Source organism: Lissotriton helveticus, chromosome 5_1, assembly GCF_964261635.1.
Source record: "Lissotriton helveticus chromosome 5_1, aLisHel1.1, whole genome shotgun sequence".
NCBI classification, from domain to species: domain Eukaryota; kingdom Metazoa; phylum Chordata; class Amphibia; order Caudata; family Salamandridae; genus Lissotriton; species Lissotriton helveticus.
The window spans coordinates 1,633,996,224-1,634,128,626 of NC_136065.1; the positions used below are offsets into that span (position 1 = coordinate 1,633,996,224).

General features: G+C 44.6%; 1 protein-coding gene across 1 annotated transcript; it reads right to left on the reverse strand.

The window, feature by feature from the left end:
• Positions 1–40,683: 40,683 nt before the first annotated feature.
• Positions 40,684–118,467, reverse strand: LOC144755668 (leukotriene B4 receptor 1-like). The gene is made up of 2 exons (XM_078644837.1): positions 118,355–118,467; positions 40,684–46,107 (listed from the first exon to the last, which is right to left on the reverse strand). Exon 2 carries the CDS (start codon positions 46,088–46,090, stop codon positions 44,990–44,992), a length of 1,101 nt encoding a protein of 366 aa, XP_078500963.1. The 5' UTR covers positions 46,091–46,107; positions 118,355–118,467; the 3' UTR covers positions 40,684–44,989.
• Positions 118,468–132,403: the final 13,936 nt, after the last annotated feature.

Sequence of the window (132,403 nt, forward strand, 5' to 3'; positions counted from 1 at the left end):
GTCTTTTTCAGCCAGAAGGATGTCATAACCCTTAGATAGTTTTTCCCAAAAGAGTGCTTTTATTTTTCTAATTATGTCCCCCTCTATCCGGAGTGTTACTTCATATAACTTATGGGGTACACTAACCCTGGTATCAGCAGTTTCAACTTGAATGTATTCATTCAGGTCCACTGTTTCCAGATGATCCTTCAGGATCTTGCGAGGTATGGTAATTTCTGCTGCGCTGTCCAGCATTGTCTGGGCCCACTTCCCGTTCTTGAGTTGTGTCCTCAAGATCCTCGGCATGTCTGATTTTTAGACTTGCTACCTTCTTCTTGGTGAATTGAGTTTTTTTATTTTTTGAAACGTGTTGATTGTCTTTGGACTTCACGCGTTCTTCCTTGTGTTCTGATCGTCCTCTCCTTTCTGAAAGGTACGAGAGGAACGTGTATCAGTATCTTGATATCTATCAGGTTTTCTCAAATTATCCCTGTTCCTGAGGTTATACCTCTTTTCAGAGGGCTTCTTTTGAGGAGACCTACCTCTGGATTGAGAATGCTTCTCCTTAGGAAGTGTCTGTCTAGTATTTTCCCACTTCTTTTTAGGAGTAGTGAGAGTGTTTTTAATAAACACTTTTTCAGGATTTTCTGTTAGTTTGGGTGGGAATCCTAGTTCTTCATAGGATTTTTCTATTATTCTGGCCAGTTCATATGGTTGCTCAGTTACATCAAGTTCTTTTAGTTTTTGGCAGATTGCCACGGATGCTGCTTCACCTTTAATATTAGCTAATGTTATAGCTGAGATCTGTTTGAAATCCTTCAGTAACTCCATACCAAGATTTAAAGCAGGCTCTGCCCGTATTCATTTTTAATTTGTTTCAGGATGTCTGGTATTACCGCCAAGGATGGAACACCATGTGTTTTTATGTAGATTGCAGCAAATACTGTACCCCAAGTGTCACAGTCCTCCAGGTGTGGTGCGATCCCCATGAGTAAACTGATTGTTAGATTCCTGTGTTTCTCATGAGGTGTACTATCGGGAAATACTGAGACATTTTTGAGCTAACCAGAATGGAATTTGTTCCCTTTTTGTTGGAAATTTACCAATGACTGATTGTATAGTCTGTGGTATAATTTTGTTTGTGTTCCCTTGATGAGGGGTTTGCTGTGAAATTCCTATAGCAGGTTGGACTGTTAGAGTCTGCATGACATATTGTACCAATTGTCTATGTATTTTAATTAATTGTTTTAGCTGAGCTAATATTTCTACATCTGTCATTCTTTTAATGTCAGGATGTGGTGTATAGCTGGCTAGTACCAGCCATGTTGCTCCTGATCTACCTAGTGGACCGAGCCTGGTAATGTGATTTTGATGTTGTAGGATGCCTTTAAACCAGAGCTGATGCTCTTGGTAAGTTAGTGGAATTTCAATGTCCTTGAAAGGAACGTATTCCGCTGGAGGTTCCTCTATCTTGTAGAAGTGGAACACATGTGTTCTTGGATTTGCTTTAGGGAAGATAATCAATTAATAGAATACCTCGATCTACAGATATTCGTGTGCCTCTATGACAAATATAACCCTACCACCTCTTGGTGATAGGCCATTTTCTATAAGCTTTATAGCTATTGTTTTCTGTGCATTTTCTGGGATGATTATAGCATCTGCATCGTCTTGTTGGAAACCTGTAATGTCTAAACCCGGTTGGGTTGCATTTACTGCAGCTCCACCGGTTGCGTTGTTGTCGTTATTCGACATTTTGTTGAAAGTATTGCAGAGCAAGTTTCAAGGAAACAAAGATAAGGTGCACAATATTTTGTGGAACACTGTATCCTTCAACGTTGAATAAAACCAAAAACTAATACATAGGATTTTAGTCCTACTCAGTTATTGCGGATTGTATCCTTTAACCCACTCCAGACGTCTATTGGAGTATTTTACGGGAAAAAGGGGTCTCTGTGAAAAGCATGACTGAGGTTCTCTAGTATCTAGCATTAAATTAGTGCCTTACCAAACGTTGGGTGCGATGTAGTGTAGTTCCTATATTCCCAATAGGCCCTGCGCATTGGAATAATATATCCTATAGATGTGACGTAGGACTTATGTCTACTAGGTCTCTATCGAATATATTAAACTTAATTGTGAGTGCCAGCTAGCTCAGAGGTCACTAGAAACTTTCTCGGAATTCACAAGAAGGGATTAGTTTCTGACAACCGCATAACCATGACAACTTTGTTTCCCCAAGATGAAACTGATCTTCAGAGTCGTGGAAACAAAAGATAGATATTTTACTCAGTCATTCGTGCATGCTTCGTTTCACCAGAGGTGCAGAGAAATAGAGAGACGGGCATTTTCAATAAAAGTATTTATTGCACAGTCTTCTTTCTCATGTAGAAGAAATGAACTGCTACAATCGTAATACTGGCTGTAAAGTATAATGCGTACAGCAAGAAGAGTATTATAAAATAATACTGTAAAAGCATGGTATGGTTTCTGAGCCATAAAATACATACCTAAATAAATAAAGACTAAAAGTACTTAACTGGTGCTTCTAAAATACACCTACCCCGATGTACCTAACCTAAGTCTAGCACGAGGGAAGAAGTAAGTATGGTGTAGCATAAGTTTAGTATTCTTTTGCCAAGAATCTATCCAAGATTTCTCATAGGGTCTAATCAGCTCTGTACCTTGGTTTAGAATGAAGGAGGTCTGGTATCTCTCTGTCTCAGGACTCAATTCCCCAACACCCCGCAAGGGGAGCTTGGAATCACTGAAGCTGGATTTCACGGCAAGAGAAAAGACAGCGTCTCTCTCAGTGCGTCTGCTGGAGGGTAGGCTTCCTTCGGCACTTGCTGTAGCGAGATGCGTTGGGCAAGTACATAGTCGAACTGCTCCAAACCACTGTGTGTTTGCTATGGCAAGTGTGGGCTTATTTATACCTCGAAGGTGCCGAGTTTGACGTAAAGGTGGACATAATAAAGTCATCAAAAAATCTCAGTTCTTTGAAAACTCCATTAGTTCTTGGACACATCAATATTCAAGCAAGGGGAAGTCACTAACTGCTGAAGCCGAGTTTTCCAAGAAATCCTTGTGGATTTTTGGAACTAGTGGAAGTAGCCATGCCGTATTTGGACTGCATGAGCTATGTCTAAATATGGTTATGATTTCTATGTCTATATAGGGACATGGTGATTTATACCTAAATTGATGTAAGGGCATGAATCAGGAACATTATACTAGGGTCCTAAAATGCTATACAACACTCCCTTCAAGATGCTTAGAGTATGGATTGTGGGACACAGCTATATTTTCTGGAGCCAAAGGTATGCAGAAAACAAACTAATTCACAAAGACCTAAGTTTACCAAATGTAGACATTAAATGGATTGGACAAAGAGGGTTAAAGTGGCACCAATTGATGCCATGGGTTAAATCCTTTTTGCATCTCCAACACCCTGACCTTATAATTGTGCACTGTGGTGGCAATGACCTAGGCACTTTGACTGGGGTAGATCTGGAAATGCTTATGAAGGACACCTTTGGAGAACTGATGACATTTTTCCCCCAAACTGCCTTTGTCTATTCTAACTTATGCCAAAGGCAGAAATGGAACTGGTCCAATCAATTTTGTCCACAGATTGAGGTAGCTAGTAAATAGGTGAATAAATCTGTTTCTGCTTTTCTCCAAGACTATACAATGGGGACCGTTTACCACAACAATCTGCGTTTCAATATGCATGGCATCTATAGGAGAGATGGTGTACATTTTACAGATGAGGGTAACAGAGTCTTCCTCTTGAACTTTAGACTCTGCATAGGTACTTACTTGTAGGTACCAAAATCTCCTAATTTTACAGTAAAAAAAGTAGCCCCTATCAGTAATTTCTAATATCCCCGGGGACCCCATCCCTCGGGGCTTATATAAAATGTTGGGGACCGTCAGGGGAGCCCCAATGCCTCCACGGTCCCAGCCAGCTCCCTGCGTCCTTCGGGAGCCGGCATTGCTTTTCCACATGGGGAACTGCTATCATGCAGCTCCCCATTTGGAAAAAAGTGTTTATGTGGTGCCTGCAGGGGGAATGTGGAGGGACAATGGGAGGACGAGCACAACTGCACTCAGCCCTAATACTGGTTCGTGCCTCAGGTGTATTTCTGGGCACAAACTGGATGGACATGATCAAAGCCAAGTAATTGCCTGCAGTTGGGATGAATTCAAGCATGATCCCCATCTTTTCCTTTTAGATCTATGCTTTACTGATGTTCTAAGTATAAATACTACGCACTGCAATCTTCCTCTTTATTTTGTCACTGGAATGTATTTACACACCAAGGACTTGCTGGAATGTGGGCTGGTTCCAGCTACGACTGGAAGTTGGACTAAGCTGCAATGACTACTAGTGGATACTGAACATCCATGTCTAGATGATGTGCAAGCAGTGTTTGATGCACTGGATGTCTTAAGCAGTGAAGACTTTCAGGTAAAGTTGTGTATTATCAGCACTTTGGTGAATCTTGATGCTGTTAACTATAATAAGTAATTGTAAATATAACAATAAAGCACTGGAGTAGATATCCAAAGAAATCCAAAGATATCCAAATAAATTAATGTTGAAGGAAAACATTAATTAGTCCCTCTCTTGTATTATAAATATTATACGATAACTTTTTATGAATTCATGCCACCAACACCAAATAGTAGTTACCACGTTGGAACAACATGCGTGGTAATGGTATGCGGGGAAAAAGAGGCATATTTGTTCTAAATAGGCCAGACAATACAGCCTATAAAAAGTTGAATCTTCCAGCATAAATCGAGAGCGAAATTTAAAATTCAAGGAGCACCACTTGTTCAACATTTTCAAGATAAGAATCACGCTGACAATGATAAAAATTGGTCTGTATTGATCGTGTTACAAAATGTTAATAGAGATGACACACAAGCAAAACGAAATAGACTAGAGGCAAGGCTGACCACTAGAGGTCTCAATGACCGAGATGAAATGTGGTCGCTTTACAATAAGCATGTTAAAGATTTTTGATGCATTAGGTTTTCAGAGTGTGTACTGTTATTTCTGGATATCCATCATTTGCACTATACTGTAAATTGTGCTCCTAAGTAGATATCCTGTGATGAGGTCGGGCTATTCTTTACAAATATCTTATATTGGTTGTCCATGTTGTTTTACTCATCCAGGTGGGATATTTTATCTTTCTTCAATATATCACATCCGGATAGAATGTGAGGAGCAGCAGAAAGTAATTAATCACGTGGTGTTTGTCTTATTGGGAATAAGTATAGTTTTCTTTTTACTGTCTCTCTACCTTCCTTTTTTATTTATTTTAAATTATTTTCATTTTTGTTAATTATTTTTGGGGTTTCATTTTTCAATACATTTGTGTTTTCCATACTATGAAATATTTGTCGATCGGAGTCTCCATGTATTGAAATCCTTTTTCTCCCTGGCTGGTCTACGTTGAGTCTTTTCTTAGACAGTGATAGTCTGTTTTCACTGTCCACCATGAAACACATAAAAACATTGAGACGTTACATCCCAGTCACGTGATTCGAGTGACTGAGCAGACAGAGGAGAGTTCCTGGTAGCCTGCGTCGTGTTACATTGGCTGCCTCTACTTTGAAATTAAGCGGTAAGGAGGATTCGTAATTATGCCCTAATAAGGATTTAGTATGTATAGTCTATGGAGGCATTTATATGATTTTTGTTGGGGGTTAAGTGACCTTTTCATTCTTTACCTATAGAATACTTTGGGTGAATCTTGGGAGGAGTCTTGTTGACCCCGGGACAGCAATCACACATTTAATTAGTTTTGCTGCCGTTTTCAGTCAACCGGTAAGGAGTCCTCTTCTTCTTTTTAAATTTTTTTGAATTCCGGTAATCACTAAGGAGGGACACGGTGTTTGTGTATCGTGAGGCAGCAACTACGTATTGAATTAATTTTGCTATCTTATTTGATCAACCGACGAGGAGGTTTTTGTAATTCCAGTTAGTGTTTTTAAGGGGGATCACAATGTTTGTGTCTCATGTGTTTGCTTGGTCAGAATGGTTACCTACCCGTCTTCGCCCTTAGAACTCGCTATGTAGGGGTCCAGGAAGCATAATTGCTGACCCGGATACCACAGCCACGTTACCGATGTAATTGGACCGATAAGACTATATTCCTATAAGCCCTTTAACGCTTTGTAATTGAGAATGTAAAGGTGATAGTTTTTAAGATCTTACTTGTAATGTATGTTTTTTTAGAATCATCGGTGCAGACCAAAAAGGGTTTTTGGATTTTACGCATCACGGATACTTGTAGTGTCTGGATTTATAAGAGGTTGGTCTTGAGGCTTAGCATGCGCCAATAATATTTTATGCATGCTTATAAAATCCACGGATATACTATCAATTACAGAAGTACTATACATTTTAGTGCCATATACATATATATGGAATACATGTCACAATACATGTCACTATCAGAAACATCTTGGAAATATGAATTGAGTATTAGAAATTCCTCTTTAGTTATTCTATGGAGATCTCAGGGGCTATTTTCGATTCACAAAACTTGACAAACTCTTTAGACACTGTTTCCATTTTTCTTTTTGCATACTTGTATTTCTTCTGAATCTATGTTTGGCATTAGTGACTGCGCCTTCAAGAGAGCACTCATTTGTGTGTATATATATATATATATATATGTGTACATACGTTTTTTTGTACATATGTATTTATATTCAAGGACTTTCTCCTCCTTGCTGGAAAGACATGAGCTGCATGTATTTATATATATATGTATGTTCTGTGTAAATAATCCCTATTTATGTTGTATATTTAAGATGTTGTTTTTATGTGTTGTAGGTTTCCTTGTTTGCCCCAGTCCTGATGAGGCCCAAGACATTCAGGCTGAACGCGTCGACTCCACAAACTGGTGAAGCCCTATACAAATCAAAATTATTAAAAGAAATTAATATGTAGAGTAATGGTAATTAAAGAGGGCATCGACTTCCCTTCAACTTATATTTTTCTGTTATTTAGGGCTATCTCTATCAGATGGAATGCTTGCGATAAAAACACTTTGGCATCTGCTAAAATCAATAGGGTCAAGAGGAAAGTATTTCTATAGATCCACTATTATTATTTTTGTTCTTTGTATATATTTATGTATATTTGTATATATGTGTGCATCTATTGTCTCATATAGAACTTACATATGAATATATATATATATATATATATATATATAAAAATTTGAACTAGTATTTGGTGTTGGTGGCATGAATTCATAAAAAGTTACCGGATAATATTTATAATCCAAGAGAGGGACTAAATTATGTTTTCCGTCAACATTCATTTATTTGGATATCTATTCCAGCACATAATTGTTCTATGTCTGTCCAATTATTTGTATGCCCAGATGCGTTTGGAGTAATAGGGCTTAACTCCTTTGTAAAAGTGGTTATCTATAAGAAGAGCACCAAGCAGCTACACATGAAGATGGAAAATGGCATAGGACATTATGGAACCACAATTGATTAGGATTTTGTTAGACCGGGAGTTGCCCATGTTGACAAACTGGAAAGACAGGAGGAGAACCAGTGAAGGGCTTTGTCAATGAATCCCAATTGAGATTCTGGTGTGTATGAGGGTGGGGTGGTTGACTATGTCGAAAGTAGATGAAATGTCAAGCAATATCAGAAGGCAGGTGTTATCTTTTTCTGTGTTTTGGAGGTCATCATCTGCAATGCATAATGTAGCAGTGTCCATGCTGCAGTGTGATCTCAAGCCATACTGGTAGTCATGGAGATGATGGTTAGCATTAATGTGATCTTGAAGTGTATATAGACTGCTTTTTGAATGATCCTGCTAATGAATTGAAGGTGAGAAATTGGCCAGTAGTTGGCGAGGTCATCAGGGTCTAGTGCAGGTTTCTTTAGGAGTGAGATGATCTGGCTTGTGTTTAGAGCTTCTGGAAAGATTCCTTGAGTGGGGGGAGGCATTGACAATAGTGAGGAGATGTGGGAGATCATCTCCAGAGAAAGCGTTGAGGGAGGACAAGGGTAGGGCACCATCTTTATGAGACGTGGCTTTGAGGGAGTTGAATATATCAGTGAAATCTGTAAGAGATAGGGCTTTGAAGATTGACTATTGTAGGATTCTACAGAAACAGATGAATGTAAGAGATGAATCTGGCTCAGTGCTGTTGATGTGCTGTTGGATCTTCTTCATTAATTCACTGAAGAAGAGGTTGATTTGATTGCACTGTTCTATGGCGTAAGGACTAGGTGGATCTGGAAGGAGGTTGATGCAGTGCTTGACTGCCTTGAAATGCATTTGGCTTCTTTTGGTGGCTTCATTGATGGTGCTGGTATAGTACTTTGCTTTATCTGATGTCATGGACTGTCTGTATGTTGCACAGAGGGATTTTAGTATCATGAAGCCCTCAAGTACTCTTTTTTTCTTCCATTTTCATTCCTGTAGGTCGATGGATTGTTTGTTGTCAGTAAGGTCTTTAGAGTGGCAGGATACTTAAAGCTTTGGTTTACATTTACGTGTTTTATTTGAGTGTTTTAAGTGGGGGATGGATGTTCACATAGTGTTCCCAAAAGGTTTTGCTGTTTAGAAAGGTACTGAAGTATTAGATTGTCTTTGGAGACATCTTTAAAAGATCTGAAGGTTTGATCTTCTCTTTTAGTTTGTCCTTAGTTTGTTGATAGGACTGTGAGTAGGGAGATGGGAATGGCGAAGTGGTCAGTCCAGTCCGGGATATTGTTGATTTGCATGATATTGTTAGTGATTTTGGAAAGACAAAGTTGAGGACTTGGCTTTTGAAGGTCGTTGGTTCTTAGACACTGATTGTGTTAATGAGGTTGAGGATAGTGTCTATTGTTTTTGTTGGAGTTTGTATAGCTTCTGTGGTTGAAGTCACCCAAGAGTGTGGTGGTACATGTCAGATAGGCGAGATCTAAGAATTCATCAATGAAATCCTTGTTATGCCCAGGAGACTTGTAGATGAGATCAAAAGTAGTGGTATGAGCCTCAAAGAGTGGAAAATGTCATATCAGCAGTTGTATGGAGTTGAGTGTTACTCACCTGTCTAGGGTGCAGGATCATGAGGACTTATGGACAACAGTGAAGCCTGATCTCTTCTTTTGTGAGTAGTCAGTAGGGAGGATGTTTTTTCTGTGGCCAGAATAACATCTAGCATGGGCAAGGATGTTAGGTTGAGCCATGTGTCTGTGATGAAGAAGGCTTCATGCTTGTGATAGGTGATGAGGCCTGCAATGTCTGATGCATGAAGTGCAGCTGAGTGAGTCTTAATGAGCATGAGTTTGTAGATTTGAGGGTGTTTGGTAGCTAGTGGGATGTGTACTAGGTCGGGTCTTTGTGTTGTACAATTGCTCTGGGTGGAGGTCTGGGTGTGATTGTGAGGACTGGTATCCTAGGGTGCTAGGCGAGACACATAATTATATTTTAATTTCTAACTTTCAGATGAACAGAAGTTCTGGCTCATGGTCCTTCAGGCCATTCAGATGCCCGAATAGGCAGTGTCTTTGTATCCACCCTGTAATGTGGATGCCTGGCAATGGGATGCACTACAGAGTTGATAAAAGTAGGGTGAATGCAGGAAATGATGTCACTTCCTGTGCGGATGGATGATGGAAAATAAAGTCTGTTTGTCTTGCTTATTCTTTTAAAGGCGGTTTTATAAGAAAATGCAGTGATGTCACCTCCTGGCAGATGTATGAAAGGAAATCCAGTGATGCCAGTGGGAGAGGTGTGGAGCAGCAGCCAGAGCAACTGACTCCGGAGTGCAGGGCACACAGTTCGATCGCTGGAGGCAGCTCAGCATCATGTGACTATAAGCAATATCTCACTTAATCTCCTCCTTGGCCCCCCAGCGCCTGGATAGTCTTAGTGGTGATACGTTTGCACTTTACAAATGTGGAATTATTATTGTGCAGATGGATGGTAGGAAATGAAGCCCTCTCGTCTGGCGTTTTCTTGTAAAGATTGTTGTGGCTGGAAACCAGAAATGTAGTTCACTTGAAAACCAATCATCTCACTTTCTGTGCAGGTGGACAATGGAAAATTGTAACTGTGATTGTAAATTGTATTTATAGAGTGCTTACTACCAATCATAAGGCGTTGAAGCGCTTGCTACTCTGAAACACAAGTCCTCTTATCTGGCTTCCTCTTTCAGACAGGCCCAGTTCCAAAGGGAGGGAAAGGTAGGCCAGGCCCTCGCAGGGAATCCCTCTGGCCCACACAGAGCCCATCCACAATTGAAAACGCCTTAATGTGTTGGTTTTTTAATGCTTTAAGTGAGTCTATTAGTCTCACTCAGCCTAATGACTCCGAAAGCATACTAAGCAGTAATAAGCTGTTTGAAATGTCCATGGGATAGGCCTGAAGTCAGAAAAGGAAGGAAGATGATTATTTCACATCCCTCCCCATCCACAAATGAACATTGGAGCATCCTAGGACACACCCAATGCTATAAAAGACAAGAAGTACAATGTCCTATGACAAGGCAATTACAAGAAAAAGACTAAGACATGAAGGTAGCAATCTGAAAAAAATACGTTTTCCTTTTACCAAACAACAACAAATAAATAGATTTGCTTTATTTTACTTCATGTATGAAGTCGTTCCCAAATTGAATAATAGTAATGAAGCAAAAGAGAATAGGAATATTGCGTCTTGACATTGGTTTCATATCAAGGCGGGAGGCTAACTAGTCATCTAGTACTCTCCATACTCTAGAAAATGCTATAGATACCCTCCAACAGGTTTATAAGGTGATTGCCTCTGGCAACTTAAATGTTACTTTTGTGCCCCTAGGTTCTAGACTCTTCAATCTAACAGAAGAAGAAGATGCTCTCTGGGGTGTTCCCCAGTTAAGAGTTGCTCCTCGATTGCTACTCAGTTGCTGAGTTTGTCTTTTCGCTTTGTCCTCAGGGCCTGTAATGGCAGATCCACTTCGGATCATACGGGTGCTCATACATTTAAGGGTTTGTCACAAAAGTGCTGCATTGATTATCTTTTTTGTCTTTACCACTGTGGCCCTCTCTTGTGGATATGATGGTTGTTGAGAGCTTTGACAGTGACCATAACGCTCTACATTTGTCTCTCAATAGGTTTGAGTCTGGAACCCACAAGGGTTGTGTCTCTAAATCTAGGGCTGAACTATTACTCACTAACAGCAAGCGAGCCTTTAAATAGGAGACAGTCTGCAAAGACCCAGATAGACTGGCCCAGATTTAAGAACTGGTGGCTGATACCAAGGAGGCTATTGGTGTCTGTTGATTGGGAACTATTGACCCTTTGTTTATCAATAAGTCTCATGAAAAACAGTTCAGGTCACTTGAAGGCCCACTTTGCAAGGTTGGTTTTAGGGCTCCCAAGGAACATTCGCATTGTGCATGGTTCAGCAGACAATGTAGGAAACTAAGACATACCTTTATCTAAAGTTCGAAAGCTGGAAACAAGCTAGCTATCTCTAGTGCCAGGTAGGAGTACATGGACGTTCTTCCCCAGCCTAAACGAGATTGGGAACCTGAGCTGTGGGAGGACCTGGTTGCTGGCGTTAGGATAGATGATACTAAGTCATTCTGGGGAATAGTGGCTCATACTAACTGAAATGCAGTCACCAGTGTTGGGTACAATCTACAACCGAAGATCTGGGTGGATCATTTCGGAAGCACTTATGCAACCTAGTTTATCTGTGGAACCAGTGATTTAGTAAATTTTATTCTCAGACCTGGTGGCGAAAGTACTGCTCTGTCCACTGAGTTCAAGGACATTGTGGTGACAATTATGGCTCTCCGCACTCACAAAGCCTCGTATCCCCAGGAACTATAGGCCCATCAGCCTTACCTACACCTCGCAGAAACTTAAATTTTGACTCATCCTGGGGCAGGTATCATACCGGGTCATGGATAATTCCATTCTCTCTGAGTTCCAGGTGGGCTTCCGAAACAGGCTTAGTACAATGGTTCACATTCTCCATTTCTGTTGCCTCTATTGATAGACTAACGCTTGACCAAGGCCACTTATAGGAAGCTAACTCTGTATATAAAATACCAAAGTAAGGTATAGTGTTCACAGAGTCCATTGGAACCCCAAAGTAAGCAGAGGTAAAAGTAGATAATACCTTACTCTCTTTTTGTGGTAGTGTGGGAGAGCAGTAAGGCGTCATCAGATGGTAGTGTTAAGCATTTATTGTACACACTCAGGCTAGAAATGATGTCACACACTCAAAGACTGAACTGAAATTTGTTTGTATAAAAATATTATTTAGTTGTATTTTTATTTTTAGAACCAAACCAGGCCTGGTATATGTAAGGCAATAATATTTTACAAAAATAATGCAGTTGAAAACAGTTGAAAGGAAGTAGAATGGAATTGGTTTGTTTACAGGTAAGTCAACAGTCAAAATTACTTTACAGTTACTTTTAAGATTACTTTGTACGTTACTTTTCAGATTGCTTTTTAAGTTATTTTTTCTACTCATTGTGATATGCCTAAATATCACTCTGGGACATTTCCTAGAGAAAAAGTAAGTAATTCAGTTTTTGTACATTTGCAGTTTGTTAGGATTTCCTACAAACCAACTCCACACTTCGAAGATTTTTCACAGAAAAGCAGTCAATGCAATCCTATGGGAGAAAATGAAGTTATCAGTTTACAGGTAAGTACGTGGTTGTGGAGTTGGGTTTCTGGGGCTAGAACCAGTGTTCCCTCAGGATCAAAGCACCCTCAGCGGCACAATGGGCAGACGGGTGCAAAGTGATGAGGTCCAATGTTATCCAAAGGGGGCCTCTGGTTGGTGGCTGCTCACACGCAGGCCACAATGTTGTGTGAGCAAAGCACCTGGTGTTAGGCTAAGGGCGAAGGGGGTTTCGATTTAGCACACAATGTGCACCCACTGCGGCATATGGGCGGCCGGGTGCAGGGTGCTGTTTTGGCGCTGGGTGCCCTGTTGATTTCAATAGGGATTCTCCGGTTGCAACAAACACTACAGGCTCGGGGACGAAGATCTTCTGGAGGCGAACACCAGTTGGAGAGGTAAGTTGGGGTATCTGGGGATGCTGGGAAACCATCATTTGTACCACCTAAGGCTGTAGGATGTTGGGTGCATGGGTGTCTTTAGGCATCGAGTTTTCTTACCGGCCCGGTCGATGTCAAGGGGATCCTCCAGAAAGGGGCTGCAGGAGTTGGTTGGAGACTTGAGGCAGAGATCACTAGGTGCCAGGTCAGGATTGCTGGGGAGATTTCCTCATGGTGTTGGGCCACTCAAACTCAGGCAGTGGGCGTCGGAAGCACAGTGTTGTAGACTCGCGGATTTGGGTGGAGCCAGAATCTGTGGGTGAGTAAATCCGCTGCTCACATGAGACGAAGCCTGGTTTGTGTAGGCAGGGCAGGTCTTCCGGGTTCTAGGGGGCTGCTGGCTTCAATACACACCGGGATTTTGTTGTAGCAGGTCGAGGTCGGGACAGGCCGGTAGGGCTGGGGCCAAGTCAGTTGGTCTCCTCCTCCTCTTCTTCAGCACGGCTCTTCGGTCCTTCTTCTTCTTGTTTCTTGTTGTCTGAGGAGGCAAGCTTCAAGGTTGCCAATAAATACTCAATTTAGGTGTGTTACAGGTAGGTACAGGTCAGGCCCAATACGTCCCTTCCATGGGGTGGGTACAACCCCTATTATGTCACTCTCCTGTAGGAGGGGGTCATAAGCCTCACTCTGTTTGGCTGGGTCCCCCATCTGAAAGATGGCAGGAGTGAGTGTTGTGCTTCACCTCGCCTCCCCCACCTGAGGGGTGGGGTTGGCAAAGGTAGGCACAGCTCTCCCCTTAACTTGGTTTTCCCACCGATTCTCCCACCCAAAATGGGGGTCAGAACCAGTGGGGGTCAGTTGCTGGGAACAGCAAATGGCTGGGGTAGCTCACAAAGGCAGCAAGCCTTTGAAGCTTCCCCTTCGAGGACCCTGCCTATCCTGTGGGAGGAGGCTTGGCACCTCATCCCAGGATGTGCTTTGTTTCCGGACCCAAATAGCAGTAGGCTTTCGACCCAGGAGTCCAAAAACATGTCTGGTGGTGGCAGCTGGCAAGCATCCACTCAGCCAGGACACTAGAATTAGGTCATTTTTCAGGGGGCATCGCTAAAATGACCTCTGAGTACACTTTCATTCAATCCCACACTGGCATCAGTGAGGGTTTAATGTGCTGAGAAGTTTGATACCAAACCTCCCAGTTTTCAGTAAAGCCATTATAGTGCTGTGGAGTTATTAATGACAAACTCCCAGCACCATATACTTTTTAGAGCATTAACACACTTACAATGTCTAAGAATTGACTTAGACACTGTAGGGGACAGGGCTCATGCACCTGTACCCTCACCACTGGTATAGTGCACCCAGCTAGAGGGTGGCTTACCTATGCCAGGTCAGTGGGTTGTAGGCATGGCACTCAGGGATGTGTGCTATGTCGACCCTTCACTTTGTTCTGCACCAAAACACTCAGCCTGCAATGGCAGTTTGCGGTATTAAAGGTACAGGGCCTCTAAGGGTAGCACAATAAGTACTGCAGCCTTATAAGTCTTCCCTGGTCACAGTGCCCTTAGTACCTATGGTACCTTTTGAAGCGCCTTACATGTGGCCAGAGAGTTGCCAATTGGGTTTCTCAAAAGAACAGTTTCGGGTGAGAACATAGGCTCTGGGTACCGGGTTGGCAGGAACCCAGGGCACATTCAGTCAGTACATCAATCATTAGGCAAAAGTTGTTGGGCAACAATGCAAAAAGGGGCACTTTCCTAAACCACTTATATGAGGTCTTTATTGATTTAAAAACAGCTTTTGATTCCATTCGTAGAAGCAAGTTGTGGGAGGTTCTGAAGGAGATGGGGGTCCCTGACCACCTTCTGCCCGTATTAAATACACTCCATGCACATAACTTGGCACATAACTTGGCCAGGGTTAGATATTGCCCCAATGGTGGACTCTGATTCCTTTAGCATTAGCTTCAGTATTCACCAAGGGAGTGTGCTGCCCTCTATATTCTTTGCGCTCTAAATTAATGACCTCGTGTATGAACTCAACTACCCTGGTAATGATGCACCTAATTTGATTACCCACAAAATCGCAACATTGCTCTTTGCAGCTTGAACGCTATTAATATCTAAAACTCTGAATGGTCTGCAACAATCGTGGATTATTTTGTACATATCTGCAGCACACGAGGCCTCAAGCTTAACATTAATAAAAAACAAAATTTATAGTGCTTGATCCATATAATTCAGCCAGGGCCATAATAGTGGCGCAGGGTGTTTCCCTTGAGCAAGTCCGGAGTTTGTGTATTTGGGGGTTTGTTTAAATCAAACAATGAGCTGGTACACACACATAAGATAAAACACACTGGAACTCAAACAGGATGCTGGGGTTGTGCCTAAACTGGGCAACAAGGCCCACACACATTCTCTTGCCCCAGTGGTGAAGATCTAAAATCATAAGGTGAAAGGTTCAGTTATGTATGGTGTAGAATGTAGATTCTAGGGACATGCTGGGTCAGATGTAAAATAGAAAATAGGTTTGTGAGGAGTGTTCTGAACCTTCTGCAGAGTGCCCTTTGTCTTCCCCTTGTCCTTCGATTGGGTCTTTACCAATAGACTATGTTCTACAGAGGAGCCGGAATCCTACAGAACTTTGATTAAAACATTGCTAAATTCTCTGGGCTGGGAAAATATCACCTGGCTTGTTCACATTAAGTCCTTGCTTCAGGCACTTGATATGTCCTCTATTTGTGACTCACCGGGTACAGCCAAATCTTGCACCGTGATTAGAAATCGCTTAAAGGAGCACTTGTGGCTGAGGGAACTGAAAAGTGTCAAAGCTGGGAGCATGACTGATTTATTTTTGGATATTAGGATTAAATCTGCACATGACCTGATTTTTTTACATGCGCCCTGTCTCTCTCTGTTACAACTCTACCTAAAATGGAGGTATGGGATCCTCCCGGTAAACAGTGTTTGTGTGAAGTGGGGTGCAGAAAATTGCAGCTAGGGAATGTGCCCCTCCATTAACCAGATGGAAGAAACCCTCCATCACTTTGCTTTCTTTTTTGTCCTGCTTATGCCAAAACCCATAAGCAATGGTTAAAACCTTTGTGCAGACTCCTGGGCTACTGGTAATATGCACCTGCACTATGCATTTTGTATTTCGATGCGGCTGAGGTGATTGTACTTGCGATGATTAAGGGGCATATTTACAATAAACTGGCGGAGGAAGGTGTAGCTCCTAAATTTCTAACGCTGTGCTCCATCAGTTAAAAAACCCAGGAATGTGCTATATCTGCAAGAATGCGGTGCACCCCTGCGTTTCCACTAGCGCTGGTGCTAAATCTAGCTGCCTAGCGCCAACAAAGGCACCTTTGCACACAGTGCAAGGGTGTCTGCATTGCAGGGAATGATTGTTCATGTGCTGTGATGGAGCGCAATGGTGCTCTTCCATTTGTAGGGGTGCATCATAATCACGAGTAGCCTGCACCCGCATATATTCCTTTGTTGTGTTAACATTTGGTTGTTAGGATGTATTCAGTAATAACATGTGAAAGTGTAGTGATAGAAAAGTATTGTGCCATGTAAAGAAACAACATGGCATTTGTATTCTGAATTATGCAATCCTTAGAAGTTGTTTGCAATTGCTTAACAAAGCTGCTCACATGTAATGTAATAATGCATTTTGATTTAAACGTGCACCAAATTAAAGTCTGCATGTGGAAGTGACTAATTGTGCTTAACGTGTAGGATTTCATAGACTGCTTGCAATGAAATATGCCTTTGACGCGCTTAGTTAACATGATTATCTAGAAAGTCCTAAATGAAATGTTCACTTATGTGTGTATTCGGAGGGCCTATGTGCTTCACTCTTATGTTGGCCGATTACTTTAGGCCTGAAATGCATTTTCCCTAGAAGCTCTCAGGCAAGGCCTGTTAGTGAAATTCATGTGCATGTTGAATCTGTTCGGTTCTCACATTTCTGTTGCAGGTGGAGAAAGTCGTCCTTGTTAGTTAGAATAGCACCTTTTGTTTTAGGAGTTAAGCTCGGGATGAGATGATACTATGTGTAAGGAACGCTGATAATTGGGAGACAGTGTTCTTTCTCACTGAGGGAGGCCTGGGAATCAAGGTAATGGAGGTAGGAGTTGGAAATCACCCAAATGAAAAATCACCTATGAGAAGTGTTCAGCAAAGTGAGGTGATCTGTGGGCGTGTACTACATTCTTGTGTTTTGTTTTAGGGATAGTGCCCCGGGGTGAAATCGGGAGAGGAGGTGAGGAGATCGAAGGAGAGAGAAGGAGCGTCTTAGAACGAGCTCTGTAAATGTAAATGTAAACGTGTTTGTATTTATATAGCGCCTTCTACCCTGAGGTCTCGTAGCGCTGTATTCATACCGCTGTGGAACCCTTCCTGGCTTTCCTGTGAAATGTCCACTCCTGGGCACCCCCAAGGTTAAGCCAGGCATCCAAGCACTGCTGGGGCCGTTGTGGAGATTAAAGAAGCTATTGCCCAGAGTGGGACCCATGATTAGACTAGGCACCGAGGTGAGAATTATCAGGTCCGGGGAAATTGTGTCCAAGAGCCCCCGAGGCGGGAATTGAACACTGGTCCCGGGCCAGACCTCTGCATCAGGGTCTGCCGCTCCAACCATTGAGCCACGCTTCTCCGGTAGCTTTGGCTACTTGACCCATACAACGTGTGTGTAATTCTTAGGATGTCTTCACGTGCTGACACCTTTTCCTGATCTTGCCTGGGGAATGCTAAGTAGGGATGTCACGGTAGTGGAGGGACAGATTAATGCTTTTCATTCATTCGCCACAGATGAAGACGGATCTTGACTTGGGTGAAATCATTGCCTGCATTCTGTTTCTGGAGATTGTTATACAATTTATGATTTATCTCATAAAATTAACTTGTAGGTTTGGCTTTGTATTAGTTCCCATGTACTTGTATAACCTTGTCATGAAGTGCTTGTAAATTCAGTTGTTCTTGGCTTTGTAATATACCCACTAACTTGGAATTTGGAGTCTGTGATTCTTCAGAGTTATGGTTCTTAAAAGGGAAAGTTTAGTCATGGAGCCCCAAAGTGCCCAACGCAATACAGCCCAGAGGATTGAAAGTGGAGAACGACAAACTTTGGCAGAGACCGACAGAAAATGCCAGTGTGGTGGGAATAGCAGTTCATGGTGGAATGAGAGTGCGTGTGGGAAGCTAGTGCACAACGGCGGACCCTAGCGATTCGAGTGACCAATGCAGGTCGTGGGTCACTGTGTGTGAGCGGATTTGAGTGAGTGGATCCTATTAGTTATTTGTATGACTGTCCAGACCTCTGTGGGCAGACGGTTTGAGGTGGCTGTCCGGTCATTTCGCGGACAGATAATTGCCAGAGGTGAGCCAGACAATTACTTGTGAGACAGTCCAGTCGTTACGTGACACTCGGCTATGTGACTGTCCGGTTGTTTTGTGGACTGACAGTTACTTGTTTCTATGAATGAGGTGCCTGAATGTGTAGGGAAGAGATTGTAAAGGAGTGTGAACTGATGGGTAAGGAGGAAAAGTGACATTGGAGTGTGCCGAGCTGCAATAGGTCGGTTGATGTAAAGCAGCGCTCGTATTGGTGGATTGTCATCAGAAAGTAAAAAACAAAAACATCTTATGTGTAAAAGAGTTGATTCAATCACGCAATGCTTTATGGTGTTACGTGACCTTTGTAGGGGAGATAGAGGAATAATGACTCGAGTGGGTGAGGAAGCACCACCCGAGGACACATTAGCACACTATATGGCCATACATGTAGGACTCCATACCACAGTTCGGCTTCAAAATTGGCATAAAGTTACTGAGAAGGATGGAGATTTGGCTTTTTCACATTACAGTTCATTTAGATTAGATGTGTTGTATCAGGTAAGGGCAGAGATAGCTTCATTGCGATCTTCACCCAGACTTACACAGTTTGAGGCTGGATGCATGGATAAGAGCAGCACATGCTAGGAAAAGGAAGCAAAGTCAGGAAAGAGTGAAAAAGTTGATAAGGGAGTTTCAAGATGCACAATGGGAGGCACTGGCGAAGAAATGGAGAGTAGATACCATTGATGGAGAGAAGCTATACCCACTGTTAGTTAAGGTAGGAGAAGCCCAGAAGAGGAAGGAAGTAAAAGATGATAGCGACACTGATGATAGTTTGCTGGGTAGGTTGCTAGCAGAGCGTCCGCCCCCATATAATCCAACTTCGGAGGAGGGAAGACGAGTGCTTGCGGAAGGGACAGGAGAATTGCAGAGGAGTCCTAGTGTGAAAGTAGTGTGGAGCTAATGCTGTCACATGGTTACTGGATGCCCTTACTGTACCGGTCACTATTGGTACCATATTGTCAGTGTACGATCCAGGTCAAACAGAAAACAGTGGTCAAGCACAGTCACCAATGGTAGGAGAAGATATCAGTACTGGAGGAAATGGTACAGTGAATGGAACAGGTCCTCTTGTGAGACCTATAGAGGCTAGCACTCCATTGCTAGCCACTGTAGACTCTTCTAGAGGGCACACTGAGTCTAGAGCGATAAGGTTGGTGTCATTAGCAGACTCATGTTCTGATTTAAGGATGTAGGAAACCCCCAGTTAGAGGTCCCATGGGGAGAATAACAGGAGAAGGCAATGATCAGGGAATTTCTGGGAGTTAAAGTGTCCCACGGACCATTGTGGAAGGGAGTCACAGAGGATATCAGAGCAGTGAAAGTGGAGAGCTAAGTAGTGCATCGAGTCAGTGAACAATTAAGGCTGCTATAAGGGCCATAGTGCTAGATGTGGTGAGGTTGAAGGTAGAAGCAGATGAAATAGTAAGTGGAAATTTATCTTTGGAAAGGATGGAACTTTATGAACAAGATGAGATGTTGTTTGTAGCAAAGGATGTGACTCGTAAGGCAAGGAAAGCTCATGAAAAACTGACAGAATTAGCGCAAAGGTAGGATGTAGACTTGTCCAAGACGAAGATGTTACAGGAAAGTCATAGGCTAAATTACTATGATCAAGAATTGGAAGAGAAAAGAGTCATGGGATTAAAACCACACATTCGAGAACTGATTGTAGGAATACGTGAATGGAGCATGCTTGACAAGTGGGAAGAGAGGTGGTCCAAGAAAAAGAGTGTCAAAAATGGCAAAGGTGCTACACCGCCTCCAGGAGGAGTAACAGCAGGTGTAGAGGCTTACCCATTGCGAGAGGTACCAAGTGGATGGTATGTGCATGTGCCTTAGAGTAGGGGTGATTTGGCAGCGTTCACAAATAATTTTCCTCGACTGAGGGAAAAACCTGTTGTGTGTGATACAAGCAAGTCGATTGCTTTGTCAAGATTTTGAAAGTATTATGTATTGATTTGAATACATTGTTTGACATTGTAGTACTAAGTGATCTGTGGTCAGCTTGTAAAATTGCTGTTGAATGGCCAACATCAGAACCAGAGCGAAATACTGTTATGCATGGTCCTTCACCTGTGGTTATGAAAATGTTTGAACAGGTAATCACATGGTTACAGTCTAAAACTTTGCCACAAGATTTTGATTGGGTTAAGATACATCAAACTACCCAAGAGCCAAGGAATCGGTCCACTCTTACAAGCCTTTAAGCAGTACAGTGGATTGAACGCTCTAGATCCCAAAGACATGGGACAGTTCATCTCGAAATTCATCCTAGTTTTAAGACCAGAGATTAGCTTCATTATCCAACAGCATTTGCTGTGTTAGTAGAACAAATCTGTGGATAAGATCTACGGTATGCAGGTACTGTAGTGATGAAGTAGACTCAAGCATAAGAAGCTCAAGGATAAGCTGATGCTGGTCCAGATGAGTAATGCAGAAAGGGTGGACCAAGCACAGCCAAGCGGAGGAACATTGGGATGAAGGCAGGAAAAGAATCAGGGAGGGGCCCAAAACGCACCAGGCCAAGGCAGGGTAAAACCTGTAGACCCCGAGACAGGAATGGATGTTGGTACTCTGAAGAAGACTACTGCATGCCATTATTGTCAACAAATCGGGCATTAGAAGAGCGAGTGCAGGTTAAATCCCGCTAATCAGGTCCAAGATGAGGAAATAGTGCAGGTACTTGGGACGGTAAATGCAGCGGTTCGACCCAGGTCTATACAGGGGGGTGGAGGGTGTTGAGTCCACAAGTGCAAGTTCCCCAACCACCAAGAATTCCACAAGGCAACTGTACCAGCAGATGCCAATCATCGAGACATTTGATGAGTTCGATTCAGACCCGTTAAAATGACGGTGCCTGGCGGGAGGGGGAGACAGTATTCTTGGAGCAGTCTTGGAGGTAGACCAGAGAGGACCGTATGTAGAGGGAGATGTTGACGGTCATCCTATCACCTTTTTTATTGATACTAGTGCTACCTGTTCTACTGTAAGATCCGTAGTAGTCCCAAATCTACTCCTCGCAGGACAATCGATCCAAGGTGTAGGAGTTGCAAATAAGAAAATTACCAATCCACTGACAGATGAGATGCCCATGAGAATAGGAACCTTTCACGATCTACACCAGTTTGTGTGCGATTCGAGTCCACTCTGCTTTTTGGGTCATGATCTCTTGTGTAACCAGACTAATGATGATGACATTGCATTTAAACTGGCGTACTAGAATCTCTGCATTGAGATGCTCCCTGTGTTGACAGTAGAGGACTTACCACTCAATGTGAGGGATTCCATCTCTTTGAAAGTATGGGATTTCACAGGGGAAGAGATAGGGTTGATCAAAGGTGTTGAGGAGGTTAAGATCCATGTCAAGCCAAAAGCTGAATTCCGAAGAACGCCTCAGTGCAATTTGATGCCAAAAACGGTGGCAGGAATCAACCCATGATTGAGCAGGGAGTTTTGAAAGAGATAATGGGGAGCCCATGTAATTCCCCTATAATGGAACTGCGGAAACCAGGGGGGGGAGTTTAGTATCGTGCAGGACCTGCGAAGGGTCAACACGATTGTAGTTCCATGTTGTCAGGTGGTACCAAATCTATCAGTGATCTTATTTCAGATACCCCGTGAAGCTGAGTGGTTCACAGTGATTGACCTATGCCAGGCATTTTTTTCAATACACCTATACAAGGAAAGCCAGTTTTTGTTCGCTTTCCGTCTGGAAAATCGTGTGTTAACGTGGTGTCATATCCCACAAGGATATATAGAGAATCCAATCGATTTTCAATCCGATTTTGAAGAAGAATCTTGAGAGTCTCGTACTGCCACAGAATTCGGTTCTCGTGCAGTATATTGATGATCTCTTGATTGCATCCAAAACAGAAGATGCTTGCAGAATTGATACTGTTGCCTTGTTAAATCATCTAGCAGAGAACGGACACAAGGTGTCCCCGAGCAAGCTACAGTACTGTCTGGCTAAGATTCAGTATTCTATACCCGAATTGAAAAAGGCAAGAGGAAGGTGTCACCAGACCGCATTGAGGCGATCATGAACATGACTGCGCCTATCATACAAAAGGAAGTCAGGATGTTTCTGGGAAAGGTTGAGTATTGTTGTCAGTGGATTCCCAACTTTTCATTGAAGGTGAAGCCTTTACAGAGATTAACGCGCAAGGATGTGAGTGATCAGTTACCATAGGATAACGACTTTTTGATTGCCTGAGAGAAGGAAAAGTTGTCAGGATTAAGAAGTCTTGCAGACAACGAGTGCACCATAGATAAAAGGTTGAATGTTTGGAGCATGGGGAAAGGGAAACTAAGTGTTCATTACAACTAGACCTCATGCTTTATTTCAGTTTTACAACCTCACTTCCCGGTTACAGTTAGTATGAGCAAGATTACCACTATTTAAAACCCATTTTACAGAAAGAAGGTGTCTGGCAAGATGTTGCTGAGGTTCTCCCACGTTCACTTAATTTCACTCCTGTATTAAATTCCACACCTTTGTTGTCTTACTTCCTTCCAGGTTCCCATCAGTTTAGGCTTTCAATCCACTCTACCTTTTGAACTTGTTTCTTGCTCTATATTTGTGCTTCTAATTGTGCTTCTTTCTCAGCTGATACCTTCAATTGCTCTGGCGTCCAGGGGCCTTTGCCTGGCGTTCAGGGGTCTTTGCCTGGTACAAGGTCAGTCAAACACATTTCATTTGACCATCCTCGAGAGAAATTGTTGTTTTCCCTATTTATCTTCCTATATGAGGAATCCTGAGAAGGAGGGCTTGCTTGCAGTAGCTAGACAATTACAATCTGGGGAAGTTCAGTTCTGGTCTTCGCACCCCATTTTTCCGACTTCTCTTTCCCTGAGGTCTTTCGATTTCTCTGTTGGCATTCTTGTATCCCACATCGTGCTGCTGAGAGGTTAAGGGAGGATTCTCATTGGGTCTGCCTACTCAAAGACCTGACACAGTGCCTTTATGGGCTTTGCACAAACCCTCCAGTGACTGAAGAGGGCTGACTAAAAAGGAGAACCAAAAGCAGACCACGCACAGTTTCATCCTATAGATCCAATTTTTACGGCGTAGGCAAGGAGCAAAAGCCACACTTGATCATTAGAGGTTCAGAAAGGCCCAAAACCATTTGAATTTCACCTTCGATGATGGAGATCTTATTCTATAAAACTGCAAAAAATGTGTCCAACCAGCAAATTTGAAAAAGAGGGCGGGGTCAGCTGTATCTGTTTCTCGGCAGAACATTGGGGCATATTACCAAGGGCCTTATCACCGCTTTAGCGGGAATTTTTCCCGCTAAAGAGGCGATAATGTTATCGCCCTATTACCTAGCTGTCGCTAACACCAGTTAGCGACAGCTAGTAGGAGATAGCGATCATCTTGGGGCCCACTTTGCATGTCAGCGATATTTATCGCTAATGACATGCAAAGTGGGCGTGCCAAGATGTTAGCGACTGGAAACAGTCGCTAACATCGCTATCTCCTATTACCTACTTTTGGAAATAATCGCGCTAAGCGCGATTATCTCCAAAAGCTAACGCCTGCCCAGAGCAGTTCTTAGCCATGTTATCCAATGGTAGGTGGATAACATGGCTAAGAGCATTAGCTCGGTAATGCATGAAGATCGCTGATTTTTCAGCGATATTCATGCATTTCGGCCGATTTTTACCGCTTTTGAGCTAAACCTTGATAATATCAAGGTATCTCAGCGGTAAAAATCTTCGGAGCGCGGCGATATAATTTTAGCCGCTAACCATGCATAGCGATAATTATCGCTATTGCTTGGTAATATGCCCCATTGTTTGCTAAATTATCCTCAGAAAAAAAACTTCAATATATTTGTGTTTGCTGGTTTTCATATATAAATAAGATGCTGTGATGCATAAAATAAGAGATGACGCAAATGGTTCTAGGCATGCTTGTCTGACTCTCATTCATTGATAGTAGGAAGTGCCACCGCACACCTCTCTTCCTTTGTAGTTCCCTTTACATGTCTCCGTAGGAACAATAGTAATATCCGTAGTAGGTTTTAATAACAGACCAGTAATGGAAGTGGGTTGTAGTATAAATGCGTAAAGGGCTGCATGTTCTTGACTTTTGATGTGACTATATTTGTTTTCTTTTTTTAAATCATACGTTAATAACATTTTAACACCATAAATAAAAGGTGCGGAAAATGGTTTTGTAAATATGGTTATTTTATGCCTAAAAGCCATGCAAAAGTTGTAAAAGGAAAATGTATGAAAAGTTTGAAAGTTACATAGTGGGAGTCACATCGAGATGTCAGTTTCTTATTTAGTCTATGTAACCCAGATAAGATGAAACTGAGATTGTTGTTAAAATGAGTGCCTTTATTTTCTGAATCTCCTCAGAAACCGCGTCCCGTAAAATTACAGGACGAGTTTGCTTTGACTGTTTCTACTGTACTAACTGACTCATGTAACACCTCCTTTCCATTTGAACACTTATACTTGTATGAAAGATAGTTCTGGTGATTTCGCGTTTAAAAGAGATCTATGCTAATTCTGGAGTTTTTGACAATTAATAGCCAATCTTTTGTGGAGAGGGTTGTAAGTTTTCAACTGTCAATTTTTTAGAATAAAAGTCTGCTTAGATGATCAACGATCAGTTCCTGTCCCTCTTTTGGCACGGTGATCGTTCTGGTTGGTAAATGAGATCAAAATGTCTCAACTTCATGTTGAAGTCACTTTGATTTTGTTTCATCTCTTTGCAGCCTCTGACACGGTATCCCGTACCATCCTTCGGAACACACTGATAGAGGTAGACAGACAGCACTTTTTTGCGAAATATTCAGCGGCGTCGCCCAAAGCTCAGCTCACTAGTGCGCAGCCAGCGCCATTACATCTCAGTGCGCCATATAGCAGGGCTGCACATTCTGGCATCCACCTCTTAGCTCTTTAACCCACCACCGGACCCTTCCTGCCCCTTCAGCTCACTCTTGCAGGATCCTGCTTTCTTCCTTTGTGACGGGTTTTCTGTCTCTCTTTCTCCTTTGTGTGTTGTTCCCTCTCTTGGTCTCAGTAAATGCCAATCATGAAAAATGTCTGCCAGTCTTCAAAAGTTGTGTGTGTGGGCCCCACCGGCAAACAGTGGCTCAAATTAAGCACTTGAGGTGGTTGTAGTAGATTTAGCCTTTGAGAGGCTTACATGTTTTGCTAAGGATCATACTCTGTCTTATTGGCCCTCTTCCAATCAAGCTATAATTCATTGATTGAGGGGTACCCCAGGGCTCTGCTCTGAGCCCCACTCTGTTCAATCCCCATGTTGCACTGCTGGCTGTCTTCTGTCCTTCTTTTGATGTACAAGTTATTTTGCATCTTGCTAGTGATCGAGCCACTTTTCAGAAACAATTCAGAGACTGCAATGTGCAGTTTCAGAATGTTTAGAGAGCATTTTTTCTGCACTTGCAATATCGAACTGTTTGTTTTTTCTCAGTGCTCTTTTTTGGATCTTTGTTGTTGGTCTACTGACTTGGCAACCACCCCTTCATCTGTATTTTTATACACAAGATTGATGTCATCTGTAATTCTCAACTGAGTTTTACAGAACATACTTCTAAACTTCACTGAACATGCTTCCTTTTTCTAAGAATGCTTATAAAGATTCTACCTTGTATTCCTTGTAATTTTCACAACAGGCTCTGATTATCTCTATCAATACACATAATATCCACGGCAGGGGACCAGAGTCAAAGGGTCCTAAAACGGTGAGCTAGCCTCCAGCCACAAACTATTATACTCAAGCAAGTCACCCGAAACTTTTGATATTTATATCTAATCTAACACATTATGCAATATGCTCATGTTACATCATTCTGCTCCTAGTCATATACAAAAATGTGACAGTATGTCCTTACATACCACTAGGTGTCATGCTTCATCATAGTACTCCCCATGTTCTTCAAAAAGCCAGTTTGATGAAGAGCGGGCCTACACCCTGAACTCAGGGAGCAAACTTCTAACTCAGTACTGACCCGTGACAATCTTAAAATTAAAAACCAATTTAGGACACCAATCTGACCTTTATACTAAGCGGGGTACCACTTGGTATTAAAAATACAGTATGGAGAAGAGGGGAACTAGTACCACATCACCATTCAAACCGTCAACATGTTTCTGCCTGTTGGCTCAAAAGATTCCATGACATTAATCAGGACGGATCCTCTTGTGGCACATAAATAATGTACCTTCCATTGTTTTAGTGGTCTGACCTTTGTCGCCACCCTACGCTCTTAGGTCCCTAGGTACCTGAAAGACATTAATGATGTAATTATTTTAACTAATTTCATAGGCTGAACATTTGGGACACAATGTCCCTCTCTTACATGCAAGCATTAAATGCATGGTTCACTTGGATGCGGTGTGGGTGGATCACACTTCTCAAAAATGTGTCATGCTGTGAAACCAGCTCACATCCTTTAACTCTAATTACGGATCATCTGGGCCCCATGGAGGAAGGGCTCGGGAACCCCTGTAATCACACATTATAAAGGAGAAAATGGGATTGTAAAACTTACTCTATTGAAAATATTAAAATGGGGCTTCAGGTTGAAAGTCTTGACTCACACCACTACCCACTTACTACACCAAGGTGCATTCCTCATTGGTCACCTACTGGTACTGGCCCCTTCCTCTCAATGATCCTGGGAGTCACTGTGAAGCCGGTTTAAATACAAATGTGAACATCCATACGAGTGGTTGGCTGTATCCCCCCTAATTGTATTCAGCTGTATGGAATAATGGCTCTGACAAATTGTAAAAGCAAAAATGCAGTATACTTCATCACCCGTCGATGTGGTCTGTTCTATGATGACTAGAAAAAAAGTGAAGATAAATGAGCAAACACCAAACTAATACTTCTCTATCTGGTGGCTAACCACAATGACAGAGAAATACCTTGGGTGATGCTTGAAAAAGTGTCAACAAATGTCCCTGTTGGACTTGCCCCTTTTTGGCTAAAGTTCCCTAAACTTTTTGCTTTCCCCCTAGACCTTTTTTCTGAAATAGTTTTCCCAACTTAGATGCTTTGGGCACTTTGCCACTGCTGATCAGTGTCAAAGTGCAAGTGCTCCCTGTATAAAGTTTAATGGTAATTGGTTGTCCATGATTGGTATGTCTGCCATACTGGTAAAGTCCCTAGTAACGTGCACTATGTGTGCAAGGGCTGGTAATGCAAATGCTACTAGTGGGCCTGCAGCACTAATTGTGCCAGCCACACAGGTGGCCTTAAAGAGAGACCTCAGGCCTGCCACTGCAGTGCCTGTGAGCAGTTTGTTAAACTGCCATGTTGTCTTGACAAGTGCATCCACTTGCCAAGCCTTCCCCATCCCTTTCTATGCACATCAGACACCCCTATGGTAGGTCCAAGGTACCCCCTGGGCCGGGTGCAGTGCATGTGAAAGGTAGGACATGCACTAAGGTGTGTACCATGTCCTGGCAGTGAAATACTCTCCATTCCATATTTCACTGTTGAAAGGCCATCTTATCCATAGGACAGAATGGGGAGGCTGTGTAATATGTTTTCCAGCCTATCTTTCCAAAGGTTTAAGATGGAGAGGTGAAGTTTAGTATGCCTGAACTCACTATGTTATAACACATCTTTTTATGAAGATGGTTTTTGCATTGTGTGTTTAGAAACCACTCTTTTAGAAGTGGCTGGGTTGTTGTGCACTAACATTTCTGTTGTGGATTGACTGTCTGGATTTGAAAGTGATAGGATCTGGGCAATGTCTTGAGGGGAGGAGGTGAGACAGCAACAGGCTGATCTGCATCGGGAGTGTAGAGGGAGGAGTAGCCCCTGGAGGTGAAGAGGCCTGGGTTGCTGATATAAAACAATGGTCCCATCTCCTGCTGAGTGATTGAGAATCCAGACCCCCACTAATCAAAGGAAGAAGGTATCACTGGCAGGGAGGCACCAAGAACTGGTTTGAACAGAGGTCAGTTCCCCCCTGAACACAAAGAATTCAATGACATTTAGGGGTATAACTTTGAGAGCTGCAGCCCCTGAACGTTGGATTGGAGAAATGGAGTGATCAAGACTGTAAAGGATTGAACCACTTCATGGTCAAGAGGAACATCTGTCAAGTAAGAAACAGCTGAAGAGACTGAAGTAAAGAACTGACCCTTGCTGTGTGTTCTGGGGCTGGCCTGCAGTTTGCTGCTTTAAATAAGGAGAGGCTAAAGAGACTTTGCTGTGTGCTGTGTCCCCCTGCTTGAAAAACCTTTGCTGTGTGCTGTGTCCGGAAGTAACTTACCCGCAAGGGCCTGAGGTGAGCTGGTCCCTGTTCTGGAAACTCAGGAACATTAAAGTTTCCAGGAGAGTCTCAGCGACGCTGTGTGTGTGTGCTTTTTGCAGCCTGAGACCCTCGTACGAATTGCCCTGTGATCGTGGGCATCTGGAGTACAGCAAGTCTCAGCGACGCTGTGTGCGTGTGCTTTTTGCAGCCTGAGCCCTTTTTGAGGATTGTCCTGTGATCGTGTGCACTTGAGTCCAAGTGAGTCTCAGCGACGCTGTGTGCGTGTGCTTTGTGCAGCCTGAGACCTTCGTGAGGATTTCCCTGTTATTGTGCACACCCGGAGTCCAAGTGAGTCTCAGCACTGCTGTGTGCGTGTGCTTTGTGCAGCCTGAGACCTACATGAGGATTGCCCTGTTATCGTGCACACCCGGAGTCCAAGTGAGTCTCAGCGACGCTGTGTATGTGTGCTTTGTGCAGCCTGAGACCTTCATGAGGATTGCCCTGTTATTGTGCACCCGGAGTCCAAGTGAGTCTCAGCGACACTGTGTGCATGTGCTTTGTGCAGCCTGAGACCTTCGTGAAGAGGGCCCTGTTATCATATACCCGGAGTTCTAGTGAGTCTCAGCGACGCTGTGTGCGTGTGCTTCCTGCAGCCTGAGACCTTCGGGAGGAGTGCCCTGTGATCATGCACACCCGAAGCACAAGTGAATCTCAGCGATGCTGTGTCCGTGTGCCCTGTTGCAGCCTGAGCCCTTCATATCGCCAGCAGCCTGGACCAGCAGCCCCATTGGAGCTGAGCCGGCGGCCTGAGCCTGCCGTTGCCAGAGCGGGACCTTGAACCTACCCTGTCGAGGGAGGGCCTGAGTTTCACTACCCGGAATCCACAAGTTGCATCGGAGGTCCAAGTCGCAGGAGGAGGGAGTAGAGCGAGGTCGCACCCCCCACTCTCGTCCTCTCCCATTCCTGCAGCACGAGCCTCTGCTTTGGCTCGTATCGCGGCCCATACTTGCCAAGGAGTGGCAGTACTGGGGCCGGAGTGCGGAGCTGCTCTTTGGTTTACATCACTCCCGTGTGGGGGCATCCGTTGACGGAAGCTGACTGCGAGTGGTGGAGAGACCACCTAAGGCTCCGTGATCAGTGCTGGAGTGTATTACGCTTTGCATTATTTCTGCATTACGAACTACCTGATTGTTGTAATACGCATTGCATGTTTTCTGCATTACGAAGTACCTGAAGTGAATTACACATTGCATTATTTCTGAATTACGAACTACCTGATTGTTGTATTACGCATTGCATTATTTCTGCATTACAAACTGCCTGATTGTTGTAATACACATTGCGTTAGTTTACATACCGAACTGCATGATTGTTGCGTTACGCATTGTACTATTTTGGAATTACGAACTGCTTGATTGTTGCGTAACGAACTGCATTATTTTTACATTACAAAGTGCCTGATTCTAGAATTACGAACTGCATAGCATTGTGTTAGGACTGCAGTGGATCATTTAGAATTGCTCAATAATAACGCCAGAACTTACAAGGGCTGGCTGACCTATTAACCGGCAAGGAGAAATATTACAAATACGCATATGTTAGATTTATATTGTGTGGTCTCAATGTATATCTTTTTATATAAATTTATACTTCATTTTATGAAACTCGTGTGGAGTCCATTCGTTGCGTCTTCATTGGGTTACTGAGAGCGTGGTTGCAAATACTTAACACACTTACCTTGATGATAAGCCTGGCTGCTCATGCCAAGCTACCAAGGGGGGTGAGCGGGGTCTATCTGAGAAGGTTTCCTTCCTTTCCCTGACATGGAAACAAGGGTCCCTATTTGGCCACAGGTACTTATCTCAGCCAACTAGCGACCCCCAGATCTAACAGTCCCTGACTAAAAAACCTTTTACAAGTAAACGGAGATGGGCAGTAATGGCTGCCTCAGAACGGAGTCATGGGGCGGTGGTGAGATGGATTAATATTGTTTTTTAAATAAACTTAACTTCTCCCCTGTGCTGCTGCACGCCTCTCCTCCCTCCTTGGTGTCCTGGAAGCACCAGAAGCAACCAGGCTTCTGGACTCTCCCAGCTAATCATGACGCTGCAGGAGCAGCATCGTGATTGGTCTGAGTGTCCTGTTTGGACGCTCAGGGAATGCCTGGGAGCCTGGGCATGTCCTCCCCAGGGCTGTGCAAAACAGCCCAATGGAGTACATTCAAAGTGTGCATAATGGTTTGCCCAGCCCTAGAGGGCCGGTATGTGCACTTTGCACTCCTCCCCTGCTCTGGTGTCACAGAGCCCAGCTCGCCCGACTCCCACATAGAAAAATCAAATGATAATAACGTCATGTTTTTAGCATTTTCTTTTTCTTTTTTGCACTTCTGAAATAGCAGTGGGGCAGCCGCCACTGGAGATGGGTGTACCATCTGAAAACAGGTAGCTTGTTTGTGTGATTATCTCTAGTCTGGACTATAATAACAATTTCTTGGAGTTCCCACATACCTGTTGCACCTCCTACAACCTATTCAAAACTCAGCAGCTCGCCTTATTCTGGAACCGAGGAATCGCCCCAGCGTCTCCTCTCACTTCAAGTCAGTTCATTGACTGCCTATCACAAAATGCAGTATGTTCACATTGTTAAGCCTTCGTCATCACACTTTTGATCCACTTACCCCACTTTATATCCAGACTGTAGTCTCTCTATACTGCCCATGTCATATTCTGTGCCCCACTTCATCCCTAAAATTCATCATGTGGGTAAGGTTTCTGATCCTTTGTTTACCTTACAGATAAAGACTCTGATTTAGACTTTGGCGGATGGGATACTGCATCACATTTGTGACGGATACCCTGTCCGCCGTATTACAATCACATTATATCCTATGGCACTCGTAATACTGTTAATGGGATATCCGTCACATTTGCAATGGAGTACCTCATCCACCAAATCTAAATCAGGCCTAAAGCCTGGGGAGCACTGCCCTTGATACTGTCCTTTACTGCCTCTTTCTCCTAAAAGTTAGGAAAGTGCTAGAAACTAATTTCTTCTCCCCTAAATAAAACATTTAGTATTTTAAGGGAGGAAATATGTCCTAGTGGCTAGAGCTGAAGACTTTTGAACAAGAGAAACCTGGTTCCATGCAATCTTAGAGTCTGATTTATATATTGGGGGTATGGATACTCCGTTGCAAGACTGTGGTCTGCTCTCCCAATTTAAATGCAGACAGATCTGTGGTTTAATCACGACAGAGACTACTCCATCTCTGCCGTGATTAAACACCTCCGATGGTACGACGGAGTAAGGGCCATCGGAGTTTGATCTCTAGCTCTACCCACCTAATGTAGATGGGCAGAATTAAAGGTCAGTTTTTACTGCCCATCACCACCAGGAAAACCCTGGCAGTACGGTACAGTGAAAACTATTAAATGCTTAACTCAGCAGGGGAGAAGACTGCCATGGCAAGGGGAACATTGTCTGTTCATTTTTCCCAAAAAGAAAATCCCACTTCTGGATTTTCTTTTTGAAAATAAAAAGAAAGCAGTTTGCCATATGGCTCTGTCATTCTCGATGGTGCTATGCCTCAAACTCCAATAAGCATGTGCAATGCATTAAGATATGAAAATCGTCTTGGTGAACAATTCATAATTTGAAGGGCGGAAGTGCAGTCATAGTGATGGAGTAAATTACTCCATCGCCCTGACTGCCAAACCTCTGTCCGCCAAATTATAAATTGGCCCCTTTAAACTCTCTGTGCCTAGGGAAGAACACAAATGTGTAAATAGTCTCGTTCTGTTGTAAAGTGTTCTAATACCGTTAGGCCAAGTACTGCAAAAACTGTATGAGGTCAGTACTAGAACATCCTGTTACCTGATAACAGTGTGTTTTCGAAGCATATTCATTCATTAAAGTATGCAGGGAATACAACAACAGTTAGTCCCCTAAAAGTGACAGGGACCATATTGTACATTCTGCCTTGGGGAACAAACCATGTGTGCACCTTCATTGGGTGCCCCCTGGGCACAATGGTATTACGAAAGGGGCCGTAGACACTAGTGTATCCCCTCCTGTGATACTAGCAGAGCTGGCACACATGCAGCACCAGCGCTATCACGAGAGGGCATTCCCCTATCTGCCTGGGGGATGTGGCCCCATGCCAATGAGGGGTTCACTTTGCCTCTGCGCCCACACCATACTATGGCAACAGACACAAAGGCAAACATGCTCTTAGGAGGCGCACTGAAAGTGCACCACAAAAAGGTGGCACACTTTCAGTGAATCTCCCAAAGGCAGTCCTCTGGAAGGGGACATAGGGGGTCTCAGGGACCATCGCCCCAGACATCCCCCAACGGGCGGGTGCAGTTACTAACTGTACCCGCTTACAAGGGGATCTCTCTCCCCTTCTGAAAGTGCAGGTAGGTGCCGCCTTCACTGTGAAACACAGAGCAGCTTTGAAGTAACCGCTCCATATTTCACTTGAAAGAGCTGCCCCTAGGGCAGCGCAAGTTTGCGTGTGCCATGAGTGGCAGAACATTCCTTGCAATAGGGCACACAGTTCCTGTTTGCACCTGCTGTACCTTTTCAAAGGTGCGCCATGGCACAGTCTTATACATAATATGGTCCCTGTGCGTTAACTTTTTATATGGTGCGTTTGGAGCTCTTAAATGAGCTGCCCACCTCTTTTAACTACACCTTGAAACCACCCTAAACTCGTGAGTTGGTGATTGTGATTGAAATTATATTGCATATTTCTAAGATGGCTTTCTGCAGTCTCCCTAAATGAGCATCAGGCTTCTCCCCTCTCTGAATTACAGATTAGACGAACAAAATAGTCTCTTGTCCTTGGAGGGGTAATAAGGGGCTCAGGTAACAGCGGTGAGGTGGGACAGGCTGGAGGGTGGGAGTCGACAAATGACGGGAGAGGTAAAATGAATAATAAATTAAACCACTTACCTTGCGCTCGCCACATCGCTGAGTCAAGCGAGGCAGCGAGCGCAAGGTAAGTGTTTTTTTTTAATTGAATTGAACCTATCCCATCGTCTGTGGACTCGCTTCCCACCCTGCGTTGCGCCTGCTCTGCCCCACCACTCTTCCCTGTGCTGGCCACGCCTGATAATAATCCCCCAGTAACTGAACCTGGAGATCCCTAATGAGTGTAGATCAGATTTTTTCTTTTCCACTGCCCTCACTTCCGGAGCAGACGGGCAGAGCCTCCATTTTGCCCCACCTAGGGGATATATATGTTTGTCCATTCCGAGCCAGGTTCTGATTGCTTTGCCTGAGTCGAGAATTTCCCATTACACATTGAAATCTGTTCTCAGAAAAGCCACTTTTTATGTGAATTGTATCTGCCATTCTTAGAAACATTTCAAACTTGAGCGTTCTACTGTCGGTGAATTTAGTAAACAAGCATCATCCCATATTCAGACCTGCAGAGACAAAGGACCAGAGGCCTTCATGGTGTGCAGCCATTACTGTCATGGTCATACTTTTGCCGTAATACCGGTGAACATAGGAAATCCCAAGCTTGGTTTGGTCCCTCAGCTAAGGGCAAAAAGGGAGCAGAGCTGCAGATGGAATCCCTACAACTGTGGGCCTGGAGCTGAGGGTGGGTCAGTGTGTGAAGATAGGAATGAAGCTCAGGATGAAACTGGGGTCTGCGGCTGTGGAGGCCAGGTCAGAGGTTTGGACTAAGGCTGAGGATGGATTGAGGCAGACGACGGACTGGTGCTGATAATGATAGTGGGCATTGGGAGGGGGTTAAGCACAGGGCTGGGAGTGGGATTACGCCGGGACGAAGGGGTGAAGATGACAATGGGAGGTGACAAACGAGGCTGAGAGCAGCTTTGGTGTTAGGGCTGCAGCCAATCAATGAGTATAAAATGGGGCTAAGTGTCAAAGTCTGGGGATGGGAGGGGTGAGTATGGAAATGTGAGTGGGTGATAGGTTATGTTATGTTATGTTATGGGAATTTATATAGCGCTCAGCTGCCCCAGCGAAGGGGCGTCCCGGTTCTTGTAGCAGAAAGGAGATCCAACAATGGAGGCGCAGTAAGACAGATATCTGGAGAGGAGGTGTTATTTTTTGGTAGGAAAAAGATGAGTCTGAGGCTACAGGTACACTGAGAGTGGGGCATGAGTGGGTGATGGGTGGGTCTGAGCCTACAGGTGGCACTGAGAGTGGGGCATGAGTGAGTGATAGATGAGTCTGAGACTACAGGTGGTACTGAGAGTGAGATGCGAGTGGGTGATAGGTGAGTCTGAGGCTACAGGTGGTACTGGGAGTGAGACGCGAGTGGGTGGTAGATGAGTCTGAGGCTACAGCTGGTACTGGGAGTGAGATGCGAGTGAGTGATAGGTGAGTCTGAGGCTACAGGTGGTACTGGGATGATACGCGAGTGGGCGATAGGTGAGTCTGAGGCTACAGGTGGTACTGGGAGTGAGATGCGAGTGAGTGATAGGTGAGTCTGAGGCTACAGGTGGTACTGGGAGTGATACACGAGTGGGCGATAGGTGAGTCTGAGGCTACAGGTGGTACTGGGAGTGAGATACGAGTGGGTGATAGATGAGTCTGAGGCTACAGGTGGTACTGGGATGATACGCGAGTGGGCGATAGGTGAGTCTGAGGCTACAGGTGGTACTGGGAGTGAGACGCGAGTGGGCGATAGATGAGTCTGAGGCTACAGCTGGTACTGGGAGTGAAATGCGAGTGGGTGATAGGTGAGTCTGAGGCTACAGGTGGTACTGGGAGTGAGATGTGAGTGGGTGATAGGTGAGTCTGAGGCTACAGGTGGTACTGGGAGTGAGATGCGAGTGGGGGATAGGTGAGTCTGAGGCTACAGGTGGTACTGGGAGTGGGGCGTGATTTGGTGATAGGTGAGTCTGAGGCTACAGGTGGTACTGGGAGTGAGACGCGAGTGGGTGATAGGTGAGTCTGAGGCTACAGGTGGTACTGGGAGTGATACGCCATGTGGGCGATAGGTGAGTCTGAGGCTACAGGTGGTACTGGGAGTGAGACGCAAGTGGGTGATAGATGAGTCTGAGGCTACAGCTGGTACTGGGAGTGAGATGCGATTGGGTGATAGGTGAGTCTGAGGCTACAGGTGGTACTGGGAGTGAGACGCGAGTGGGTGGTAGATGAGTCTGAGGCTACAGCTGGTACTGGGAGTGAGATGCGAGTGAGTGATAGGTGAGTCTGAGGCTACAGGTGGTACTGGGAGTGAGATGCGAGTGGGGGATAGGTGAGTCTGAGGCTACAGGTGGTACTGGGATGATACGCGAGTGGGCGATAGGTGAGTCTGAGGCTACAGGTGGTAGTGGGAGTGAGATGCGAGTGGGTGATAGATGAGTCTGAGGCTACAGCTGGTACTGGGAGTGATACGCGAGTGGGTGATAGGTGAGTCTGAGGCTACAGGTGGTAGTGGGAGTGATACGCGAGTGGGTGATAGGTGAGTCTGAGGCTACAGGTGGTACTGGGAGTGAGATGTGAGTGGGTGATAGGTGAGTCTGAGGCTACAGGTGGTACTGGGAGTGAGATGCGAGTGGGGGATAGGTGAGTCTGAGGCTACAGGTGGTACTGGGAGTGGGGCGTGATTTGGTGATAGGTGAGTCTGAGGCTACAGGTGGTACTGGGAGTGAGACGCGAGTGGGTGATAGGTGAGTCTGAGGCTACAGGTGGTACTGGGAGTGATACGCCATGTGGGCGATAGGTGAGTCTGAGGCTACAGGTGGTACTGGGAGTGATACGCCATGTGGGCGATAGGTGAGTCTGAGGCTACAGGTGGTACTGGGAGTGAGACGCGAGTGGGTGATAGATGAGTCTGAGGCTACAGCTGGTACTGGGAGTGAGATGCGATTGGGTGATAGGTGAGTCTGAGGCTACAGGTGGTACTGGGAGTGAGACGCGAGTGGGTGATAGATGAGTCTGAGGCTACAGCTGGTACTGGGAGTGAGACGCGAGTGGGTGGTAGATGAGTCTGAGGCTACAGCTGGTACTGGGAGTGAGATGCGAGTGAGTGATAGGTGAGTCTGAGGCTACAGGTGGTACTGGGAGTGATACGCGAGTGGGCGATAGGTGAGTCTGAGGCTACAGCTGGTACTGAGAGTGAGATGCGAGTTGTTGATAGGTGAGTCTGAGGCTACAGGTGGTACTGGGAGTGAGACGCGAGTGGGTGGTAGATGAGTCTGAGGCTACAGCTGGTACTGGGAGTGAGATGCGAGTGAGTGATAGGTGAGTCTGAGGCTACAGGTGGTACTGGGATGATACGCGAGTGGGCGATAGGTGAGTCTGAGGCTACAGGTGGTACTGGGAGTGAGACGCGAGTGGGTGATAGGTGAGTCTGAGGCTACAGGTGGTACTGGGAGTGAGACGCGAGTGGGTGATAGGTGAGTCTGAGGCTACAGGTGGTACTGGGAGTGAGATGCGAGTGAGTGATAGGTGAGTCTGAGGCTACAGGTGGTACTGGGAGTGAGACGCGAGTGGGTGATAGGTGAGTCTGAGGCTACAGGTGGTACTGGGAGTGAGATGCGATTGGGTGATAGGTGAGTCTGAGGCTACAGGTGGTACTGGGAGTGATACACGAGTGGGCGATAGGTGAGTCTGAGGCTACAGGTGGTACTGGGAGTGAGATGTGAGTGGGTGATAGGTGAGTCTGAGGCTACAGGTGGTACTGGGAGTGAGATGCGAGTGGGGGATAGGTGAGTCTGAGGCTACAGGTGGTACTGGGAGTGGGGCGTGATTTGGTGATAGGTGAGTCTGAGGCTACAGGTGGTACTGGGAGTGAGACGCGAGTGGGTGATAGGTGAGTCTGAGGCTACAGGTGGTACTGGGAGTGATACGCCATGTGGGCGATAGGTGAGTCTGAGGCTACAGGTGGTACTGGGAGTGAGACGCGAGTGGGTGATAGATGAGTCTGAGGCTACAGCTGGTACTGGGAGTGAGATGCGATTGGGTGATAGGTGAGTCTGAGGCTACAGGTGGTACTGGGAGTGAGATGCAAGTGGGTGATAGGTGAGTCTGAGGCTACAGGTGGTACTGGGAGTGAGATGCGAGTGGGTGATAGGTGAGTCTGAGGCTACAGGTGGTACTGGGAGTGAGATGCGAGTGGGTGATAGGTGAGTCTGAGGCTACAGGTGGTACTGGGAGTGATACACGAGTGGGCGATAGGTGAGTCTGAGGCTACAGGTGGTACTGGAAGTGAGATGCGAGTGGGTGATAGATGAGTCTGAGGCTACAGGTGGTACTGGGAGTGAGATGCGAGTGGGTGATAGATGAGTCTGAGGCTACAGGTGGTACTGGGAGTGAGATGCGAGTGGGTGATAGGTGAGTCTGAGGCTACAGGTGGTACTGGGAGTGATACGCGAGTGGGCGATAGGTGAGTCTGAGGCTACAGCTGGTACTGAGAGTGAGATGCGAGTGGGTGATAGGTGAGTCTGAGGCTACAGGTGGTACTGGGAGTGATACGCGAGTGGGCGATAGGTGAGTCTGAGGCTACAGGTGGTACTGGAAGTGAGATGCAAGTGGGTGATAGGTGAGTCTGAGGCTACAGGTGGTAGTGGGAGTGATACGCGAGTGGGCGATAGGTGAGTCTGAGGCTACAGGTGGTACTGGGAGTGAGACACGAGTGGGTGATAGATGAGTCTGAGGCTACAGCTGGTACTGGGAGTGAGATGCGAGTGGGTGATAGGTGAGTCTGAGGCTACAGGTGGTACTGGGAGTGATACGCGAGTGGGCGATAGGTGAGTCTGAGGCTACAGGTGGTACTGGGAGTGAGACACGAGTGGGTGACAGGTGGGTCTGAGGCTACAGGTGGTACTGGGATTGGGCATTACTGGGACTAAGTGTGAAGCATGATCTGAGAATAAAACTGGTACTAAGGCTGGGAGAAGAGCTTTTGTTACAGATGTCACTTAGGCTGAGGATGGACTAGGGTTGGGTATGCAACTAAGATTGAGTGAGGCTGGAACTTTTGGGAAGGTCAAACCTTCCAAGTCCAGGCTTCATGAGCTCTTGAACTCCTTTCAGTCAGTTTAGGGAGCAGGACCTAACACTTGAGATCCACCAGTCCTAAACTTGCTGGGAAACAGCCATTACAACGCACTATATTTACAATGCAGTCCTTACAACGCAACTGCCTTTACATCGCATGCCATTACAATGCAGCTATTACAATGCATATCACTACAACACATGCCTTACAACGCATGTCACTACAACGCATGCCATTACAATGCATTATAAGGTAAGTAATGGGAAATAGTAATTTTTATCCCTACACTATCCAACACTTACCCTACTGTTGCATTCACTGGAGTGGGAATAGTCATTTTTACCCCTACACTATCCAATACTTACCCTACTGTTGCACTCACTGGAGTGGGAATAGTAATTTTGACCCCTACACTAAGCAACACTTACCTTACTGTTGCCCTAAAAGTATTATGCGTTGTAATGGTATGCGTTGTAATGGTATGTGTTGTAATGGAATGCGTTGTAAATGTAGTTTTTAAAAATGCATTGTGATGGCATGCGTTGTAAAATCATGCGCTGTAATGGATGATGCGAAGTAAAAACCGTGTTGTAAAGGCATGCATTGTAAATGCTTGCGTTGTAACGTGTCCTATTCAAACTTGCTTCACGCAGATCACGCGCCACTGCATGTGGGTGGTGAGCGCCCTCCACTAGATGCATAACGTAATAATATTCAAGTTGATTGCTCAGAGAAAAACCTTACAATATATCAATGTAAAATACAGTCATCTGATGTAAAGTTCAGATTGAACAACCAGATTGTAGATTACCTAACACATGGCTCCATTACCATTATCTGTCTGATTTCATTGAGAATATTGGCACGCGCTCTAAGATTATTATCAGTATAATGTTTACAGTTTCCTTCTTTTTCATGAATTAATAGGCAGTACGCCCAATATCGCCTTTAACAAGTTACAATATTTTGTATGTAGTTAGTAATGCTTGCACTCTCTGATCTATCGTTTTTAACAAAGTGAGCTTTATTTTTCACCAATTGGAAAGTTCAAACAATATTTAGCAAAATCGTTCCTTCATACTAGCACATTGTGCGTGATCGGTCCGATGTCTAGAGCTGAGGAATGGACTGAGGCCAAGTATGGGGACATGGATGAGGGTTGGACCGGGCCTTGTGTTCTGAAAGAGACTGATGGTGGGAGGTGACCATGGACCACATGAGCTAGTACTGAAGAGGGGCTGGGCTAATGATGAGTCTGAGAGGGGGTGCGGCTAGGACCAGACACGTGACTAAGGATATTTGGAGTAGGGCTAGGCTAGGGCACAGAGCATTGAAAATAGGATTGAGAATTGGACTGAGGCTTACATTTGGCCTGGGACTGATAATGAGACTGCTTTAAGAGGGGCATTGTTTAGAAAGGGATTGGAACTGAGAATTAAACTTGGTGTAAAGATGATGCAAGAGACTGTGCCTCAGGAGAAGCTGGACTCACGACTGAGGATGCAACCTGCGGCTGAAGATGGGATGAGCAATGGACTGGAGCGGAAGAGCTCGGGGACTGGAAGGAGAGAGTGTAGGATGAGACTGGCGATGAGTATGCAATCCGGCTGAGGGTGGGTCTGGGGTTACAGGTAGCATTAGGCCTAAGGACTAGACTAGGGTGGTAATAATAGTTCAAACTGGCTGGGTTTTAACTATGGGATGTGGCTAAGGATGGGGCCATAGTGTGAGCATTGGACTTGGAGCTAAAGTTGGGGTTGGGTGTTAAGGTTCTGATTGTGATTGTGATTGAGAATGGGTCTGGGGTATGAAGATGGGACTGAGAAATAAGATAAACTGTCAATAGAAAATGGACTCAGAGTATCGACTTGGGGGTCAGAAGAGGGGCTCTGGCTATTAATAAGCCTATTCCGAAGTATAGGACTGGAGATGTGGTGAACATCAGGTTTGTAAATGTCACATAAAAGAGAGGACAAGTCAAAGAATGGGATTAAAGCTTTGCTATTTTTAATTTATTGAATTTATTTGTAAAGCACCTAGTGCTCACGTGGAAACAAAAAGACATTACAGGGAAAATGTGTGAATAATATTTCATATTAGGATGACAAAAGGGAGATGGGAAGGGTGTAACAGACTACAGGAGCACAGCATGTGTACAAAGTAATATGAAAACAACAGTCTATGAGGCCCTGTAGCTAGGTAAGAGACAAAGTCTATGAGGGTCTCCTTTCATTGTGGGGCACCAAGGATCCTGGTTCTTCAGGTTCCACTGTGATTTTGGGTTTGCCCTTTGAAAAGATGCAGTTAGGGAGATTGAGTGTGCTGCATGAGCCGTAGGAGGTCTTAAAGAACATGCAAACAACCACGGGGTGACAGTGACGAAGAAATAGGAAGAGGGGATTCATGTGGTAACATGTCTTTTCACCAAGGATAAGGTGAGCTGCAGAGTGTGGGTGTAAAAGATGAAGAAGTTTCGGGCAGCCCGCCAGCAAAGTGTTAACACAGTTCACGAAAAAAAGGACAATCAAATGAATTGCAGCTTACACAGTCAGGACAGCTTAGCTCTGAAGAGCATGTGATGGTAATAGGGTGCAGTTTAGCCACGTCTTGCAGCATGGTCACTTGAGCTTCCGATACTAAACCTAAGGATTTGGAAGAGGCTGAGATCTTTGAAACAAAGTCATTCGGCGACACTTGGGAGATCCAGTCTTGGATAGGAAAGAGAGCTTTCCTTGTCTAAAGTTCAATAAGAATTCTGACTTTTTTGTTTGAGTTGTGAGAATGCTGGAATCCTGCAGAGGCCAATAATTGGTCCTGACACTCAGAAAATAGGCTGAAAATGTATACATAAATGCATTTATTACTTGGCCTGGGAATGACAAGAATTGTTATTAGAGATTTTTTTTCTATATGAAGTGACCCTTGGGTTAAGCTAGATATCACCTGCATATTGTTGGATAGGATGCTGTGCACTGATAACACGATGCTGAATTGCTCCATATAGAGGTGAAAGAGGATCTGAAGTAAAATCAATAAGATTATCCCAATCGAGATGAAAATTATTTTGACAACGAGCTTGATGCTGAACCTGAAGATTACAAGAGTTCGATGGAAAATGAAACTGAGTAGGATATAAATTAGGATATATATTGAATTTGCGTGCGATACAGGTTGAGAGTAAAATGGGACTTGAGATAGAGATTGAGACTGAAATGTAGGGCTGAGAGTGAGATATGGTTGAAAGCAGCAATGAGATGTTGAGAAATACAGAGGTTGAGAGTGAACTAGTAGCTGGAAGTTAGATAGAGAGAGAGAAAGATGGTCGGCAGTGATGTAAATGTTAACAACGAGATTGTAGTTAAAAATTAGATAGAGAATTCAATCATGAGGCTCAGATTAGAGTGAAATGAGGGTGCTGGAGGATGACTTTGAGATTAAGACTGAGATTGAAATGGGGATATGTGAAATGTAGGTTTGAAATGCAATTAGAATTTAGAGTGAAATTGAGTTTGAAAATTATATGAAAGTTCAGAGTGAGTTGGAAGTTTTCTGAATTGTGAAGTTTAAGAGTGAGAAGGAAAAGGTTAGTGCCATGAATGTTCAGAGCTGTAGGATGGTTAAAATGATGGTTGATGGTATCATAGTTTACTCCACAGTAGTGTTGTAAATGAGAAATGGGCTATGTTCCATTATGGAAGGAATGATTGCCTAATGCTGAGGCAGAGCTTGGCCCGGATAAAGCATTTACAGTTCAGAACCCTCACTGATAGGTTTATAGATTTTGATGGTGGTATATAAAGTGGTTGTCACCACGGACATTCTTTGGAATTTAGTATTTTAATTATCTAAGATATGTCAAAACTCCCTCCCTGCTGTCAGGCTTTAGGCTTCCATTTCATGTGTTAATAAATTGCCAGCTGAGGTTTTAAAGCAGATTTTCCCTTTCCCCTTGTGGTTTCGTATAAACAAATTTATCATCCTTGTTTGGTGGGATTTAGGATACTTGTTTTTTCAAGGTATACCATGGTAAGCATTATATGGAAGATATACTGTTTTCTTTTCTTTTTCTGCACTTTTGTGAAACATGCTAATAAAGCTATTGAAACTTAAAAAGAGATGTTTCTTACTAGAGATATTGTTTTACTGAACAAGGTGCAAGTAGAAGAGAGAAGATTTAACTTAAATTTGATTTAGGATTGGGTAATATTGATGAGATTGTATGGGATCTTGGTTGAGATAAGGAATGAGATTTTCGTTAGGGCATTACTTACAAGGAAAGTATAAAAGGGGACAAAAGGATTGCTTTGAGGTTGGCATCTAGGATGGTACTTATGTGGAGTATTTAATGAAAAAACGAGAATGGGATTGGAGATAAAATGAGATTGGAGAAGAGGTTAATTTACTGTGAATATCAGATTATAGCTTACATAGAGGGCTAGGATGGGGGTAAACCTGATACTCAGGTTGACACTGAGGATACATAATGATATTAAAGATATGACAAACAGTATTTTACTGAGTATTACATTTTAAAGTGTAAAAAGTGGGAAGTGTGAAAAGAGATAAAAATGATAGAGAAATTAGTGAGTAAAATAGAAAATGGAAAGCAGATATGTATGGTATTGAAATGGAGCGTAGATCGAAAGGTAACATGCATAAGAAATGTGCAAATCAGGATAAGACCGAGGATTTGGTTAAGGACGAGATAGAGTCGGACTATAGGGTGGTGTATAAGAAAGAAGTTGCTATGGAAGAAATCGAGGTTAGAGCAAGGACAAGGGGGAAGTGAACCCTCTGGATGAGAGGAGGTTAGAGCAAGGACTAGGGGGAAGTGGCCCGTTGGATGAGAGGAACGCTGACACTAAAATTGAGGCTAAAGTGGATTGCAGATCTGGCTGAGTTACTAAAGCAGGGATGGGTTAAATTATGGAAAAGTCTGAGTTGGGAGTAATGGCAAAGAATGGGAATACAAATTAATAATGAGGTTGGGCTGAACCTTGCTAATGAAATGAATGATTAAAGTGCCCATTGTATATTGTAGAAGGGTACATTTGCGAGAGTGCTAGCTAATATCATAGGCTAAGATTGATAGTTGTAGCTCACAATATGTCCGGTAAGTTGTGTGTGAAAAAGCACAACCAAAAGAAGTGTGTCGTCCTTGCCTCATATATAAATATAATACTTGCATTGGTGAGGGGAGTCCAGGGAGTGCATTTTATAGAGAATGCACTCCCAACCCCCTAGCTGTAACCTTTATATATTTATCCTATGCCCATGCCCTCTGTAGTGGCAGTATAGGCACTTCTGAAGTGAGTCACAGGCAGTGCATTTTATAAACATTTCATGCCTGTTTTTCTGCTCAGTGTTTGTACAGGTGTTGATGTGAGTCCCAAGGCACATTGTGTATAAATCTCATACTCCATTGTTTATTAAAGTGTTTATAGGCACCAGTGGAGTAAGTGCCAGGAGTGCATAGAATATAGATCTAACGCTTCATTTTCTATATAAATGTTGTACAGATACCGATGCAGTGTGTCTGTTTGGTGCACAGTGTATAATTCCCATGTCCCATTCCCTCTTAAAATGTGATGCAGAGACTAATGAGAACTAGGATGTAATCTAAGTTGATCTCTGCTCCTGTATCCTCTATACATGTTGTATCAGTTGCATCCTTCCTTTGTTGCTCACAGCGGAGATAAAGGTCTATGAATGAAGGCACCAGATTTTTGGAAGACATTCCTTTCCTCACAGTCCACTATGCAAAGCTTTCTTTGCTTAGGTCTCACTAGGATGGGACCCTCTAGAATATTTCTGGGAATGAAGGATCCAATGAAGGCAGTGGTAGACAATGAAATGTGCAAGAAGTCCTTGAAGTTCACCAGGAGGCTTCTGATACTGAGTCTGTGATTGGGTTTTCTCCATTCTCACTAAATATAATCCGCCATCTTAGGCTGTGCATTATACATGATTTCCGACAAATGGCTCAGCAGAGCTGTAAGTTGCAGTCCCAGGTTCATGGTGTGATGAAAGGTTTGCATCATTCTACAAAGTTCAGTCAGACATGTATGTGGCTGGCACTGCAGCAATGGAACAGAAAACACAAATTGGTAGGGTGCCTGAAAAACGTTTTTTTACCACTGACAGTGTATTATGGTGGTGCAAACAAACATGGTACTGAAATTCCCTCTGTTAACTCTTCTCTTAAATGTACTGTGCTTAGAGGTGTAGTAACCCTTTAGCTTTACTCAGCTTGAGAAGGGTGAGGCATCTGTATTGTTAGCAGAATCCAGAAAGTACCTTCTCCCATAGTTCATCGTGACATTGTTGTAGAAGTGCTTTTGCTTCCTGGATTGACTTCAATTTTCTCCATCTCCACAGAATCATTCCTGCTGCGCTGCCGCTGGAAAGCCAGGGATGCCTTCCGGATACTGGAGCCCTCAGAGGCCGTGCCTTCGAAGAGCTTGGCCATGAATCCCAGGCCAGCAGACTTGATGAAGGAGCTGCCGGCGAAGGCATAGAGGATGGGGTTGACACTGCTGCTAAGGAAGGCCAGTGCTGTAACATTGGGACGAAACGCCTTGGCCGCCTTCTTCAGACTGTCACCGGATGTGCCTGATGCCATGTTTCCAAGGACTTGGATAACGTTGATAGCATGGTAGGGGAGCCAGAAAACGGCAAAGGTCACCATAATAATAGTGATGAGGCGCCCAGTCTTACGTTTGCGCTGGAACTGAGCACTTTTTAACCGTAAGTATATATAGATGTAACTGGTAAGAATGGCTGCATAGGGAATAATGAAGCCAAATATCGTCTCAAAGAGGTACTGGAATATGATGTGTTTGTAACTGCTATGGAATGGAATGCAGACTAGCAGACCATTGGCTGGGTTGGGGAAAATCACCCTATAAAAGGGCATTGGTATGGCTAACACGAACGACAGAGCCCAGATGCCCAGTATAATCGCCATGACCATCACTTTGGTGCGTACCTTCTGCGACACATAGGGCTTGGCCACAGCAAGAAAACGGTCCAGGCTCATAGAGGCAATGAGAAAGATGCTAGCATACATACTCAGACAGCCGATGTAGTGGCAGATCTTGCAGATGGCAACCCCGAAGGCCCAGTAGCCCGTGGTCAGAAGATGGATAAAGAATGGAGCTGTGAGTAGCACGACCGTGTCGGCCACAGCCAGGTGCAGAATCAGGAGGCAGGTGACAGTGCGCTTCTTCATGATGGCCAGGATGGTCCATATGATGAACAAATTGCCAGGAAGGCCGATGATCAGTGCCACAGAAAGGATGGCAATTCCCACCGTTGGTGAGGCACCTGGTCCCTTTGGAGGCGCCAGCACCGGGGTGCTGTTGAAGAAGGAGGAGTTGAGGTAGGTGGAGTTGGTGGGAAAGCTCGCCATCGTCTTAGTTCTTCCTCCTGGGGGAAAATGTGATACAGTTAGTCGTGAGAAGTCAATAGAGTTAGTTAAACATATCACACTTCCAATTAAACACCAAACTGTTAGCCCATCACCTGCTGAGCATCCCAAGGGCTAGTGAGAGGCATCTGTGCCTTGCCCATTCAAACTACCGGATGTTCAGTACTGTGCTGCATTCCCATGAACTCGCCCAACCACGGAAAGGGACTCTCTCACTCTTTTCAACAAAGTAATGTTAGCTAGGACCCTTCATGCCTCAGTTCCAATGTGCCCTGTTAATCATCATACCCAGAATTTCTGAATTCCTTGAACACTGATAATCGTCCCACCTACCTAATCCACTGCCAGTAGTGCCTATGTGCCTTTAAGTTTAAGTAGCTACTCTTTTCAAGTTCCCCTTAAACATTCAAATGTTCCATAAATGTGAATCTGCTCCACTAATCCCTTGTGGACCTACAAGTGCAGCAAAGCATCACAACCTCAGCAGCCAGACACAGAGCGATGGGTGCCTGGCTCCTGTGGCTCGTGCCAATGTGTTTATAGAGTAGTTCTACACTTAGGGGCAATCGGGAATGCTCTGCCAGCACGCAGACTACATTGTTTGGGCATTGCCTGCCTGAGTTTGGCTCCGTACAGATAGATTTCTTTCTTCTTTCACGGAAGTGCTTAGGATGACAACAGTGAGCACAGATCATAAGGGAAGGGGGTCGTCCAATCGGCATGCAAGGTGCCTTACCCTAATTAGAACTAGGCGTTTCCTATTGATCAAATAAACTGTACAGAAGCAATTCACTGCAAACCATGTTCATAAGCTGTGTTACTCACAGGTGTAATGTTTATGTAACAACCTTCTAGAGGTTGGCGATCCCTTGCAAGCTCAAGCCTGGGTCGAGCTGTGTGCCTGGCTTTGGCTCAGCTCGGGGTCCTTTTGGATCCTCGAGCCCAAAGCAAAGTGAGTTTGGCTTCTTCCACAGTGACCTCCAACTATGCCTTCTGCAAATGAGGAAGTGCATTGGGTTGTTGCATTAGACCAGCAGCACCATTTTACCTTTTGTCAGAATTGTATCTCACATCTGTTTGCTGCCAACAGTTACAAGATGCATTTCAGACAGAGGGGAAAAATAGTGTGCATCTTCAGTTGCTTCCACCACGTTTTTTGTAGTCAAAATAGTTTATTACATTTTATAATAAACAAATGACAATACAAAAAATAGTACCGTAAAAATACCCAATTACAATAGAAAAATATTAAGAACAGCAATCAAATTTCAACGGGTAAACACAATATAATATAATATTCCTAGAAAAACAAAAGGAAAGGAGAAGAAGCATGTATAAATATCTTATTAAACATGATTAAAGCAGAGCTACTATAAAGTAAAGACTGGACTATTATAATGGCAATAAATATCTAAAAACAGTTACATATTTTTAGAAGATAAATAATAATCAACAGGTTTTGAAAATGAATGATAACAATAAATATTTTGGCATAAAGTTTACAATCTTGGTTTATTAAGGAGATAGGACGGTAATTTAACACAAGTGTAGGGTCATTGTTAGGTTTGGGTAGTACAATATTTAAAGCCTCAGTAAAAGAACCTATAGTAACTCCCGTAGAACCAAAAAAGGTAAAAAGTTTAAATAAATGAGGAATAAACTGTAACTGAAATTCTTTATAAAATTCTGCGGGAATACCATCGGCTCCTGGGGATTTTTTTTTAAGAGGCATTATGGATAATAAAATTTCATCTTGAGTAATAGGCAAATCTAATTCGGTTTTATTTTATTGGCAAATCTTGGGCAATCCACATTTACATAAAAAAGAATCAATTAACAAAGAATCATCAAAGTTAGGTTTGTTATATAAAGTAGTATAAAAATCCAGAAATTCATTAACAATATAATTTTGAGATAAAGCAACTTTACCATTAGAGCCATGAATTGAAGTTATTTGTGTATTATCCTATTTAATGCGTAAATAATTGGCTAAAAGTCTTCCTGATCTATTAGCATTAGAACAAAATTTGGCTTTAGGGTTTGAAAGTTGAGTACCAGCTCTTCTGCTAAGGATTGAATTAAACTCATATCTAAGTTTTTGCAATTTCAATCTATATTGAGGATTATTAGATGTAATAAAAAGTCTCTGATATTTTGTGATTTGTTTGTTCAAATCTTTAATTTTTGCATTAAAAGTTTTATTTTCATGTGCCATGAGAGAAATAGAGGCTCCTCTAATGTAGGCTTTAAAAGCATCCCATCTATTCACATAGAGCCTTCTAGGTTGTGAAGAGAGGAATCATGCAGAGCATTTAATAGTTTTGGTTTATTTTGTTCATTAAGAACAATACTAGTATTCATTCGCCATCTGGATTGTGTTGTAAAATTTGAATTCAATTTCAAAATAAAAGAAATTGAGGCATGATCCGAAATATCAATATTACCAATAGTAGGAGTGACCACAGAGGTAATTAATTGTCTAGAAATTAATAAATAATCAAGCCTAAAGTGAGAGTTATGAGGATTAGAAAAATATGTAATAAAAATTTCTATAGAAAAGTGTAATCGCCAAATATCTACCAACCTTGTGGTTTGAAGAAAGGATTTGAAAGCAAAAAATGCTTTAGGGGGTCAAAATTTAGTGAGAGAGAATCTATCTAATAAAGGATCAGATATAATGTTGAAATCTCCTCAAACTATAAGAGGAATGTTACCCAACATGAGTACTTCAGTAGTTAAAGTAGACCAAAATATAGGATCATCCGCAGTTGGACCATATACATTTAGTAAAAACATGACTGAATCATGAACTTTAATTTTAGCTATTACATATCTATCTTCTGTATCTGAAGATTTACTCAAAATTTGGCAATGTAGTCTTTTTGCAAAAAGAATAGCAACACTATTTTTTTGCCATTTGCAGGAGAAGTTATTATGCTATCAACCCACCTTTTTTTCATATAATCTAAGATTTTGTCATCAATAGGTGTTTCATGTATAAAACAAATATCTGCTTTACAACTACCTAAATAATCTAAAATGTTGTACCTTTAACAGGATGACGTAACCCCTTGGCATTAAAGAGATTATCTTGACATTATGAACATTAGCCGTAGTAAACAATGATAGAAGGAAAAAATCAAGAATAGGACAACAAAGTGGAGAAAGAATATGAAGAATAGTAGCTCCAGAACAGGGTAAAAGGAGAGAGTAGGAAAAAGAAAATACAAACCAACATGAAAAATACGACATCAGTTAAACATTAATAACAGGAATGAAACGCACACCTGCTTTACAAGCATGACTGAAACCGTTGGACCCCCATGTGAAAATAAACAGTAAATTTGTCAGAAATATACGTAACAATAATATTCAAGTAACAGAATTATGTGTATCTATTGAATGCTGTGAATGTTGATCCAGGAACAATCTTAAGTCTTCAGGTCGATAGAAGGACTTTGAAAAGCTATGTTTCCAAATGCGCATTATTGAAGGGTCAAAAAGACCATATTTATATCCAAGACTTCTTAGCCGAAGGCAAAAAGCTGTGAATTCCCTGCAAATCTTAACAGTATCTTTAGCAAAGTGTTGGTGAATAAAGATTTTATTACCATTGACCATTAAGGAAGGAATTTATTGTGCTGCTTTCCTTATCAAGATCAAATGATGGTGACGTAAACTTTAAATATCATTTGTCGTGGGTTTGTGTGATAAGGATTACGATGAGATGGAATTCTACATGCTTTATCAATTTCTAATTTCTCCAGAAATTTGATGTTTAGAAGGCCAGGAATCAGATTCTCTAAATATAATCTGCAATTCAACATCCTCTGGTAAGTTAAAAATGCGTAAGTTATATTGCCAAAACGTTCATTGACATACTAGCCATGTATTTGAGCTATTTTTCTATCTCTCACCCAACTGTATCAGTGCTTGAATTTCATCAAGAATGAATGTCAAAGAAGGTTCACTCCACCACCTTATATTTAACTGGAGGTGGAGAAACCTGTTGCTTCCTTTTATTATGAGGTGTTTGCATATTTTTATTTTCCATTTTCCTTTTTTAAGAATTAAGGATGTAGAGAAATGTAAAATTAAGGAAAAGGTGATTATTGCAGACAAAATGCTTGAAAAAATAATTGGTGCAGCAGCTAAAACAGACTGTGGGAGTGGTTAGGCCAAAGCCAGGCCCTCTCTTCAACAGTTACTCCACCCCCCTGACAGACAAGCTGGGCAATACCTCGAGGCAGAGCTGGGAGCAGTAGGGAAGAAAACACCACTTCCAACAACAGAAATTCCTGGAAAAGCCTTACAGCAGTAGGTAAGGGCTTCGGAGCACAGCAACTTCATTAAGGAGGATATTCTGCCAAAAATATCGTAGTACTTGGTCTAAAAACGGGCTGTGAAAAGCAAAACTTACCAGGAGGCGGACATTTTGTTTCGCAAGCTCGCGCGTCTCTACTTCCACCACGTTTAAGTCAAAGCCAACATGTACTGCCCCTAGTAGACCTGTGAGGTCAGACTTCAGACACTGCAATCCTGCTGTCTCTGTGCTCCCTGGGATGTGCCTCCAGGTGGCCCCTGAGTGCATGGAGAGTATATGAAAGGCTGTCATAGGTCCCTAGGTAGAATTAGAATAGTCTAACTTTGGGAGGATGGTGGCCACTATAACAGATTTAAGAGTTTCTTGTGGTAGAAGGCAATGCAAGTTATGTGATGGATTTCAAAAGGAAGGCGCAGCTCAATGTAACAGCACCTACCACCTGTTTGATTGGCAAATTGGATGTTTGCAACACTAGTCTAGAGCCTCTCATCGTACCATAATTTGATCCCTAAACACGTTGGATCCAGTTTAAGCATCTTAAGCAGTTTAAGTGCATTAATTTAAGATACCAGTCTCGATTTAGTAGTCTATTTATTCAACATAGAGCTAGAGGGGTTCAATACGGACCAGGTCAAGCCCCCACTCACTGAATACTACACTATATATTTGACCTGACCCTTATGTATGGAGCAGATGGCTTATGACCACATGTGTATATGTATTCACTACGTCTTTGCGTAATACACTGGCAATTGTCAAAGTCCAAAGTTTGCCAACATTGGTCCCTGCTCTCTAATGCGTTGTGTGCCCTATCTGTACTCATCTCAATGTATAGTGTAACATAGATCATTCTACACTATTGTGAAAAAAATCAACACATGTATTATACAAGAAAAAAGACAAGAAAAAGTGTACAAAGGTATAGAGTGCCTCACGGAAGTAACATCATGGGAGTCCACTGATAGGTTCTCACCAGTGGGCTCTGGTTCTCATCATTAGCACCTTCCATACCAAACAAAAAGTGTGAAGACAATTTTTTTTAATATATATGCAGTGTGCAAGTGCGGTGAGCAAATACTATCCCCAATCAGTGAGTTGTAATTAACTGATAAAATAAGCAATAGGACATGTCTACCTGTTGCTTAATTCCTGACCCCAAACAATGTGAGACCTACTGCTATTAGGACCACCTTGTTATGTTAAAAATTAGGTAAACCATCACTAGCTACCATTCTTTATTCTATGCCATGGGTTTGTTCGATTAAAAGACACTCAGTTGCCTTCTAATTTTAGAGGGCCAACATGTTTCATTGTCTTTAATGGATTTTTGCAATTTCTTCAGGGCAAGGGTCAGTTCTCACCTTTCTGCTTTGATTCAGCGGCCAATGAGTACCTAGAGGACACAATTTAAAAACACAGACAACAAATAGCCAGTACAACCCGGGATAATGGATCCCCCTCACAGACACTGGTTCACATGATTAGCCATTGTTTAATTACCGCTATGGTGCCCAGTATGGGCATACCTGTGACCCTTTGTTCGTGATCTTTATCGTGGTCTTTATCCCCTTCTACCATCGGTTAGTCGGTGGAGATAACATTTCTATAGTTAAAATCCATGCTCCTGGTAGTTGTTAAATGAGTCCATATCATGACTGTCTATCGGTGCCACCAACTGTAGATGTATTCATGTAGGCGGCTCCGCCTCTAACTGGCATCCTGGCGTGATTATCTACGGGTGGTTAATAAAGCTTTTATACCATTTCTGCCCATTATTAGCTCACATGCCAACATTTGTGATAATCGGTGATCATCCGCCTGCCAGTATTGCAGTATCCTGGTCTAGTAGATGGACATACTCAGGGACTAAAGACTCCAACAGGAACCCTCAGGGCCTGTGCCTCGGGGGTCCCGCCCATGCATCACTCAAATAACGCCTGCCCGTCAATATAGAACTGATTAAGAACTGCAGAGCCCATTCCTGCTACTCCTTACCGGGTGAGTAGGAGGACAGCGTGTTTCCTCAACCGTTCCCGTGCATCTTGTGTCAGCGGCCATTAAGAAGGTGGCAGGGACGCTGGCTGGCGTGTTTGGTCCCTTCATACATCCGGATGTGATGTACACCCGTCATCCGGTGTCACTACGCCGAGGCTGGTGCAGTGAGCATGGGCGCCATCTTGATATGCCTAAAGATTGTGTTCCCCTCATTTCGATATGGATTTGAGGCTGATAGTGAACATCTCCATTCTGATTTATGAAACGCTTTACAATGATCCATCTTCCTTATGTGATGTTATTTGTAGCGATTTAGTAGTCCTCAAGATTAAGAATTTATGGGAATACAAAATAAGATTCTAGCAATTTATAATATTACTGCAGTGCTTTGCCCATGCTTTAACTCTTGTGAATGTGCCCCTTGTATACTAGAATGTTCTGAACCATGGAACCGGAACTGTGAGTAGATAATGGCATAATCCATTGATTTACTAACATTGATGGGTAATGATTCGCAATGCGTAGTACATCAAGATTTCCTTTTTGCAGTGGATGTTTTTGCCACTACAAGAATAGCCACTATGTCACTTGACTATTCCACATGCTATGCAGCATGGTTCATCTAAACTGTAGCATTATCTGTGCTGTTCTGCTCGAAGAGATCCAGTGAATGTAATGCTTTTTGTGTATATAATTGTTCTGAATTGGTAGCAGTCTTCTTGACTGTTGATGGTATGTTCTGCCTCATTTTGGATTTCTGTACTACAGATTCTATCCCGGACACCTAGTTACTGTCCAGTAAACTGAATATGACCACCTAAAAGCGGGAACCTTTGGTCTTTAGTCTCGTTACAGACATTGACATGTTTTCATTGAGTAAAACTATTTTTATTTAGGTCAAGCTGGGCAGTGCCATGCAGTAGTGGAGTATGGCTTTGAAGCCCCACCCACTCTCTGCCCATATTTTTAATTAGCTTTTGTCATTGTCCTTCATAAACACCGGCTTCCGAGTCATTATTAGCCTTGTTAGTACCTCCTTGGTACCACCTTACAAGTTGGTGAGCACTATTTTATTTAATGCTCTACCCCTATTCCACCTACTAACTCACGGCACGTCGCACGCTTTTATTGACATTTTTACTAATGGAGGTCCACGTTAACTATAGCAGCTGTGTTTTTTGATTTATTTTAGCAGCGTGGTCCTCATTTAGCGGCTGCGCTCATTTATTTTGTTTACTATCTCTGATGCAGCGCTTCCACAATCATAGATGCTGTGCCACTTTCTTTACACAAACTGCATCTAAAGAAAGGTTTGCGGCTGACATTAAAGTGAAAGCACTGCATGGACGCTTTTACCAAAAAAAGCAAACATCTGTTTGTCAACTTAACAAACAGATGCTTTTTTTTGCAAAGCCCCAATGCTGCGATTTAATTTTATTGTCAGACATGCCCCTTTCTTTAGACGCGGATTGGCTAAAGAAAAGGGCGTAGCCTTCATGAAGGTGAAAGCACTGCATGGGTACTAGTAAAAAAACAAATATGTGCTACGCAATTGGTCTCGCATTTGCGAGTGTTTAAGCTATTGCATTGCCAATAAACTTAAACTCTCATTAATGCGAGACCTATTGCATTGCAAATGCTGTTTTTATTTCTGTAGTATATACATTACCATGAGAAATTCTCAGGTTGAGTGCATTTGCTGAGGACAGCAGAGCTCGGAAACACAAAGAGCCAATTACTGTGCTGTACAGTGTCATAACATAAGCCACCATAGGCTCTAGTGCCATCTTAGCTCATGGGCACGCTGGGCAGTTGCCCAAGGGCCCCACAAGCGTAGGGGCTCCATGCAGAGCAAAATGTAACACAAATTTCCTGTTAAAATGTTTAATTCCTGTGAGCGGTTGTGTAAACAGGGCCCAGTGCACTACTTCGCCGTGGGGCCTATAATGCTGTTAATGCGGCCCGGCCCACGATGCAGGGGGGCCCGAGCTCCAGAGGGCCCCCTCAGCAAAAGTGATAGGTGGTGAGCTGGGGAGGGCGGCTCCTCTGTGTACATTGCAGGGGGCTCCCCTCAAGTTTCCAAACGCCACTGGTGCTGTGTTTCCGAGCCTTGCTGTCAGCAGCAAATGTGCTAACTCAGACATTTCTAGAGTTAATATACATGTTATAGATGGAAAGAAGAAACGTTCCAGCCCCTTTTACATGGGTGCAGCGCAGAGAACTGCATCATGGTACGACCCCAGGTCTCTGATTCCCAATGTAGCGTGCATTTCCTGTATGCCCATAAGTGCACCCTGATGAACTGGACAAAAGCTAGGTCTGTGCTCAGGTGTACACATTTTTTAGGTAGAAGCCTTCTAGACAGTGCAGCTGTTTGGTTGCAAACAACGTCTTGGGGACATTCTGAAAGCTTACCTGGAAATGCATCCATCCCATTGCTTACCATTGGCTTTGTGTTTTCAAACTCATTTTTGCTTGCTTTATTTATTTTAGGTTGTCCAGCTTGAGTTCATTCTTCCCGTGGAGCATAGCCTGTTAACTGTATTCTTCCACGAGATCTTGTTTTCTCTAAACAGGCCTTTAAACCTTGTTCTTATATTGTCACATTTGCTGTGCATTCTAAGACAGAGGTCAAATGTCAGGCTCTGTTTTCCCAGGGAGCTTGTGTCTACGTTTCTTTCTCTGACTTCAGGTGAGAGGATTTATGTGACAATAATGCTCTGAAAGGACAGACTTTTTCTAGCACACAACAAAATGTAAATGTTTGTAAATTAACTGTGCAGATATTTTAGAATACAACAGAATCAGGAAAGCACAAAGTAAGCATTTTTTTTAAATATTATGAAGTGTAGTTGAAATAAATATTTTAATATGATCAAAACAAATCAGTACACTAGGTGATGACATTTCCACACATTATTGTTTGTGCGCTGCCTGTATAGTCTTCAGTAAAACTGTATATCTGTGCAAATGTAATGGTCATTTCAATTGAGAATATTTTGTCTGTAATGGCAGTGTGCTATCACACCATGCATACTCCACCCAATGCCGCTCCACTCTACAACACTACTCTCTACAACACTCTACTCCACTCTGTGAGCTGCCACGCTATACTGCTCTGCAACATGCCACTCTACTCTATGACACTCCCCTCCACTCTATGACACGTCACGTCACTGCACTCTACTCTAGGACATAACACTCCACTCTATGGCACTCTACTCTATGCCCCTCCACTCAAAGTCACTCTACGACACACCACTCTGCAATACGCCACTCTACTCTACGACACGCCCCTCTACATCAACGCCACTCCACTCTATGACATTGCACTCTATGCTGCTCCACTCTATGCCTCTCCTCTCTAAGCCACACTACAACACACCAGTCTACTCTATGACTTGCCGCTCCATTCTATGCACCTCCACTGTACTCTCCTCCATTCTACGCCACAACACTCTACAACACGACACTTGATAATACAACACTCCACTCTGACACTCTACCCCACTGTACACCACTCCACTCTATGACACTTACTCCACTCAATGCTATACCACTCCACTCTACAACACTTTACTCTACTCTACGCCACTCCACTCTACGCCACTCCACCCTATGTCATGCCACTCCACTCTAGTCCAGTCTACTCTACTCTCTGACTCTACACCCTCCACAACCCTCTATGCCACTCCATACTACAACAATCTACTCTATACCACAAAACTCAACTTTACTGTATGCAACTCTCTCTATGCCACTTCATGCCACTCAATTCCACTGTACTCCACTCTGCTGTATGACACTGAACTCCACTCTATGCTACTTCACTCTATGACACTCCCACCTAAAACACTCTATGCACCCCACTTTATGACACTCTATTCTACTCCATGACACTCTACTCCACTCTATGTTACTCCATTGTATGTCTCTCTATTCCACTTTACGCCCCACCACTTTACGCTCTTCCACTCTACGTCAGTCTTATCTACCCCTTCCACGAAACTCCAGGACACTCTACATCATTCTACATCACTCCACTCTACGCCACTCCATGACACTCCACTCTACACCACTCCACGAAACTCTACGCCACTTCAGAACACTTCACTCAACTCTACTCCAATCTCTGCTTCTCCATAATACTCTCCGCCACTCCATGCCACTGTACAGCACTCCACCGTATGCCTTTCAACACTATGACACTCTACTCCACTTCATGACACTCTCCTATACGCCACTAACTTTTAGCCATGCTGAACAGCAGCCACACTGGTGTTCAACATGGCTACAACATATTGAAAAAGCCAATAGTTCTTGCATCGGCTAAACATATTGGCTTTTCCAATGCTTAGTTCTCTTACAAACGTCACAAAATTCTTGCAAACAATGCCGGTAGGTTGCAGAGTTCTCCCTATAGGGATTTTCACATGGAACACTGGTCTTTCACACCCTTTTGTCATGAGAATAAAAAAAAAAAAATAAACCTACTATTTTCAACACCATCTCGTACTCACGCTCAATAGGGCATATTTGTGAGGGAAACTACGCCGGACACAAGTCTTAAGAACAGAAGGTTACTGCGCCAACTATGTATATAAATGTATCAATGCGAGCTTCACTCTGTCATAACAATTGTGCACGACCCATTAAGAAACAAAATACTGAATTCTGATGCTCCTGTGATTAAGAATCAGTTAACATGCACAGATGTGTGAAAGGCACATTGACAATAGTTATTACAATTGGAGGAGACATTAGAATATTTTCTGACAATATTATATTCTGGTTCTGCCCTATGGGAATCCCTTGGTGCTCTCTACTAGGTAATGGAAATAATGATATGGGAAATGAAATGTACAATAGCGTTGAATAGGGATGGCTGATAAATGGCATTGTATAGGTATTGGGGTTTTCCGCAGATGCTGGGGCAACAAGTGTCTACTGGGAAGTGTCTGGGCAGCCCATCCACCTCACCCCTCCTCTGTCATCACATAGGCTCCCACCACCTGATCCAGGGCCACAAGCAGAGTCATATTCAGGGTTTATGAGGCCGTGGGCAAGAGATGGACCGGGCTCCCTGTTGGGGACCACTTTGAATGTATTCATCGGCCCATGCCACTCCACACTGTCAGGCACGTCTGATGGAGTCACACTGCCAGCATGTCTCACCTTGGACAGACAGTTGTGATACTCACATTTGGTGTTTATTAACTGCTCTATAGAGGTAATAAAAGTGCTTTCTTTAAGATTTTAGGGGCAGGAAAAAAGGAGGGGTACAAGAATCAGAGGGCGGCACAGTAGAGAAAGTGAGATAAGAGAAGACATGAGGAACTGAAGCTTGAAGGAGGGGACATTAGAGCCAAATATGGAGGGAGATTTGAGGAGAAGAAAGATTGAAATGGATAAAGGAGAGCGAAAGAGGAGAGAGCAGTTATCTCTCGAGAAATGATTGCTGAACTAGCTAAACACTCGTTTCAGAGATCTAGCATTAAATCACAGGTCTGAATTCCAGTTCAAATAGCTGACGTCATTGCAAGGTGGATTAAAACTACAATTTTTATGGGTAATAATTAGCCACATCATTTGAGCCTCAGTGGATATTTAAGTGTGTGCAGTATGATGTTCATTAGTAACATTATAAATTAGGGGGTTTATTCACAAGAAGGTGTGATAACTACCGCAAGAGTAGCATAACACAAATTTCAACATCGCAGCCCATTGCGGAAACATAACCCCGTGGGAACGTGGAATTCACAACACGGCGGTAGCATGCGATAGTCTGCTGAAACCGTGGACAATGTCCGTGATACAACCACCTCGATGGAGACAAAAACACAAACCACAACACCCAAAAACCTGCGATGGGCAAAAGCGCGGTAAGAAAACAGTGAGAACCAGGGCAAGGGTAGCAATACACACGCGCAAAAACAGGATACTGAAATAGCCACAGAACAAAATCCAACAACATCTGAGTACCACGGATACATACTGGCCAACTTCAGAGGACAACAAGTACACCACAACATCCAAGCACCGTGGGAGAACAGAACTGACAGGCACACCACATGAAAGAGACCAGTCAGTGGCAGACAAATCAGAGCTGCCAGAGCGACACACCCACCGTGCAGCATACGCACATATGCAGGAGTGCTACTCCACAGTGAGAACATCCCGGTAAGAACAGCACCCCCACCACAAGTGAGCACAGGAGATTCCGCAAATGTGCACGACCTGGCAAATCACATCTGAAATTGCAGGGAAAAGTAACATTAAAATGTACAAGTACAAGTCAAAACCTGCAAATATGTTTTATTCACACAAGCAGTGCATATGGACATTCACTACTTTCGCTTGATTGTCGTGGATGGCCACATTGTTACATGCTCATGAGACGTAAGTGTCAATGATGGCATTTCTATGGGCCAGTCCTGCCGCTGCTGCAGTGGGATGTGGCCCACCTGCCCCATCACCATCATCGGCCGGTACCTCTGGGGCTGGGATCCATGGGGCCCTGGTGCGAACACAGATGTTGTACAACACACAACATGCAACGATCACTTGCACATGATGTCTGGGCTGTACAGGAACTCCCCTGTGCCGTCCAGGCACCTGAAACGTGACTTCAACACGCCAAATGTGCGTTCCACGATGCCCCTGGTGCGTATGTGTGCCGCATTTTACTGCCTCTGGGTGGGTGTGTTCAGATCTCGGAGGGGTGTTATCATCCAAGGGCAGAGTGCATATCTTTGATCACCTGTAACAGTGCAGGGAGAAAAGAGTCAATACTTGGGGCGGCCAAATGTGATGGCAGGTCCACCAATCCAGTGACGCCTGTGCTGGCTGTGTGTGGGGTGAGTCCAAGCCAGCCCGCAGGGAGTGTCTGATGCTGGAAACTACACCAACAGTCTCCAGGCACCCAGAAATGCAATGACAGAACTACAAGGGGGGGTGACACGAATTGCACAGGGCTAGTGGCCCCAGATGGACAGTGAGCGAAACGGGCCCACCAGCATGGGACGCCGACCTGCAGGAGACTGAGATAGGGTCATGTGGGCAGAGCAGTGCCTCAAATGTGTTATGGCTGCATTTCACTAATCCACTCGTTCCACTGTTGTGTGGGTGTGGAGCCATGAAGTGTCTGTTTTGGGTGCTGGGATATGCCAGTATGACCAAGAAGTGGTGTGGTAGTTTCTGGTAGACTGTCGTGTAGTTTGACATGTTGATTGTGGGTTGGTCACGTGTGCATCCCCACAGTTGTGCATTGTGCTGAGGAGGCATTGGGATGTGTGGTGTGTTGACTTTGTACTTACCAACAAGCAGACCCGTTCTATATGTGCCATCCTGGAAGTGCTGGTTGATGATGGACTGTCAGAAGATGAAGGAATTATGCACACTGCCTGGGTAGTTGGCAACGACATTGGTGAAGAGTCCCCGGTGGTCCACTATTGCCTGCACATTGATGGAGTGCATGTGCTTTCTGTTGCAGTAGTGGTGTGCAGTATCCGCAGGGGGCACAAGTGGGACATGTGTGCAGTTGATCGCCCCCAACATAGCCGGGAATCTGGCTATGGCGAAGAAGCTTGCTTTGTCTCCAGCTGTTCCTGCGCAGTGTTGGGGAAGTGGAGGTTCTGGGGTATGAAGCTGAGGATGGCATCCAGGACAGGTGTGATGAATTTTGATAGGACTGGCTGTGAGACCCCTCCAACTCTGGCAGTTGTTGGTTGGAAGGTACCAGAGGCCAACAGGTGCAGCACGGCCAGCAGCTTTGTCTGCTTTGGGATGTTGGTTCTCTGCTGTGTTGGAAACGTCAGCCCATGGGCGATGTGGGTCATGATGAGGTGAATGGTTGTCCTTTTTAGCCTGTAGTGGGCAATGACTTCCTCGGGCTTCAGGTCTGTCGGAGTGGTGCGTTTTTGGTAGGTCTGCTGTCTTACTCTGCGCTGCCTCTCTGGTGGTCCAGAGTGGGGGGGGAGGTGTGGGTCTGGTCCTGGGGGTGGTAGTGGTTCGGGGGAGGGTGGTGGTGAGTGTTGTGGCCCTGTTGGGGCTCTGAGCTGCCTGATGCGTAGCTCCATGGTGTTATTTGTTCTTCGGGTGTAGCTGAGTGCGGGGCTGCGTTGTCTACCGCATGTAATTGTCTGTCTTTACACCTGTTTGAGGCAGGTGTTAAATACCTGCGGCTACCACAGCTTATCGCTTATTTTCGGTTCGCTTTGCACGGGAACGCCTACTCTGCATCTCATTAGCGTTAGTTGGTGGTGTCCGCCGTGGTGTTAGGTTTTGGGACTGTTATCGCGGGAATTGTGACAATGTCTGCTGTTAGCACCAGCTTGTGAATGGGGTGGTCAAATTATCGCGACTTAGGATGCAATAAAGAGTCGTTGGTTTGGCGATAGCTCCTTGTGAATATATGGCCCTAGGTGTCACAGGGATGATGCAACAGAGTAAGGAAAATAATGAGAAATTAGAGAACCATTACACAGAGGGGGATAAACTAAGGAAGTAAATGCCATGGGGAGATGAGTAAGTATAGTATGAAATGAGAAATGGAGAGAGTAGGAAGGTTAACAGAAATAATAGATATGAGCAGGGCCACTGGAATTATGCAGTACAGGAAAACAATTTATGAGGTAGGGTTTAGATATTATGCTACTAGAAAGGTCCATTAATGCGGTCTAATGCGGCACATTTTAAAGTAGTATTCCTTCAGTGTTGTCTCAATGTTACATGGTACTGCTGTATGGGCAAAGGTATCATATCACCTCGTTAATATCAGTTTAACACCTAAATATAACAATCACCAACTGCAACTGACTGCCTGACAAAAGGCTTGCCACTGCTGGCGACACGTGTAGTAGTGTCTTCAGTAGCTTGTGATCCATTTGAGTTAGAAACACCATTTTTTAATTAAAATCTGCAAACTATGCTGAAGATGATGGATTATGTGGTAAGTGTGGCAGCTGCATAATTATACGTAAAATAACCGTGGCTGCAGAACCGCATAATTCCAGTTACTCTGAAAAATAGAGAAAACACAACCCCGTGAAAGCTACTGAGGGGATGAAAGAAAAATGACAATTTAAGTTGCTGAATATAAGCTGTTGCATGCTGCGTTTGAATACTTTTGTTCCATACATGTTTTGTAATGGTAAACAAAGAAAATAGTTAAATATGTATGAAACCACAGCCCATGCTCTTGTGGCTACTAGTCTTTCGAGCAGCTTGAAATGTGTCATGCTGTCACTTTATAAATGTACTAGCAGCCCGTCCTGACGTTGTCCGTGTATACACCACCCACAACGGAGTCCTGTGAACGCTTGTTTTGCAGGATTTCCGCGCCCCCTTTTTGCCGAATGCCCGTTGAATGCCGTGCCGATTGCTGTATGGCCTCGCCCCCACATGCCCACAACGGAGCCCTGTAAACACTTGTTTTACCTGATATCAGCCCCCAGATTTCACCCCAGCACAATGCACATGCTTGTTTTACCTGATTTCCGCCCCCAGCACAACGCACACGCCACAAGGAAGTACTAACATGTTGCGTTGGCCACGCCCCCACATGCCCACAACGGATCCCTGCAAACGCTTGTTTTACCTGATTTCCGCCCCCAGCTTTTACCTGATTTCCGCCCCCAGATTTCCGCCCCCAGCACAATGCCCACGGCCACAAGGAAGTACTTACACATAGCATTAGCCACGCCCCCACATGCCCACAACGGATCCCTGCAAACGCTTGTTTTACCTGATTTCCGCCCCCAGCTTTTACCTGATTTCTGCCCCCAGATTTCCGCCCCCAGCACAACGCCCACGGCCACAAGGAAGTACTAATACGCAGCGAATGCCGCGCCCATCAGTGTATGGCCACTCCCCCACCACAACACACACGCCCCCAGCACAACGCCCCGAGCAGAACGCCCACGCCTGTTGAAAATTAGTACGGTTTGGTGAACATTATCTGCGCCATCTTGCCTCTTCCCCTGATGCCACACTTTTGTCGTGCGCGCCCGCCATTTTAAGATGCCCCGATCAGAACGGACCCTTTTGCATGCCGCTGGCCCCTGACATAGCCCTTCGCCTTCACTAAGCCTGCACGCTGACTACCCCCTGCTTGCACCTGCCTTGAGTCATAAACCCCTCTTCGGCGCTGCTCTGCCCCAGGCCCTCATCCTGTTCCCAGCGCGACACCTCCCTGCTCTCCTTTCATGATCTCCGGCCCTTAGATGCAAACCCCCTTTTTCCCCGTGTGCCCGTTTTGTCTTCCCCGTTCCCAGGCTGACACCCAGCTCTGCCGATACCATCCCTTGCCCCTCCCCGTGCAATAGAAAGCTTCCCCCATCAAAGGATCCCCAGGTTGATCAAAGCCCCCACCCCATGAGATCCGATCAAACCCCCCACATTCCGTGAATCGGCGGATTATCCAGCTGCGCGATGCTCGTCACCTGTTGTGACTAGGGTGGGGACTTCAACTGTAAATGTGTGTGGGAACGGGCCCAAAGGGGAGTTCCGAGAATGTCTTTTCCGTACATCAAAGCTTTAACATGTATGTGTAATCTACAATAAAGTCATAAATGTGGGTATAAGAGGCCAGGCCTCAGGAATACAGTTAGAGCACCTCAGAACGATACCTTCTGTCCGTTTCGTTGTGTTCTCCTCCGGAGAGAATAAAAAACCTTGTTTCCTGCTTTCCAGTCTCCAGCGCCTGCCTCTTCATTGATTTAAATAACTAGAGGGTCACAGAGGCAATACCGCCGGGCAAATATCGATTGTCCCCGACCCGATTGAACTTTTTACAATTGGCGTCCCAAGCGTGGGGCCCATCAGCGACTCGTGGATCCAGTGGGAGAGGTCCCGACGACAGAGTGAACGACTGCAACGATCGGGAGAGCTCTTGCCCAATAGACCCTCGTCTGGCAGCCGATCATCCGAACTTCACTAGTTCCGAACAGACCTCTCTCGAGTGATCTACGGTCCTGACTGGGAACCATCAGGAGTGCCGTGAGAAATACGAGAAAAAGAGGACGATCGGGCGCTGGATTCGGAAGACAAGAAACTGTCCACATGGTCCGGGTAAGGTCGTGTTGCCACGACAAGTTGCGAAAAAATTTGTTTGATTGCTTGATTGTTCAAAAATACTAGTATTGCTCGTTTTATTTTTATTTTTTTTTATTTTGGAGATTCACTGTCTGCAAACGGAGAAACAACAGGCTCTCTCTCTTTGCAAGCAGTGGAGGATAGGTAGGGTAGCAGCCGTGCTTGTTTTCTTTCTCCCCCACTTATTAATTGCTTGAAACTGAACTGTTGTTCGCAAAAATATTGTTTCCTGGAGATTCCCTGTCTGCAAACAGGGAAGTGACCACCCTTTTTGCAGATAGTGAAAAGGGTAGGTAACGCAGATCTTTGCGGACCTACTCATTCTCCCCATTGTTATTTATTGGTCTTTTGGTTTTTTGGTCCATGAGGTATTCACTGCCTGCAAACAACGTAGAATAGAAATATTCTGTCTAGTCTTTGCACCTAGTGATAAGATAGGCAGTGCTGACTTTTTTAGTCCCTCGTTACGAGCCGTCATGTCTGTCTTCTCCCCACTGATAAATAGCCTGTTTAGCCCGGACCGGGTGTTAGAGGTGGACCATATAGCTCCACTAGAAGGCACCCCTAATAAGGACATGTTCATAAACTATGGGTTAGTCACCATAGCTTATAATAAATTATGGCACAGGTATACCGAAGAGAGTCAAGACAAACAGTGGCCACTGGCAGGATCCTTTGACCTTGATAAAATAGAAACGTTAGAAATAGCCCTTCGAAATAATAAGACAACGCCAATTATGCTCGACAGTCTCGGTATGTGGCGCAGAGAGGCTACGAAACGACAGAGAAAAGACGAGGACAAACCAAGTAGAGAAATATACCGACAGGACAACCCCAGGACACCGCTACCCACAACTTATCCCCCGACACTATGCAAAGGACGACCAGACTTAGGGTCAGACCAATGCGCTTTTTGTAGGTATGTCGGACACTGGAAAGCCCAATGCCCGACTCTACTGAGCGTGAGTAAAGGCAAAGGGCCGACAAGAACGACAGACCGACAGTACGAGAAAAGGCGCGAGACAAAGAAGAACCCGACTTACATAGACAGACCAGACAGAACTACCACGTTTGATTATGCCCGATGGCACAGATTTCGCCAGGAAAATCTCAGCGGCATGCTCAAGTTCTCCTAGGTCGGGCAATGTCAAGACGGGAACCCAGCCTCGTTTAAAATTCACAGACGGAAAGAGATAATTATGACCAATAACTGTTTTTATATTTGTCTTGGGTCTTTGTATGTCGTACTTGTACTGTCCCCCGTCTGAGTTTGTGTGTATGTAATATACAAATCTGCGTCATCCCTCTACACGTGTTTCCGTGTTACTCGACCTCTGTTAGCAGAAACTTAGCATAAAAGCAACCTGGAAAGAAAGAAATGGTAAAACAAAATCCGTAGACCATTAATGAACTTGAACTTTTAATTTAACACAACAAACAAGGAATAATAACGATAAACTGTAGAAAATGAAAGTCAAACAGAACATTCGCCCCCTCCCCCATTCTGGAACCTTCCAAAGTAGGGCAGGGTTACGGCTACGCCCAACCAACGGCAACCCATATAAGGCGAGCCCGGCCGCCAACTCTTGGTCAGGAAATCTTAACGTATGGGGGAGCCGGAGGAGAGGCAGGAGCCCGCAGCCTGGGCATTTGCAGGTAGTCCCGCCACATGTCTCCTTGGCCGGCCGCAACGGGCCTGGAAAGACTAAGGTAGTCCCGCCACATGTCCAGAGGAGAACGAGGCACCTCTTCCTTTTCTCTTCCGTCACAGCCGCAGCAGTCCTGGACGGCGGGATGTCCTGCACGTACCTCCACAACAATTTGTCCAAGTTGGGCTGGGAGGGAGAGGCGACGCGGACGAGCCTCTCCCACCTCCACCGATAGGAGGTTTCCCAGCCCCCGGCCCGACGCCGAACACCCCCAGTCAGGCGATGGTGCCAATACTTCCACAGCACCGAACGTACAATGGTGGCACCCCAGTACTTGCGCAGCACCGAACGTACAATGGTGGCACTTGGGGAACACCGGATGTGGAGAGACCTTCATGCGGGGCGATGAAAAGGAGCGGCATGGAGTGCACCGGGAGAAGGAGACGATGTGAACGAGTCTCCCTCGCCCCCCCAGGTGGGGGCATCACAGCTGCACCCCAGCTGAACGTCCCGCTTACACAAAACAGGGACCTCTTCCTTTCACTCCGAAGGATCTCTTCCACTCTTGCAAACTCGACGAGAGTGGCCCCTGTAGGGCCTCAAAATGGCGTCTGGATCCGCTGGAAGGCGGGCCCCGGCCACTAGAGTGACTTTGGCCAGCCATATAACTCGAACATTTGTCCCATGGAGCACGAGCCCCCATCTCCGACAGCATCTCCGCAGCCTTGAAGATCATACAAAGGTCCCCGGCGGAACCTTCGGCCTTTGCAGGTTTCCGGTAAGGGACGGCTGCCTTGATCGCCAACGAAACAAACATGACATTGCCACACCTTCTGTTAGCGTGAATTCTAGAACTGCCGAAAAGGACTCTGGTCCAAACTGCCAGTAATGGAAACATTTCCCCCTGATGCTGCTTCCGGACTGTGCCGGCCCCGCCCAAAATGGCGCTGGTATCAATCGGAACTTACGAACACCTCGTGGTGTTCCTTCGCACTAATATAAACTTGATGTTCTGAGATTTTATATGATCCTTTGTACACTTGGCTAGAAAAGACAAGGAGAACTCACACGACGAACAGTATGAAAGGATCCCCGTTACAAATGTTGATTACAAATGTACAATGTATTATATTTTTATAACTGATGTAAACCTCATTTACGACGCTCACGTACGGTATGCATATAGGAAATCTGATTACCACTATTATGATTATGCTTCTAAATTATGAAAATAAATGCCCCCGAACCCCCAACCAATTAATAGACGTTTTAGTTACTTACAAATGAACGAGTAAAACTTTCCGATGTTTTTATTGCTGCAAGCGAAACCCCCCACTGAATGCACTTTAGCCATTGCCACGACCGGCCAAATACGACCGCACCCTCATAATCCATATGCTGAAATGATTTTGCAAAATAAAGTCTTTGAAACTATGGACGGGTATTGCATGCTTTATTTTAAAAAATGTGGGATCGGTGGGAAAGTTTTTTTCTGTGCACCCTACTCTGCTCTCTCTTTAAGGTTAAAGGAAGATGGTTACCCAGCCCTGGAGGACGGATCGGATCAACAACACGACACTCCGCCTTCAAAGTACGCAACTGACCCATGAACTCTCGCGTAGAGGAAGACCTTGACTTCCAAGGATGGGTAAAACGAACGGTGTAAATGAGGGAATGTAAAAGGAGGGAGAAATAAAATAATGTAAATATTATAAAGTACCACGTTCCAAAGTATCAGGGGCCCAAGAACCGAAGAACCTTAGAACGCCACAGCGTTGAAAGAGGTTTAAGGACCCCGATAGTGAGATACATCTTTTTGACTAGATACCTCGCACTAGGCACCTCTGGTTTCCTTTTTACGTTTCCCCGCACACGACCTATATGAACACACTACCCCCCCTCGACTCCAGAAACCATATCCCCAGGGACCCTGCCCCGAGGAGGAAAGACGAGTAAGAGGTAAGTAAAGGACTTATGAATCCATGTATTTGAATGTGCGCGAATGCTGTCTCCCACCCCCCCCCCCCTTTTTTCCTCCCTCTGCAGGTTACATCAGAGATTACAGCCGAGGTGTGGCGAAGATCCGAAACCTTGCCATGTCTAATGCACGAAACGGACTAGCGCCGCAAGGTGGCGTCTAAGCATGCCTGCAGACTACTCACGTACCGAACAAACCCGAAAAATTAGCACAACCCTGATAAAAAGTGATCACCCTTAAACCAGACCGGACGAATGAACCCATGTCACGTATGATGCGAAACTATGAGGGAATGTGTGTGTGTGACTGAGGCGTCGACCCAACTGGTCGAAGGACCGAGAATGCGAGAAGTGCGACAAAATGGTACCTCCTTTCTTCTTTCCTTCTTCTCAAGGCGCGTCCCCTCTACCCTGTCTAATGCTCAAACTGCATGATTACAAGATCCTAACGCAGACCCGTGAATGCCCTTTACTGTGTAATGCACTAAATAGCCTTTCTTGAATACACTGCCACCCTCTCTGTTGCACGTGTACTATTTAGCCTGCCGTTGCACTCTCACTCTCTCTCTCTCTCTCTCTCTCTCTCTCTCTCTCTCTCTCTCTCTCTCTCTCACTCTCTCTCTCTCTCTCTCTCTCTCTCTCTCTCTATTTCTGCACTCCCACTCTTCCGAGTGGTTAGCCCCGAAATTGGCAGACTGCCACCCCTAGCACCCCACCTAATTGGCTTCAAATACCGTCAGTATTTGCACAAAAACTTGTCTTTAATACAATCACCCTGAGACCGCGTCGTTACCTCTCCTTTTCCGCTAGAAGTCAATGAACCCAGGTGGGGCCGTAAGGGAAAGGACAGGTAAGACGACAGAGGTTCCCTAATCTGACCCGAAATAAGGGAACTACATGTCAACGGCTCCTATAGTATAAAACAAGGACCTCAGAATACGCGACCCTCCCCTCCCCGAATTGTCGCAATACCCAAGCCGAAAAAATGATCACCCCCGTTACCTCCCCTGTACATGTCCCTGGTTGTTTCCCATAAAACCCCTGTCCTTCCTGATTAAGTAATCGGGCTGTAAAAGGTTACGTAGGATCCAGAATGATGTTTTACAAGGTTAACAGATTAGCCCAAGGTAAAGAAATCACCGAAATGAACCCCGTAGTAGTTTAAAAGCAGGATGCATCTATAGAAAGGAGATGTTTTAGCCATGTTCGCCTCTCAGCAAAATACCTGTGTAGTACCATGTTGATGACTCACAGTACCCTTTGTAAATGTAAAACTCTAGAGAACAGCATATCTTCGCCAGGTTCGTCTCACGAAGGTGGGTCACCATCAGATGAACTGTCGTGAACTAATTATGAAGGAAAGTCATAAGTAAATCCAACAGGCCCGTCACCGGTCATTTCATATGCCAGTTGTGAGAACGAGCATTTTCATTCTTTGCCTGGAGCTGGGAGAGAAATAGACTTTTTGATTATCTCCATCTGCAAATTTTCTAAAGACTGTCTTTTCAAACTTGTTTAAGGGTACTGCTGTTGGAGGAGAGAAGGACCGGATGTGGGAGCACGAGGCCTGACTGCAGACTAAGGAACACCTGCGACATTAGCCAAGGCGAGACCACGACAGAAAAGAGCTGCAGGACGAGGCACTGTTTTCGACAACATGAGAAGAAAGGGTCGACCTGATGCCCCTGCTTGGTGTCCAGTGCCTGTCGACAAGTCCCCGCTCTCTGAATTCGGTCACCTGCTCGCCTATTTGAAGTCTCTCGTTCCCCTAGTTTGTTCCTAATTTGGCCTTGCTCCATCCCCCTTTTCCTCTGACCTACCCTATGGACTGTTTTGTACGCTCTTCTTCCATCTGAACTTTCTGACTATCACCTCAAAGGACACTGGGCGAAAAGGACCTTCCCGGCCAGAAAACGCGAGGAAAGGGTCGTGCCCTGCAACGCAGAACTTAGAACAGAGCTGGACTTGTAGCTCCACCGCCGGTGCTCAACAGCGCCAACGAAAGACCACAAAGAACAATGAAAACTTCGAGCATTTGACATCCTCAATCACCGTTTTTGCAACGCCTCATTTCTCTCCCAGCCACCATTGTATTGATTATGCTCCAATTCCAATCTGATATATGTAATGACCTATACAGAATCGTTTTTTTTTTTTTTTTTTGCATTCCTATGACTTTCCTGCTGAACAAATTTATCAAAGTTTATCAAATAGGTGCACCTCCTAAAAATTAGAAATCTCAAAATGTATTGTTTACAACTCTTACATCTAGGGTTCCTACCGTTTCCTGTCTCATGCCCACCTCAGTAGAACCGAAATAGAAAACACCCAGCAAGATGTCTTGAATATGTTAAAGGGAGGACTGTTGAAAATTAGTACGGTTTGGTGAACATTATCTGCGCCATCTTGCCTCTTCCCCTGATGCCACACTTTTGTCGTGCGCGCCCGCCATTTTAAGATGCCCCGATCAGAACGGACCCTTTTGCATGCCGCTGGCCCCTGACATAGCCCTTCGCCTTCACTAAGCCTGCACGCTGACTACCCCCTGCTTGCACCTGCCTTGAGTCATAAACCCCTCTTCGGCGCTGCTCTGCCCCAGGCCCTCATCCTGTTCCCAGCGCGACACCTCCCTGCTCTCCTTTCATGATCTCCGGCCCTTAGATGCAAACCCCCTTTTTCCCCGTGTGCCCGTTTTGTCTTCCCCGTTCCCAGGCTGACACCCAGCTCTGCCGATACCATCCCTTGCCCCTCCCCGTGCAATAGAAAGCTTCCCCCATCAAAGGATCCCCAGGTTGATCAAAGCCCCCACCCCATGAGATCCGATCAAACCCCCCACATTCCGTGAATCGGCGGATTATCCAGCTGCGCGATGCTCGTCACCTGTTGTGACTAGGGTGGGGACTTCAACTGTAAATGTGTGTGGGAACGGGCCCAAAGGGGAGTTCCGAGAATGTCTTTTCCGTACATCAAAGCTTTAACATGTATGTGTAATCTACAATAAAGTCATAAATGTGGGTATAAGAGGCCAGGCCTCAGGAATACAGTTAGAGCACCTCAGAACGATACCTTCTGTCCGTTTCGTTGTGTTCTCCTCCGGAGAGAATAAAAAACCTTGTTTCCTGCTTTCCAGTCTCCAGCGCCTGCCTCTTCATTGATTTAAATAACTAGAGGGTCACAGAGGCAATACCGCCGGGCAAATATCGATTGTCCCCGACCCGATTGAACTTTTTACACGCCCACAACTGACTACTTTGCCCCTAAGGTTCTTTTACCCTTCGAATGTATATGATGGCCAGCTGTATAGCCTATGTCCATCTGCTGCAACTGTCCTTTCCAATGCTGTATTGGGTGTTGTGATTGGTGCTGTGATCCCTGAGATTACCTGCCTCAAAGGTTTGGGCTCTCTCTTTATTATATTAGTATAGATTATCGAATGCCATAGCACACAACACAGCAGTGTGCACAGCATAAAATATTAGTATGCAGGATCTTAATAACGCATTTTTATATAGTGCTTTAAACCGCATTTCTGTCATTCTTATGTGCAGTGAATAACAGAGGTTACTAATAACCAAGTCAAAGGGACTTAATGTACCAATATTTAAATGGATAGAAGGCGCGAAACCTACTGAGTTATCCTGTCGAGTGCCGCCCTTCAAATTAAAAGCCTCCAAGTAGTTTTGTCAAGCACAGTGCACATTAGTATCTTAAAACATATAGGCGGTCCATTTCATGCACTTAAAGGATGGGGGGTTTACGTGAGTAATATTCAACAGGGCCTGAAGATTAAATGATCACTTCACCGAGTGGCTGGGGAGCCCTTTAAAATACAGAGGCAGAAAGCATGAGACGGAGAATGAGAGCACAGGCCAATACTCTACTGCTGTTTAAGTCTAACATAAAGAGACCAAAAGGTGGAAAATAACTTTTAATTAAACAATTATGGCCAGGCGGGACTGTCCTGTCACTTTATAAGGAGACTCCTTTGGCGTTGAGGGCCCTGGGCTATAACCCACTTTCCCATGCCTTAAAATGCCCCTGGCGACAAGCACCGGAGGACTCAGCATCAGGGCCAGAGTCTACAGTGAGAGTGAGGCAGTGGGGTGGGTTTCAATGGGACAACCTTCATTGTGTCCCCCGTAACTGAGCTTCGACCCTTCTCAAAGGAGGAGGTCCAGACTTATCAACCCTTTGCGTTGTCCTTGTATTGCGCATGAGGACACAAGGACAGCTCAAAGGCTTAAGTAACACATTAGAAATCTACACAAGGGGCTATTTACGCCACCTTGCACAGCTTTGTAAAGGAATGCAACAGAGCAGCTGGGTCACGTTACATTTCAAGCTGGGAGGCATTCAATAGGTGAAGCATGGTGTTTCATCCATCCACCCATGGATTTAGGCATTTTCCAGATTTACTAAAGCTAGTAAACCAGAGAGGGTATCAAAATGCTATTCCTTCCTTCCGCAGTGAGGCGTAACAAGAAGAAATATCTCTATTCATCCTTGTTGTTTGTTCTTTCAAAGTAGGAAAATGCCACTAAGGATTGTTTTATACAGGAAGGCTTTCCTTCCTGCACAAACGCAATTCAGCAGTTGCGTTGGCGCTAGGTAACACACAGTGCACCAACAGAAGTAGAGGGCAAAAATGCTCAGTATCTATAGCTTTGTAAATATGGAGCATTTTTGCTCTCTCCCTTTCACGCAACACAGTGCAGCAACTTTGCTTTCTGCTTTTCATCGCATGAAAGATCAGTAAATATTCCCCCATGTATCTGTCTCTGTATAACTACAAGACTCAAGTAAAAGGGCTCCTGTTCCTAAGATTGAAAAAATATGATTTCTAGACAGGTATATTCAGACCAACATAATCAAGACAGTCAGTGTGATTGTCTCATATTGCCCTCACACACACCCAAGGGGATGTCATGCTTCATCATAGGGCAGTGCTCCTTGTCGGGCCTGTGCTGCAATGCCCTACGGGTCCCCAGAAGGGTCACTTTAGCAGAGATCTTTTTAAGAGAAAGGTGGTATGATGAGTGCAAGTGAGTAGTGATGGAATTGCCTTTAATTGTGTTTGCTCCATTGAATTTCTATGTTTTTTTACAAGGCACTTTATTTTCCTACCATGTACCCAGTCTGCACAATCCACCTTAGAGTGCCAACACTTCAATGCAACACCTTCAGTCATTCACAGCATGGCTTGAACAATTTCAATGTTTATGTCCTTTATTCTCCTCCTCTCACTGTGTCCATCTGTTTAGTTCTCCTTGTCTTTGCCCAGCTCTCTTTCTCTCTTTGGCTGTATCCCTCTCTTTCTCATCCCATCGGCCTTTCACACCTGTTTTTAACCCACTGAGAATGTGTGAAAAGTTGGGTTACTGGTTGAGGGTAATAAACTCCTACTCAAGAAGCATACTAAAACAGCAACCAGAATCCTTGTCAGGGTGAGGCACAAGCAAACTCCAAATTAGCCTGTCCTCAACCCCGTGGTAGCATGGGGCAGAGCAGTTAGGCTTAACTTAGAGGCAATGTGTAAAGTTTTTATGCAGAATTTCAAACAGTAATAAAGTAAAAACACACCTCAAGGAAACTCCCACATCAATTTAGAAAAATAGAGCAAAATTAAAAAAACAAATCAAGACCAAAACAAGAAAAATCAAATCAATAGAACCGGAGATATGCAATTTTAAAGATTTAAGTGAAAATAGCACCAAATAGCCCAAAGCGCCAAGAGTCATGTTCGTGATGGAGGGTGCCCTGAGAAGCACAGAAGCGTAATTTATGGTTGTCGATGTAACATGAAGAGCAGGCCTACCATCACAGACAGCCGTCGCTGTAGTGTTAGAATCCTGTTGTTGTTGGGAACAGTCGGGCTGGAGCTTCGCAGTGGTGCTCCCTGCGAGCAGTCAATGCTGTAGCGCAGAGTTGGGTTGACTGAAGTTTGCATTGGTATGCAGTGCAAACGTCAAGGCTGTGGTGCCAACAGGCACATTCGCAGTCGCAAAGAGCCCAATAACATCACTTCAGTCCTACGGAGGCTAGGACATGAGACGCAGCACTTGGGGATAAGGGGCTTGCTCCAGTTGGATCTGGGTAGCCTGGTATGTTGTTGTGTGTCCCATATACGACCCACTGTAGTTTTCACTTATGTTAGCCTAACAACTCTTGCTGCAGACACGTACGCTGTCTTTCGATTTGCACTTTATGAAATGACATGCTTGTTTTTGTGGCACACTGTTATTTTAGAAATAGGCTGCATGTGTTTTATTATTCTGCTTTTCTGCTGAGTTTAGTCTGAATATTTAGTACAAGGTCAAACAACATTGTGCCCTGTTATTCTCTGTAGTCGGACACTAACACCTAGACACAATGGAAGAGACCCTGCTGCTGTTTATGAGTAGGGCATTTCTTATGATATCAGCAGAGACTTGCCATTTTGACAAAGAGAGAAGAATTTCAATCTGTACGGTTTATTCATGTTTCTAATTACATTACTAAGTTTTGCATGTTTTATTTTTTCAGCACAGTTTCCTCATAATAGAGCACAATAGTTTCAATAAATATTGTAAATTGGTTTTGTGTCTTGTGTTTGAACATTATGGGTATGCACGAGTGAGAGAACAAAGGTAATGACCTACTACTACAATTCGGTGAGGGGACTACAGTGTTGTGTTGTGGAGTGGCTGGGAAGGTTAGGAGTGCACTATGAGCTAGTCTGGATTGGGGTGAATAGGTACTAATGGGGTATGGTGACTCAATCCTTACATACTGATGTTCTGTGATTCAGGGCATAATCCTGTTCCAAAACAGAATCCACTGAATAGCCCTTGGAGTCACTCTGAGTGTCCTGGGGACAGATGCAGGTCTAATCCCTCTGACACAGTTAGGAAGGCAGCAGGACAGCCAGGCAGTAATCCAACAAGTCAGCAGTCATGCAAGGCAGAAGTCCAGCAAGGCAGGAGTCCAGCAGAGTGGAAGTCCTTCTCAGTAACACAGAAGTCCTTCTTCCAAGCAGAGTCTCCTCGGGGCTGACCCCGCTTCCCCCTCTAACTATCGTCCCATCTCCCTTCTCCCTTTTCTGGCCAAAGCCCTTGAGGCTCATGTCACCCAGGTCCTTGGCGCCTTTGTGGAGGAGAGTGGGGGATTTACTTCCCGCCAGGCTGGCTTTCGACCCCAGCACTCCACTGAGAAGGTTGTCATCTCCGTGATGGACGAGCTTAGAGAGGGATTAGATACCAACACTCCCCAGACCCTCGTTCTTTTAGATCTTTCCGCCGCCTTTGACACGGTTGATCATTCCATCCTTCTCACCCGTGTCAAGGCGGCGGGCATCGGGGGCCCAGCTCTGACCTGGATCAGCTCCTTTTTAAGAGATCGCACCCAGGCCGTTCATCTCGCTGAATTTTCTGCCCCCCCCCGCCCCCCACCCGGTTCAGTGTGGTGTCCCTCAGGGTTCTTCTCTTTCTCCTTTATTATTTAATCTGTATATCTTTCCACTCATTTTTGCACTTCAGCAAATGGAGGTCACAGTGTATAACTATGCCGATGACCTCCAACTTATTTTCCATCTTTCACACTCCCCAGTTAGTATCTTCAACTTCCAATCCGTCATGCTGTTCATCAGTGATTGGATGAACTGCAACCATCTTAAATTAAATCCGGACAAGACTGAACTTGTCGTCACTGGTAGCACCCCCAACTTTTGTCCTTCCTCGCTGGGCACTCCCCCCACGCCCTCCTCTTCAGTCAAAACACTAGGGATCTCACTTAATAAACACCTCACCCCCCATTCCCAGATCAGCTCAGTCATCTCTTCCTGTTTTTTTGGTCTCCGCACTATACGGAAAATCTCCCGGTTCTTTTATCTTCCCGCCCTAAAACTGATTCTGATGGCAGTGGTCCTTTCCCGGCTGGACTACGGGAATATCGTGTACAATGGCGCCCCTGCATATGCCTTTCGCCGCCTCCAGTTAGTCCAAAATCAGGCCGCCCGTCTGATTTTTGGGCTGCCCAGATTTCATCCCATTACTCCCCTACTTAAATCCCTACATTGGCTGCCTATTAAAGAACGGGCTCTCTTCAAACTGGGCTGCACCACCTTTCAGGCCATGGCGGGGACAGACCCAGCTTTTATTTCATCCGCCATCAGCGTTTATTGTCCCAACAGAGAACTTCGCTCTTCTACCAAATTCTTTCTTTCTGTTCCCCGGTTCAAAAAAAGTAAATCAGGGGGTTTGAAATTTACTGTCCTTACCCCCACCTTCTGGAATTCCCTCCCCTTCTACATTAGATCGATTCCTTCTTATCTTGAATTCCGTAGGGCTCTCAAGACCTTTTTATTTTCACACGCCTTCCCACCTCAGTAACTTCAACCGCTCTAGCCCTGGGTGAAGCATCCTTCGGCGCCATGAAACCGCTTGGTATACGTGCGCTATATAAATTCCTGTAAATTCAAATTCAAAATTCAGTCTCCACAGGTCCAGAAGCGTAATGAAGTGTTGGTGACTGAGATCCGATATTTACACCAAGTGACTCCTTTGAAGTGGCAGAAGCTTCTAGAGGTTTCCCATGGAAGTGCATATATTTCCACAATCCTATGGCCTGGCTCCAATCTAACTACAGGGGATATGCAGCCCTTTGTGTGGAGCCAGGACGCAACCTATTCAAGTGTAAGTAGGACTGTGCTGAGTTCTGCCCTCCCATCCTGCTGTGATGGCCCTTCCAGGCACACCTAAGTCCTCTAGTGTGTGTGGCTGTCTAGAAGGAATATACAAAGCTCAACTGCCAACTACACTAAGTCATGTGACCCCATGACAGGCTGCAGGCACTAAATGGCCAAGACAGGAAATGCCACATTTCTAAAAGTGACATTTCCAAAACTGTAATTTAAAATTAGGAGTGGGTGGAACTGGCAAAGTTTCATTCAGCTGAATTCCACAGAATTACATTCAAATTCAGCTCAATTTTGTGGAATTCCACAAAGGGTCAGAGTGGGCACTACAATGTGCACTACATATCCCTCGGTGCCCTTACATAAGTATGTAATCACACCAAGGGGTATCCACTCCAGTGTATACCACTCAGCACCCTTTCATACTTATGTAAGGACACAATGAGTATGCACTTCAGTGCCATGCAGTTCATACCCCTTGTACCACTTGCATAAATACGCAAGGACACTTCAGTGCAGTGCATTCCCCACAGTGCCCTTACATAATTATGTAAGGGCAACAAGGGGTATACACTGCAGTTTAGTGCCCTTACATAAATCTGTAAGGGCACCGAGTGGTAGCCACTCCAGTGCACTGCGTAAACCTCAGTGCCCTTACATACTTAAGGGCAACGAGGGGTATGAGCATCACTGCAGTGTTTTAAACAGGGTTGTTTAAAAAACAAGAACTAGGTTGATTTATTCAACTGGTGGCATGGCAGACTTTATTATTAATTCTGCATTAAGTAATGTGGAATTACTACATTCTTTCAATTGGGCAGTGTAATTAAAAATGTCACCCACCTCTATTTTAAATCCTACTTTACTATAAGAGAGGTTTTTGAATAGCAATTCCAAAAACGCAAAGCATGGCCTGGTTACCTGGTCATATTTGAAAGTTACAGTTTATTGAATGTAACAAGGTAACGCCAATGCTATCCCATGGAAAAGGTAAGCCTTGCAGCAGTCAGAAACTAATTTAAGAGTTTTGCACGACTAGGACATGTAAAACTTAAAATGTACATGTCAAGCTTTTTAAATATACTTCACACTGCCCTCTGGTTAGTCCAGGGCCTACCCTAGGGGTGACTTATATGCATGAAAAGGGATGGTTAGGGCCTGGCAAGATGTTTATTTGCCAGATCGAAATAGTAATCTAAAACTGCACACACAGGCTGCAATGGCAGACTCGAGACATGGTTTCTTTTGGGAGACATTTTTATTGGTATTTTATGATATTACATGTCATCTCAGTTGTTTACAAAACAAAACACAGGAGAAAACTTACATATTAAGGCCTCTGCATTTACATTTGTTAGTATGATCAAAAACAGGTACAATCAATATGAACAGTAAACCACCATTTGTTATGTGAGAGCTTCTCTTTTACGGCTGACATCTCAGATTAGGTCCCTCACTAAGACATCGAGGTGTTTAAGCCATGTGGATGGCACTCCCACTGGAAGGTTGGCAAAAGAGTAAAGCGGCCTTGGGAGTATGACCACTTTAGTTAGGGCCGTTCTAGCCATTACTGGTAGTTTGAGGGACTGACAAAAGGTGACACAGGTCTTTGGGGAGTGAAGGGCCTCCCCCAAGTTAGCTTCCCGGAGATCCTCCAACTGATGGAAGATCTGTATCCCCAGGTATTGGAAGGAGGTGGGTGACCACAAAAAATCTGGAGAAAACCTGGTGGCCGTGACCCTCCCGGAGGAATGGGGAAGACATGTGTCTTGGATTTGTTGACAAGTAGGCCCGACACTGCCTCAAAGTTTTCCAAACATGCCATGGAGGGAGCAAGCAAAGCACCAGGATCTTATTGAGGATTTTAAAATCAGTGTTCAGCATCCAGAGAAGATGGAACTCAGTGGCCTTTGCTCCCTGTGTTATAACTTTGAAGGGTGGGATAACCACACCATCATTAGTGTATCCTGGAAGCCTGCCCAGTTTCCATGCTTCTGCATACATTTTCACCAGTTGCGTTGTCAATGTCCCAGCGTAATGATTCAGAAAAGGGGGTGGTGATGAACAGAGTGTCTGAATTAAGCAGACCACTCTTACCCAGTCCAAAGATCAGGGCTTGATCCATCACCGTTATCTAGCTCACTGCCCCATCCCAGCTCAGAACCTGGCTATATGCAAATTAGTCTGTCCCTGGCCCAGTGCATCATGGGAACAGGGCAGACCAAACTACCAAGCCAATTCTTAACCAGAAAGGAGACAAGCTTCCGGGGACCGGTTTCTGCCATTCCAGGCGTCGTCGGCCCGGCTTGCTTGAATCCTGATGGAGCAGTGAGCAAGGGACTCATGTCTGAGTATACCCTTCCACGCTTATGGTGGACAAAATGATTCAGAAAAGGGGGTGGTGATGAACAGAGTGTCTGAATTAAGCAGACCACTCTTACCCAGTCCAAAGATCAGGGCTTGATCCATCCCCGTTATTTAGCTCACTGCCCCATCCCAGCTCAGAACCTGGCTATATGCAAATTAGTCTGTCCCTGGCCCAGTGCATCATGGGAACAGGGCAGACCAAACTACCAAGCCAATTCTTAACCAGAAAGGAGACAATGTCCCAGCGTAGGTTGCGTAAAACTCTGCCGGTAGACCGTCCGAGTCTGATGTCTTACCCCTGGCCAAACCTTTAATCCTTTCCCTTAACTTCCCCCAGTCTCTTGCGATTGTCCTCTGGTAGAGAGGTCAGCATTATAGCTGACAGAAAAGTCAGTTGTGAGCCACATGGAAGTGGCACAGAAGCAGCAAATAACTGAATAATAGTCATAAAGCTTGTCAATAATAGCTGTCGGGAATGAAGTGACCAACCCACCGTCCTATTGTCTCACGTGTGTGATAGGGGCTCTCCCTGTGTCTGGTCTAATGAGCCACACAGTAGCCATACTACCTTGCCCTCCTCCTCATGTCTTATAGCTATATATTGTTTGTAGTCATGACAACGTAGACTCTCAAGAGTGGATTTGTTCCTCTCTCTCGTTTCTTGGATTTCCTCCACTACACCCTCCTGAGTGACCAGTGTCCTGTCCAATGTTTGCAATTTGTCTTCAAGTGTTCAGAGTTCCCTGGTCTGTTCCCTCCGGGTTCCTACTGTCATTCTGATACAGCCACCCCATGTCATCACTTTGAAGGCCACCTACTCTGTGAGCCCTGTGGTTGCAGTATCCTGGTTCGGTGTGAAGTACTCTGATATCGCCTTTGCTAGCACATTGGGGTAATGGCATCTTCTAGGGAGGTGGGACTGAGCCATCACACTAGAGTGGGTGGGCACTAACCCATGGGTCGGAACCCCATGGGGACAGTACTTTGGTCCGACAAAGTATGCCCTAGATATTCTGAGTGCGTGGCATGTTGAGGCAGTCTCTAGGAGCACACAAATCAATCAGGGTGTGTAGGCTGTGGCAGTACGAAAACACTCGCTTCTCTACGAGTTGTGTCTGACAAACATCTACCATTTCCTTTCCAAATGGTCTTCCTTCCACCAAGACAAATCTACCCTCTTTGTCCACCGCTGAACGGTTGTGTTCAAAAGGGACTCCCACTCTAACCTATATCAGGGCTCCTATAGCATAGGCCGAATAGAAAGTGGCATAGAGCTGACCCCTCCACCTACGCCTCAGCCTTTCTATCTCAACTATGACCAGGTGTGTCTCCTGAAGCACAGCGGTTTGAAATCCTCCTCAGCAGAGCTATCTGTGCACATTATGTCTCTTGCTGACAAAGCCCATTCCCTGATATTTCAGGACGTAAGTGTCAGTGCTTGCCGGTGTTCTGCCATGTTCTATTACAATAAAACATTGTGGTCAGTGCCGTCCCAGGACTCCCCTTCATACCTCCCCTCATAGCAATGCAAGAAAGAATGGATAAAGCAAAACATTGGAAATTTAGAAAGGAAATGTTGGCATAAACAGCCTCTGACTCTGAATTCCCAGCCCAAGAGCAGCACAGCAACTGCCAGCCATCCAGACTTAACATCTCTACTGATTCCCATGTGAGCATATCCCTCATATAGCCTGTAAGAGCTGCTTTGTGAGGTATGGGCCAAGGGGAGCTGGCTAGCCCCTTGTGTGAGTGGCACAATACATATTAGTCAATACAATATTCTGTCCAGTGAACATTGAAACGTGCAGAGAGTAACCAGTAAGCGGAGGGCCCAAAGTATGCACAAAGCCAGCATATCCTGCCCCCCTCTGCCGACCCCCCACCAGCTCAACCCCTTAGTACTACATAGTAAAGGATATCACATTAGGTCATCTGCTGTTTGTGGCGTGATAATGGGGAGGCCTGTGTCAACCCCCTGTGAGGACATCGAATCCAATTGTGTCGATTGCGATTCAGAGGCATTGTCTATCCCCGATGTAAGTCTGTGGTCCTGCACAATGTCTGCTGCTGCCTGCAGGGCATCAGCCAGTTCGATTTCCGTTTGTGACGGTGACCGGCCTCTTCTGGTGTCATCTCTCAGTGCATGTTGGGGCGTCTTTGCACCCTCTTTCTGGACATCAGTAGTCGTTCGTGAGTGGGGTGACAGTTTTCCCTGCCCCATAGGCTTACAGCCAGTTCCAAGCAGGCTCTGGCCCCCCACAAAAGTGGGTGGTGTTGTCAAGGACAATTTGCAGTTTCGACAGGAATAGCAGATAGTATTGAATGTCATTGTCATGGAGGGCAGTCTTAACCTCCAGGAATGAAGTCCTGTTGGATTGTACCGCCATCGTGAAGTCCAGGAATAAGGAGACTATTCCATTTTCAAGCATGTAAGGGCCATCTGAACGCGCCTTTTTCAAAATAATGTCTTCCCGCTGATAGTGTAATAACCGGACCACAACTGGTCCAGGGGGTTGGCCTGGAGCTGGGGGTCTTGCTGGAACCCTATTCCCTTGTTCCAGGGAGAAGAAAGGGGTAAGTAGGCCATTGGCCACCTCTGTGTGCAGCCATGTCTCCAGATAGCCCACCATGTCACCTTTTTCGATTTCCTCAGGAAGGCCCACCACCCTGATGTTGTTCTGCCTATTGCAGCCTTCGGTATCCTCCACCTACACTCTGTTTTGCAGTGCAATCATTTGACTAGCAAGAATGGAACATTCAGGTTTAAGTTCACCAACAGAGGCCTCCACTTCTTTGAATTTGCCAGTTTGTATTGTTCTGTACAAAGAAGGCCCAAGCCAACAGAGACTGTACCAACATCTTATTGCAGGGTGGTTTTCGTGTCCACAACGGCCGCTAGGATCTTGTCCAGTTGAAGACTTATAAGGTCTCCGACTTGAGCCACTTCATCTCTGTTGGTCTCTGTCTCTGAGGGAGCTGTGCCCCTGCATCAGGCAGGCCCCGTGTTGATTTAGGCTGTGCCTTCACCATCAGAGCTGTGATGGCCAGAGTCTGCTGGCCCATACAGGACACTCCAGTGAGAGGCACATACCCCCGGAGACAATGGGCCTTTTAAGTCACAGCATCTTGCAGCAGGCCTCGCAGCGCAGACTCATGCCTTAGGCTCATAACCCCCTTGCCGTGCTCCCCAAGTGAGCACTATGTTGAGCAGCCAGCCCAGAGCGGGAGTGGTAAGTACCAATCACTTCCAGACTGCAGCACTATATATATGCTTTGTCTTCCTAGTGGGCCTCGACTCTGCAAGGAGGGGACATCAGCTAACAGTGTGCTCAGGGGGGGAGCCGCTTCATTGTCATCCCAAGGTATTGGATGCTGCACACTCCAGAAGGCCTCCTTATCAGCCCTTAGCTCAGTACACCCCCAAGGTTCAGTGTCAGTACACCCGCAGATTTACCCCACTGACTCACTGCTGCTCCAGGGGTTCTCTTTGGAGTGTGCTGCACCCTTGAATGCCTTGTGTCTTTAACAGTGCATCCACTGCTGTTTTCCGGCATGTACTGGTGCTGTAGTGTAGAAGAGCACCTCTCACCACCACCTCTCAGCTCTTCCCAGTCCTCTCAGGGGTTGCTCCCTGGTGCCAGCACTTCTTCTTTAATGCATCCCTCTCCCCGGGGAGCAGGACCCTTCCACAGTGCGCTGTTGGCCTGGAGGCTCACAGGGAGCCCAGATCTCACCTCTCGGCCAGCCCCTGCCACACAGCCCCATTCCCAGGCCACTATTTCCTTTCCGTCAGCTGTTGCATCTACTCTAGGTGGGGCACCACAGGGGACAGTCTCCACACACCTCTCAATGGGGCCTCTCGCAGGTCCCCAAGCCAACGCTGTCACTCTTTCTGCAGGTTCCTCCGGGATCACCCTGTTAGGCACTCCAGGGTAGTGCCTCACCGCAAAGTCCAAGCCCGGGTAGTCTGATTGAATTTGACCACCCTAAGGGCCTCTTCATCTCCTTGTGCGCCCTAGCGGCCACTTGCAGGTCAGGAGCTACAGCTGTCTGAGGGAGTCCCTCGTCGCTCAGTCGCCCCTGGAATCTGTCCTCCTCAGATTCACCACCCCTTGCCAGAGGAGGTTTCCCAGGACACCTGCAGCCAATACTGATGGCTGCCACGGCTCCTCTAAGCGAACTCCAGCCTCGTCCAACCCCACAGGAGATCATCGCAGGGCACAGTAGCATGGGTTGGTGTAGGTGGATTGCCGATGTCACTGGATAACAGGAGAAATGGCGGGCCTTGCACAGAGCAGACTTAAACCGCATCCGATGTGGTCGCCACCTTGGCCACGCCTCCCGACCTGAGATATGTTTAAAGTGCTACTTAAGTGGGTGACACAAACAGTTCTGTAGGCCCACTATCAGCATTTAATTTACAGCCCCTGGGCCCAGGTAGTGCAAATTAACTAGGGACTTACAAGTAAACTAAATATGCTAATTGACTATAAGTCAATTCTACCATGTTTAGGGAGAGAGTACGAGTACTTTAGCACTGAGTAGCAGCGGTAAAGTCCTCAGAATCCTAAGACCCGCAAACACGAGGTAAGCATAACAGGAGAACTGAATACAAACATTTGGGGGGAATACCAGGTTTAACAGAATCTAGTTCCTCAAATCCGATTTGTGATTTTTTTCACCTAATAGTGTGCAAATATGCTACTTAGAATGGCTGCTCCATACTCAAAATCATATCCTGAGTTGTGAATCATGTACAGTTTTCTCTTTTTTTGTCAGTAAGTCAAATTCTCCACACCTCCGTGCCTGGCCTTTTCAAAAGTACAAATGTTGTGATATGAAATTGAATTGTGATTTTCAAGAGAGCAAAACAAATATTTTACAAATACCTTGACCAGGCAATCACATTTTGTAAAACAAATCACCTCTGACTAACAGGCGTCTTGAATCACTGAATTGTGGCTTTAACCTGCAAACTCCTTTCTCGCACTCTGCTCTTTGCGGTCATGGTGTCCCTACCTTGCTCCCTTATGCTAACTTCAGAAAACTTGAGTCCTGTGAGAGTGGCTGCAACATTTTTTTCAGAGTTGCTGCAACCAATCTGATCACTTGGTACTCTACCAAAATGCCCAATAGAAGTAAAAGCTCCAGCGGTCCCTATTTTTGGAATTTTCGGTACTGCGAGACTCCCGTAGTGCACCTAACATTTCAATCCCTTTAAACTCAACCTGTGAACCTCTTCAAACAAAATTGTTTGAAAATGGCAGAAGAGATTTACAGCAAAATACAAAAGCATGCTTTCTGAGTAAAGCAATAACGTTTTGTCAAATTAGGTGTAATTGCATTCATTTTTTCTGCATGAGAAAGAAAAGTTTCCTATGGGAATTAACAGTGGAAATCAATGTTTTGTGGTTCCCCCTTTTTACTGCCCCTGCATTTGATGGATTATCGCATAATTTTCCAGGAATGGGCTGTGGTGGATGATTTTTTTGGGACTGTTTTGTGCAGATTCATCAAATGGAGCCAAAGGTATGAGTAAAACAAAAAAAACTCTTTGTGTGTAAACCCTGTCCTACCTTATACAGCGAGAGAGAAAGAGAGTGGTGGTAAAAGACTTTAGTTTAACAAAAAAAATCTTTTGTTTCAAAATCCCTGCATTGTGGGAAAGTTACATCTGTGAATTCCTTTCTCATATTGGTTACTGCCACACTGAAAGTGTTCTCATGCAAGATGATTTTGTGCACTCTCAGTCACAACCAATGTGATGTATGTTCAGGGATGTCACCCTTTTCTTTATGCAACCTATCTTTCTCTTCGGCTCCTAAATCTGTGCCCTATTTGTTTTATTTCACGGCTGTACTATTGGGGTTGCCCGTGCTTTCTATAAGAGTGCGCTATTAGTGAGGGATTTTGGAAATTAAAGGGAACACAGCTGAATACTCCTTGCCCTGTCACTACACCAACAACCAATCCAGAGAATCCAAGATGCCCTCTTTAGGTCACCTCACAATAGGCCAGGTGTGGACTAGATGAAGGAAAAGCAGATTTTTAAGTTGCATCATGCTACGTAAACCAAGAAAATTGCATCTCTCTTTACTGCATGTAATCTAATGGGGATGTGAAAGGTCTGTGTAAGTAATTACACCAAAGGACATATGTTCTAACACAATGCTCCACAATGACTTTGGATCACTTAGTATTTACTTTATAGCATAAATCCTAATTTGCATTGGATAGTAGCCCTAGAGTAACGCAAAGTGGCACACTGAGCTACTTTTGTTTCATTTTTATTAAATATGTTTCTAATTGGCATTTAGTGATCACATTACAATTTCTCACATAAGAGCATGTCCTTACATGGTATAAGACAGGGTTATTCATCTTTCATACAATAGTGAAATTTAAACCAGATATGGCACATGATGAACGTAGGTGGTTTTGGAACTGTAAAGTAAGTTTTGTGCAAAATACCAGCTAAACATCTATCTGAGACAGGATTACTAGCAACACTCCTGCCTATATTGATCTTGTTCATCCCACGTTTCCAAACACTAAAATAGTCTATAAAACTTAGCCATAAATCCCCTATATATGTATTCTCAGGAATTGCTTCTTATATGTATTTCCTCATTGGAGTTATAGGGTAAATCTACCGTCACCAATGTGTCTAGCAGTATAACCAGTAGGATGTAGGTTCAATTAGGGGAAAAAGGCAGAGCGGAAAACACAAAAAAATCATCCCGGGTGCATACCTACCCCAGTGGGTCACATGTCACTTAGTCAAACACGTCAGGGGGGAAGAGGAGGCTCCATAGAGCATTCCATCTCTCAGGATAACCCAGCTATCATATATAATAAGCTATCAATAGTACTCATCTCCGGAAGGAGTGGGGGAAAAACAAGCATCGCCATTCATTTGGGATTTGTATACCCCATATCTGCAGGGGCTGTGCTCATAGCCCCCTGTGAGCTGGTCCCTAAACTTTTAGTTAGGAATATCTACTGACCTCCCTGGTGATTCCGAGATGAGCCCTCATTATCCATATGTGGCATAGGGCGACCCTTGGCTCCATCCCCTTGGTCCTCTCGTCTACCATCCCCTGCCTGGAGCACCTCCGTCCATAAGTCCGCCAATGGGCGTCGTCTTATCCTTCACGATTGGTTTTTGATTAATGCCAGCTACTCTGCCCTGGCCCACATGCCCACATCTTTTGACAAACAGGGCCACCTAAGGACCACACCTGGCATTCCAGTACATTGCTATCTGTTGTCAGGCCAACACTTAAGCCAGGTCTGCAAATCTAGAACCAATCGTATGTGCTTTAGGTCTGGGAATAATCCCAGAAGGCACACCTCAACAGTGCAGGGGTGCAAACAGGCCAACACTCCATTAACTGTAGTTATCACTGAGTCCCAGAAGGGGCGCAACCCTGAACAGCTCCATGTCATATATCCAAAAACTGCCACCAGCAACCCTCACCTGGGGCAAGCCCGATAGAGCCACTTTACGAGGTGACGTGCGGTGCCCAGTGTCATCAATGCCTGAAGCACCATATTTGTCTCAGGTTCCTGTTGGCAGTTAGGCCACAAGGCCTTAAATGCTCACATTATGGCATGGTACATCAGGAATTGTGCGGGGGCAACTCACTCTGTACCATCAAGTCCACTAATGGGATAAGCGCACCCAATCAGTAACAATCCCCAACTGTGATCAGGCTCACTGTGGACCATTCGGCTAGCTGTTGCCCTGTGAATGGGAAGGGGGGTGGGAAGGATCACCTTGCGGCAGCCCCATCATTGGCAAAGCCGGAACATACAAAGGAGCCCCCGCCATCCTCTCCTGACATCTCTGCCGACAGTGCAGCAACACTCCTGTCTGCGGATTCGTCACTTTCAGGTTAAGGAGTCTAGCTATTAAAGTCCCATGATTAGTTGCCAACCCTATGGGACCCAGCTCTTCAAGAAACTCACCATCCAACCATTGAGATGTCTATTGAAGCTAGGCAGCCAGGCAAAATAATTCAAAATCAGGGATACCCGAGCCTGCGTCATTTGGTGGTCTCAAAAGTACCACCAAAGACACTCAATTGCGCTACCCATCCCATATCACTTCCCAAAGCAACATATCTGATTGATTAAACCAAGAGCATGTTATCTGTACAGGGAGATCAACAAAGAAATACAGCAACCAGGGCAGCATAACCTTATTGGTTAATTATGTTCTCGCCATCACTGGTCATTTTACGGAACAAAAAAATTGGATACAAGACTTGAGAGCAAACCACTGGTCCCAGATTACCTTCCTAAAGGTTTTTTTAAATCATGAAATCCCTGAATACCCAAATATTTGAAGGTCGTTGGTAACCACTTCAACCCCAAGGACAGGGCCATTGAGTGGGATGCCCCCGTTGTCATAGGGAATAGACATGTTTTAGACTTATTTAAGTCCTCCAGCAGAGCCTATGCGTTCTTGACTCCCCTGTGGAAGTCCATTGGGCACAGCAGCAGGTTGTCAGCATAGAGGGAGATAATATGTGCCCTTCCCTCCATTAAAAATCCTGCAGCCCACTCCTTTCTGTGGGAAAAGCTATGCCAATGGCCATATGGTCAGGGCAAAGAGGAGGGGAGACAGAGGGTGTTGGAAAACGAGGCAGCATCTGTGAGGCCTGCACAAAAAACACAACTACATTTGTCCTTCACTAGGAAAAAAACACCCCATTGTAGCGCCTGACTCTCAGGCGGTAGCGTTGCAGTGAAGGGACCCTGTGTTTCGCAAAGGGGTGGTGCCAGCCTAGCTGGGATTTATAGGGTCCCTGGCTTGGCGTGGTAGTACTACCCTGAAGGCAGGTGGGGCCTAGCTTAAGAGAAGGGACCCTACTCTTCATAAGGGGGGTGCAGGCCAACCGGGGACCATGTAGGTCCCTGGGCGTTCTCCCAAGACGCTGCCGGGAGACCGAGGAGAGGTGGGCCTGGGTCTAGCTAATTTGGGCCCACAGGCTCCCGAAGGGTACTCCGGGAGGAGCGCGTGCCTATCGGAGGGAAGGGTGCATAGTCCCTGTTCTTGCAGCGGAGAACAAGGAAGGGGTCTAGGTTCCCCAGGTAGTTTCTGTGTGGAGCTACTGACAGGGGGAATGAGCTGTAAAATGTCTGACGGGGCACCCTCAGTGTTCCTCCCTGGCACTGCCAGTGTGGTAGTGAGGCCGATCTGAGGTCCTATTCTGGGAGCCAGGCCAGTGGCCAGTGGAGCTTTTCTGTGTGGGAAAAGCATGAGTGGCTGTGCTTTCTTCAGGGAAGACAGTCTTCCAGAAAAGGTGGTAGCAGCAGAATGACCCCAGCGCAGGGTGAGGGTCCAGAGAGGTTGCATCAATGGAGGGAGGGTACTGGTTGAAACAAACTCTGGAAGGGAGACCAGCTAGTGACCCAGGGGATGGGATGTAGACCTATCCAGAAGACCGCATTGGTGCTGAGGCACTGTATCCTTGTCCAGAGAAGTGATAGGCATAGTGTTGCATGCCCGAGGGCAAGGGTGGGCCTAGTTAGGCTGAGTCCATGTAGACCATGAGTGACCTAGAGGTATCTAACCTAGAGCCCGGACGGTTCTAAGGGTAGTCTGGGATCCCTGTCATGGGTGGAGATTTCATGGATGGGAGGAGTAGGTGGTCTGAGTGGATAACTGGTGGGTAAGGGTGGTCTGGTCAGAACCCCTTATAACTAGTTATCGCAGACTACAGGAAGTGTACCCATGTAGAGTGACTACTTCTTCTCTGTAGGAATCAGCTGGGCGCGGCGTGTGTCAGAAGGGGGTTCTGACACGATGGGCCACCCAGATTTTTAGCTTTTTGAGCACCTAATTGTTGAGCTTTTACTGTGGTGGAGCCTCATAAGTTGGGACTCACCCAGAGTGAACTCTGGATATAAGAGACTGCATGGGGATTTCACTGGTGTCCCCTGGCTTGACCAGGCCACTGCGCAGCAGCTGGAGTAAGGGACACTGGGCTGGTTACATGCAGACACATGTGTACATGCATGTGCACACGTGTAGGAGCGGCGCTGGGGAGATTCCTAGAGTGTGCAGTCTAGGAGCAGCTACAAAATGAAGGGTGTGGCAGGACTTGTGCAGAATTGGGTGGTGACATGGAATAGGCTTTATACACTGGGAAGGAACATGCCAGGGAAAGTCAGTGTATTTTACTGTTTTTAACTTCATTATTCCCCTTTGGGGATGTGGAGCCCATGTGCTAGATTAACTTTCATAAGGCCTACATATTCCAGACACGCACTAAAGTCCACTGTAGCTGATGTGAAAAGGAGCATTCTGCAGAGTTCAAAGTCATATTTGTACTGCTTTTGGGTCATCCAATAATGTCACATTTCTCTGAGTCAGTCATAACCAGGGCCAGGCTGAGGGCTGACCTCAGCTGGATGGATTGATAACCTTTCTTCCACAAGCTAAGGCCTCCTCTCCACGAAAAGAAGAGGGGTGGGGCTATAGGCTCATCCATCAGCAGCTATCACTGGGTGCCAGGCACCAGGCTGCACCAAGGATGGAAGGCAGCGAGGGGGGAAGGGGTTTTGTTTCAGAGACCATGTGGCCAGAGACCCTGGAGGACGCCATTGTAAACAAACCCAGAGGCTGGACAAGAAGGACGGAGCAGGGGCAGGGAAGTGATGTGTCGCTGTTTGATAGGATCAACAGAGACTTCCTGCCAGCCTCCTACTCAACTTTTAAAAAGTGCTTGCACAGAAAGAGAAGCTCTCTCTGGGGTGTGGTCTGCTGAGGCGAAGGTGCTGAAGCCTGGCAATGGGCAGTTGGAAGGAGGTCCCCCCTGACTATCCCCCAGGGCGTTAACAGCGCCAGAAGAAGAGCCCAGGACCGGTGGGCAATAGCAGGGGCCTCTGCGCAGGGAGAATAGAGGCTCCGGAGGAGAGCCAGGTGAAAGGCTGGTGCAGGGAGCCAGTGAAGTCCGCTCCCTGCAGAATGTTCCCTCTTGGAGATCCAGAGGGCAAAGGAGAGTGCTCCCAGTGGCTATGGGGCACCACCAGGAGCAAGAAGATGCACAAATGGGGCAGATCTGACCCAAAGGACTGAGATATGACCCATGGAAGGGAGGCGACCTTTGACCCCTAAAAAGACCGGTGGCAAAGCGCGTGGGGCTCAGCCGCCAGTCTCAGAGATGCCCCCGGGGTGGATCAGGTCCTGGGGGCTGCCCCAGGAGGAAGCAAAGTTGGGGGGGCACCGACCGACTTTTCCAACTCTTTGACTCGATCCACCAATTTATGGTGTTCTGCTGGTAGGAGGCACAACCTCACAGACACTGCTCCAATGGCCTGTTGAAGTAGTGATTTGGTGTCCGCTAAAGCAGCCAAAACTTTATCCAAGTGTGCGTGGATCGAATTATCTGAGGCATCTCTATTATCCACGGGTCCTGGGTACCCCTGAGAGGCCTCTTTGGTTCTGGCTGAGTGGCCTCTTGTTTGTTTTGTGGCTTACCCCTACTGACTGTCCACCCAGTATTGTAGTTAAGGCAGAAGCTTTCGGAGTGGAGCCGTTTTTCACCGCATGGCCACTGCTGGCATATGGGCCCTCTTTCCACTCAACCATCCACAGCTCACCAGGTAGGTTCCAGGGGGCATGGAGCCCTAGACCAGAAATGTACAGAAAATGCAGGGGCCCCATTGTGGGCCCCTGTGGTGCTAGGGCCTTAAGTGTGGCCCATCGCCCAGCCTTGCGCACCTCACACGCTGGGCCCTGATCTATGCCCTGAGCATCCATGGCACAGGGCAGCGTTCAGCCCACAGGGCCCAAGCCGCTGCAGCCCCAGTCTCCTCATCTCCGACACTCTCCTACAGGCCGAGGCCCCAACGCATGGGCTGGCAGATCAGGGGGGAACCCCAGGCACAGCGGGCAAGCTGCGGCAGCCCCTGCTCCTTTGAGAGGGGTGGACTCTGGTAGCTCTGCCACTCCACCCAGACCCATAGCAACCAACAACCTCCTCACACTGACATGGGGGTGGCCAGCTCACCACTTCGTCGCAGAGAGTCTTACAGGATACAATTCAGCAGTATGTACCATCTATGGCAGAGGTTGAGCATGGTCTGCCTTTCGGCCCCTGTCTTTGTCTAGCCTCCATCTTGTAGCCTGGACACTTCGCAGGCAGGGCAAAACTTTGCTGTATCACGTCCAGAAACTACTTTTAGCCCCGGATTTTTCATTTCGGGGTGGACGATATATCAGGAATGCCACTCTAGGCTCGTCTGTGGCCTACCTCTGTCCCAATGCAGCAGGATGTTTACTGGGCTGTCGCAGAGCAGCAGGCCCACGTGACCATCATCTTCGGGCCATAGCGAATCACTGACAAAATATCAAGGTACAAAAATATCATGACAAAAATATCGAAGTCAAGAATATCGACATCCTATCTATATCATGGTAAGTACAAAATTATTGAGAGAAAAAAATATCGTTGTCAAAAATATCGTAGTTAAAAATATCATTTTTTATGCTAAAAAATAATGTAAAATATAGTAAATAATGTATATATTAAAAGAAACATAGTTAAAATATTTTAAAATGTTTACAAATGATAACTAATACATATAATGTAAAAATAAATTAAACATATATATATAAAATATTATATATATACTTAATAATATTCATAAATGATTATTTTAATAGCTCATAAATTGTTAAAAAAAATTATAAATTATGAATACATATATACACATACAATAATAATATAAATACAAATATACAATATATCTATAACAAATTTAATAATTATAATATTTTTAATCTTTTTAAAATAAATTATGCACTACATTAACTAAAATAGTAGAGAAAATATTGGTTAGCGGAGGGAATGAAATTACTATTCCAACTCCAGAGAGTGCAACAGTACGGAAAGTGTTTGCTGCCCTAGGGGTAAAATTTACTATTCCCACTCCAGTGAGTGCAACAGTAGGGAAAGTGTTAGATAGCGTAGGGGTAAAAGTTACTATTACCCCTCCAGAGAGTGCAACAGTAGGGAAAATGTTGGATAGAGTAGGGCTAAACATTACTGTTCCCACTCCAGAGAGTGTAACAGTAGGGAAAGTGTTGGTTAGAGAAGGGGTAATAATTACTATTCCCATTCAAGTAAGTGCAAAAGTAGGGAAAGTGTTGGATAGCGTAAGGGTTAAAATTACTATTCCCACTCCAGAGAGTGCAACAGTAGGGAAAGTGTTGAATAGCGTAGGGGTAAAAATTACTATTCCCACTCCAGAGAGTGCTCCAGTAGGGAAAGTGTTGGATAGCGAAATGGTTAAAATTACTATTCCCACTCCAATCAGGACAACAGTAGGGAAAGTGTTGGATAGCGTAGGGGTTAAAATTCTTATTCCCTCTCCAGAGAGTGCAACAGTAGGGAGAGTGTTGGTTAGCATAGGGGTAAAAATTGCTATTCCCACTCCAGTGAGTGCAACAGTAGGGAAAGTGCTGGATAGCGTAGGGGTAAAAATTACTATCCCAACTCCAGAGAGTGCAACAGTAGGGAAAGTGTTGGATAGTGAAGTGGTACAAAGTACTATTCCCACTCCAGAGAGTGCAAAAGTAGGGAAAGTGTTGGATAGCGTAGGGGTAAAAATTACTATTCCCACACCAGAGAGTGCAGCAGTAGGGAAAGTGTTGGATAGCAGAGGGTTAAAATTAACATGCTTTTCAATTAAATAATGGTTTAAATTAAATAACGAATTAATAATTAATTAACAGTAAATTAATTTTGAATACCAATAAATTAAGATTAATGATTACTTTAATAACATTAAATTACTTCCCACTCTATTCCCCAATAAACCCACAACCCACTCCTACAATAAATTAACAGAATTGATATAATAAACAGTTAATCAATTCTTAAAAATTAATTACCAATTATGAATTAATTAACAATAGATTAATAATCAATACCAATAAATAAAAATTAAGTATTACTTTAATATAATTAATTTACTTCCCTTCCTGTTCCCTATAAACCCAAAACCGCTCTACATAAAAATTACCACAATTAATATAATTATCAATTAATAAAAATTAATTACCAATTAATAATTATATAACAATAAATTATCAATACCAATACCAATAAATAAAAATTAATAATTACTTAATTATAATAAATTACATCCCATCCTATTCCCCTATAAACAGACAACCCACTCCTAAACTAAATTACCACAATTAATATAAGTATCAATTAATCAATTAATGAAAATTACCTAATAATTAATTAGCAATAAATTAATTATCATTACCAAAAAATAAAAATGAATAATTAATTTATTATAATTAAATTACTTCCTCTATAAACGCACAACGTGCTACAGAGCTAAAACACTAAGGGGCTGATTCTGATGTGGGTTAGAAATGCTTCCTGACTGAATCTGGTTGGAAATGGTTTCCAACTCACTCGGATCGGGACAGTCCGACCGACGGAGTACAATGCATTTGGATGCTTCCCGATACGATTTGGTTGGACTCCCATTGACTTCAATGGGAGCATATGTTCCTAGCCGCATCATAATTGGGCCCTGGGTCGTTCCCGACCTGATTTGGAAGGAGCAAATGCCATTAGGAGGCCTTCCTAAACGCATCAGAATCAGGCCCCAGTTGGGAAAGCTTTCCAACAAGCATCAGAATCAGGCCCAAAATGTCATTAAAAATAATTAATAAGTTCTAAAAATTATTATTTAATTTACTATAATTAAATTACTTCCCACCCTATTCTCCTATTTTCAGTTTCATAAACTTTTATTCGATTACCACTTATTTGTAATCATAAAAAGTACACATTAAAAACAATTAACATAAATTTAAAAATTATAAGATACAGATACGTCTGTTATAAAGTTGAAGTTTCATATCAGTCATAAGCTTGACGTATTTTGATACTAGCTTTTAAAAAGGTAACTATGCACTTCGCAACATGTGGTGAGTCCAAAAGCTGCAAGAAGAGAACGCAGGATGACATAGTCTGTGACCTGAGCATTGGAGAAGTGGGAGAATCCAAGATTTTCGTGGTAATTTATAATATTTGCAAAAAAAAGTAATATGGATTGTTGATTGTGAGGAAACTCCATCACATGGGCAGTTCATGAGAGTGCGAGATCAGTTTTGAACTTCAGGAAAGGAAACTAAACGAAAAAAGGTATTGAAACGAAATCTTGTCAGAAGGTATCTCTCATGGTTAGACAGATAGTAAGTCAGATAGGATTGCATGCCTTTAACAGTTTGCGTTGCACAAATTTGGTTGTTTGAAGTTTTTATAATCTCCATCTGATTGCGCAGCTCTCTCAAATGGTCCATGCACATCTTTTTTAACTCTTTTCTGGAGATGTCTTCGACGCTAGGTGGGTCGTCAAAATAAGACCTTCGGCCAAGGTCATTGAAAAAGTTCCGCACATAGACCAACCAGGGGATCTTACGCCAGTTGGTTAAGGCTATACAGTCCGTGATCAAAGATCGTGTCAGATGGCACTCAGGTTTGGACCATATGCGTTGCCACAGTAAAATTGGTTGGGAACGAATCGTGTCTATGATATATTCCATACCAAGCTCGTTGTGTGAAGCATAGTTCAGGGCGCTTTGTGGAAGGGCCAGCAGGTATTTGACAAAACCGTTCTCTGTTATCTGTATAGGGTCTATATGGCCGTACCCCCAAACGCCTGCACCATAGGTAGCCACACTATGGCATTTAGCATAGTAAATTTTCAGGAGTTCGGGTGGAGCGGGTTTGCCTAACTTTCTCGAAAATGAGACCAGGGCCGATGTTGCTCGCTGAAAGAGAAGATTTCTACTGGCCGTAGCCTGTCGCCAATTCAAGGAGTCATCCACGAGGATGCCCAAGTATGGGTAAACAGAGGTTTTTTCCAGTCTTGTATTGTCCACCAATATTGGTTTGGGGTTCTTGACCTTAGGACCAATATGCATGGAAAATGTCTTTTTTATATTGATTTTCAGGCCAAGTGAGCCCATGAAGTTGCAGTATTTGTTGAGTTGTTTTTGAAGTTGATTCAGCATTCGGGCTAGGATGACGGAATCATCTGCATAGAGCAGTGTCGGTATTGGACGATGATTTATCTGGGGTAAATCCTGGCTCCCTTCCAACATGGCCTGCTCTAGTCCATTGGTGTAAAGGTTGAACAGGAAGGGAGCCAGTACACAACCCTTTCTTACTCCCTTTACTATTGAGAAGGAGCGGGATGGCTCGCCGTTGATGCCAAATCTGACACACCCTGTGGCGTCAGAATAGAGTTCCCGAAGGAAAACTATAAGGGATGGGTCCACTCCAATCTCGCTGAGTATTGTCCAAAGTTTAGCGTGCTGGACACAGTCAAATGCCGCGCTAAGATCGACATATACGAGGAAGATGTTACCTCCTTTTGCGCCTACATACTTTCCAGTCAGGAGGGCGAGGTTCAGGGCCTGCTCCACGGTCCCAAGACCCTTCTGGAAGCCATATTGCAGGCCCAGGATTGTAAACGGTCCAGAAGCACCCGACCTGCGATTTTGCCCATGGAGTCCAGAAGGGAAATTGGCCTGTAGCAGGCCGGATCGTTACGATCGCCCTTTTTAAAGATGGGAAGCAGGATTGACGTTGACCATGACTGTAGCAGCCCAACAGATGTTACTGCTGCCAGAACCTGGGTAATTATTGGTGACCATAGTTCGGTGTTATGGAGAAAAATATCCATTGGGACTCCATCAGGGCCAGGAGCTTTGCCTGGTTTCGACGCTTTGAGTGCTTTGTTGACTTCCACATGGTTGAAATAGATGTTTATTGGATAGGTGTTCTTCTCCAGCTTATGGGCTCCGCTGTGATCTGCTCCTAGAGTGTCCTGTTGAGAGTGGCCAAAGATTTTAGACAAATGCGTGACCCAATCGTCTGCCGTGACTGCAACATCTAGATGCTGCCCCTTTGTAGTGTCAGCCAAAAAGGGGGATCTGATGACTTGCCAGAATAGAGCACTATCCTTACTTCGGCAGCTATCATGAAGTTGGGCCCAGAGATTTTTCTTGATTTCTCTTCTACGATCCCGTCTGGCTGTGTTATAGAGTTTCCTTAGATTTGAGATTTCCACTAAGTTCCTCGTGGGTCTATGAAGGGCTTCCTTTAGACTCGAAAGGGCCTTTCGGCAGGCTGTGTCAAACCACCTTGGAGAGCAGGGCTTATTGATCCTCGGTTTACCAGAGAGTTCCTTTCCAATTGTCTTCAAAATATTCTAGAAACTAGCCACGATTGCCTGGGGAGTGGAGTCTGACGATAGGCAGTCAAGTACCCAAGGTTTGGTTTTTCCAAGGACCCTCTCTGTTACTTCCACCGGTTCACCTTGGCCCATTTGACTGTATAGCCATTCAGTTTGTTCATGGTTAATGAATTTTGTTTTAGGTGGCTCAGAGTGAAAGAGTGTGATTTAACCATTTTTGGCTTAACTCTTACGCTAATCGGAAAATGATCGCTGCTAGCATCTGTCCGTGTAGAAAAGTTAGTCACTTGTCCCTTAAGAATCTGGGAAGACAGAATAAAATCTATAGTGGTTAAGAAGCCTCTATCATGGAAGGTTGGAGAGAAGTCTTTTTGTGGTTCCACTAGATCATTTACAAAGTCCAGTTCTAGGGAAAATATGGACTCATTTAATTTATTTCCACAAATAGAGTGAGCGAAATGGGACAGAGGACTGCCGTGTTTGTCTTGCAGGCCGCAGTTTCCATTTTTATAATTGGGACATAGTGGAAGGTTAAAATCGCCACCCCAAATTATGTGTACTATATTGGGATGAGAATCATTTTTCAGGGATGCTAAAAAAGTGGTAATTTCAGTTAAAGTTGTTAAACAATCAATTGTAGCTGAATTATTATAATAGTTAATCAGAATATAAGTACATTCTTTGGCAAAATTTATTTGCAGGATTTGATAGGTCGGGAATTCCTTTAGCTTCCGTATGGATATGAAAGGAAGAGTGTTGGCAACATAAACCGCAAGACCGCCCTTTGGTCTACCCATAACTCCCTGAATTGCTGGGATATGGAAAGTTCTATAACCCACTAGATGGTTTGGAGTGATAGACCATGTTTCCTGAAGACAAAGTATCTGATGTTCCCTTACTGTTTCTAGCCACGGCTGTAATGACAATTTGGAGCGTAAACCTGCAACATTCCAGTATATTATAGAGAGACTCAAGTTGTTTGGGTCAGATGGTAACTGGCAGGCTAAGGATTGGGATGGAAAACGCTCTAATTGGATCGTGGTAGTTTCAGTAATAATACTCAGATCATTAGGCTGATGAGTTTTTGTGTCTATAGCGCCCGTAGAAGTTACCAGGAAATTGGTCATCGTTTCATTTAGGATGGCATTACGAAATTCTACGGTAGTCTCAGATTGAGAGTTAATAATAATAGGCGAAATTGATTCTGCTTGAACCTGGTGTTTAGGCGGATGTAACTGTGGACCTGGAATTAATGGGGCGACCGTAGTTTGTTAGGCCTGAATCTTACTTCTTATGGCCCTTAGCGGTCAATCTACCATTTCTAGGCAGTTGTACCTATTTCTGGTTGGGAGACCCTGCCAGCCCTCCATTGGATAGTGGGATCTACCTTGTTGCCAAGGCTGGTTGTGCCAATCTCTATTCCTGTTTCTATTCTCATAGCTATGGCTATATCCCACCTGGTTCCATTGTCCTTCCTGGGAATGCTGCCAGTTTGAAATGGGAAAGTAGTGGTGTGTGTTCAGTGGGGGATAGAAGAAAGAAAGATGCTGGGCGTCAATTCCGCCCTTTTTCCCCAGAGTTGGCCATGAGCAAATATGGTCCACGGTACTTGGATCCCTGCAATTTACTATAATACAGTCACCGTGGATCGATTTGTGCTCATCACCTATCCAGGTTACTCTACGTACTGTGGAGATCCCACCAGAGTGGTAGGGCTCTAGTGGTCTATTTATGCTTAACCCCTGCATGACCTTATTCTTGAGTGACCAGGCAGTTTCAACCATACCTTCTGTTAGTTCAGGGACACCTGTAAGAATGACAGTGTAAGGGGTTGCCTCCGGTGGGAGGTGCACCGGGCGCCTTGATCTTGGTGCCTTGGGTACTATCGAGGGTTGTGTGATCATTGTTCTAGGAGGTGAGGTTGACAGTTTATTATTGATAGCTTGGTTTATGATTGTATCTGCTGTTGTATTTACAGGTTTTACAGATTTTACAGGTCCTGTTCCTGATGAGGTTTGGGGCGAGTCAGTAGATATCTTAGCCTTTTGCACACTAGGCGCTGGGTGTTGCTGTTTTGGTAGTGGAACAGTATGCTTTGATTTTAGAGGTGGTGGGATGGTCATAGGAGACTGTTTAGTTCCTACACCGGGTTGCGGTTGTTGGGAAGCTTTTGTATGGAGAGTAGGATTTCCCTTCCCTTGACTAGCTGGATGTGAACTCGACACAGTAAGGTGGGTGCGAGATAGAATTGCTATTTGGGCTTCCAAATTCCTTACACTGATTTGTATAGGTTTTAAATGCTGAGAAAAAAGCTCTTTGATTGTGATTAATATTTGCGAAGTAGATTTACAAACTTTACATGAATTATCTATATCCTCTATAATAATGGTAGATACTATGGGGTTATTTTCAATCGGTACATTTATACTTGGTTGTGTGGGCTGTAGGAACCGATCCCTCCCAGATTCCCTCCCAGCTTCCAAAGGGGTGTGGGGCGCCGCCACATTACCGCGTGGGTTGGTGTTTCCTCGTTTAGGAATGGCTCCTTCCCTCACTCCCCGAGATTGCTTATCTATGGTTGATTCCATTATGCCCTGTGTTTGACAAGCCTCTAGATCCGGGGTAGCCTCTAGCCCATCTGATAAAAGAGAATCAGACTCTGATTGAGTTACAGATAAATCTACTAAGCATGGTACTGTGTGGGTATCTGCAACCATAACAGATGGAGGGAAAATAGCGGTGGTAGGAGCTTGTTGTATAGGGGAAACCGCGGTAGCTAAAAGGCCCATAGAAGAGCGTTTCGCTTTGATGAGGTCCAAAGAAACTCTGCGCTCCAAAAGGGAAATACTATGCTCGATAGCCTCGTTGGTCCGTGAGATCAATTGATCTATAGGCCCTGTGATCTGGGCCACAGCCAGTGCGCATTTTGTTTTGCTTCTAGTTCTTCCAGGCATAATGTATATATGCGAAATCAGAGTAGAGAATACAGAAATATGGCGGAATTAGCAGTAAGAGTCAATGGGAATGGCCCGGTCCGGTCCCTACCGGTCACTAACGGGCAACAACGGGCCCGCCCTTGGCCCGGCCTTCACCCGGCGTCCCGCGAGACGGGTCTGATGCCAAATTTAAGCGCCGCCTGGCGCTTCCCCGTGGGGCGGAACACCACAAGGGCCGATGGACGTTGAAGTCCGCCCCTCGCCCGTCTCCTCTCGGCGGCCCCCGCTCCAGGTGACAGCTGAGCTGTCGGGCGGCGGGAGACAGGCGGGCGGGTCCGCTGTTGAATCCAGCAGGCAGGAGAGGGTTCGTGACTCGATAAAGCTGCAAAACAGCTGGCAGCAAACAAACGTGGACAGAAGAAATTCCCCCACTCAATGGGGCTGATGCCAAATTTAAGCGCCGCCTGGCGCTTCCCCGTGGGGCGGAACACCGCAAGGGCCGATGGACGTTGAAGTCCGCCCCTCTCCCGTCTCCTCTCGGCGGCCCCCGCTCCAGGTGACAGCTGAGCAGTCGGGCGGCGGGAGACAGGCGGGCGGGTCCGCTGTTGAATCCAGCAGGCAGGAGAGGGTTTGTGACTCGATAAAGCTGCAAAACAGCTGGCAGCAAACAAACGTGGACAGAAGAAATTCCCCTATTCTCCTATAAACCCACAACCCGTTATGGTACTAAAAGGTTAAATTTACTTTTTTTAAAACGACTAACTTCTAAAAATCAGGTCTTTGAACACATAGTCCATGTCCTGCTATTACTTGTTGGCCTTCTTGATTTGATACATGCTTTTATACATATCTCCCAGTGTTTATTAGGCTTTTGAGTGTCACTATATGTCTACATGTACTTGCCACTTTTTCTGCGTACTGTGTTAATTGTCATATTTATTGTTTACTATGCTGCACAAATTGGACTAATGTAATAGAGCATATAAGTAGTATACCACTTTGACACCTTATCCGAGGTCCTATCAACTGTAACCATAGCTGCCAAGGTTTCAGATTGCTATGTGTGACAGTTTCATCATTTCAGTGTAATTATGAGTGACATTTCAACAACTATGAGTGACACTTAGTTTCTCGCTAGCAAAATCAAGCAATGAAGACGAGGGAATCATGTAAATATCGGAAAGTACATCCATTTGAGTATAGCTGCTAATGTTTCAGATTGATTATGTGTGACATTTTCATGGATTCAGTGGATTTAAGAGAGTCTGGTAACAACTAAATATGTAATACAGAGTGGCACTTTCTTGTGACCAAAATCATGGAATGAAGTCATAGGAAATAGACAAATACCAGAAATTAACCTCATTTGAGCAAAAAGGATGTTGAACTCTGCAGCAGGTGCTTTTAAAGCTATTACTTAATTTCTAAACAATCAGCACCCTCCACCCCAGGCTCTGAAGTACCACAATGCAGCACCCCTGAGTCAGGGCGTGATCCCCTACCATCTGCCTACACCCCTCCTAAGCAGCAAGAGCACAGTGCAAAGACTCTCAAGCACAGTGCGCCGGGCCACAGAATGAGCCCCAGGGGAGAGTGAGACAGAGCCCCCACCTGACTTCTGGTCCCATGGAAAAAGGCCCGGCACTACTGGATCTGTACGATAATTCCTGATTGCAGGTGCTAAACTCTTAAAAGCAGAAATTTCTTAGATTCCAGCTCCTTGGTACCTCTGCACCAAGTTCCGTCTAACTTATAGGCTGACTCTACTTGTTACTTTGCACGCTTTTATAACTTGCATGCATGCCACTTTTCCTCCTGTAATGCGTTTGCTATCTTTTGTATTTTACTTGCTCAAGATTGTCACTTTTGCCTCATGTAACACATTTACTTTACTGTGTAATTAGTTGTCTCTCATAATTTTCTCCTTATGTATCAGTACTGTCTGTTCCTATAATTGTGAAGCGCCATGACACGTAACTGTTTGCGGGACGCATAACATAAAAATAAATAAAAACCTAGTGACACCGGCGTCGCGTGCGCAGCCTGGACACTGACTGTGACACTTAGTTATGTTAGTGATGATCTGCTGCTGCCCACCCAGGCAGCCACGATGTGCACTGGCCACTCTGACTCTGCCAGTGCCTGCTTCATTAGGCTGCTCTGTCCACTCCAGTCGACGCGCCGTCGACGGACACACTCCGCGGCCGCGGCCGCGGCCGGGCCCCGGGCCCCAGGCCCGGCGCGGCCACGCTCGCAGTCTTTCTCCTGGTGGCCAGAGAGCAGAGTCTGTTGCCGGCTCTGCTGAGCTGCCAGGAGGTGGTCAAGGTGCAGCCTGAAGCACAGTTTAGCGGGGCGCAGGCGGAAGGCCATGGTGCTTGAGAGAGACAGCGTCTCGTGCACAGCCTGCACTCTAATCTCCCGCCGCTTCTGCACTTGACTTAGTTCCTTCGGACGTGCCGGCACTACCGCAGCCGGCACATCCGGATTTTATCCGGCCACCTGGTGCGCCATAAGGTGATTGACAGCTCTGAGCATCGACTCAGAGTGCAGCCCGACCCCCCTGCAGACACTGTAAGAAGGCTGAGAGTAGCCGTGCCGGCGCCGCACCATTATTTGCGCATGACTGTTTCCAGGGCAACACAGGAGTCGGACAGCAGGCAGCTCCTGGCAGAGACCAAGATACATTGTAGCGCGCCGCAGCCGTTCTACTGTCTCTGCAGTTAACTGTTTAGGCACTCGGGCTGAGCAGAGCACCTCAGAACAGCAGAGAGAGCCCGGGCACAGGAGCGCCGCTGGCGCACCTGGCACAGGTTGAAAATGCGTGACAATACATTTCAGTGCGGTGATGCGGATCACTGAAATGCGTGAGCGTCATACCTGTTGCGTGACGCTTGGCAGGACTGTGTAACATGGGGCTTTATCGCTGAAATAGCTCAAAATGTCTATCAATGTATTTCTTGAACACACATGAATGGTCATCCTCCAATTGTATATAATACCTCCAATTGTATATCTTTTAATTAACTTTTTAGTTTTTATACACACATTAATTAGCAGCACTGTATTCAAAGTCCGACACCCAACATTGGGCTCAATCTTACTGCTTTTCTATTGAATCTAGTCCAAGTACCGCCACGTCCCGGTTACTGACAGTGACTAAAACCTCTAGTCTTTCCTTTTTCTCTATTAACTCTTGCCGCTCTAGTTTTCTCAATTTTCCCAGCGCCCCACGTGACTGCCCTCACCTATTTCAATGGCGCCTCACGTCTCACTCACACAAAGCCTAACTGATGCAGGCTCCGTGATTCAGTTCCCGCCACGCGCCTAGCCTTTTAGCAAGTAAGTGCAACCCTCCCTTCTTCCTCGGAGCCCTATACACCGCACTCTCCCGCCCTCCTGCTGGTTGGCACATCTTGTCCTTGCACCATCCACATCGGTCCCCCTTGCCTTGCCTTGTTATGCATCCCGCCAGCAGCCTCTTCCCTATGGCGCACTGCCCCACTCCCTGTCGCGGTTTCAGCCGGCACGAGCCCAGCCTCTCTCGCAGCACATTCAGCCCTTCTCGTTCCTGGGTTGTTATCACGCACGCCCATCCGTTGGGTTGTAGCCTCGCTATTTTTGTCCCCCTCCTGATCTATTTCACCAAGTGATCCGGTCTGCCTTCCCTCAGGCGTTCCTTTTCCGCCCCCGCCGACATGGAAACCACTTCCCCATGATGGACTGGCCTCATTGTCCATCCCGACCCGTGACAAGCCCTCAATTCTGTCCCATCGAGACTAGCCCTTCTGGCCCACACCACCGCCTCCCCTGCCCAGGGGTTGGTTGTGTTCCTTCTCACACCATTAGACTCCCTCTTACCGGGGCCCTTCCTCTTCCAGGTTTCCTGACTGGCAGCCGTGACCTCCAGCCCTTCTACTAGCGGGTCGGTGTACGCTACAGTTATCACCTGGGACCTCCACTTCATCTCTGATAGTAAGTCACCCGTTCTTCCTTCCTTGCCTCCCTCCTCTACCCGCCCTCCCTTCCCTCCCTTCTCACCCTCGCCCTTATTCTCCATAGACTTATCCTTGGTAAGCTTAGGGTCTCCCATGATCTTGCACCCATCCACTCCGGACTCCTGATGGTGTGCCCCCAGACGTAAGTGGTCCACCATACTCCGTCACTAGCACTTTTCACATTTTTTTCCCCCTGGAGTCTAGACATGCGGCATTGTTCTGCGGCGCTCTACCTCCTCGGTCGCCCCTCCCTTTTTTGGCTCCAAATTTATAAATTATATCCCTTTTCTTCTCTACCCTGTCTCCTTGGTCCACTCAGGAGTGATCATTTATATACAGATGTATGTATATTCCTTTATCCCCAGCACTGCTATATAAATTATCGTAACCTGGTCCTGATGATGGCCTAAACACCCCTCGAGGCCGAAACGCCGTTCACTTATACATAGGAACTCTCGGCTCTCCCCTCAAGGATACCCTACTTAATTACTTTTGGTTTCTTTATCATTTATTGCTTGGCTATCCTTACTCTGTATAATTTTGAATCTCACTTGTTCGTCGTTGCACCCACCACCGTCGCTGTACATACTACCTCATGTGTCACTTGCGCCATCACAATTCTTCACGCGCACTTGTGCACAGTATCCAACATGTTACATGTTATTCAATGTAACGCAGTGAAACTCTTCGTTTGTTTGATCGTATGAAACTGAATATGTCAAATATGTAAGTGCACTAATACAATTTGTTTTGCACAGAATATTGTTTCCCTGGTTTTCTCCCATTTTTGATTTATTCCTCAGCAATTGATTGTGCTAATTATAATTTTCTTCCTACTGACACCCTTAAAGAGCATCATAAACTTAGCTTACACTGTTTCGCTTTTTTACATGCAGTGGTACAGGCTCTGTCGCCCCACTGCTAACCTCACACAGTTTTGCAGGAGGCTTATAGGATCTGGAACAAGCCACGTTCCCTTTTCTGTGGTAGCTGAACCTGGAGCATTGGCACAAGTCATGTGCTCCTATCTTGGGACAGTGAAAGATGTTGTACTGTATGACCTATACATCATGCAAGGCAGCTCAACAATCAAAGTTTCTGTGCTGCATTGCGTGAAAGCGAGACAGCAGGACAGCCCATATCTACTAAGGTATTGCACTGGTGCTGTCATGCCCTGCACTTGTTCACTTTTGGCTGCCTTGCACCATGCACACACACCCTTTTGCTTTAGTGCAAAGGTGTATGTGTGAAGTTTAGCATACAGCAAAGGTTTTGGACTGGAAGCGTATCCTTCTAGTACAAAATACGACGCTTAGACATACAGCTGTTTTTTTAACGTTGTCATGCAAAGGTGAGAAAGTTTGAAGAAAATATTTTTTTTCCTCAAATGTTATGTCTACCTCAAGGAGGTATAACTTTTTGATGCACATCCCTATCTATCTTTTTTTTATTAGCTAGGGATTTGCAGCAAAAGCCACGGGTGGCTGGATGGGAATGCCCATGTGCCACCCATGGATGCCTCCTTGATGCACAGTAGCACAAAGTACTTCTGTGCATTACTTTAAGGCTACTTTCGGTAGAAAATCAACATTTGTGCTGGAAGTAAATTCTATTTCAAGACTGCAACAAATTTGCATCGATTTTTGTGACACTGCACCTACGGAAATCTTTCCTAAATATGGCCCACCGTCCTCACAGACTGCATCATATGGCCACGTGCACTAATTCAGGCAATCTCCGAACAGGCCGAGATGATTCTATGCATCTGTTCCAGAACACTATGTTCTGGATGACGAGAGTCATTTACAGCACAACCCACCACCTACCAATACATGGAGTACTTCCTCAACGAGACTTGAGGGAAGCACAGTGAATAACATGAACACAACTCTTGAAATGTCTTTCGAAATATCTCTTTCCGCTCTATGTCGCTTGAAGGGAAGCTGTTTTAAGCTCAGAGAAAGGTTACAAAATCCCCAAGAGGACAGAAGAAGTAACAGCGGAAACTGAAGAAGCTCTCCTGCCCGCTGCCATGCCTTTCAACCGCAAGGTTTAAGTACCAGCTGCTTCTCTCTTCAAAGGATGCTCTGGAACAAACTGCGGGCATGTTTCGCTAAATCCGTATGGAGACTAGAAGGGGCTTGTTCTCCTGAGAGATTTATAGATGATTCAAGTTGGGTGTGTAACACACACAGGTATTCTGGGAAGGTGAGGAGGTGAAAACACTGAGGAAGGGCTAATGACTACTGTCAGCAATATTGCAAGAATCAATATACAACATGTGTGCGAAATCTGGTTCTCAGTTACATAGCACTAGGTGGTAGTGTTTAAAGAAGTAAATAGTTCTCTTCTCTCCGGACAGCTATCCTCATTTCTTCAATTCTTGCAACAAACAAGCATTGGCCATCGAACGGGACTGGCATTTTTAAAGGAAAGTGCGTCGATAGGCAGTTTAATTTGTGTGAGAAACTGAGTGTATCAATGCATAAAGTTTGAGAACATGGATGGATGTGTGCTGCATAGATGGATGAAACGGTGAAAGCATCGATAGTTGGGTGGATGAATGGAGGATAACGAGTGCATTGATAAATGAATGGTGAAGATGAGTGAGTGCATAGATGACTCAATCAGAAATGGGGAATTCCTGAATTTCTGTCACAGTTTCTTCTGGGGATTTCGCCAGGACTTGAAATTTCTGAATAAAGCACAACATATCCACAGTGTTCCCAAGGATCTTGTAATTTCAATGAGGCTAGTAAATCTGGTAACCAACCTCATCAGAATTACATAGGCATTCATAACCACTCATAATTGCATATTTGAGGCCTATGTATTGGTACTGGCGGCAGATCGCCCCCGCCAGGCCGGCGGTGGCTACCGCCAGCCTGGCGAGGGTGATCCGCCCACCATCCTATTGGGCCCCCTTGTATGTTCCTCACCAGGCTGTTTAATGCAGCTTGGTGGTGAACATGCAAAATGTCCATGACTGCTTGGCCGGCCCAAGAGGACCGACCAAGCAGCCCTGCACAATTAGGGAGTGCAAACCACTCCTCCCCGTGTGCTGCCTAGCCCCACAAGTCATTCCTACGTTATTATCATTGTATTTTTCCTTTTGAATAGTGGGGCGACACTCCTCCACCCTAGCGGTGGAGCCACCACTCCAGTCCAGATTTTTAACTTTGCACTGTGGATTTTGTAGTCCTGGTTTTATAATAGGTCAAAAACTACCTGTGCAAGAATGCAAAGCAAAAACAGGGACATGGGAAACTTGAGAGCTCTAAATATTTTTTTTAATAATTTCAAAGGGTTTTTGCCAATAGCGAACTGTAACATATGTAGCAACACCTTTTTAGGTTGAGCATTCAAGACCTCTTGTATATACTTTGGTATATACTTATTATATACTTATATGTGTATGCACTTGGTGGGCTCTGGTGATCAGCCCTAGGACTTTCTGCTTCCGCTTAGAGACTTTTTTTCTGTACAACTGACTCTATTTAACTGTCTTGATAGAAAACGACCAGTAGAGGTCAGTAACATTCCAGAATTGCTTTCTGCTCTGGGACTTTCTTTCTTTTATTTTTCTGGCAACCGCCTCTATTTAACTTTCTTGATAGAAAACGACCAGCAGAGGTCAGTAAAATACCAGAATCACTTTAGCATTCTCTAGATTCCAGTCCATAGAAATTGTCTTCCACGAGCACCCGTAGACAATAATATTGTTTTCAATCTTGTATTTTCAGTGATATGACCACCAAAAACAGAGTATTGGACTATACTATTTCCTGCTGAAAAGCAATATTTCTCTCCATGTGTTTCCATACCTGGCGCGTCACGCAGTTTGGTGCTTACTTTCCCTCCATTTTAAGGAACAGTAGATGTTTCCGCAGCCAGGCTAATGTGCTGCATAGCTAAATGCAATAAAGGTTCCATAGGAGAGACCGATTGCATTGCAAATGCTTGTTTATTGATGTAGGTAATAATCTTTTTTATAAGGATTCTTCATTACTTGGTAGAAAACCAGTACCTGATTCTAATAAAAAAATTTAACACATCAGAATGAATTTAATTTAAAATATTCAACAACATCAAAACAATGGTCTATTGTTTACATTTGGAATTACCCTATTGTTTCGGGATATTCACGCAGCACAACTCTCTTTGGTTTGCGCCAACCAAAATCAATAGTGTGCGTGAACAATTTAGCACAACTGCCCTTTGTAATTAGTGGCAAACTGTTCGGTCATTCTTGTGCAGTTCCCAAAATAGTACCCAAAGCCACAGCCTGGACAACGCAGGGCCTTCTTGGGTTTGACTGTGGGACTGTAGTTTTTGGCTGCCAGGATTTTGGTAGACTCTTGGCAAGGATACGATTTCATAGATGCTAGCAGGTTCCAAGTCAGCTTGGTCATTGTCAGTCAGTCCTAAATTTCAACCAACAGCACTCTGATTTATGTGGCTTGTGGTTTCAACTTTCGTTCTATCACTATAAACTCACATGTGCCACAAGGCTCCTGAAATCCTGCTCCCTGCAGCTGCCCTGGTTATTGGTAGCAGAAGCTCTGAGGTATCAAGAGTCAGCCCCCGACGGTCTAGCGCCAAGTTGCTTGACTTTGGTGGAATTGCAGATCCTCTCTATTGACTCCCACACTTGCTTCTTGCATCCTGGTACCTGATGACACCCTGTGGTATTTTCATGATCTATGCAGAAACACTACAGATCTTTTATCAGCACAGTCATTTTCCAGTTAAGTTGAGGGTTTGATAGGTCTTGTGTGCATGTGAGAATATGTGTGTTAGAAAGCATGCCTCTATTTGTGCATGTCAGTGTGTCTGATCCCATAGCAGTGGGTGTAGAATGATGTTGGGGGTCTTGGCACACGGAAGTATAATAATGTCCAAGTAATAGTTTTGTAGTTCTGAACGTATTGACTTCCATGGCATTATGGTGGCCATCTCTGTCATGGTAGTAATGGTATATTGCAGATGTCCATGCCACATTATGGCCCTTGTAATGGCTACCCTCGGCATGATGGTGGCCCTAACAAGTTGGGGGCATCATTAGCATATTGCCCTAACATGGCATTATGGTAATCAAGTCTTGCATAATAGTGCACCTCATTATGTTGTTGTCATCTTTGACATATTGAGGCTTGATGTAGGTCACTACTGGCTGTAATGCTCATCATAGCTTTTTGTGGATATCCTTAGCTTTTGTATACCCTTGGCATTTTGGTGATTTTGGCATGTTATGGGAATCCTCTTCACAGTGTGGCCCTAACAGTGGCCAGCCACACCTGGCATAAACAGGACCCTGACATATTGTTGGTGGCTTTAGTATATTGGGACCCACTTATTATTATGAAATCCACCCCTGACATAATAGCGGTGCTGAATATTGTGGTCATCCTGGCACTAAGATGGCCACCCCTTGCATAAGGATATTTTCCTCAAACATCTATGCAGATTTCAGCCCTGACATATATATTACACCTTGGCATGATTTTGGCATCTGTGGCTTAGTGCGTGGCTTGGTGGGCATAACTCACAAATATTACTGTAGCATAATTACTCAGATTTACAGCAAAATCATTAAGATTATGCGGAATTACACAAGGAGCATAACCCCGCAATTAGCTCTATTTTCTTAGCACAAAATGCATTCTCGTGTCAAAATTTGTGAGCTAAATGCAACAGAACAGGTACAACAGCAGCCATTCGCAATATGTTCATATGCTCTTGCCGCAGGCATTTCCCCGCAAATTACTCAGAATTACATGAGCGTGCATAATCACGTAATTTTTGATAATTCACAAATAACATGTGTATCATGAAATTACAATGTCGTCCCGGCCTAGGATGCATGTAATGGTATGTGTAGAGTGCAAGCCTAGCCGCACAGCAAGATGCAAAAAAGGGGGTAAGTTGTGAAAACAATTCATGGTTGTTTGCAACAAGGACAGGTTTTGTGGGTAGCTGCTAGCTTTCACGTTGGGAAGTAGTTTACTCTGGTGAGTTATTTCTTCAGTTCCTTATAGAACTATAGGAGAGCCAGAAGCAGTTCTGACATTGACTGGAATGTTGTTCTTGATCCTGGGTGCATAGATGGAGAAGACTTTCTTTCAGACTTTTCTAGTTTGCATTTAGGGGCCTGTTTAAGAATTTAACAAATGGGTTACTCCTTCACAAATGTAACAGATATCATGTCTGCCTTATTACAAGTGCATTATGTCACATTCCATGTGGAATAAAGTGATTAGGATGTTCGTCACATTTCTGTCAGAGTAACCCATCCACCAAACTCTAATTCAGGTTGTTATTTTCCAGTAAAGTGAAGTCCTGGCTCCTGATGTGACACTGTCCATTTTAGGCAATTATCTTCTCAGTCAGGTTTTCATGGGTATATTTCTGGTTTATGTACAGGTTTCCTGTGTATGTGATGCAACTGGTCTTGAAGATGATGCTGCTCTGTTAGGAGGGCAGTGTAATGTCTTTAGTGTTTGAGGAATGTGGTCAAATTGCTTCAGGCTTTTAAGGAGACATGCAGGGGTGTGCAGGATGCTATTTAGGGGAACTAACGTGGCATCGGTGAGAAAACTGAACAGAACATTTCCTCCATCCATGTGAGAGAGGACTAAGAACTCTATTTTGACTATTGTTCTGATGTCGGTCCAGGTAGGCAAGATTTTGCGTTTCTCAACAGGATATGATATGGTGTCTTGAATTTTGGTAATGTGTTTTTTTTTTAAAGTCATCTGTGTTGATGGTGATTCCACAGTGAATTTTGCATTGCTGTCATGCTGGGCTAAGACGGTCCATGTTAAGTAAGAAAGCCAGACGCGGATCAGTGCTTATTTATTACTACTGGCAAACAGGAGGAATTCTGTTTAGGTCAGGGGGACCATTAGGCAGGCATTTGATATTCAAAACTGGATGAGATCATGGAACGTTTTGAGGATGTAGAGTTGTGTGGCGATTCGAGGCGCTGGTGGATATCAATATTTCTGTCAGGATCCTGATGCTCCTAACTGGATGAGTTGGTGATGGTTGGTGAGGTAGGAGAGGAACCAATAGAGGATTGCGTCAGAGGAGCCTGTAAAGGTTTTCAGAATGTGGATCATTTTTTGGTAGTCGCCTCTATTGAAGGCTGTAGTGATGCTAAGTAGGATCAGGAGACAGGGGTTCTTCTTGTCAGTGATTAGGATTGAATCATTGAAAGATGGCAGTTTCCCTCCTCCATTGTGGTGAGGAAGCTGAATGTATACTCTTTTAAGGGGTAATTCGTAGTGATCCAATCTTGTAGTTGAATGGAGACGTCTTATCAATCTGAACTCGTTGTTGAATAGGACCTGCATTTTTGATTATTTTTTTATGAAAGGTAAGTGGGTTGTGAAGCAGTATATGTGGATATCATTTGGATCCAGGGAGAACTTTCACAGCAGAATATGGATGATTGGAGGTAAGCAATCAATTTAATAAAGAAAACAAATTTCGTTGCGCGCCCTGCATTGCAAAATACGATGCAATGCGCGCAACAAAATGAATTGCCAGGGCTCTTGTCAGGAGGCCACTGCAGCTTGCACCACACGTTGCCCCAACCATGCTGCCAATGAAAGTAACAACACAACTGCTAACCATCACACTCCTACAAGTGTGACAATTCACACTATTTCAGGCCCCCAAAGTTATAAGAATGGCTTGGCCAGCAGGTAATAGTAATTTTAATTAGCATAGCATTAATAACTAACTGTTGTTGTGGTCATCTCTAGATTAGCTAGACATCGCCACCTTGTGGCAGGCTGTAACAAGTGCCAGTGCTGACAATTAAGTGCCGGTATATATAAACAATGAGAGAGAGAGGGAACATTATTTGGACCACTCTTAGTCCCCCTAGAGAATAAAAACGCAACAACAGAAGAGTGAAGCAAAATAGATGAAGGGTTAACAAGAGAAATCACTCTTGTTTTTTTTAGAAGAACCGTCACTCACCAACCGAGTTGGTGACTTGCTTCATTATTGGGTTCCCACCAGAGAGGCCGATTGCCCTTTTCAAGCACCTTCACTTCAGTTAGGGTGAGAGTAAGTTTAGATAAATTGGTTATCAGGCTCTCTGGTTGCTTGTCCCCGCCATCTGTTTTCTAGACTTGCTGCGGTTATTGTTTCCCACTGGGTCTTCCTGTTCCCAATGGACTTGATTTGTCCCTCTTCTTCTTCCTCTTCCCCTCCTGTCCCTCTCTAAAAAAGGAGGTCTATATGTGTTTCCAGCTTCCAATATGGCTGCATTGCTTCTAAAGCCGCCCGGGACAGACCTCCAGTATCCTCGTGGTTCTGCTAACGGGTGTAACCAGGTGCCACACAAGCGTCTGGCTTTGGAGGAGTAAGTACATGACAGCTGTACCAACTACTCAAGGTAACAAATCGGACCTTTCATTAATAACGATGGGCATGTGAACACAAGCCACCGCCCCCCACCAGGATCCATGGTGTAAGGGTTTCCTAAACCTTATGTACGCCCTGGTTCTCTCCATTTTTGTAAATAGTCACCCATCATGCTTGATGCCACCAACTACATGAACGCATGTGGTTATTTTACATAGTCATGTTCATCCTCAGTTTTAATATCACTTCATACCAGCAACGCCTGAGCTGGGGTGCAGGAATTAAAGAGCTACTTATCACTACGATATCGGATTATTTTTACCGTCTGCCTGCGATTTAACCAAGTCACTATATGATGCGATCGTATTAGAGCTTAATCAGTCACACACTCTAGCACTAGCACCATAGGTTAAATGTATGGCCTCCCCCGAAGGGCACAAACTGCAGCCTAAGCATTGTTACTTACACTGCCCATGTGTTTTTTGTCTTGCAGAGTCGTACCGCTTTCAGAAGTTCTGAAGGCGCCACTGTAACTGTTAAGTTGTGTAGTTTGTTGATGCCACAAGATAGGGTGCACCTTAGCGTGTGCACACTGCTGTGGCAACTGGTCCTGAAGAAAGCCTTGCAAAAGGCACTAGGAGGCTGAAACATGTAGGCCATACCTCACCACTTTTAGGATGTGACTGACAAATCTACCCAGTTTTAACATCCACTTTACTTTAATTTTTAATCTTGCCTTACTGCTCCATCATTAAAATATTTTTGGACTGATAAAGGCTATTTTAACCTTTGCACTGCCACTAAAGCAAAAACCCGCTCCGCCGTAGTCAGGCTTCATAGCACACCAAAGAGGCACTCGGCCTCTCTGGTGGGAATCCAATGATGAAGCAGGTCACCGACTAGGTTGGTGAGTGAAGGTTCTTCTAAAAACAAGAGTGACACCTCTTGCAAGTTCTTCATTTGTTTCTGTTTTACTCTTCTGTTGTTGATTTGTTATTTAAGTGCCGGTGCCAGCACCAGAAACCACCAGCTCAAATTAAGCACTGGAATTTGATTACGTAGGAACATTGTGACTCTTTTCCACAAGGATAGTTTGTGCATGATGTCTTGTTTTTCTTGGACAATGCAGGACTGTGTTGGAGTAGCCTATACAACTTTTCAGTGTGGCTTAGGCCTGGATAACAGTTATGTAATTTATTTTGTGGAAAGTACACTAAAAGCCCCCAAAATTACAAAAAGTACATGTTGTTACGTAAAATGCCGGTCAGGCATTTTGCACATTTAATAGTATGAAATGCAACCTTGTGTCCATTTTGTACATAAGGACTCCTTTTGCACACAAAAAGTGCAAAATCACATGAGATGCAAACAACAGACACTTATGTTCTGTTTGTCTGTGTTGTTCACATGCCACCGGAACAGAATCTCAGTTACACAACGTGGAATACTGGTCTAATCTCAAACATTTTGTATAACAAAGGTACAGCAAAATGTCACACATTTTGTGCCATTACAGCAGTGTAAACAAAATGTCACCAATTCTATTGTAGATCAGAGATGGACTGTATCGAAGGCTCCAGAGTCGTTAAGTACAATCAAGAGAAATGGGCCCTTCTTGTGACTAGGCGGGCATCATAAACTTCTTGAATGAAGGGTGGTTTAAAGGTATTTATTCATAGGTGGTGGGTGTGAGAGAATGAAGGATGTCGGTGAATTCAGTGCAAGCAGCGGTCAATGACTGTTCTCATAGAAGTGAACTCTGGTTGGGGCAACTGGAAGCAAGATGAATTTCCATCTGGTGTTATCGATATGGGCTCTGATTGTATTTAACTTCGCAGTGAATAAATCATTGTTGGCACTGTATTTGTTGACTGATTGTGGGATTAATTGACCTGGCAGACCTGAGACCTTGCAAGGGCTTAGACAGTTGATTGACTGACTGCACTACTGACTGTATTAGGCGATACACTGTGGGGCATATTATCAAGCCCAATTTCGCTGCTTTAGCAGCCATTTCCATCCGAAAAGCGGCGATTTAATTATCGCTCTATTATCAAGGACATGCTAACATGTGTTTCCTTGAGTTAGCAGCTGCCTTTTCTCCACTTTGCATGTCAGCGATATATATCGCTAATGACATGCAAAGTGGGCGTTCCTCCCTAAACCTATATGGAAATAGTTGCTGACACAACTACTCACCGTTTAAAACGCGGACCCGGACCCGCGGCGTGATAAAAAAAGTCGCGCTAAGCTGGTTATCTCAGGATTTTAACACCTGCTTTATTCTTGACTGAACCATTCAATCTACCTCCCATGCAAATGATGGTTAAGTGCACACTTGCCTATTAGCAAGCTGTTCAATAGCGATGTACAAATAGAGCTGTATTTCCAACGTTATTGCCGGTTATCACCGTCTATTGCAGGATTTTACATCGCCTGTGAGCTAAGCGTTGCTGATACGCTGCTAACACAGCGATGTATTCCAGCGATAGACGGCGATAATTAAAAAAGCGTGTTTAGCGATAATTATCGCTTTTCCTTGTTAATATGCCCCTGTGTTTTTTGGGGTGTCTATACCACCCTTAATTGTGGCCATGGCATAAAGTAGCAGTTTTTAGCATATAGTAGGCATTCTTGGAATCCCTGTGCCCATCCCAATTACAGTATTGGTTTGTTGCTTAGCATAATGACGCCCAGGGCATCAGGCCTGTTGCCCAAAGTTCATAGTGTCATTCTTTCACTTCTGATAGGTGTTCCTGGCATAAAGTGGGAATTCCTACCTTTCTGTGTCTACCTGTCACTTGTGGTATCACTGGCGTGTGCTGATAATACATAGGTATGTCTTTTGAGGGTGATCTAGTAGCTTCTGAAGCTAAACACGCTTAGCTAGAGCTTCTGCAAATAAAGGGGGAACAAAAAATGTACCGCACCAATGGCGTCAAAGTTACTCCAGTCTGCAAAGCTTTCCAATTAAATAATTCGCGTCTTTCCCCCACAGCTAAATGTTGATGAAATCTACAGGTAAAAATGGGACCAAGTTCCGAATTAACATGGAAATCGGATGTGACAATCCCGTATCCTTCGGTAATTCCCAATTTCTGAGTGGTCCCTTTAGGGAACACTTGAAATGTCAAGGTATTTCTGCATCCAAAAATTACCACTAACCCCGTTATTATATCTGCAAGTTCATATATACACTACATCAGTATTCACACGCGACTACTTACGGCGCCTACCTGTAAAGCGTATCTCTGCAGAATTTTTTTTAGTATTAAACAAAAATGAACCCAACATAAATTGTTTCGGTTTCATGCGGATGTCCTGGTGAGAGTAAGACTGCAAAGTAAGTGCAATGGAACGTTGTCTTAAGACCTTTGAAAAGGTTGGAAATAATATGATATCCTCTAGCATCCAAGTCCTTGCCCATTCCATTTTAAACAAGTGGTTGGACATGCATCTTTAAGTGAATTTTAAAAGGAGGATGACCACGTGATGTTTTAGCTTTGATTTATACTAACTCTACATTAAGGTAATCACTAGAAGACCAGAAACTTTTCCCAATACGTCTGTTCTTGAAGTAGCTGCAACAAAACAACTAGAAAATGCATTGAATTTTAAAAATTCTTAAAGGCTAAACTTCGAGAAATGAGGTTGAGGGTCAGCTGTGACTACCTGATGGCTATATGCCTTTATGTTAACTACATTGAGGCTACTTTTAGATGGAGGGCCAATTTTGGGGATTATTTAAACGTTTCCTGATGGAAAGAGATCTGGATATTGCTAAACCTGGGGTGATTACTATTGCTAGACATTAATGGCACATAGTCAGGCTACCCAGTGGTACCCCGCTTGCTGCTTTGTCATATCAAGTAGGACACTGTATTCCAGCTATTGTTGGGCGGTACCTCATTGCAGATACCAAGAAGGACATGTTTTGGATGCTGTGCGGCTCGTGGCCACAGAGCCTAATATATGTAATGTATAATTATCATATTGGTTATTAAATTGTCTGAATGCAATTCAATGACAAATTGGTTCTTGCAAAAAAAAATATATTTGTGAGATGTAAACCAAATAAAAACTGTTTAGTGGTAGAAAAACAAAAACTAACAAAACTAAATTTAAAAAACACATTCAAAATAAACACCTGGGGATTCCATTCCAAACATAGTGGGCTTCTGATTAAGGAACCCAGAGATATCACACCAAAAATACCTGAGTCTGTACATTATAAATCTAAAGCCATGAGATTCCATCTCACTCACCAAGACATTAAGGTTCTCAAACACATACCTGGAGATTCGGAATCAACTCAAACATTTGAAGTCAAAAGTCCCAGAATTTTACAACTAGCGCCTAGTGATTGCTAAATATAACTCTGACTTAGCAAATCAGAAATTCTGAGAGTGCAGATCAAAAGCCATAAGACCCAAAAACAAAAACCCAGACATTTTAAAGCAAAGGCCTCTACAATTTTAGGCTTCTTTGTAACTTTAGGAAAAATGCTACTTTTTCAACAGTCTATGGCTGGTGAAGAACCAGTTTGTTTTAGCTCTTTTCAAGTGTCCTTCTCAGGCTCTCTACTTTTGTGTAGAGTGATACTTCCTATAGCCGGTAGGACTGTGGCTGGCTCCAAGAAGGAGTCCCCACAATATGAGCCCAAAGAAGTGTCATATCTCTGCACCTAGCTGTCATTAACAATTCTAAAGAAGCAATTAGGGGCAGAAAAAATACAGAACAGGCCTAAAAATGTTTTCATCTTGAACAACAGAAACCATAATTTCACTGTTCGTCCCTACCATCTACCATTGAGCAGAACCAGGGAAAAACTAATCAGCATCCACTTGCTTCTAAGGTTCTCATAATTGCTAAAAGTACCACTGTCTACATACCACTCTCTTCGTTGTCTGGGTTTTCACCCTCCACCCACAGGAATAAAGGCAATACACATCCTCACCCCCATCTTGTGACATGCCACAAACAGGGGCATCCAAAATGGGTACCATTTTGCTTTTGTAATTAATGCTGTGAGCCTCAATTAGGGCGAGCATCAGAAGACATATGCTCCAGTAGTTGCAGAATCTCCTTTTCAATGTTTTCATTATTTATCCTGTGTACTCTTTCATGTTGATTATGAGTTTACTGCAGGCTTTGAGTGCAGCCTATACCTCTTGATGTTTCCCTATATATACTTTAAGAACTTCAACTGATCAGCTGTTCTTGCTAAAGCAGTAGTCTACCAGGACCCTTTTACGGGCATCGTCTGTTCGCCTAATTCCAGTGCTTATCAAAAGAGCCTAATATTCCAGTGGAGAAGTGTGGCTCAGGGGTTAGAGGCGGCAGACCTGGAGCCTGAGTTCGGCCCTGGACCAGGGTTCAATTCCCCGCCTCGGCGGGTCTTGGGCTCAATAATTCCACGGACTCGATAATTCTCGCTCCGGTGCCTTCTCGACTCACGGGTTCACACTCTGCGACTCTGGGCAATAGCTTGCTTAATCTCCACATCGGCCCCTCGCGGTGGGATGCCTGGCTTTCACCTTGTGGATACCCTGCCAGGGTTATCTCACAGGGGAATACCAGGACGGGTTCCCTAAGCAAGCGCGGAGATGCCCCAGGGTAAGTCATGCGCTATATAAGCTTCATACATTTACATTCATACATTTACATATAGCACGATCTCACTGGCTAGTAATGTTTCTTTCTACAGTTTTGCTTCCTAACATTGTATGCATTTTATGAAAAAAAGGGCATCCGTTGGATTACCATGAAAATTTACCTTGATTTAAGACTTCTGATTGTTACTATTTTTCAAAAGAATCTCTCCTTACTTTCCATTCTCTGCATGTCTCCCCTCTATCTGAGCATAGCCTTGTCTAAGTCACATGTTAGTTTGCCTTAATCTCTATTATTATATTTCTGTAAATTGCTCACACCTCGTCTCAAAGATCACAAGCTCTCCTTTAAGGATCATACCAATGGAACCTAACAATAACTAATCTCCTGTAGCCCATCTATTGATACCACCAGTCACTTGTATGAATTCATATACCCGCGCCTACAGAATATCACACCTAACCCTATTATTGTAATCTACCAAATAGAAACTGGAGTGAATGCATGGAGTGTTTTCCTTAAGAGGACAAGACTAATCCAAAATCCCAGTAAACAACAAACCCCCACCAACTTGGGTTGCTCACCGGTGTGCCACCCAGCGTAAGGAGCTTCAACACCTCATCAGGGGTAATAAGCACTATATAAACGCAATTACAATACAATATAAAACCTGGCCAACACTGATTACTAATACATAACACTCGGCACCTAGGCATTTAATTGCAGGTTATACAGACTGCATAATCATTTCCTTGCACTGCTGGACACTCACACACTCTATAAAACAAAACTGATACAGGTCATGTTCATCTCCCAGTATTGTACCAGTCCATGGCAATAAACCACCCATCACTAACTGAAGAGTGAGAAATAACTGAAGGGAAATGCCACTGGTCCATGGAGGACTTTAAGTCAGCCTATCACTGCAGATCGCAAAAAGCTACACACTCTGACCGCTTCTTGACATCTCACAATGACAATCTGATGTGGGATGACATTACCAAAGTTCATGCCCACAGATCTCTCCAACGTTCCTACCACTAACCAATGCCTGCTCAGGACCATGAACTTTAAGAAGAACATCTCAGAAAGCAGTAACCAAGTGGACTGTAATCATTAGAAACACCATAAAGGGACCTGCAGATTGTTGTTCAAAGCTGCCAGGTTACTGAAAATCATCAGCTGTACGCTTATCTTTTACACTTCTTCATCCATCATACTGCTTAGCGCTGCATCCCCATGTACAATAACTTCACCTTGGGGGCCATCACGCATGACATGGAAACACTTCCCACATAGGATCAAAACAAAGACTGCACACTTCAAATCACACATCCTTCACAGTTTACACACTACTCATGTCGGCAAGCACTTTAGCACCAAAACATAGAGGCAGTAAGTGCTATATAAATATTACAATACAATACATATGGTGGAGCCAGTAGAACTCGACCCATTATTCCAGAGGTGATCTTTAAAACTGAGACCAATACTCTATTTTCTGTGCTGCACAGCTGGAAATAGTGCTGTACACCCACCAGATGAGTCCATCATAGCTCCCTACAGATATCCTCTAGATTTGGATACCATATACTCCAGGTGTGGCCGCGGGAATTGGAACGTTGGTGTGAGTGACATAGAGAATCAGCCTCCATAATGTGCCTCAAGAGATGGCCTCCAGATTTCGACCCTACACTGCCTCACACGCGAAATCTAGAATGCTTTACTGATGACCAATGAGGCACTCCCACGCCCCACTGCCCAGTCGCCTCACGCCTGCGGCTCTTATTTCCAAGCCTCTGGACCCAAGCAATGCTGGGTCGTCTGTCCAATGTTACGCACAAACATGCACACTCCAAGCGACCTCTCACCGTCAACTTACGGGTGTTTGCCGTCGCCGAGCGAAGATTGGGCCAGTGCCACGAAGCAGCTCGACGCTAAGCACTGGACCCGGCGCTACGGACACGAGCACGCGCAGGTCTCTGACCCCAGACTCACTCACCTCTCTGCCCTCCTTGCTCGTGAAAGATGAACTGACGTCGTCCAGCTCGCGGCTCCCTCGCGCCCGGTGTCTGTCTGCAGCGAGCTCGAGCTCTCTGCCGCTTGCCTCTAGTATCTGCTCTGATGGGTGCTTTGAGGAAGTCACGACGGGCTCGATTCATCTCAGGCGCAGGGTGTGTCAGAACCCGGGAGCGCTCCAGGTGCAGCCCTCCTGCTGGCACAGCGGGGCTTGGCAGGGAAGGGATGATGGGCAAGATTGCTTGGCACAGGCAGTACCAGTGAGGCTTCTCAGTGAGTGAGTGGCCCTGCTGCAGAACGAGTCACTTGAGAATAATGTCGGTTTATGTGCCCCACGAAGCGGTTACGTTTGAACTGCGCGCTATAACGCACTATAACCTTGGACAATGTTATTAAAGGTGTTTAGAAAGACGGCATCTCACATTTTTAGCACGTGGAAGGGAATTTCGCACAATGCAATGTTTCAGAGTTTATTGCTCAGTTATCTATTCGTTATATTTCGACATCTATTTTCATAGCTTTAACTTTCATACAGCGCCATACATGACATAGTCTATGAACCTGGTAACCACAGCATTGCACTTTGAACATAATTGAGAATGTTCTTGCAAAAATATAGGTCTATTACTTCACTCGAGGAATTTCAAAGGCACGAGGCAGCCATTTCGTCCAAGCATCACCCTTCAACCACTACCCTCCAAAATACCCCATCCCGAGCGATTCGCATCTCGCAGCCCACTCCAAATCACATACCAATCAATTTGCAAGTTACCTCTATAAAAAAGCACAGACTTTTGGTAAGATAGCTCTGTTTATTAATCATTTTCTGTCATTAAAATCTCAGTAGTCTGACCAATGCTTTGGTGGCCGCGGGGAGCTCCGGTACTTCGCTGTTGGCCTCTTTTGACGGTGTCCAGCATCTGAGAAGGTAGCACGGAATCTTGTGGCGAAGCTGGAGGTTTCCACCATGTCTCAAAAAACACATCTGTGGATTCTTGCGGCTTCTATTAATACTTACTCTTAGTGAAACTCCTGCCCTTCCCCACAAAGTCAGAGCAGCTTCCCTCTCTCCTGACCCTATCAGACGCATATCTGGATTACTGAAACTCTCTGTATTCTGGGTTTTCCTAGTTACTTGCTGAATTGGATGCAGTTGCTCCAGAACGCCACTATCTGCCTAATTTGTGTGACTAGAAATTGTGATCACGCTACTTCTCTGGCTCCCAGTTAGAGACTTTGGTATGGTGCACAAAATTCTCTTTAGCAGATTATTGGCCATCTCGAAAATAAGATTTTCTGATCAGTGCCAGTGCACACACTACGCTCAGCTCAGTTCAACTTGCTTGCCATCCCTTAAGTTGGTGAAGTGTGCAATGGTGACTGAGCCTTCTCTGTAACCATATGTAATTTATGGGCAGTAGTGTTATGGGCCGGTGCACTTTAATGTGCTATCTTTGCATGCAATCGCCTGCTTTGAAACATAATAAAGAAACTACAAAGGGAAAACATTCATGGACTCAGTTTAGCAGACTTAAAGATTACTATCAACTGAAAAACCATTAAATGATCCAATTCATCACATACTTCATTTAAAAACGATGTTTCCATGAATCTCTCTCTCTGTCCTCCTTTTATATTAGAGTTAATTTATGATATGTTTTTTGATATATTGTTTATTTTATAAGATTAACCTTCAGGTAATTTGTTGTTGTTTTTATTAACACTTTTAATTTGTTCTATTATTTATTTTATTTTTTTATTTTTATTTTTTAACCCTCCAACACCCTCCTGTTTCTTCTTCCCATTCCACTTAAAATTATAAAGACTTTGATGGTTTTTCTTGATTGTGTTTATAACTGCATATGCACTTCTGATTATCTTTATGGATCTTACTGTATTGGTGTTATGCTGTTTAAAATGTTTTAAATAAAATCTTTCAAACATTAAAAACGCTGACTTTGCATTGGAGAAGCCATCTTGGCACGTAGTATACATATACCCATGGCCACTTATCTAGGTGTTTGCTCCACTCTATAATTGAAGGGTTACCACACCACTTTTATGATGAATCTGACTTCAGGTATGACTTGTGGTTTACAGACCCAGCACACTCTTAACAGGGACTTTTTTTGCATACCCTTTTTTTAACAAAGACCTCCTATTTTGAAACCAATATGTTTTACTTTCAGGCATAATACTTGAAAACAAACAGTAACTGCCACAAACAAAACTTTAATATTGTGACTTTTTGTTAAGAGGGATGATATTACTACATTGATCCTAACTAGCAAATATATATATTACCTAGTGGCAGGCGCCACTAGATAGTTATAGTTAGTGCCGTTTTTCCATAGAAAGAGTGTTTTTGTTCTTGCTAATAACTTTGACCCTGTTTGACAAATCTTCACAAAGCTTTTTAAAAATCAAGTTCATCCACCTCAGATCCTAACTGGAAAGTTTCTGGGAGAACTGTAAAGCAGGGGTCGAGAAAAATGGAGGTTCCTAAAACACATTTTTCCCATATAGTCTTCCAAAGTGACTTTAGACAAAGCTAAAGACCAAATCTCTGAACAGATTTACACCACAGTTTGCAGAAAGCTAGATCTTGTTCCAGAAAGAGTTCTTTTGGTGATCTGTTGTAAAGTTGTTCAGTAGTTTTTTGAGGAATTAACACCCCAAAAAATTGTACATTTCAATCCTTGGATCCTTCACGGACCCTTAACATTGGTTTAGTGAATCCGCGTTGCAAAGTTCGCATTGTGATTGGCTGACTGCAACTTGAATGGCAAGTTGTGGCTGCCATCTCATGATTCGGGGGCTCAGTCACTGTGTTCTCTAAAAACTTCATACATTAGGTGGAATGGAGAAGGGTAGAGGTACTCTGACTCCCTGCATCAGTTTAGGGTGTTTGGAGGGACCCCCTCTATACTTTAAACTATTAAAGACATATTTTCTTTGTTCATAGATGGAGTCTCAAAGCCATACACTTTTTTTTTTAAACACACAGTAAGACATACACAAGACTTCACACATGCTCACCTACACATAAATCCACGCAATGATACATAGAGATACATACAGAACACCTCCAGACACTCACAGACATAACCTCACACAAGCACACACACCCACACAATCCCACAAACATATATATCAACCACTTACACACACAATCATTCCCCACACACAGAGGCACAACCATGATCACATTCCTATATACAGTGACTCACTCTCACAACCTCATACCCCCACATACACACAGATACATGTACACAGCCCCACACACACACATACTTTCTCACATGCACACAACTGGATGGTTGTGTTTCAAACTTATTAACAGACACACACACTCACAGAGACACAGGCAGTCACACAACCATGCTATCCAATATGTATCTAGCCAACCGCACAGTCACAGAATCCCAAATACTCACACAACCCTAAACAATATAGTCAGCCACACACAAACACCACCCTCTATACACACAGGCATACACCTACACAATGACACACACAGATTGCTATGCAATTCCCCCACACACTTGGAGACAGAACCCTACACAACTACAAACATACACCCATACTCACTGCCACCTCGCAAGCACACTATCATCCCCAAGAGCTGACAATTACATAAGCAAAGTCGCACACACAGCTAAACAACCCCTCACATTCACAGACACAAGTTCACAACTCACCACACAGATATTCACACTCCATCACAACCACTCAAATACACAGAGACTCACACTCACAACACACACACACACATAGCCACACAATCTCATATACACACCCACAGACTCTCTCTCTCTCACACACACACACATAAGTACCTAACCCCACACACATATTCACCCACGCACCCCAAAAAACACAAACCCTATCATACACACATAGATTTACACAAACACACACACACACTCACTCTCAGAGAACCTCCCCAAACAATCACACACACAACAATGTCCCCCCACACACACATCCCCCACAGACAGATTCATACGCATCTTTAGAATCCAATATACACTGTCGTACACACACCCATAGAACTCCATGCAGTCACATACACACAGAGACATGTAGACAACATCACACACAAATTCACACACACACTCACACAATGCCACATAGCCAAACATACATCCATAATATGAAACATACAGACACCCACACTACACTCACATACTAGCAGACTCAACAATGCACCACGGTACATTTGCACACATACACTCACACAATGCCAAATACACCCACATACCACCATCAGAAACACATACTCACTGCCACCCCCACAAACACACTGTCATCCCCCAGACCTGACAATCACATAAGCAAAGTCACACACACAGCCAAGCAACCCCACACATTCACATACCACACAGACACAAGTACTCAACTCACCACACACATACTCACACTCCATCACAACCACTCCAACACACAGCGACTCACATTCACCCTCACAGTGCACACACACACATAGCCACACAATCTCATATACACACTCACAGACTCTCTCTCACACACCCACACACACACATAAGTACATAACCCCACACACACATATTCACCCACGCATCCCAAAAAACACAAACCCTGTCACACACACAGATTTGCGCACACACACACACACACACACACACACACACACATACTGTGCAGGCACTCCTTCGGCTACATTTTGGGATTCACAGCAGTAGCACGGAGCTTAAAATGAGCACACACAAAAATTGTTAACACACAATAACATAACATTACATGTTTATTTGTAAAGAGCATGTTCACCCATAGGCATCTTGGCGCTGAATAACAGATGTTTATTGTTACCCAACGGTACTCATTTTGTCAAGACACAGATGGATGAAAGGTTTGGTCCCTGTGTTCTCTAAAAACTCTATAAATTAGGTGGAATGGAGCGGGGTAGAGGTACTCTGTCTCCCTGCATCAGTTTAGGGTGTAGGAAGGGATCCCCTCCGTAGTTGAAACTATTAAAGAAATATTTCTTTATTCATACACATATTCTCCTAGCCATCGCAATGCTCAGTGTGGCCCCCTGAGACTTCATGATGGATTCACAAATCAATACTCCTGTGTTTTTAATAAAAGACACACAGTAGAACATGCTCAAGACTTCACGCATGCTCACCTGCACATAAATCCACACAATGATACACAGAGATATCTACAGAACACCTCCAGACGCTCACAGACATATCCCACCTCACACAACCACAAGCACACACACACATCCAAATCCCACATACATACATCATCCCCATACAATGCAATTGTACCCCACACACTTAGGCACAGCCACACTCACATTCCTATACACAGTCACACTTACACCCTCACAACTGCATACACTCACATACACACATACACATAGACACATGTACACAGCCCCACACACACTTACTTTCTCACATGCACCTAAGTGGATGGCTGTTTTTTAAAAAGATTTACAGATACAACCATGCACAGAGACACAGGCACTCACACAGCCAAGCCATCCAATATGTATATAGTCAAACACACAGTCACACAATCCCAAACACTTACACAACCCTAAAAAATATAGTCAGCCACACATCAACACAACCCTCCACACACATAGACATACACCCACACAATGACACACACAGATAGCTATGCAATTCTCCCGCACACTTGCAGACAGAACCCCACACAAATACATACATACACCCATACTCACTGCTACCCCCGTAAACACACTATCCTCCCCCAGACCTGACAATCACATACGCAAAGCACACACACAGCTAAGCAAACCAACACATTCACATACACACAGACACAAGTACACAACTCACCACACACATACTCACACTCCATCACAACCACTCAAACACACAGACTCACCCTCACAACACCCACTCATACACACACAGCCACACAATCTCATATACACACCCACACTCTCTCTCTCTCACACACAAACCCACACACACATAAGTACATAACTCCACCCACATATTCACCCACGCACCCCAAAAAACACACAGATTTACACAAACACACACAAACATACAGTGTAGGCACCACTTGGGCTATATTTTGGGCTTCACAGCAGCAGCAAAGGGCTTACAATGTTCAAAAAAATGGTTAACACACAATAACATAACATGTGAATTTGTAAGGCACACTTCACCCATAGGCATCTTGGCGCTGAAAAACAGATGTTTATTGTTACCCAACGGTACTCATTTTGTCAACCTCAGATGGATGAAAGGCTAAGTGGACCTGTCAGGACTTGAACCTGTGACAATAAGGTAAAACATAGGCTCTTGCAGTGGACACATTAGTCCACTGAGCCACTAGACCCAGATTTTAACAAGGGAGAAGAATATGATGTATTCAGTAAAAAATAGATTAAAGTGTATATATGTATAATCTGTTACCCATTACATTTTAGCCTTATAAAATACTTTACAACAATAGAACTGAAAAATACAGGGAACAGTATAAAAAACGTTGAAATTCAATATATAAGTGATGTTATACTTAGGGTACAATATATGGGGTTGTTAGAAATAGGGTTTCTGGTTTACAAAGGTATGCCCCCTTTCCAAGTGGAAGCCACAACCCTAGTTAGGGTAAGCTAGATAAACACTATAAGATAACCTGTGCTCACCCTCTGGTAGCTTGGCACAGAGCAGTCCGGCTTATCTAAAGAGGCATTGTGTAAAGTATTTCTGTAGCACACACACACACACACACACACACACACACCCACACACACACACACACACACACACACACACACACACACGGAATACACCACAAAATGACTCTACACAGGTTTAAAAATATAGATTAATATAGTATAAGCAAAACACATCCAAAAAGACAAAAAAGCAATTTTTAGAAGTTGCAATGTTGAAATTTAAAAGAATAAATGCAGCAAAGCGCTTAAAAGCAAGTAGCGCTAAATGGTTACCTTAAGTCGCGTTGGACTGGGGCAAAGTCAAAGTTTGAGCCACCCTTGGGGAAGGGCAGGCCAGCTACAGAACCCACATAGGGCCCAGTGAACAAAGTACCTTTCCTGGTCACAAACAGCGATATGCCTAGACCTTCTTTATGCATTGAAGGTAATGCATCACTTCCGAGCAAGGGTGTCAAAGTCGAGAGGCTTAAAGCGATGCGCCAGTTTCTGCCACGCAGTTGAGAGGCTATGAACGATGCACAAGTTTCTGCCACACATTTGAGGGGATGCCTCTATCTCACCAAGTTGCAGCAGTGACCATGTTTGGTCTGATGCGTCGATCTCAGGAGACAAAGTGTTGGCTCCGCTGTGATGCACTGAATTTTCTCCCGTAACTGGGTCAATGGGCCGATTCTGCTACACACGGAAAGGAGAAGTGTTAAACTCAGTGTTACAAGTATCTGGGTCACTTACAGTGAGCCAGGCACAGGAGCAGGAGTAGAGACTTTCATTTCCCTGAGTCTCAAGCAACAGAAGGCAAGCCAATAAGGCCTTGGAGATCAGAGAGCAGCAGGCAGCAGGAAAACACTAGAGAATAGCAGGAGTTCCATGATGAGTCCTCCCAGCAGTGCAGAAGGGGTTCAGTTCAAGATCTAGAAGCGACTAATTTTAGGGGGTCAGGTAGCTAGTACTTATACCCAAAAGTGCCTTTGATGTGTTGGGGGGTATCAGGATTCCTGCCGCATCTTACCTCTCTTGACTATCACAATATACCAGCAGTACTCATATCATTCCTCCAAACACTAATGAATGAACAAACATCTTGTACTCTGGCTTTTGACCATATTAGATGATGATGGTAATAGCTAGCTGCATTTGGTGTTCCTGTGCTTTTTAAAAGGCCTAGTAGCTTTAATAAATATTTTATCATGCATACGCAATGTCAGGTTTCAGGCGCCATGGAAACATCCAGAAAATCCACCAGAATAAGCATCAAGCAATCGGCATAGATGACATCAGTATAAAACTTCAGGAAGACAACCTTCAGCAAATGAATCCCATGCACCTGTTCCTTGCTATAAGCAATTAGAATACAACCTTTGTGAACATTCTAAAACACCTTCTAGAACGCAGCCTCATCAAAATAATCATCTGCACCTGTACCTTGCAATAAGCAACTAGAACCGACCTTTGTGAACATTCTAAAACTAACCCTGGGCGTAGGACTATGCTACGCTCGCGTAATGTGCGCAACTACACACTACGCGAATTGCATGTAGCACAGTGCGAAAACGTGTAGCTTAGCGGGCATTTTTTGCTTGCTCGCGTTCCTCAACGTCAAGTTGGCGACCGCGAGCGAGCAAAATGATATCCCGGGCAACTTTTTCATCGTTCGCGATTAGCAACATCAAGTTGCCAATCGCAAGCTTGGAAAATAAACCTCCCGGCGAGATTCTCAACGCGGGGAGGTCAGGTTTCTCATTGCGAGTGGTCGCGTATGCTCGCGACCGCTCGCGATGAGAAACTACCAGTCCACATTGAGAAAACTGCTGCTCAAGTACAAATCTACTAGAGCGGCAGAAAACGACCGCCTGCACTGTGCATGATGCCGTTTGCAATGATTGCACAGTGCGGACAGGCATCCAGCACTGTGCAATCAGTGCGAACGGCATTTTCCCTACCGCACTACGCAGTTCTCGTAGCTACACGTAGCTTGCATAGTGCGAAGTGTACTTCGCGCAGCTACGCGTAGCGCGACTACGCGAACTACGCCCAGGGTTATCTAACACACGTTCTAGAAGACAGCTTCATCAAATTAATAATCCGCACCTGTTTCTTGCTATAAACAATTAGAACGCAACATTTGTGAACATTCTAAAACACCTTCTGGAAGACAGCTTCATCAAGTTAATTATCTGCACCTGTTCCTTGTTACAAACAATTGGAATGTGACCTTTAGGAACATTCTAAAGCGGTCTTATTCAAAGACTGTCCACACTCCTTCCCTACGCTTCGCCTCTTTGCCTGTCACTTACATGTTTCCGGCTTTCCAAGTCTCTGTCTTTATAGGTCCTTTGATCCTCCAGTTTCGACATCACCACAAAGAATGTCCTGCATTAGTCTCACACCTGGATGGAAAAAAGGACAAGAAGAAAAGGAGAGACCCATTAACAGACTTGATTTTACTACACGCTGAGCTTACTCGCAACATCATGCTGCAAACAAAGGTAACAAGTGTTTTTGCTCAACTTGTACATACTGTTGGTAAGGCTCTTCCAGAGAGGACTTGGGTAAAGTTAATCCCATCCAAATGTGCTTGTGGGTTTGAAGCTAAAATCATACTCACTACAGTTTCAAAAATGTTGATAAATGAGCCTATATGGACAATCTAAATGAAAACAAAACAACAACAAAACAAAATGTTCTTTGAGATATATTAAGATATGGAGTTAAAACTAGAATAAAGCCTTTTTATTTGTTTGTTGCTGTTGTGTAGATAAACCACAGCATTTGTTACTCTACACGCTCTCTCCATCCCAACCCCCTTCCCCCTGGATTTGCCACTGGAGCAGTGTTTCCTCCTATAAACCGATGGCAAGTCTCTGAAGGATTTGGGAACTAGCCTCTCCTCTCCATTGGAATCATCTGGGATCCAGGTAGGTAGCTTATAACAAGGGGGTGACTTCAAAGTAGCTCTCTGAAGTGTACAGGTTACGCTTTCAGCCCAGTCTGTCTGCCAGACTATCTATGGGGTTAAATCAGCCTTTTGTGTGGGAATAGGACACTACCTATTCAAGTGAAGTGTCAGCCCCTTCCAAGCAAGGCCATCAGAATGCAGATGTGTGTACATGTGTACTCAGGCACACCTATCCTTCCTGTGTTATGGCTGTCTAGAGGGAATGCACAAAGTGTAGCTGTCACTCACCCCAAACATGTTTGGGAGACAGGCTGTCAGACACACAGAGCAGTAAGTGCAGATAAATGTCCACTTTCTAAAAGTGCAATTTAAAAAATAGTAATGTTAAATTCAATTTACCAGTAAGTAGGATTTATCAATATCATTTCAAACATATGAGTCATGAAAAGCTACTCATCTCTGATCAGGAATTACAGCTTAAAAGTGCATTTAAAGAATTTTAAAAGCTAACCTATGAAAGGATTAGGCCTCACAGTAGTGAAAATGAAATAGGCTGTTTGTCACAACCAGAACATGCAAAACATAAAAGTACAGGTCACACCTTTGACTTACATAGCAGCCTGCCATTGGGGCTACCTAGGGCCTAACAAAGGGGTGACTTATAAGTAATAAAAGGGGAGTTTAAGGCTTAGCAATTAGTTTTAAATGCCATGTTGAAGTGGCAGTAAACTGCACACACCTGCACAACAGTTGCAGGCCTTAGACAGGTTTGAAAGGCTACTTCTGTGGGTGGCACAATCAGAGATGCAGCCCACTAGTTATATTTAACTTACTGGCCCTGGGTATATGGTATACCACCTTAAAAGGGACTTACAAGTAAATTAAATATGTCAGTCAGGTATACAGAAATTACACACTTGTTTAGTGTGGAGGCACTTGCACTTTAGCACTGATTAGAAGAGGTAAAGTGCTCCGAGCCCTAAGGCCATCAAAAAGATTCAACAAAATGTTGAGGCAAAATGATTGCAGGAAGACCACCCTAAGGCTGACAGGTCTAACACAGGTAAATAACATTCTAAACATCAAAAAACATAGAAATTCATAAATGACAGTTATCAGAGCAAACTTTAACTTGTGCCGCTGCCACACACAGCTTATGATGGCCAAACATATTACTTCACTCATGACATGTTCTTTGGCATCATTTATGACCTCACCGATGATATCTCAAATGACATAATTGATGACATCACTAGAGAGGGGGGACACAGAGAAGCACTTACCTGTTAGTCGCTGCTACGCCGCCACCGCCAGGAGTCATTTTGGGGCAAACAGGCACCTGGTTGAAAGCCGCCACCGCCGAGAGTCATCTTCTTCCACGACCACACGCGCCGCCGCTCCGGGACTTCAATTCCCGGCAGCCTACGCGGCGGCGCGCCTACCAACGTCGCGAGGGCGCCAGGAGGAGGCGCAATAAAGCGCCTCAGTTACCGGCGGAGCGGGGGACACAGAGAAGCACTTACCTGTTAGTCGCTGCTACGCCGCCACCGCCAGGAGTCATTTTGGGGCAAACAGGCACCTGGTTGAAAGCCGCCACCGCCGAGAGTCATCTTCTTCCACGACCACACGCGCCGCCGCTCCGGGACTTCAATTCCCGGCAGCCTACGCGGCGGCGCGCCTACCAACGACGCGAGGGCGCCAGGAGGAGGCGCAATAAAGCGCCTCAGTTACCCGCTGCGCGGGACGCGAGCGGGACGCCCGGGGCTAAGCCCGGGCAAAGGGCGGGCCCCCTACGGCCCTCATCGGCAGGAGGAGGCAGGGGCAGGGCGCAACCCCCTGGTTCATCAGATACGTGCCTACAAGTAAGACTCTGTTGCTGTGTTGTTTGTCAACCGTGTGATATATAGATGACGACTAAAAAGAAACCTGCTGCTCTGCCCGCAAATACCATGGATAATTATGTTGTGCAAACAGTAAAGAAAATAAATGAACAAAGGAGGGAATCACTTGGCCTAAGCCAGTCACCAGATTTGCGCAGGTTAAGCCCTACTTTACCTCTGTCAGCTGAGGATAGCCCCTTCGTGTTGGTGGAAACTAGGGTCTCACCAAATGTATCACCTATGATTGAGACTGACAGCCAGCCATTGATCACGCTAGCATCCCCTGTTATTCTGGATGTAGACTCTGATAATGTTATTGATTCTGATCCAGAAACTGTAACTGGTCCTGTGGAGGATGATCTACCACTGATTGAGCACACACCCCGGCCTGTGCGCGCCTGTGTGAAGAATCAGCGGAAACAGGGCGGTCAAAGGCCAAGAGTGAAAAGGAAAAGAACATTATCCCCAGGTTCCTCGAGAGCTCCCCAAAAAGTAGTAGGGGAAGGGACCATAAGAAACAGAGGAGATGACGAAATGTTTACTAAACTGCTTGAGGTTGTAGAGGGTAAACTCATTGAAATTGTAAAACCTCTGATCTCTAAAATAGATAAATTGCAGGTGGAAGTAAAAAGACTTGGAGGCGTGCAAACAAAGTTGACGGAGGAAATAGGTAGTCTTAACACTTTACTATTAACAAGAAATATTACCGAAGGGGTTAATCAAGTCGGAAAAGGACATCTGGTGTGCTGACCAATCCAGTCCATATGCCGGCCCCGAAAGTTAATCACAATATAACAACAGCAGAAGGGCGTCCGTTGATAGTAAATTTACCACAAGTACAAGTTCACGGTACAGACCCACTGCAGTTTATTGAGGAAGCCTCACCCGTTGTACTGGTGTTAGCTAACGTACCCCTGTTGGATGACGGTATTACGGAGTCATCCAGCTCTCTGAGTAGTAAGGCCCTTCACTGGCTCTCAGGTAATATGAGGTTAGCGCCTGGTGGGTTACAGCAACTGGCGCATGATATCAAAGCAGTTAAACGTGTTCCCTGGATAGGGAATCGCCCCAAAAGATTTAAAGGGGACTGTGTGGCGGTAACATTTGCACACCCCGATGTACTTCCTAATGTCCTAACACATATTCTTCCACCCCAGCGTAGAAAAGGTACGGTGGTTCCCCTAACGTTAAAATTCTTTCATGGGGAACAGCAAAATGTAACCCTACCAAAAACGCCAGCATTAGGATGGGATAACAACTTGAATATGCATAACCGCTGGGCATCCCCCCTAGTACCAAGCATGCTATTGCACAATAGATATGATGCCCTGTCTGGTCTTAATAACTGCGATTGACAAGAGGTCAGACACGAGTTTGCCGAAGTGGTTGCAGGAGTAGATTTACATCAGTCCCCAAATACTACTGGTAGTATACTGCCTAAGTCTGTGGGTACATCTTGCAATACCTTAGAGGGGGCATCAACAACTTGCCTTATTGCTAGTTGGAATATAGCTGGACTAGTTTCTAAATTAGAAGTACTAGGGTGGTTAGAACTAATTAGAACATTTGATATCTTATGTTTACAAGAGACCTGGTGTCTAAATTTTAAGGGCCTTGATGGTTTTGTAGCATATGAGTTACCAGCAGTGGCAACTAACTCAGGGAGGGCCAAAGGTGGTTTGCTAATTCTGATTTCTGTGAAAACGCGAATTAGGGTGAAGGAGCATATCACTGTGGGCAATAATTCCCAACTGCTGTGGTTAGCTGATGAGGCAGACAAAAACATTCTGTTGATTAATATGTATAATAATGTTTTTGATGCCAGCAGACACACGGTTATTTTAGAATTAGACGTCGCAATCAAACAATTGATGAAAGCTTCTAATACAGTTTTTGAGTTCATATATGTTGGAGATTTTAACATTTCTGTTTGCCCTCTCTCTAACCAAAAGTTGTGTGGCATCTTGAACCGTGTTGGAGAGCCAGCTACACATTTCCAACACAATACATATGGAGAAACTCTGAACTCCTTCCTACTCGCCTACGATTTGGAGATCCTAGAGATTGAGCAGGACGAGAAGGGTGATAGTTTGCCAACCTTTGTGGGGAGAGGGGCGAACACCGTAATTGATTTTATTTGCATGTCTTCCGAATTAGCTCATTTTAGTTCTGATGTCAAGGTTGTAGACCACATGGTCAGTGATCATAACTGTCTTGTTATTGAAACTAGGTTTTGGGAAGTTTGTATAATTCCAGATAGTAGCCCTATCTTAAACATTGAGGTATATAGGCCGAATGGATTCAGAATAAGGTGGGCAGGGGATAAAGCTGAAGTAACTTCTAATTGCATTATCTCATGCTGCTTAAATGACATTACTTCAATTATTGATGAGAAACCAAATATGGAGGCCTGTATTTTTTATTTTACAAAAATCAATGTTTTTATTAGTGGTAAGTTTACTAGGTCTGCTGGAAATTTTAATAATAAAGCAAGGGGATGGTTTAATAATGCATGTACTGTGGCACTGAAGACACTAAAAAAGGCATTATCCATCAAACCTA

Excerpts from the sequence above, each read along its gene's own strand:
- LOC144755668 (XM_078644837.1), bottom strand. The coding sequence starts at position 46,090 with ATGGCGAGCTTTCCCACCAACTCCACCTACCTCAACTCCTCCTTCTTC.